Raw genomic sequence first — 102172 nt, 5'->3', positions numbered from 1 at the left:
CAGGGGCGGGGCCGGGCTGTGCCGCCCCGGCCCCGCCCCGGCCCCGCCTCCCTCAGCCCGGCCTTAGCGGCGGCGGCGCGGCCCGGCCGCACAGCGCGGCCCGGCGGGATGGCGGCGGCAGCGGAGCGCGGCCGCGATGGCAGCTGCCACTTCCAGCGCTCCCGGCTCCTCTGGATGGTCGCCATCATCTTCGGCATGGTCGTCCTCGGTGTAAGGCGCGGCGGGGGGAGGGAGGGAGGTCGTTCAGAAGCCGCGGGGTGTGTGGAACAGGCTCCCTGTACCGTCCCGGTGTGCGCAGAAACGCCGCTCCCTAAGATAAACTGCGGGGGAAAGGAAACTAGAGGTGCTGCTTTGGCCAGGCAGGGGGAGGCTGGACAGAGCCGTGCAGGAGGGCCAGAGTGAGTGAGAAACCGCTTGGCCTGCGAAGGGAAGCGAGGCCGTGGCGCTGGAGGCGCGTCCCGGGCGCGGTCAGAGCATCCTGGGCGCGGCACCAAGCGAGGGTTTGCGGGGCAGGTGCCCTGGGAAAGGGGCTGCAGCATTCCCAGAACTGGGAATTGAGGCACCGAGCGTCAGCACAGCTTACTCCGGGACAGCTGTGGGGCATCAATCCATAAGGTGCATTTACAGGTGAGGGCTTTAGGCACAGGTTATACGAACTGGTGTTGGAAAAACACACAAGTTCTGTCACCACGTTGTCTTAATTTCTAAAAACAGACTTCAGCTAAGTTAGGTTGGATTACTGGAGTAGGGATGTTAATGGCAGTTTTGATGTATCTTAAAAAGTTTATGAAAGTCATCCATTGACTTTCACATGTTGCGATTTTCCTTCTGTTTCTGTATGGATTTTCTAAACTTAAGAACTACCACTGTAAAAATGATGGTCAGGGCAGGTCAAGCCACTCACAAAACAGTGTTTGGACTGTTTAAAGAAACAGAATGAGCTTTAAGCAGATTCCCTGTTTAAACCCATCATCTTGCCACATCCTTGGCATAGCTAAATTTGTGTATAGTAAGAAACTGCAGCATTGATACCAGAAGCGAGATAAGGCAGTGTGAACTTTGGCCTGGCCTAGCGCTCACTTTACGTCCCCAATGGACTCTGAAGTGCACAGCTCATCCTCCCCGGCTTGTGGAAGTCAGGGTGCACAGTGGCAAACACTGCGGACAGCTCCGTGACAGGAAAGAAGCCTGGAAAGAAACGCTACATCTCTGGTTTTGGGATTGTGCTTAGTTATCTTCTGTGCCCTGTTAAAAAGAAACAAAAATCTGACATTTTCTTTTTCAAGGGACAAAAGAAGAATGACTAATCTTCTTGTTTTAGATAAATAGTTATTCCTCCTAAACAGTGTATTCATTGTTTGGCTTTTTCAGGTCACTTACCTCAGATTAACTTCTTCAGGACAAAGTCTTTTTTGCAGCTTCCATGTCTAATAGATAATGAGCTTACTTAAATGCCACTTAATGTGCAGATGCACTCTTGGTACCCAGACTGCAACCTTAAACTTATCCCCTCAGCATCCGGTGTGTCAAGGAATAGAAATTTCATAGTTGGAATCTTTCAAAGGCTACTGAAAGAATATGGGTCTTGGAGAAGGTTAATGGAATGAAAGAATTTAAGTACTATGAATAAATGAGCCCTACACCATGGACATGGGGGATGAGGGAGCAAAAATAAAGCTATTTTGAAGGTTAAATTGGTAGTACTTCTACCTTAAAGTAAGCTAACTACATTGTTGGTTTGTTTTGGTTTTTTTTTAGTGGGTAACACTTTGGCCTTCAACTATACCTTATAGCTATTTGGGAATATTTGGTACCTTCCTTAATTATTTAGTGGAACACCACCACAAATGGGTATGCTACGGGTAAGTTCTATTTGACTGTGTAATTATTTTGCCTCTCTCTTGTACTTAGTCTGTGTTAGCAAGCTTTCCTGTAACCCAGTTGTTAATTAGATTTAAAGAGATCTCCTTTCATGCTCATTATAATTAAGGGTGTGGGGTAATAAGTATGTAGGAGACTAGACAGGCTAAGACCAGTTTGGTAGTTTAAAAATTGAACTTGGAATTTGCCAGCAATGCTGTTTTAGCAAGAAAGGGAAAAATGTTAAGATACTACTTTTGATGACAGTTATTAGTCCAAAGTTATCCTTGTACCACCTACTGAAAGTGTTTTTTTCTCAAGCTGTTGCTTGAGCAGTCCAGTTCTTTCTTTAGGAATCTTCTTTTTCCAGTTTCAATTAAAGAACATTTTCTACCCTGATACTCATTTATCCTGATCCACATGAGAAATAACCTGCCGAACAAACTGCATAGTGCTAAGTTTTGCTGAGTTACAAAGCTGAGTTTTTGCTACTTTAATTAACAAAAGGGCTGGAAAATATTTCCTTGAGCTCACTGACTTCCTGTAAAGACACAAATCAGTAGGGCTTTCTTGTTTATTGTGCCATGTAGAACCGTCATCTTTTCTCAGAGCATCTTTGCTTTAGCAAGGTATTGAATTGATCCTAACTGAATATCCTGTGTAACTTTTTTTTCTTCAGAAGCTTCTATATGAAAATTTGTGGGCCAAGTGTGGCTTATCAAGTCACATTATATATTCTGAATCTATACATAGAGTTATTTTCATAGAACCAAATCTGTAAAAACTTAAGGAGCTCCTTAGGACCACTAAAAATACTTGTGTAAGTAAAAGGATAGATTTTGCATGCTTAACTAAGATTAACTTGTACTGCTTTCTCTAAGCATTTGGCTTTTTGGCTTAATCTGTGCTGAACGTTTTGGAAGCATAGTGGGTCAAGGCTTATTGCACAAGTTACAGTTGCTCTGATTTTCTCAGTGGACTTCAGTTTCTTTTAAGTGTACACATATGGAGGTTTTTTAAGATGAAAAACACCCCAACCTTTCTAGGTTAAAATAATTTGTCGCTTCAGTGCTTTCAGTTTTATATTCTCTGCGTAATGCATCTTGGATACAACAGTCTTCTCCCTAATTTTCCACAAAATAAACCATGTTTTCTTTCCACCAGGTTCTGGGTATCCTGGTTGATTCACATAGTGGAAGCCCTCTACGGTATTAAGTTATGCCAGTAAGTTGTTCCCTCCTCTCACTCCAGCATAGGTTCTCTGCAAAGGATTTCTGAATCAAGTGACATAACCTACAGACTGGTTTTGGTGGCTCTCAGCAGCAGTATGAATTCAGAGGATACTGGTAAAATTCTTGTTGCAGTGACAGTTTGCTGTCCTCCACAATTGGTTGCTGCCAATTCTTCCAGTGGTTACTGTCTTGCAGGGCAGCAAAACCAGGGGCTGGCAACTTGCAGAACCGGCAGCAGCAAGGTTTGCCAGAGCTTGTCTGGCAGCCTCTGACCTCCCTGTTCACTGGGTAACACTGCTGCTCAGGAGGCAGGGGGAATAATAGATAGTGTAGAAATAGTGAGATAACTTCAGGTGTTACAATTTTATCAGATCTTACCTCATCAGGATTGCAATACTGCTAATTACACGCTTAAACCATTGTGTCTGTATTGTGAGGATACAATTGGACACTTTCATTTGGGGACTGTTTAAGATCTACTTGTATCTGCAGGTTACTGGGATAAAATGCTCAAACTAATCAGACTATACAAGCAAGGCCAACTAAGTCTTACGTTAGGATAACAATTTACCTGGAAAGGAGTGCTGTCCAAACCCATCGTCCTGCTCATTTGACTTGTGCTTGCAGTAATTCGGAAGAATGTAGATACTGGTTCTCATGCTCTGCAGGGTAGGTGGCCAGTCTGTTTGCCATGATTAAAAATGATGGGATTCCACATCATTTGGGTCATTCACTGCTGTCTGTCCCAGGCTTCTCAGGTGACAGCTCTTGGAAGCAATGGGATTTTATTTCATGGAATGCTGTATAAGGGTTGGGGTTTTTTTTAAGATAGTAGAATATGGATGAATAATTTCTGCCTTCAGAATGAGAGTTAGTAATAATTTGTGTTTATCAGACTCTCATTTTAAGTTATGTAGCTTTGAAGTGAAAACTTTACGTCTGACTGTGCAGATAGATGGGTATTTAGGCTTAAGGTGATTCTTTTAAGTATGAGGAAGCTTGACTACCAATGAACATACCAAATGAGTGTACTGTAATTAGTTTAACCAATGAAGTTTTACAGAGTAGTGTTAAAACCCACAAAAAAATCCACACAGATAGCCTGCCCATCATCTCATCAGGAGTGCTGCTTTAGATTACCTAACAGCTATACTTCTATGAGCACCAAACACCATTTATTTTTACTTATGTAAAAGTGATGTCTACTTGGCAGCATCACAAAGGAGGCACAAAGAAAAACTGTGAGGACTCAGATACAAATTCGCTCATCAGCAGTAGTATTGTCATTGGCTCTTGGCCTGTATTGCTGCCTATGGTCTGTTCATTAAGCTTGCTTTGTAGCAACAGGTAAATTTCTTAAGCCCTTGTTCTCTAGTTTCTGCACTAATTTGAAAATGCTGCAGCTGAGATTATAAACAAAAAAGGTTTTCATATCTGGTAAGACAGTTTAAGAATGAACATTTAGCAATGTTGTGTTAATCAACCCTTGGGGGATGATCATTTTGTATGTGTTAGGCTGTGGAGCAATGAAAGCTGAAGTGTCCTAGCCATGGTCAATAGAGGGGCCTCCTTGTACACTGAGGGGTTTTAACACAGCTATGCCTGATGGAAATGTGAAATCTCTTGGGTTTGCTGTCATGTTTATAGTTGTTCCTTTCAGTAGGAATACTTCTCAAGAACAACGAAGTGGAGGAAAAAATGACAATGTCTGTAACATACAGAAAAAGTCACATATGTTAAGTTAAAACTAACTAATATAGGAAAGTCTCTTCTTCATAAATAAAGTGAAGTGCCTTCAGCCCCATTATGTGTCTTTTGTCTAGCCACAAATTCAGGTACCAGTGCTTCTCCATCCCTCATCACACAGTCATTGCCAGGTCTCTGCCCTGCCAGCCTACAGTCTGCCTTAACTACCACAGTCAACAAGAAATTGTATTCAGACTTGTGTGTTAAGATCGGTATTAACCTGATTAACCAGTTTCTTTGTTCTTTGTACACAAACTTCTGGGATAAGTAATTTCAAATAGCATAAACTGAGATTACAATTTGTATATTGTTGAGGAACTTGTATGCATAGAATTTCTGAAAGAGCTGTTGTTCAGTAGATAGCTTAAAATCCTAAACCCACAAGAACCGGTCTGTTTAGTTAGCACAGGAAATGTCTCAGTAGATGGAAATTAATGTGCTAAGCTGAAATGTTTTAATCCATTCTGAATATCTAACCTTACTTTATAAGTACCAGTATAGCCTGCAGGACTATAAGTTTTGTGACACATTTTATGCTTTTGTTAATGTTACAGATCTAAAGGAATCACTGACCCGGCTGTTCAGTTTCAATGGTTCGTTCAGACCCTTTTATTTGGATACGCTTCCTTTGGTCTCCTGGTGTCTTACAAGCCTTCAGCCAAGAAGCAATACTAGAAGATAATGAAAGAAGTCACTTCTCACGTACTTCATCCTCATTTTTCTTAAAAGACCCCCACATACATGTCTAGGTGCTGTAATTAGCAAAATTACATTCCTGCTGCATGATGCAGTGGCCTTCTACTCAAGCAACTCTCCTCTTACTAAGCAACACAATTATAATTCTCAGGGCCCTGTGGGTAGTTCAGTAGAAAACCAGCCCTTCAGTCTTGGCACTGCCAAATTTTAATCCTGTTTGTTATGCAAGAAGCCAAAAGTTGCTCCTCTGCAGATTTTGGCATGTGTTCGCTGTCACTGACAGCTACTAGTAGTGATTGATAAATTACCTTTTAATGAGGAGAACTGTTCTTCTACAACAGGGAGGTTATTGAGAGCCACAAGGCAGCTTGCACCTGTTTTGCAATAGGATTTAAATTTACCTATATTTTCTCTACAGGACTGTTGTTGGTGTTGTTGTTAAAGCCTGGTCTTCGTACTTTGTTTTGTCTGCTTATTTTGTTCCACAAAGGACAGACCACTGTATTGCTGCAGGCACGTTGAAAAGACCACGTCTCAGCTCACGCTGAGGTGCAGTGAGCTTGGATACGTAAAGCACTTTAACTTGGTTTAATATACGTGCCTTAAAATTCATGCAGCATGACCTCGTCTTCTGAATGAAGATTTAAAGTTATGAGTTATTATAGTATAGAGTAGCTTTGAGGGCAGCTTTTTCGAGAAGTAATTTATTATCTAAAGAAAAAAAAATTATCATTCAAGAATCTAGCTGAAAAGTTGATATTTGGAAATGAAATTAGATGTAGTGAATAAACATATACCACTGTTTCCCAGATGCTGGTCTTCTGAAACCTAAGGTTGAGACACCATCATAAGCACCCCTCGAGAGTATTTCCTGTATGTGTAGTGAGTCTTCCATCAGATTGTCTTTTAGTTTTGAATATCTGAACAAGAATTTAGCGTGTGTAGTTTTAGCACTTTTAAAACGAATAACTATTTAAAATACTAACTCTGGTGTGGGGAGTAGTTTTGCCATGCTACTGTTCTGGAAGAAAGGTAAGAAAAGGTTGTTCTTTCTCTAACCTCTAAGAGCTCCACAAGGCAGTAACAAATAACCTTGTGCAGTACCTACAGACTGTAACACTTCCATGTGAGAAGCCTTATTCGAGCACAGGTACATAAAGTTTTTGCTTTCAGTGGGTACTAAAAGCATGGAGAACTGAAGGGTTTGAAATGGTGGTTTGTTTATTCTGTTGTTGTTGAATGGTAAACTGGTAACTTTAACATTTTATAGAGAAGTAGAAACTCATTTAGTGGCTAGAAATCCAACTAGAATGTCAAGAGCCTGAGCTACATTTTACTGTGTAACCTTTGTCTTAGTCTGTGACCCTGGAATAAAGATTTCTAAAAAGTGAAGAAGTTGTTTGTTTTTTTTTTTAATTTATCATAGAAATAAAATGCCCATGCAAAGTACATAGACACCTTCTTGGTATCAGTATCAGTGTTCCCACTTGGAACATGCAGGATCAGCTTTCCAGAGTAAGTCACATCACTCATACTACTCTGCCTTCCTCTCCCATGGCCAGTCTGCACTCCAAGCACTTGTCAGGCTTACCCTTAGCCCTTCCCCTGGGTTCTGGAGAGGCTACAGGTAATCACAGCTCTCTGAAGTTACCCACATCCTGTTAGACTCCACCTAATTAGGCAGGCTTCCTTTTAGACAGGCAATGGCAAAGCTTCCTCCGTGCAGCCCAAGGAAGCTACAGTAGGAAGCTATAGTAGAAAAAAAATATGTACTGCCTTAGTTAAAAATATGACCAAGCTAGAACAAATTCTAGCCAGGCACTGGTATCAGCAGCATTTTTTGAAGCATTTTTTGTTTAGCGTGACAGATTTCAGCAGCTTTCTGCATAGAGCTTTTGTTGGGCATCACTTACCAAAGATTTTAGAAATGCAACTGCCAGGTATTCATCTACCTTCAGACACTTTCTCTCCCCAGCAGCAGTTCAGTTTTAACACTTGTTAAAAAAAAACTCCAAACAAACCAAAGAGAAAAACCCAAACAAAAACCAGCCAGTGTTTGCTGTCAGCTCTGTCCCAGAGCTGTAACCAGCACAGATGCCTGTTTGCTAAAGTTTCATAATGCCATCCCAACTGCAAACCTGAGCAGCATGGGATAAGCAATGCTGACTGACCTTGAGGAAAAGGAAGAAACCCATAGCATGACAAGACTGAAAATAATATTGAGATACCATTTCTGAATCAGTGTTTATAGCATCCTTAACATCACGTAAGAGAAACATACCCTTAATGTGTTACAAAATTATTTTAGAAAGCCAGCAGAAGCACGAATCCACTCAGCTCACAAAGACACAAGCTACCGGCTACAGGCTCTTTGGAAACGCTTCTGGTTACCCCAGGCATAAGCAATTTCTTCAGGCTATTCCAATAGCAACAATAAAGGATTACTCTTAATCACTTACAGTACCTCCTTCCCATGCAATCAAAATGCCCTTTCCTCAGCAGAAGGGCAGAGCAACAGAAGTGTACCCTGTGTTCCCACAGGCTGGGCCAGGTGTCAAACCATCCCCATCAACACCCAACCCACCCTGCCTGCCAAAGGAAAACACTTGCAAGTTGAAGTAATTCAGTGTAACAAAATATTTCAAAATACTGCTTCCCATTGAAAGGAAACCCCAATGAAACACACAGAAGAGCTTTAACTTTTGAAAAACACCACTAAATAAGAAGGTAAATCACCAAGAAAGCTAAGCTGATACTGATAAAGGTTTTCCAGGATGGATTTTTCTGCCAACTAGGCTGGTGAAAGCACTGAAAAATAAATGTTGTTTAGACATCCATTTCAAAGTGAAAACAAGAAAAAAACCAACCCTTACTATGAAAGCTTATGTGCAAGACTGGGTATGCATTATATTAACAATATAAAGTAGATGCCAAGAAAATTTAAAGCAACCATGCCTGTTTTTTCTAGACATATTAAAAAAAAATCCCCATTCATTATTTAACCTGCACTGGAGATCAAAAAAAATCATTTCATACAAGTCAAAATAACCCCATCACTTAAAACAGTACTTTTATGCTGTGATTGCTTGGTAGCTTTGTTGCAGAAGAAAACAAAGAAACTACCTAAACCTATTTTCACCACTAAATCATGATACATGGAAATGAGTGTAATTTACTCCTTAAAGGTAATTAATCCAGATCAGCGTGTTTGGCAAATCACTGCTCAAATCAAGCTCTGTTAAGGAGATCTGGATATGTAGATCAGGATATACAGCATCAGCTCAGAAACACTGCTGAGCCTGAACAGAGGCAGTGAGAGGTCTCCCACCCATTTTCAAGAACTACTTCTAGAGCCTTCAGAGCTGTAGCCAATTTTTGTGAGGGAGCGATGAAAAACTCCTCCCAGAATCTCAGTATGTTGTCTTGTTTTGCCTCTTTTTCATGCTGACCTAGATTTTTCTAAACACAACAGGAGTCAACTAAGCCAGCCTTTGGAAATAGTGTTGGTTAATTAAGAGCATTTCATTTGCTTTGAGGCTGGGCAGCTGGTCCCCTGAAGAGCAATAGGGCCCCGGTGAAGCTGGGGAAATTTGGTCACTGCCATGGAGTCTGCAGTGACTTTGACCACTATAAGCAAGCTCTTTGAGGTCCCACAGTGTGATGGTTGTGGGCATTCTGGTACAGTCTCTGTATGCAAGAGTCACATGAACAGCTCAAGAAATTACCCCAGCTTGCGGAAAGCAAAAGAAACAAAATCCCTCAGTATTTCCTTCACTCCTGCTCCTCAGAAGAGCAGTAATAATATGGCACAATCCACGTACTGTACTAGACCTTACACAGCCCCTGCAACTCCAAACACACCTACAGCACATGCATGAGGGGAAGAAGGAGGGGAGAGGAGGAAAGAGAGGCATAAGGAACATTATTGTATCACTTATCAGCATTCTTTGAGATCATTTTCACAAAGGAAAACCACACAGGTGCCCCTTGAGGGAATACACAGGGTGACCAATTTACCAAGTTCAGAAATCACACAATTTAAAATGTCCTTCTAAAGACACTCTAGACCTCTTATGAAAAGGAAAACCACATCCTTCTCCAAAATTTCAAAAGTGTGAAGGATAGGGTATTTTCATAGTTGCAATCTGCCCCTGCACCCACCCACACCAGGCAAGTAAATCAGAGTACCTTTAGAGGAGCTTTCAGACATCAACTGCACAGGACAAGCCCCTCATATCCTTTGTGTAGGTGCACTCAGGTGTGACTGATCTGGCTCTGCCCCTTAAGGACTCTTCCTTTCTTCAGACTGACAGGCTGTATGGGCTCAGCTGTATGGGATGTTGATCATTATTGACATACTTCAAAACATTCATATTTTATTAGAATATTTTCCGAATACTGCCACTAGTTTTTGCTGCAGTTTTTAAAAAAATGAATAAATAAATAAATGCTTTTGAACAATGGGAAATTCATCAGCTCAGGAGGGAACAACATACAGAAGGATTCCTCCCCTCCTTTGAGATGTAGCAAAAGGTTGGGAGCATGTGAAAGCAAAGGTTTGTGATAGAAGGAAACTCTACAAAGCCAATACCCTATGCATGGCAGACTGCTTACAGTTAAACAGCAGAGAAAGTGACAGGAGAACCAAGGCCATCAAATAAATGACTGGCAGGAATTACAGCCCAACCCCAGAGTGTTGCAGTTTCCTTTTCCCTTCAATAAACCACATGCCTGTGTTTGGGTCTAGCAAAAGTTTAACAGTAACAGGTCAAATGCACTTACTGCATTGTGGGATGGGGAGTTTGTGGATCTCCCAAGAGCAGTAGGCCAGAAGGCAAGGTGCTGCCTGGGAGGACACACCACCTGCATGGGGAGATGAACTGCTCCTGATGCTGCAAAAACATGTACTGGCAGAGATTTAGATGTTAATCCCCAGCTAACAGGACCTGGCTGAAGAAATGAAGGAATCAGTGTGGGAAGAGATTTTGTTTCAATTAAAGATACACCTTGTTTGCATCAGTCCTGGGAAGAAGTTGTGCTGTGCCCCTGACAAGCAGTGTGTGCCTAGGACAGCTCCCAAGGCTAAGTGGCTTAGCCCCAGTGGAACTGCCTGGGTCAAGGCATCCTCTGCCACTGCAGACAAGACCGTGCACTTTTGCCAGTGCTTTGCTGCACCCTGGAACTGAAGGACCGGTTCCCCAAAGTTCGTGATGATTGTAATGAGAATCTCTGAGAGCTGATCTCGTGGACTTCCCTCACCCACCTGAGCCCAGCCCAGGACACCCTGCACCCTGCCCAGGAACACAGCTAGGCACAGCCAAGACCCAGTGCAAGAAACAGCACCTTGTTCTATGCCAGTAAGGAGAGTCCATGCTGGACTTCCACCCTGCTGGGGAGCAGGCCAGGAGTCTCCCCTGCCACTCCACAGGGCCAGAGCAGCCATCCTGCCCAGCTGGGCTCTCCTCCCTGGCAGCTCAGAGCTCCCCCCTTGCAGGAGTGATGTGGATTTTGAGTCAATATCAATGACAGATAGAAGAAAAATATTAACTCTGATTTTTTAAAGTGAGGCTGCTATCAGTATCACACAAGAGAATGACAAAGCTTTCATTGCTGAGGTGGCATAGCATAATTTTAATTATTTTTTAAGTACATACAATGCTTAGATTTATATTTTGCTGATTTAACCATTAGTGAAATTTTTACATAATCATTAAAGTTATTTTTCAAGGTACATAAGAACACTCTATACAAAAATACTTCTTGAAATAAAACCACATTATTAGATCTTTGAAGTGCCATAGATCTTATTATGTTTCATAATTCAAAAAGGAAAAGGTTAGCAGCACAGGTATTTCATTATTCTTTCCAATTGCATACCTTCATTTAAATGTTTCGTTTTGAGGGGTTTTTTTCCCTTGGAAGATCTTCATTTTATCTTTTAAGCCAATGAGACTTGAATAAAGGCAATAGAGAGTGAAAAAAACCTCTGCTATTATTATATTCACATACAGTGCTTATCACTGAAGAGTGATTTACACTTTAAAGTATGTTTATTCTTAAAACAATAAAAATAAAACCAAACTGCAAATATCATGTTTGACATTTTAAGTACCTTCTGGACATCACATTCCTTCCCCCCACCCCAAACACATTTCCAAAATCATATAGTGATTTCAAGTGCATTGATTTTTGGTTACTCTGTGTGCTACATCTTCTCACCCCAGGTTTGTGAAGACTTGCTAAATGCAGTTCCCATTGATTAGGAAATAAGTTGTTAATGCTCTGATCTTCTAAAACAATAAAGTCCAGGATAATACGAAACTAGAAACCAAGTATCCAGACAGCAGAACCTGTTGGCCACTACTGAGAACTTTGGTTGTAAAGTTCCGTTTTCTTCTCATGTAGGTACCTGAGACACCCTCAAAATTTCCTGAGACTTTTGCCAAAAGACATGAGAGGGTAATTAGACCCTTATCTATAGTGGGTTTACATCCCCAAGTCTGCTCTTTGATGATGTGGTTCATTTCTTGTTCCAATGGAAATAGCAAGTATGTAATATAGAGTCTGTCATCCATTTCTATACAGATTTCTTAAACTCTTCTGACAGTGGAGAAAGGAGTTGTGTCTGACAGGCTGTGATTTACAGGACCAAGGCCTATACCCATCATTCTGGATGGCAAGAAGGGAACAAAACAAACCATTGGGGCATCAATAATTTTTAGTTCCATGTGCAAACCAATATGGTCCTTCCAAAACCAGACTAAATCTGTAAACTTCTATTTTTTTGTCCACCATTTGTGAGACTCTCTACTCCTGCTCCTTTGTGAACCACAACAAGACGGAGCAAACAGAGTATTTCCAGAAAAATAATACTGCAGAGACAGCCATAGTGCTGCCCTCCTCATCCCATCTTGCCTGTGTAAGTTAAGCTACAGAGAGAGATGGATCATAGAATCACAGAATGCTTTGGGTTGGGAGGGACCTCAAAGATCATTTAGTTCCAACCTCCCTGCCATGGAGTTCTGTTCACTAGACCAGGTTGCTCAAAGCCCCAACCAACATGGCCTTGAATCCTTGCAGGGATGGGCCATCCGTAACTTTTCTGGGCAACCTGAGTCAGTGCCTCACCATCCTCACAGTAAAGCATTTCTTCCTAATATCTAATCTAAATCTGCTCTCTTTCACTTTAAAGTCATTGCCCCTTGTCCCATGCCCCATCCAGCTTTCCTGTGGGCCCCCTTTAGGTACTGGAAGGTGCTATAAGGTCTTCCCACAGCTTAAGTTAAATTCTGCCCAAATGCAAAGGCACAGCTGTGTTGTGTGCACATTCAGAAGAGGGCCTGAACTGCTCTTACATTTCTTGCCATCCCACTCTGTTATATCACTTAGTTGGTCTCTGCCTGTAGTGATAAAAATGGTATTTAGGCCAATGTGTTCTTTGTTAATTGCATTAGCCATGTGCCTAAGACTTAGGCTTCCTCTTCTCCCAGCACTGCCTTTGGCTATTAACATGGCTATTAACATTTAAATATATGTCACTATTAACAGTGTACTTAATCTGTCAGGTGAGAGGGATACAGTCTGTTTTAGACAGACTAAGATGATCAGTGGAATGCTAACTACAAAATTCACATGGGTACAGAGACCCTTTTTATATAGAAAACCAAGCCAGTTTATACGTTACTTTTTATACTGAGTCTCCAAAAGCAGAGGGAAGAAATACATTTGTGTTCTGTTCATGAGGTCTAATCATACTCAATACTTTTTTTTTCAATTTCTGCAAAATATTTTAGAATTTTATTTTGCAAATAGGATCATTTTCCCTTGGGAAAAAAGTTAATATTATATTGGCTTTTATCTTCCAAGGGTTTTTCTGTCTGTTTAAATCACCTTCTTTTAGCATAAGTGTTCTTCTCAGAACATAAGTGTGTTCAACCCTACACACATGTATACATATATATTCCTGAAGCAGATTTAGCAAACAGAAAACTGCTTCTGGCTTGGAAACAGAAAATTTCTGTACTTGTAGTGTGGCTAAGTCCAGCAGAAGGAGCTGCATTACTTTAACAAGGGGCATTAAAATCAAAAGACCTTTTGGAGGTCCATATTCAGATGTAAAAAGAAATGCCTTCTCCTTGCTTGTTTATGGAATATCATTGGATTCTACAAACTAGCTAAAATCCAGGCAGCCAGCTGATAATGAATCATGGAATTCCAACACCAGCAGAGACTAAGAGTTTCCCTTAGCTAAACTAAAGTTTTGAGTTTAACTTTACTACATTTTGAGCAGGAAATAAATATCCTGAAACTATTTGCTAACTGTCCAGCTTTGAAAGACAATATTTGTTCTGAAAGCCTCAAGATTGGGGCTCTGTAGAATCCTTGCCAGAGGCCCTCATGCCCCCCCCGCGCTGTGCCCGTCACCGCTCAGTCCAGACAGTTCTGGGGTAGCGTTCCAAGAGCACATTCCTCAGCTGGGCTGTGTGGATCTTGTCTCTGGTCTCCACAGTGCAGATGACCTGGAAAAAGAATTAGGACCATTCCTGATGGCATGGCAGCAATCTCAGGCAAATTTCCAACTTAATGCTAAAACACACTCATAAAAAACAGTTCAGTAAAATCAGTTCAACATAAAAACTCTGGACCTCACTTTCACTGTCTATGCAGGTAAGAAAACCGACACTGGAGATATCTGGGGCTCTTCCAGCCTGTCTGCATGACCATAAAACCTTCCAAAAGCCCTACTTCATTGCCTTCAAAGTTTAAATAAGACAGGCTGATCCTCTGCTGGCTCCTGGGCAAGGTACTTGTCTGCTCTTGGCCTCCCTGAAGACATCTGTTGGTAGCTTCTCTCATCCGTTCCCTGGGGTATGTACGTGGCATTGCTGCCACCTCACCCACCTCTGACTCTTACCTCACCACATTTCTGTATTCCTAGCAAGTGTTTGTTCTAATACCTCCATCCTTCAAGCATTTTATATTCTCCTTCTCTTCTCTCTCATGCAGTTATCCCCCAGTTCTTTACCATCTCTGCAATATTCTGGCTGGTTTCACTTCTCACACACCTTCTTGCTTCATTCTGGTTTTTGTTTGCTTATTGCATCACTCCTAGTTTTCTTTTATGGTTGTTCTGCTGCTAAATAAAACTAAACTCAGGCAAAACTAATCTTGATCATTTTTTTTAATTCTTCACTTTCCTCCACAGGTACTGTTGAAATCCTGTCATGTAGCCACTGAAGATAATAACTTCAGTGGCATTTTTCCAATTTTTCTATAATCTCTCCTTTTTGCATACTCACATCTTTGCCCCATCACTTGAAAGCCTGGGCACTAGCAAAGATGAGGCACCAATGTGAAGGTGCAGAAGGAAAATTATACTTCACAATTTTAGACTCCTAACTTCTATCACTGCTGGCCCTGCTGGAATTATCACGGGTGTCAAAAGTCCCACACGGAAAAAAGACCTCACAGAAACATGGAAATCTAGCAAGGAAAGGAGCCAAGATAAGTCACGGTGCAACTACAGAGAATTCATTGTAACAGACAAATCTCCAGAGAGCAGAGAAAGAACGAGCATGGTAACCTGATGGTGGGCTGCTCCAGACATGCCCTGTTGAAATGTTCCTATCAGAGCTGCATCCTTTTTAGAAAGCAACAAGGCAAAAAATACTCAAATATGTTTACAAGGACAATTCTAAATAAGAACCTCAAATTCACATTTTCTGGAACTTCTTAAAAATAACAACAAACCTTTAGCAAAACTGTTGATGAAAATATAAAACACCCCAAGTTATTCTAAATAGCCATAGCTCACTTAATTAGGAAACTGGCTACACCTTTTCAAATATCCGTCATGAAATAAGCCACATTTCTGATCTGGTCTTGTAATTCTTCACCTCTTGTGCTGAACATAGTTCTATTTGATTGGTTCTTTGGAATGCAAATTAGATGCTAATTTCTTTCTTCTTCAAAAAAGTGGGATTTAGTCTCAAGAGAAGGGCAGTCATAGAGGAAAAGTAATAATGCGGAAAGAGGAGAGAACACAATGATTGGGAAAAGTATCTGAGAACACCAGTGTGCCAAACACCCATTTTCCATTCCCTGGTTCATATTAAATCCCTGAAGCTTTGCAATCATATCTTCAAGAGGACACACTCATCTTTCACAGAGTCTGGAATTTTAAAAAAGCAACATTTTCCCCCTTCCACAGCAATCACACCTGTTTTGTCCTGAGTAGATCAATTACTGCTCTTGGAACCAGTCTGGACTTGACAGATTCAGCCCTGAATGTCTGGCAGCAAGCAGTTGCTGTGCCCTGGGAGCAAGCATGGGGAAGCATTTTGATTTATGGTTAATTATCGTCTCTGCCCTTTCCTTTCTGCTCATGATGGAAACCAGGCAGATCTCACTAGACTGGAGCCAGAGAGCTTGTGAACAGGTTAGATAAACACTGTCTTTTTGTTCCGAGCATGCACCACATCCAGCAGCTGATATGGAAGATACCATGCTGTAGTGTATCATAAGAGTAGTAACAGCAAGAGCAGTGGTAACAACTCCAGAAATTCATCTGACTTCTCACAGTTGTCAAAGAGAGGAATAGAGAACTTTTGCTCCCAGCAGGAGTGAAGAGAGAATCACACAACACCTCAGGGCAGCTACAGATCTCAGCAGCAAGGAAGGCAAGATTTTACTTTCTTGCTTAGACTAAGACAATTTACACTGCAGTTTTACTTTCACAAACTGCACTCTCTTGTTTGCTTCACCTGGGAAGCATCATTTACATGAGCGTCCAACAGGGCACCCCTCACATTCAGGGGGAGGTTAATGAGGTTATATTTATGTGGGATGAAGAAGCACCCCAGTACTACTCACTATAGGAGGCTGCATAGCTATCAATGACCTAAGAGTAAGTGGCCCAAAACGGTCTTTTTTAAGAACAAATGGCAGAACCTATTGCCTGATCTTTCTTGTACACCAGACAAGATAACCTATGACAACTAGAGAAAAATTTACTTTAAATTTATTTCATACTGATGAGCCCTCAGAACTATGCATGGGAATTTTGAACCTGCAGAGCCCTTATTGGCTGCCGGGCCGCCTATGCACAGCACACCTTTCTTTTCTGTGTATCAAGAAACCCCACAAACCCACCAACAACAAGAGTGCATTTTATGAGTTTCTCTCCTACATAGCACGTCTTTGCTGGATTAAATAAATAAATAAATAAATGTCTGGTCCAGCAAGACCATTAAAATAACCAGCCAGATGGATCTTTTACTGCATTTAAAGTTCCATTCCCTGTGGCAGGTAATCTAAAGATACGTTCCAGCCAAAGGGTTTAGTCAGCCTGTAAGTTTTTGTCAGAGAAGGCCTACAAGTAATTAAAGACAGAAGAGATTTCACTGAATATGGATGGCTTGTGGGTTTTATTTAATGACTGGAAGTAATTGAGGCAGCAGGACAAAGGCTAAAAAAAAAAATAAAGGAAAAAATTGATTACAAGTTATTACTGTGCAACACCAAAATCCAGATGCATAAATTCAAATACTCATAGAAATTACACTGATTTCAAAGAGAGGAAATTTCATAACTTCCCAAAAGAAAGAAATTTGCAAAGTTCTATGCTGAATAGGGAGGGCACCTCTACTCCCTCTTAAATGCAAGTTCTCATAATGGAGGCACTTTGCCTTTTAGATCATATTTTCCTAGATTTTAAAAATGAATTTGGCATGCCTCTCAGCTCCCTGATGCCTACTATCTGTAGGTTGTGTGTGCAAATAAAAACAGTGGGTGGACGTGCTGAGCCAATGTCAGAGAGCAGAGGAAATGTGAGTAGTCCTGCTGAATCAAGAGAGTTCAGTCTTTTGTGCTTTTCCAGGCTCAATGTAAAGCTAATACTAAGTAACTAGTGCAGTTCTTTACGTCTGGGAATCGTCCATTGAACATTTGTATCCTCCTTCTTTAATTCTAGAAATCATATTCATTATATTTTCTTAAGCTGCTGTTGTAGGATTTGCATAACTTAGTAATCATGATACACCACATTTAGCAACATTATAGGTTTGTTTGCATGAAAGTCACTGGAGTTAGGAGTGAAAACTTTATTTATATATACACTGGTTTCAGTTCTATATTTAGAAAAAGGGGTTTCTTTTTTAAAAATCAACAACTGGGCAATTTTCTGAATTATTCAGTAAACACCCAGCATAAGTTACTTCACATTACAGATTATTTGGTAACAGCAGCTCGGTTGATGGTTTGGGGATCAGCTGTCAGATCATCCCCAAGGTCAGAGCAATGGAATGCTTGAGAAAGAGTGCAGCAGCTGTCAGCTGCTTGTGCAACCTGAGCCCTTATCTTTTGGCAATTGGTGCATTCAGGTCGGCGAGCAGGAGCACGAGCAAGCCATGTTAGGTAAGGCAGGGAACGATCCACCAGGAACGCTTGGGCCCTCCCCAGAGCCAGGCTCCAATTCCCCAGCTGGGGCAGCCTGCTCTGTACCACAGTCTGCTGTGGAACGCCATTGGAGAACATGACCGAATTCTTCTGGAGGGCCTCAGAAGAAACGGAGTGCTGAACTTCCCCCTCCCAGTGTCTCCATTCTGTAGTTGGGAACAGAGCATGGAAGCAGAGCCTTGCCCAGGGTCATGCAGGAAATGCTTTAGGAATGATAGCATCCTTCTGCACACTGTAGCTGTACAACTGCCTGCTCCTCTGTATTTGCTCCACAGGGCAGTAACAGGGAATATGTTGGCAACTGGGGACTCCAATCCAAAAGATTCCTTTCCAGCCTTTACAAAATGCAAGTTGGCCCAAACAAATTTATTTAAATTGACCAGAGCAGACTAAAATAATTTATTGAGTTCTGGCCTGAGGCGAATGAACTGTATGAGAAAAAAGGTATTACACCACACAAAGCCAGGAATTCCAGCACCACTGGGAGAATGTGTAATGTTACTGAAAGGAAAAGGAAATATTTGATTTATGACTTAGCATTTTCTTGCACAGGCAAGAGGGACAAGTAATGTGGTGGATGTTCTTTTTACAGCTGGTCTCTTCCAAGTTCTTCAAAACCACAGCATAGTGAAGGTCCTGAGAGGTATGAAGTGAACAGACCAGATAACCCATAATGTCAGACAGGAGTGAGGTCAGAGGGAGCACTGCCACCACTGCAGTGCAAAAGCCACCCACTGAAAAGCTGCTGGGGCAATTCAGGACCTTGCAGAATCCTCCTGGACCTGCCAGTTTGATTATGCTGTAATTTCAGTGGTGAGAAGACTTTTCTAGAAAATTCATGAGCTGAAAGATATTTTTTTTCAACTACGTTGCACAAGTCCAAAAATTAGACCTCATTAAGCAGGCAAGCTGCTGATCTACTTCATAGCAAAGAACATCCTTACCTTATTGAGTTGTTGATTTTGCTCATTGACTTTCTGAGTCAATAGTAATATGAAATTAAAGGGACTTAAAAGGTTTTAAAGAGGTTTACAGATGGAAGCAATTTAAGTGATAAACTGTCCCAATTGAATCTCGGAATATTACTGATGGAGAACAGATAAGTTCACAGAAGCAAGTTGTAGCTTCCCCCCATGAACTGGGTTGTCCTTTAGATCTCTGTATCCATTTAATTTGTGATATCAGATGATTTTTTTCATTAGCCTTGATATTTTTTTCTGTCTAGATATTCCCAGCCATCTAACCTCCTTCAACAGCTTTAAAATGTGAAGCCTACCAAACCAGTTATTTGTCTGATTTGCTAAGAGTTATCTATTTCAATATAGGGACTTTGGAAGTAGCTTCCTAACCAGTCAGGTAAGAATGAATTAGGGTGTAGTCCTCTGCGTGAAAGAAATCCAGAATGAGTCACAAGGGAAGAGAATCTAAACTGGAGGGATAAGCAGGCAGAATCCTAAAGAAACTCCCATATTGTTCTCCAAGGAACACAAGCAGCTGATCCCTCTGCACAAGGCACTTCTTCATCTAATATAGACACATTCCTTATTTTTTATTGTAAAAAAAAAATCTCTTATTTTTGTCATTAAAATGTCCCAAAAGTTTTTTTTTCCAGAACCGTAATTTGAACATAAGATTCATTTTAGAAAGTCCTTACTATTTTATAAAATCAGACTATCAGAAAGGATCTTCCCACAGGGCATTCCACATGTGAACTAGAAGAACAAACACTAACCCAGAAAGGTATTTCACTAGAATGAAAAAAAACCCCAACCGAAGCAGCTCTATCATCCTGATAAGTGACTAGAAGCCAAGTTTCTCTTCTTTGGAAATAAAAGACTAAATCTAAAAGGATGATTAAATACTGAGGCAATAATCTTGACAGGACAGATTTAGTGTTTCAAATAAGCCTCTATGCTCGCTGGTCTGTTCTGCCAAACACCCAGTCTATATCCACAGTCAAAAGCACACATTAAAGTCAGAATGAAATGGGTATAGCCGCAACACCTTTCTTGTTATTGCCACCAGTACAACACAAGGTGGTAATTTTGGTTCTTGATCCAGGTTTAAATTCATGCTTAATTTTAAGTGCTGTGATTTACATAGCAAATGCTTAAGGTATTTTGATGACACAGGTCTTTGGCTCTTAGAAACAACAAAAACAAAACATCCCTCACATGTATTAGCTTTACTACGAAAATATGTACTTTTTCCTGTATCTGGATAGAGCAAATTAATTTTGATGCTTACATATAAACTCTATATTTTTCCCTTTTTGATTACATGTGTTTTAATTTTCAAAGAAAGCTTCACAATTCACTAGGTGTCACCAGACAGAGCTGCCTGCAGATGTCTCTACGTCTGGGTCACTACTTTGTACTTCACATCTAATTATCCAATAGCCTCTCCCAGACTGATTAAAAGCCATCATGCAAATCCAATATCCAATTAAATTATTCAGGGATGCAAATTCCTCCCCTCAACCTTTTTGTAGTGCAACACTGTCAGATTCTTCAAGTGGACAGTCAGTGAAAATACATTGTGTTTAAAGTGCAGAGAATAGCACATGGCACTGTTTTCACTCAGGGCCTGTATTTACTAAAAACTAAAAAAAAAAAAAACCCAAAAAAACAACAACAAAAAAAGCCAAAACAAAACAAACAAAAAAACCACCTAAGACTGTAGATTTTGTTTAATTTGCTTAATAGCATTAATAAAAACTACAAGCCTCACTCCATATAAATAGTGTTGAAAACTTTATATGAGTTACAGGGTTTGTTGAATCTAGCCTTCAGTGAAAAGGGTTTCCAGAGCTAAGTTAGTCACTCAGTGGGATTTATCCACCTCGTGCAGCGGGTGTCACGCTATCTCCAAGTCACCCAAAACAGTGAGCTGGCCTATCATTATGGCACACTGCAGAACAATGTGGGGTAAGTCCTTGATGCTTGACAGAACTGATGATATCATGTACTATAGTGATCTTTACCTCTTCTTTATATCTGCAAGTGAAAATATTGAGCGGGCTTTTGCATCCAGGTGGGAAATTAAATGTAAAGGCCAAAACCAAAGAACTTGCTTACCCAGTAACATTTCTGCACCCCAGTTACAAGCCTGTTCAGCAAAGATCTCTAATTTGACTTGCACCTGAGGTTTCACAAACTAAGCCAGGTTGGACCTGGACAGTGATAGCATGAAATCGGTAGGACCACACCTTTGCCAAAGCAGTTGAAATAAGAGATACGCCATGAGACAAATGGTCCTTTTAAGAGACACCAATAGCTGGTAACACCTCTTCACTGTTACAGCATCCAGTACTCAACAAAGGAATAATGATTTGCCTTTGTGCTCTGGTGGATAAGAAAAAAAACTGAGGCCCTAGTTAAAAGCTAGCATTCCTTGAGAGTAAGGGTGTTCTCTACATTACTTTAAGGCAAATGTCAGACAATTACAGCCAGCCTACACAGCTGGCTCTTCAAGTTCTGGACGGATGCTGCAGCTTGCTCACCTCCTCCAGCACCCTGCCACACATATCAGGAGGGTTCAGAACAGCAATAGTGCAATACAACACCTGGAGTATTTCACCAGGATGTTGCAACAGCAGGTAAAACTGGTCCTGTGTTATTTATATGCCTGCTAAGTGCTTGGCAAGAAGCTGTACAACACAGAGGAAACAATCTCTGACACTGCACACTGTTGGACTTCTTCAACAATGGCATAAAGAGACACAGGAAAACAGAATAAACCAGGAGAGGCCAGTACTATTAGAGAAATTGAAATGGCATCTCATCTTACCTCAACAGTGAAGAGCTCAGATGTCACAAATGTGCGTTCTTGTTTGATATCCAAAACTCTAGATCAAATAAGGGACAAATTAGAGATCACAACAATCCCCTGTCACTGCAAAACAGTTTCCACAAGTGTTTGGAGAGTAAATATCTTTCCTTCTTTCTGAATTACACACAATTCTATGCTACAAAAGGTGTTTTCAGATTAGAACAAAAATGAAGGAAATAAAAACTTTTTTCGCTATATAACAAGAAAAAACTTTTGATTAATTAGCTACTCAAAGACTTGGCTTCAGAGACATTCGGAAACATTTGCCAATCTTTAAATAATCTTTCTGCTACTCTGTGATTATATTTTCCAACTATTAATCTGATTTACCTTGCTTCTTCCCGAGCCAAAATTTCCAGTAGCTTTGACATGTCTCCTGGGCAGTCGGAAATCACAAGGGAAAATCTGCACACTCTGTTATCAAGGGTCAGGGCATGAGCTATGCACTGTTGCAGCAAATGTAATTCCAGATTTCCACTGCATATAACAACTGCCACTCTGAAAACAGACAGAAAAATAGCAGTTTTGACTTGCACTTGCCCATGTAAAGGGACCATAAATCATAAACACTGCATCCAAATCAGCCTAAGGTCTGCTAGAACCTCCCCTCACTAAGTATTACATGTCAGAGGGCTCCTGGCTCTCAGTAGCCGTTTTGAGCGGGTAGGCAAGGCCTAGAAGCTGGCTGCATTTGTTGGCCTGAAGTGTTGTTTTCATTTTGAATTTCCTGGACATTTGAGTTTTGTTAGAGATAGTTAGCTGGAGAATTGAAGGTCTAGGTTTCAAGTTTTAAAAATTTGACATAATTCTCCCCTGGAAGTTCTAAGTTTCAGGCTCTTATTGATCAGACATCAATATGTATGTTCAAGGCTTTCTGTAACCATTGATTAAATTCATCACAGCCCTAAAAAATGAGCGCAGAAATTTTTGAAGGGCAAGTGAAGAGCCATATGATTAGTCTATGAAAATCTCTCTCTGCAGAGCCAAATCTAACCTGAGACCAAACCCTTGCATTTTCCCTTTTATTTTATACTGAAAATTGCTGCTGTTCTGTGTGTACTCTGTCAGCCTCTTCTGAAGAATTGCCTCAGCAGTATTTTAGTGTACAATGCTATGCACTGGAAATTTTATTTTGTCTCGAGGGCATGTAAGTTTAAATACATTCTGGACTATGATCTGAGCCAAGGCTCAATCCACTTAAGTGCTGAGTCCTCAAGCTGAGAGGCAAGGCAGCACTTACCCACACGTTCAACACTAAGCACAAGGATAATCCCTCTGACTATGTGGACACTTCTCAGGACCGGGAGGTCCTGTCCCACCACAGACAGGGCTGGATTCCACAAGTGGAATGAGAGGAGACAACAGGATGACAAGAGCAGGATACTGTCTTGGCAGGTGTGACAATGCCTCGTGGAGTTGTAACTGCCTTTCCCCCAAACATCTGAGAATCGAGGAAAGGGACAAAATTTGTCAGGTCTGCAGGCTGGCATTTGTCTGGTTCAACACAATCTTACCACCTGTGACTGGTCTAGTCAGTCCGAAGTTTCTGCCACCAATGAGGCCCTTGCCAGTTCAGGGGCAGGACCTGCTTTGTCACCCATAGAAGAAGTAGCTTTTCACCGTTTACCTGGGACCAAGGTGCTCAATCCCATGCTTTTCCACAGTTCCCTATTTGCAATAGCTGCTGTACCTTTTACCCTTCAACTCAGGCAGCTTCCCTGCCACCAATGCTGCAAGTCCTATGGCCCCTTCAGCATCAACCGTGGCTCGTTCATACTCCAGCAGTCTCAGCATTGAAATGAGGATGTCCTCCTCCCTGAAAGTGAGAGACTTGGGTCAAAACAAATCAAATGGGCTCCCAAAAGCAGAAGATAATACATTTATGTGTAACTGGGTTCTTGCCATCTTCCCAGATACATAAGACCACAGGGTTACAGAACAGTGTGCTACTGGGGGTGAATGTACACCTCAGACTCATTATTAACCCAAAGACAGGATGGCTTTTTTTTTTAGAAATATTACCTAAGTCCTAGTACTAAGTATATTCCACAAATTTGGTCTTTTTATGAAGATTCAGAAGAGGTTTGTCAAGGACAAGTGTTGTAGAACACAAGGACAAGTTTTACACCCAGAGCATGACTGGGTAGTGGTGGCAGGTGAAGTTTTGGCCAAGGGGTCAGTCTGGATGACACTTCTAGTCATATCACTTAGTCTTAGGTAGTCCTGTGAGGAGCAGGGAGTCAGACTTGATGATCCTTCATGGGTCTCTTCCAATTTGAGCTATGCTGCGATTCTATGCTATGGGGGTCTGAGTTCAATGTCTCCAGTGCCCCTCTTGAAAGGAAAGGTACCCCATTGCCATGCATCCAGTCTCTGCATGATGGCAACTCCTGCCAACCTGCTCTCCACTGCACACGCAGAACCACCATACCCTGGTGGTACAGCACATTTTTCATATACAATAATGTTCATCCAGTATTATTGATTTCACTGTTTTTCTTCACCTACCTCACAGCAACAACTTTATCCACAAGCTTCCCAGTCAGCTGCAAAGAATTGCTGCCAAAGCAAACTCCGCTCACATCTGCAGATTTCAAAAGACAAAAATATGAAGTCGGCTGTTTTAGACATATTCAACATTTTTTAGAGTCCTGGCTGGTCTGTACCCTTAATGAGTGCAGCACACTGCTGTTACATGACCTTAAGTTGCTTGATTTTTTTCATATAACAGAAATGTGTTTGGTAATAAAAGAAAAAATCTCACAAGAAGATTTTGCCATTTTGGACACCTTCAAGAAAATTCTGATACTTCACTGGCATTCTTGCAGTGTGAGAATGACCCTGCAGCCCAGTGCTTTTCACTGAGGCTTGAAGGAGAGGAGACCCCAGAATGACACTGGGCTTGTTAGCTCCAGCAGGACAGTTGGCTAAGGGTGCAGACACAGGCAGAGCTTATCAAGAGAAATTAGAAGTTTCTTACAAAACTCCAATTTAATCCAAAACTTCCAGAGATTTGAACATCAGGCAAACAGGATGTTCTTAAATTGCTTAACAGTTGAGGTTTTTTGAGCAAATGATATGGAAACAACCATTTATAAACACTGTTGTTCTGAGAACAGCTTTGTGACTAAATATTCAAGCGCTGCATCATTTTCCTGCCTTTTCACAAATTAGTCTTTTACACAAGAGCTTTCCCATTGACTTCACAGGTTTAGATGCTGCGTGTGAGCACAATGTTCAGATAAATACTCTCATATTTCCATGCACACTGGAAATAGTATTGTACCCCATCAGGGTGGTGGGGGGAAATGTGGCAGAAGTTGCTCTTACAACTTGAACTAAATTCTGAGTCTTCAGAGAATTCCCTTAAAATATCTTTGAACTGAAATAAGAAAGTAATATAGCTGGAGAAATCTGTTACAACCTTTATTTTACCTCCAAAAGAATACTGCATTTTCTCACCTCCATAGAAGTGATGATTGTTGCAGGCCTGATCTTCAGTTGGGTGGCCAGCTTTTAAGGACTGTTGCAATACTGGGAAACTTTCAGATTCAACTCCCTGAGGAAGAGAGATGTTGTCACATTTTACAGAACCAGTTGTAACAGAAGTTACCACCAAATCAGACAGCAAAACCTACAGAAAGTTTCTTCTTCAAATTAACAATTAATTTCAGGTTGCAAAACAATCATGCTATCACTAAACTTATTCTGTGGCTTACTTAGGACCAAATTTTTCCAGTAAGAACTTATTTCTAAACAGAACTGGATTTTATTTGCTTTGGAAAAGTCTTCCCACACTTTTCTCTTAAATCCACCCAAACAGCCAAGGGACAGGAGCTTTCCTGGTTCTTACAGGGTCCTCTCACAGGCAAAAGTCCACAGGATCAGATAGCTCCTGTCCCCAGCATATGCAGTCTCTGGAAGTGTCAGTAGATACCAGTTTCTTTTGTAAACAGCTGTGGTGAAAGCTGCCCAAATGCAACACTTAATAGGTGAAAGGCAACTTACAATTATAGAAATATGTGGGTTGAGGTGTTTGAGTGCAGCAGCTGACCCTGCCAGCAAGCCACAGTGGCCTCCTGCAGGGAAAATCACTGCGTCCAGCTTTGGCACCTGCTCGTACATCTCCAGCCCCACGGTTCCCAGGCCTGACAGGTAGACAGCACTATCCTCCCTGCGGGAAGGAAGGGCACAGTTCAGCAGGGGTCACATATGTCAGTGCAGTAATAATTCAATCTACTACTTTCAAGACATTGTTCAGCAGAAAAAGATAAATATGAGGGTAAATCTGCAGCATATGAGGGGAGGAGGTGATGCAACAGGACAGTGCCATCAGATGGACCATCACATGCTGCTACCTGCTGGGAGAAAACTCACACTGTAGACAAGCCCCTCAAAGAGTCTTCAGACTGAAGAGCACTTAATTCCCATTGTTATCAGGTGTTTACAGAGAGAAGTCATATTTCCATTGCCATTACTTCCTTCAGTTCCCTAAAATTTAAATGTTGCAGTCCAAACTACAAGCAAAGCCTCAAAAAGAAATCTCCTCTTTACTTATCAGTGGATTTAGTGTTTGTGATGAATGGAAATTTTCAGGAGATTTAAGCAGTGTGTTCAACCTCACAAATACCAAAGAGATTGCTAGAGCTGTCTTTCCATAGTCCAGGGCCAATATCTGATACCTTTGCCTTACCCTGGAAGGGTAAGCGAAGCATTTAGTCATGCCAAAATATGCACTGGTAAAATACTTTCAGGCAAATGTAATATAAAGAATAGGGACAAACAGTACCAAAAAAATGGAAGATAACTCTGCTATACAGTCTCATGACTGACTTGTATCTATTTCTAAAAGCTGGTTTGCATTTTATTTACAAGCTAGCAATGACGTAAATGTAGAACTACATATAAGAAAAGAAATATGAGCTCTCTGTACATTCTGCTTTTTCTGGCAAACAGAATTATAGATCCAATGACTTTACTCAATTTACTTGACCCAAGGATGTTTGGGTACTAGGAAACTGTTTTTATTACTGTTAGACATGCACAGAGAGGCTCAGCATAGGAGCACAAAATTCCTGCAAGAAGGAGACCAAGGCCCTTGAGAAGTTACCTCGCATATATATCAAGACACAGAAAATTCCTCAGGGCAAGGAACTACATAACTATATGTATACTACTACTACTATATGTATACTACTATAACTTATGTATAACTACATAAGAAAGGATGGGATTAATGAACGTCAACTCCTGTAGCACATCCAAAGGCAAAAGCAAGAAACCATAGTGGGATGGGTAACTGAATCCTTGTATTTATTGTCTTTATCAAGATACCGAAGGAGCTCTCACATTCCTCTTATATGTGACAAAATATATCACTATCCTCCTGAACAATTCTGGAGCCTTATTTCCAAAGAAGATTCAGATCCAAGTTTGTGGAGCTACCCCTGCCGTGGTTACATGGGCTACACAGGAAGCTGCAAAAATGAATGAAGGCTTGGGATATTCAATGTAGGAATAAAGCTTCTCTAACAACTGAAAACTGTCCCAACGAGACTTCTCTGGGCATGGAGAACTGTTAGCAATTTGAATCAATAATTCAGATCATCACTTTTTCCTTGCTAACATCCAGTTGAAACATCAGTTCACTGAACAGACTTCAGCTTTTATAATAAAATGTGTGATTTTCTTTGCATTGTGACTGATAACTTTTGCTTTATGAAAGCAAACACATCTCTGAATATCATATGCCTTTGAGGTAAAATGAGGGAACAGGGCAGATAAATCTAAAGACTTTAGACTGAAACAAGCATTTCTGAGCCAGACCTAGAAACTTGGATATTCGTCTTCTGAAATGTATGATACATCAGTAATCAAAGATTGGCTGTCAGGCTTCAGTTTTCCAATGAAGTTTTGGTGTAGCAGCTAGAAGGCCCCGTTCCCATCTGTCCCAAGTAAGCAGCTCAGAGTCTTGTGGATAGAGTAACAGACTAACCAGATCACAAACGACCAGGTTTGATCAGCATTTAGATAGGGAGTTATACGAGAAAAATGGGCTCTCAAGGAAGGAAGGTGTGTAATTCAACCTGCAGCACTCTTTCCTCTCTGATTCACAAAGGAATCTTTCTCACATCCTCACGGAAGTACTGAGTTAGTTATTGGCAATAGTCACATCGCATTTATAATGAGGTCCTGAGCCCCTATAGTTAGTAAAATTTTCATGGCACCTAGGCAGCAATTAGGCAGACTAAATGATTGACTTCCAATTTGAAAAATCACATTTCCTTCCTGGGATTTCCCAGGAAGTTGCAGCTGGGTAAAAAGTGTCCTTCACCTACTTGAATTCTTGTACGGTCATTTTCATGACACAGTATTTTAATTGTAGTGAGGAAATGGGAAGAGCTGACAATGACACACCCAGCTGCAGGGCATCGCCCATGCAGGGACAGCCAAAGACAGTCACATAACATCTGCTTCAGGAAGGGCAGAATGAATGACTGGGTGAGGAGACCCAGAGACCAAATTGCTGGGGATTTTATAGAAGCTAGAATCAAACTGAAATAAAACGACATTTCGGAAGTTCCAGTCTAACGCTTGAGAGATCAGCTGGTATTTTACCAGCAGCTTTGGCATGTGACAAAGAATGTGTGTCAGACCCACACTGGAGAAGACTGGCTATCCATAAAGGCCCATATTACACTGGGAAATACCAGTCTACACCTAACAAAATATTTTTCAGATATCCTACTATGAAAAGGCTCACAATTGCAGTGGGGGTTTATTCCTTTTTTTTTTTCAGTGAAAAATTGCATCTGTGAGGTTTTAATTAAACATAGTCACAGATTGAATAACTCTGCTTCTTGTAACCTGAAACAAATCAGAGTGCTTTAATATTATTAATGGTAGTGTGTACATTTAGAGTTCCTCAGTGTTGGATGCTGAAGTCCTACACATGCATTGTCCCTGGAGCTTCAAGACATGAGAATATCTACCTTAGGTATCTTAAATCATTATCTGGGGAGGAGGGAAGATTAAACATCAAATTACAATAAAATAATTTCGTTCTTGTGTGTGAATGTGATAGCTGATGCAAGCTAGCTGGAAATTAACACATCAATAGAAAAATGGCTGACAGAAACTTGGAAATCACAAAATTATGGAAAACTGTGGTTTTCAAAGGAGCCTAAAAGTATATAAAATTCTTTGGGATTTAGGGCACCTCATTCCCCACCAGAAATCCCAGTCTGGGACAAGACTGTGCCCATGGTGACAGACCAGGCACACGAACCAGCCCTGTGTGTCACTGGCTGCTGGCAGAGCTGGCAGAGGAGTTCAACAGTACAGTTTGCAGTATTGCCTTCCCAATACACCAGCTGGAAAAGAAGTGAGGACTCCTCTGTTCTGCTCATTCTGGGATCTTCTTCCCAAGCAACACCACTCGTTATTACTGTATTTAAGGCAGCAGTGCCTGGGAGCTGGAGGGGAATGGGCACTCACTGCAGGAGATGCCATACAAACACCAAGAGCGGGATGAAGCCCACACAGAAGCAGCAATGGTAGGGTGAAAATAACATTCCACCTCAGTGCATCAGAGGGATGGACCACTGTTAATGATTCACCCCTCTGTGCTTTTGGAAATCCTTCTTGAAGAGAGGTGGGGAAAAAAAAAAGGGGGGCGGGGGAGGGCAGAAATGCATGAGAGTCTACAGAGATTAAAGAGAAAAGGGAAAATGTATCTGTTCTAAGTATTTTTGCCTGTCTTATCTCATTCATGTTTTTGTTACATCTGCCTTGTCCAGTGACCTCAAATAGTTCAAATTTAGATTTATGCCCATCCTTAGCTACTTTAAATATATGTGTGAAGTAGCCTCTTAATAATCTTTTTTTAAAGGCAGTATCAGTTTTGTTCCTCACACCAGATATGTGCAAACCTTAGAGCATTAACCTTTTCTTGCTCCACATTTTCTCACTGAATTCTTTGCATTAAAGATTAATTTCTACGCACCTAACTTCAAAGAGAGAGACCAGAAATGAACACTAGCCTTAATGCTTTCTGACAGAGTTCTGAAGAATTAACCTACAGCCACTATCATATTAGCCCATAGAGATCGCTAATCACAAAGTTTGCCTAATTTAGGGGAAGAGAAGACTGTTTAATTTTGGTCTCCATGCCCAGCTGTTACAAAGAGACATGATTTGTGCCTGGGAGCATGTAAGTGTCCATATTCCAGGTTAAGAGGAGCATTTTGATGAGCTGTGATAACATTTTAATGAAACTAATTGTTTTTGCAGAGCTGTGCAAGCATCTAATCAGATCTTTCCACTGAGCCTGGCTTTCACTTACTCTTCAAGGTAGAGGTAACCATTCTCCTGCGCCAGCCTCCTTGCGTGCACCTGGGAATCCTTAGCTGTAGTGCCGTAGGATATAACCATGGCACCGTAGTCGCGGCACGTTTTCACCCTGGCCGGAGCTGTGCTGGTTGACACGATGACAAACACGGGAATACGGAGCTCTGAGGCATGGTAAGCGACAGCCATGGAAAAGTTACTGTCCGAAGCCACGATCACCCCTTTTCTTTGCTGATCCTAAAAAACAGGGTTGCTTATTGCACATGATATAGTGTCACATAGTTGTCCCATATGATTCTGGATCATTCTGATGATCTGCTTTCCTTTTTGCCCTTTACTAGCTGATTGAATCAGGATATTAGGGTACAGTGTATGCACGTCTGGTATGATCTCAGGATTTATACACAAAGCTAAAACAGCACAAGATCAACCCCTGTGCCTGCACTCCTCTGGGTTCAATTCTTGTTCCATTGGAAAGAGCTGAAAAACTCTGACTGATCACAGAAGAGCTGATATCTGGTCCCTCAGAGCCAATATCTCTGCTCTGCCTGTATGAAATTATTTCATTTCAAGCTTCCTTTTAATAGAAGATTTAATTTATATTGTTACGAAAGGCAGGAATAACCACTGCTCTGGGCTGTTGTCTCATGCCTATTACAACAATTATTGCTGCAGAGACTCAATAACCTCCTATGACAAATGATAAACAAGCTATTCATGTAAGAATACTGAAATTCATTACAAAATCAATTGGTGATCTAGATCCTTGTCATCACTCATTGTAATTCAATTTCATCATCACCCATTAGTTTGGTGGTTTCAACATATCAGAACCACAGTACACATGAAAACACTTGCACCTAAATGGCACAGGAAAATGCTCGTGTTTCCATTCTGCAAGCTTTTGTTTCAAACATTAAGAATTTCACCAGCAGATCAGCCAATTGTAAATGAAGTAGTATTTTACATTCAGACCTGTGTTCACATGCTGTGTTCAGTAGAATGATTCTAAAGACAAGAAGCACTGTGATTCCATGGAGATTAGAGGTAAGTTTATCTCCAACTCTGCTCCATTTTTGTGAAGCAGAACTAATCTAGTTTTTTTTGAATGCTGACATTTTGCTATACCTGAGGCAATGACATCAGAAGGTAAAGTACACCCCGTTCCTTCACAGATCCCGTGTACTGGAGGAACTCCTTCTTCAGGTAGATGTCCATCCCATACTGCTTGGATAGCCTAGAATACTGGAGTAGATAAATAATATTATGGCAATGTATCTACTATTAAGAAAAATCTCCCACACTCCATCAGCTGCCTGTTGAGGTGTGAATTCTACTGTGTATGAGCTCTAAGAAGTAAAACCTGTCATCTGTTTCTTTAGAAATACATGACAGTGTGTTGTTACCTACCAGGTCCTTCTGGTCTATAGAAGTGATTTTCAAACTCACAGCACCACATGCCATTAAGAGCTCTGAAAATAGCACTTGTTTGGGCCTTACTGTTCAAATACAGGCATTAAAAGAAATATTTTCAATTATTTCAAAACCCATGTTTCCAGCACTAGCCAGAACTGGATATTGAATATCCAAAAAATAAGGTCATCATCTAATAGATACAAAAGCCATCAGAAAATTCCTCCTTGAGCCCCATTATGGCTCTGCTGTGGTTTCTGCCACAGATTCACTACTGAATGTCATCTATTTTGCATCCTAAGGCCAGTAGACTATGAGTGAAGACATCACTTACTCAAAGAAAGATGGAAATAATAAAAAAACTATTTCCCAGGACTGCAAGTGTAAGCAGCAGCTGTTTGGAAAAGCTTAGTGTTTGGAACAGAAAGGATGCCTGAGCTGAGGGGAATTAGCAAGCACATTACATGTGATGCAGTGCCCAAGTGCATGATTTTTAAAAATTTTTAATGGAAAATATTTGTTAAGTTTTACAATAAGACACTCCCAGCATGTATCAACATATTAATTTCCTATTATCATATTCATTAAGCCAAGAGTTTTACACTAGACAACTCATGAAATAGAACTGCAGAAAGCCTGTGGGTGCCAGCTCCCCAGGCTTACTGCAGCTCTATTTCAGAATTGGCTCCATCTCCTCTATTGGCTGCCAAAGCAAATGAGGCCCTGGTGATTTAGGGGATCAAGTCCTCATTTAAGATAAGTCACAAAGTGAGACAGATTCAAAAACAGCATGACAAAATATTTATCTCAAGCAATATCTGGCGGTGTCATACATAAAATGTATAGTGTATACACTAATATGTACTGACATGTTTTTCAGACTGTGGGATTTCCAAGTGAATTTATGTAAACTAAATAGATCTGAAACAGATACTTGCTTTGAAGTATTCAGTTAAACTGCATGTTTCAGGTGAATGTTTCAAGGCTTTTTAGTGGATTTACAAGCATATGTTAAGTTTCTCACCCATAGGTGGGGCCAGATTCTCTATTTTGCTTCTGAAAATCATGACATAAGATCTACCACTTGCTGCTCCTTTGCAAATCTGGCTGCAGAATTGAAACAATGGAAAGTGCTTAGTACACTAATAGGATAATAGTTTATATCCTGAACACCCTAATCTATGGAGAATGTCTATGCAAAACAGAATAAGAACACTATAAAAGAAACACTACTAGTTCTTCACATACCATACTTGTTTTTGTAGAGAATCTTGGATTCTGGAGTGAACAATCAGAAAAAGGATTTAAGGAGATGAATGCTGTGAATAATAAAGTTGCTAAGTCTACTACATTTAAAACTATGTCATTAAGTCACTCTTTACCCCCCAAGGTGGTGTACTTTAGATTGATATTTTTCTTTAATTTTGATATTCAGTATTTTAAGTTATCCTTTTCATCTCCCTTTAACTGAGGCTTTTTTCATATAGCCTAAATATAGCAATTACTTCTAACAAAGCAGACATCAGTGCTATTTTCAGCTGAACTGACCTGATGTGTGACCTCATAAGACCCATTGAACCTGTAAGATTTCCCTTTAGTCACCGTGATCTTATCTAAGGACTACAGATACCACGTCTAACATACAACAAACAGCCCAGCCTCCCTCTGGCCTCCACAAAGCTAGCACAACAGCCCTTACATCTCCTCCATCAGTAGCCCAACCGGGTGTGCAATTTAATGTCAGCTCCTTGTTCTCTTATGCTCACTACCTCTTTGACATGTTACAATTCACTCATGATGCCATATCTCAGCTCCAAGGCAAACTCCTGTCTAAGGAAACAGGATACTCCATCCATGGTCTTACTTGCAGATTAGGAATCACCCTGCAAAGTGTTTCTCCCTTCAATTAACTGACTGGAGCATAGTCACATTCTCCTTTTAATCTAAATAAATGTCCTTGAAACGGGCTCTCAATGACAAGTTAAAGGTTTTCTGTGTTTTTCTTGACACCACTCTGTTTTGAGTCAATGCATGAAATGCACTAATGACTTCTGCAGGAACATTGCTTTGAACAACAGCAGTCATAAGCTATTTTCACATTAAAATATACAGGTTTTTATATGGACATAGGTTTTCCACTATTCTGATAATTTTAAAAGCATAGTTCATTAAAAAAGACTAAAGAAAGTGAGACTGTTTAGCTTGACACACCAAAAGGAAAAGAGATTAGCCACAGAGTGCCCAGAGAAGCCTTCTTGAAGAGCTCCCAGCAGTAGAAATACACTATGAAAAAGTGTAGAAATACCGTACAGCTTGCCACTGTACTTCTCTTATGCTTTAGCAGATCTTGTACATTGATGGGAGTATCTCAGTCATTTCTATACTTAGGCTGATCGACAGGTGCACATGTTTGTGTGTGTCTGTCTTACCATCCTTATTTTGCTGAAGACACCTGTGGCAGAAACACCTGGTTACAGAACATATCCAGCCCTTCCTGGTTGGCCTGACTGAAAAGGGAAATCTGTACCTTCAAACTCTCCAAACAGAAGGGCTGGTTCCAAACCAGACCCTCCCACAGAGAGTGCTTACCCAAATGCTGGTAGTCTGCCACCTCCAACTCAGGTTCCTTGTGGCAGGAGTTTTTCACTGGGAGCATGATACCACAGTGCATTAAGTCTATGCCTAATGTGTTTTAGCCTTTGTTTACAGGTCACTGAAATCTTTGAGGATTTAAGTTAGTGTAAACAGGTAAGAAGAAAATTATTATTGACAGTTAAATACAACTAATATGAACATGAGTCTTCTTACACAGATCTGTCTGCTGCAATTCATAGTCTTCCTTCATTTCTGATCAGCTTTCATAAGGAAAAAGAAAAACATTGAGAGAATGCAAAACCATAAAGATTCCCTACCATGCAGGGGGTTTTCTGAACACCACACTGGATTTTGAAGGCTGCTGCACTAATGTCTTCAAATCGAATCAGCTTGTTACAGCTTGCCAGGCTGGTCCTACTGCTCGCCTGAGGGATGGAGGAAAGGGCATCCCTAAGTAACTCCTCATTTCGGCTCACTATCTTCATTTCCCAGGTCTTCACATCCCCGTTCAGGTAATCCTCCTCACCAAAATCCTTCAGTCTCTCGGGGTTGATAGAGGGTGGCTTTTGCCCAATAAGGCCATTTCTTACGGGCACATTCTTACAGCAGCGAAGATCACAAAGTGCTGGGATATGTTGTTTCTTTATTTTATTGTCATCCCTGAAAACAAACAAAAGAAACTTGTTGGAAAAGCTTAGATCATCAAAGGATTTAAGCATTTAAGAAGGATGCACGTCTCAGTTACTCCTTGCAAGCATCAAGCAGGCAGACTGAGTTACTACTGTCATATTACCTAGACATAGCTGCACTGACAGATACTCTAACCTTCCAGCTGTTAGAAAAGCCACAAATAACCCAGCCTGTGGGCAAACTGTGAAACTGTCCTACCCAAGAAAATAAGAAATATATCATCTGTGTTGTCTGGACAGCCAGACCTTCCTTAGTACTCAGTACACAAGGGGCAATGATCCTGGTTCAGTGCTTCCAAAAATTTTAGAATAACTGGAATTCTATTTTCTATATGCAATTCTATCTTTCTCAAAAAAGGCAAGTAGCTGCTGCAGACCATTCCCATAAACTATTAATAGCAGTAACAAATGCCACTACATTGTACACGAGAGGTCTGCTCTCTGCCCTTGCATACTTGCAGAGAGTACTCTTGACAGCCATCAGCTGCCTCGTGACAGGAAGGAAATTACTTTGATAAGGGATAACAATTATATCCTCCTACAGAGCTAAAGAATTAGGTCTCCTGATCTGTGGGTTAACATTTCATAGGTAAATACACATGTAGATATGGCAGAAATGTGGTGGCACAAAAATCTCCTTCCCCAAGAAACTTAGGAGAGACAACATTGCTACAAAAATTTGCCAGTTTTGCTACCTTCAGCTGCCTGACTCTCTGGTCCATAGCATTCAGTTCACAAGGAACAATGTATGGTAGTGCAGGATTTTGCAGTCCTGTTAACAGATAAATGCAAAACTTCTAGGAATTCTTGGAATTTGGAGATTATTATGGGAGAAAGGAGCATTAAGCAGAAGACCAGTGATTTGGAAAGGAGCTGATACCACCCCTGGTCTGTGGCTATGATTACACATATGGTATAAGCTCCTCTACGTGACTTACTATTAATCTATTTGGTAGAAATGGTTTTCTAAAACAAACATGTTAAATTATGTCAGAGAATCCAGTATTATCTCCAACAAAAATTATTTACCTTTTTCCTAAAATAATTTGGGTCTAAGTTTTGCAGTTATCCATCAGCAGGGCTGGCTAAAGCACATGTTATACAGCAGTGATCAGCACTGTAATACGCTTTGCAACAACTTCCAAAAAGAATTTTTAAATATTTAGAAATATCTGTTTTTTGAGCAACTGCCCCACTTTGGGCAGTATCATCCATTTCCTTAATGGTATTAATAAACTGTGCCTGTACCTCTGCTTCCTATTACACTTCCAATTTTTCCACTGAGGAATTCACATAACAATAGGGGCAATACAAAATGTTTTATTATTCGAATCAAGTATTATACCAATAGCATCAATCATTCTGTATATCTTCACAGAAGACAATTTTTGTAGCAAGATCTTCTCTCTCCAAAATTAATGAGAATGCTAATTTTCTAAGATAAATAAATAAAGTATATACATATTTGTAACCTGTTTATGTTGAAACTTGTTGATTTAAAGTATTCTCCCAATACTGTATCTTAAAGCTGATACAGCCTAACAGCAGGCATTCTGCTTTCAAATCAAATAACTTATCAAGTAGCTCTATTCTATACTTTTCTGCACTTCTGCTCCATTTGGGTTAGATAGCTGGAACACTTATAAAGATATTAAGCTTCCAGTGTTAATTTGGGTGCACATTAGTCTGCTTAATGCAAAGCTGAGACCCAGATCAGACTGCCTCCCCAGGAACTTGTTACAGCACAGCCCCCAGCAGAAACAACAGCAGCAGCATCCAAGAGGCCACAGTGCTGTTAGAATTCATTCCATACCTCCCTCCTTCTGAAAAAATATTTTCCATATCACAGACTCCCATAACAACTCCAAAAGGAAAAACAGATATGTCTTATTTCTGAACACACTATCTAAAACATTTAGCAAGCATTAGCAATGAATTATGTTTCTTACACTGGAAATGGGTTAAAGGGGCATATGCAGTGAAAAGAGGCAGATCAAAAGTTTGTGATTTTATGGGTCAAATTTTTTATCCAAGTGGCATTTGAGATGGAAGAACAATTGTCATTTTTCATTGCATCTGTTGCAATCAAAAAGTCCATTAAAAAACCCAGCCAAAGATGACCACAAGAAGTTTATTGATGAAGCAGGATTCTGTGAGAAAGTAGAAGTGCATGGTAATGCCTCACCACACTAGTGTCATCAAATATTTGCATCTGCAAATAGAGAGACCAAAATGGTATATTGATTTTTTGCCCTAGTCTTAGGTTTCCCTTTCTTGGCAGGAAAAAAAAGGAGGGAAGTAAATCAGATTCTCAGTCCTTGATGTGCAGCACCACTCCCATGAACAGTGAGTATCTGATCAAGACTCCAATGGAGACAACACCTTGTGACCATTGGAAGAGAAGAACAAAACCTGTAAAATATGTATAGGCTTCTCAGGTTTGAGCTAGGTTTAGAGTACATCTGAAATATTACTGTCTCAATATTTAATATGAACACTATCATACATTTGCATCTGAAAGGTCATCAGCCTCTTTAACAAGGGGGTATCATCATTCAACTGTATACATGTATTTCATGTATTTATTTCAGAATAACTTTGATTCTCCTTCTACACCCACGTGTTTCATTTACATGAGAGAAAATGACATTTTCCCATATTGAGCCTATCTGGGTGTGCCACAGACCCTCCCAGACCTCTCAAACTCCCAAGGTAAACAGTGGGCTGAGGTTTGATCACATTATCACAAATGGGCAACTAATGACCCTGTTGGGTCAAAAGTACTCCTTGCCTCAGAAACATTTCACATGCCTGGCAGAGATCTGTATGGATTTCTTTTACAGGAACAGCCAAAACAGGCAGCAAAGCATGCAAGTACTCACAAAAACACAGCATGTGACTTCTCAAGCACAGTAACAAAATATAGCCCCTACTCCAGCAATCATGTCCACCAGATGAAGATCTGAGCCAATATAAATACAAACCCCAGCATTATAAAACACTGTTCCTTTCTAATGGAGCTTTTCCTTTTTTGGAGTTTGTCAAAAGTTTTCATTGAAAGGTCTGTTTATTTCCAGACATAAAACAAATACCCAGCTGGCAAGCTTTGTTACATGGTTATAAATTACAACATTTTACCTTTAAAGTGATTAGTAAAAGCAAACATGAAAATACAGTTTATAAACCTACTTTTTCAAGAACAGCTGCTCAGCATAACTGGAAAAAAAGAGAGAAGATCCATATGCAGGCATTCCATAAATAATTAAGGAAAAATATAATTTGTTTAAGTAGATAGCTTTACATACTTTAAAATCTCAAAGTCAATGCAAAGACAGTGTGTACCAAAATGTACTCCTAAAATAATAAAAAGCACCAGCTTGGAATTAATAATTTTTTTTATTTCCAGTTTGGTTTTTTGAACATACTGATAATATTCATCAAGTTAAACAGCACTAGGTAAAACAAATTTTCAAAAATAGTAATAGTAACGAACTAAGAAAATAATAAAACCAGCAAAAATAATTTTGGGAAGATAAAAAGCAGTAATGCAACTATACCTAAAGACCACAATTGCTGCCTTCGTTAGACAGAGAAAGGAGTGTCCAAGCAGTTATCCTGCAAGGATGGACAGTTACACGTCCCCATCAGGTGAAGCACGTGCAGACTGCCTCCCTCAGGACCCATGAAACAGACTAAACAGATTAAACTGAAGCACTGGATCGCCTCAGCTTCTAAAACTGAAGGAGCAAAATCTGCAAAATCACGGATGTCCAGGGAATAGCAAATTGTGAAAGACTAGTCACCACTCTGCCCAGTATAAATGTTAGGGGGAGATCACATGAAAGTATCAGGTAGAAAATTTTAAATTTCCCTTCTTAGAGAAAATAATTATCTTGCAGAACTCATTGCCAGAGGACTCTATGAAGAACAACTATGTAAATGGGCTCCTAAAAAAATTGTGCAACTAAATGTGTGTTGATCACTACTTCCATATCATTCAAGAATTAATCTGTGGTTCAGGAAGCCCCTGAGCACTTGGCAAACTCCATGAATGCATATGAGAGAAAGCATCTTAGGTGGCTTTTATTTTTCTCTCAGCTCTGTTACTGGCCACCACTAGAGAGAGGACAACAGTGGAGGATTGCTCTTTGGCCTGAGCCAGTGTTGTCATTTTGATTTCAGATGTACCCAATGTCAGCAGTTGGCCCATTTGGCAGCTTTTACGCTTTCAAAATGGGTCACAACAACATGTTTTGAGGCAGACATGAAGTTGGAATTATGGACATGCATTCCTCTGTACTGCTTCACAGATGGAAATTCAATTATCACAAAAGGAAACTAATCTTAATATAAGACTGAAAACTCAGCCTTTCTTTGTCATTTCTACAGCAGCTTTTATTATCTGCATTCACAGTGATACACATTCACTATTAAGAGGGACTGACAGTGTTGCAAAATGCGGAAATGTAAAAATTTTCTTAAGAAAGGATGCTCTTTGATGCTTGATCTTTGTATATTTCAAGACCAATCAACAAGAACAGAGATTTAATCCATGGAACAGATAGCAGCTAACAAGTTCTAAGTGATGTCCATGTGCTAGAAAAGCAAATTACTCGTTAGTAGAATTACCTTGGTAATGTTTAGGGCTTGACATGCTTCAGTGAACTCAGACCTCAGAGGAGGTGGTTAACAAAGCCTGGGGAGAAGGATGTTCCACTGATAGTGGACACAAAAAATGCAGAATTTATGGGCCCCAAGGATATTTTGCAGAATTCCCAAGATAAAGAAGAAACTAACAAAGCCAACTCAGCAGCTGTGCTGAAATCAGCTCCAACTGGGCAAAAGGTGATTCTGGCAGGGGCAGATCCTGACCACCAACACAAGAAACCACTGACCCAAAAGAAGAGAAAGACTGAGCATTGAGGACTAATTAGCATGAGAAACAAGAGAATCATTAACCAATAGAAGGTAGAATACTAATTAATAAGAGAACTTACAGCAAATGAAAGCTGATTCCTTTGTTAAAACATATAGATAGTAAAAAGCATTGATAGTTGGTGTGCTCGATTTGTGGAATCCACAGAACACTTGTGCATGTCTCAAGTATAATGAATGGCTCTCACTGTGTAATTATTGGTTTGTTGCACACCAGGTAAGGAATCTGATTTTTGTGGACAACAGTAGCATGGTACAAGTTCTGTAGAATACTTTAGCATCTTTATAGACTGTGCCATGACAAGAAGTTCCAACTCCAATGCCCAGCTTGGGCTAAGCAGTCTCAAAATGTTAAACTTGAATTTCACTTCAAACTCATATGCACATGTTCTCTACATGTGGATTTTTAATTTTGTCATTTTTTCATGTTTCTTAAGCTTATACCCTGCCTTATATGTTGCCATGATCTTCAGGCTCCCTGAAGACCTTCCTGGAATACACTGACCAAGAGACATTGTTAAGACACAGTTTTAGACACATTTGTCATCTGCTTTCAGGTAACTGGGTTCAGATCTGATGCCTGCAAGTTCAGAATATTTATTAAAGCAAAAGGTGACCCCTTTAAAGTCACTTCTGCCTCTTTCCTCAAAGTGTTGAGCAGAGATGGATCATGCACAGGGGGCAAAGCAGCGGGAGCAGCCTGCTGCAGGTAGCAGTGTGTTCAGCTTATGACTGCAATGTGACTGAGGCTGGGATTTCCTCTTACAGGAGTGAGAAAGAGGCAGTCTCAGGATATGACAGAGAGGGCCCTTTCCCTCATCCAAATCCCTTTTACCCAGAACCTCTCCAGCTCCATTAATCCTTCTAATTCCATGTCCCAGCGCTGTCTCCTCTGACCCTTCTCGATGCCTGAGCCTCCCAGACCCCTCTGATACTTTCCTCGTTTGTTGCAATCCCCTTTCCCAATAGCTCCTAAACATTCCTGTTCCATCTCAGCTCCTCTTCTACCTTTTTACCCATCCCCAAATACTGCAATAGTAGCAATTTTTTAAAGCATCTAAGCAACTTGTGCAAGTGGGACTTTATGAAAGACAAATGGTAGAAAAATAGAGGCTTGCTGAGATAAAAGTGTCAAGAAGCATTATAACAGATGTCATCTTCACTGCCAGGAATTCCCCTGTATAGTGTCTGAGTGCCCTGCACACCACTACAGGGTGACAAGTAAACCCCTGCAGGCACGGGGAAGGAACACATTAGATCTCTTCGACAATACATTTAAAACACATCAAAGACAACACTGCATTCAAATATGACTGTCTTGAATTATGAGTATTTTGTGTAATACTAGTACTTAGAAACACCCATTCGAGACTGTATCACTCCAGCTAGTGGCACACACAGGATGGAAATATAAAATGCGTGTCTGGCATTTATATGCCTAAACCCTATGCAAAGTGATTGTTCCTAAATCACATAGGAATCACCAACATCTTCCCCTAAACAGAAAGACATGTTCAGCAAATATTAGCTCAACTTTACTGATAGAAACTGGGATGCAGACAGATCCAGTGACTTGCCTAAGACTTCCGCAGGAAGTGTGTCTTAAGGACAAACAGATTAGGGCTTAGTAACCAGCCTGCATGACAAAAGTGTAAGCACTGTGACCACCCAGCACAGATAGGTACGTAATAACCAAGCCTTGAGACTGAGCAGGCTTTTATAACTCTGCTCACCATATACAGGTCTGACAAACCTGTGTGATGCTGCACCAGCAACACACACAAAGAAAGCTCAAGCTCATGTAGGAAACAACCAAGCTGTTTTATCACCTCTGATAAAATCTCTCCTTACTTTTAGTAAGTCAGATTTATCAGTGCCTGAGCCTAGCACTGTATCTGCCTTCATCTGTGGTCATAATTTATTGCCATTCTTCTCTACACACTATGCACATGTCATTGCTTACTGCTGGCAGTGGCAGCTGCGTGGCAACTGCTAAATAGATAACACTGGAAAAAGCAATCTGAAAGCAAGAAGAATTCACAAGGCCACCCATCATGGAACTGTTGAAGAAGAGGTAACCAACTGTCCCTCAAACAAACACATCCCTCTCAAAAGTTCTTACAAGACATTCACAGCTGTGAATGTCAAATGATCACTATCCAACACTGCACACAGTTTGGCAGCTAAAACTCTTCAAGCAATTAAACTTTTTCCTAAGTTGAATGTATTCTGAGTCTAAAGGTTTTCTGCTGACTAACACATCTCCATGATTAACTCGTAATTAGGAACAAATAGCACAATTCAAACTAGAGGAAAGAGTGGTCCTGTGCTGAAAGGAGATTCACAGTGCACTGCATAACAGGTCACATCACGGGTGACTTTGGGCAAGCCTTTTTTTGCAGTGCAGAGCTGAGACCTTGTCTTCCCCTTTATTAACAGCATCAGGCCTAATGAAAAAATTTATGTTTTAAATGTTAGCAACATATGCAACAAGAAGAAGCAGAAAATGAGAATTGGCCCTTGTTTGTACCACATCTGGCAAAACCAGAGCATGATCTTGTTAGTGGTGTCCAGATAATAAAACTGAGGGAGAAACAAACTATGGAAAAGGTTAAGAATGGGGTTGCACAACACCACCATTCCATGTGTGTGCACAGCCTCAGCTCATGCTACACAAGGGCACTAGATGACTCTTAAATTCCATCTGCACCATCCAAGCCTGAAAACAGGAATTTAAGATCACCATAAGCACCATAACAAAGACAACCACAGAACTGTAATAACAGGATCTGACACGGACTATACCAAGATAAATTTTCAGCAGTCCATTGGCCTGTCTAGGGCTATTTCTGATACTGTATTCATGAAGAAATAAAAAAAGCTGAACTCCACAGGCTAAAAATATTCAAATCTCTACTTCTTCTAGTGGATAACTCCAAGAGCAACTCATATCCACAGAACCCCGTGAGATTACGGAAAATTACAAACAATTTCCTGGGGTTTCTTAGTTTGGTTTGATTTTTTTAAGAAAATAAGGAAAGGAAAAAGAAAGCATTACCTATACAGCACAGCGACTAAATAAACAACGAGGCGAAGCAAAACTCCAACTACAACACCATAAGGAGGCAGAAGGGGTCCAGGGATTGTCATGTCCGTGGGCCTGGCCCTGGGTGAAGCCCGAGGGCTGACCATGACCCCTGAGGGGGACAAAGGAGCACTCTAGCTCTAAGTCAGACAGCAATGTTCTCCAACCTTTGCCAGAAAGGGTCGTAGTCTTCATCTTCCCTGTAGCAGTCCTGGGGACTTCTGTTTTTTAGCACCTTGAAGTAGATAAACTGTGCTGCAAAATTCATTGTAATTCCTTGTGCAAAGCAAAGCTGGGAGACAGCTGGCAGGGGACACACTTGCCTGTGAGAAGTGTCAGCCCTGCACTGCCTGGGTGGGAAATAGCAGGCAGTGTGCTGTAAGCAGCTCTCAGCACTGGCTGGGGGGGAAGTGCCTTTGAAAGAGATGGCTGCTGCTATTTAAAGAGATTATTTCAGAGCCCAACCTGTCCCTGTCAATTTGAGTCAGGGCCTGGATTATGCTTGGGTGACGCCTGTTAGCAGGACACTGAAAGCTTTAGTTACTTACTGCTTAGCTGTGGACCATGATCCCGACCTGTTGCAGGGCCCATGACTGAGCAGCAGGACTCTCTGGTAGGAAGAGCAGCAGGAAAGGGATGCCAGGTTTGGGGTGGCTGAGTCTCTGCAGGGGTCCTTTAAGGCAGCACCAAGAGACATGGGTCCTCATTACTGAGGCACAGAGGAGATAGCTCAATTCGTTCAGATCTTCTCTTGGCACAAGTCCCTGTAGCAGAAGAATACAGGTATCTAGATCACAAAGAAAAAGAAAGACCATCTAGAGGAAAGACAGTAACAACAGAGAGCTATATCTTTATAGATAGATATCTGTTTTATCTTTCTATATATAAGGGTTTATATATTTATATATAAATATATAAGTGTGTAGGTATATATATATATAAATAATATATTCTTGATGGAGTGCAGTCTCCAGGCTGCTTTGAGATGGACCAGGTGTCCATTTCCACATATGAGTGGTCCCTCAGTACCCTCTGCTTTCTGCTGAAAGCATACAAAATCCTAATCTCCAAGATAGAGAACAGACACATCATAAAATCTAACCCAAGCTGTGACCTAACTCTCCCCAAAGGATATAATGAGAAATACTATATTCTGATTTATATGGGAGAGTCAGAATAAATGATCAAATAGTCTTCTGGGACCTCTGGGAAAGTCTGAGCTGTGCTGGTGGAGCCTTCCCTACACAGGTGTGGCAGGCAGGCCCATGTTCTCTTGACTTCATCAGTACTGATGAAGCTCCAGATTTGCCATTTTTTCAGTTTCTCATGCACAAACCCCTTTTATTCTTCCCTTTCCAGGTGGTGGATGTGCAGGCTGTGGTGGTGCCATGTGCTACAAGTGGCCACAGCCCAGCAGCACACTGCTGCCAGGAGCGATGAGACAAAATGCACTTGGCTGCTGCCAGCACCGGCTGCCAAGTTACGCTCAGGCCAACTTCACTGGTGGCTTGAAGCGCAGAGAGAAGGCAAGTGGAGTTACTGCTTTGGTCACAACACATCTGAACTGCAAGGGTGGGCAGGAAATGGAACTTTGAAGCAATGAAAACAGCAGTTTATCAATCTTTCAGGTGTCTGAGAGTCCACACCAATGTGCTCAAGTCTTGACATGAATTTGGTTCCTCACAAACAAGGCTCTGACCTGTGATTGACACTTGCAGACCATGCTGAATGAATAAAAGGACTTCTGGGACCATTTGGTCAAGAAGCTGGAAAAAAATTTGCTGAGCTGTTGCAGGACAAAAGTACATGAAGCACTGAATTGCTATCCCTGTAAAGCACTCCCAAGCAAGCAGCCCACAATAGAAGAAGGATCTTTGGAAATTTCTGCTGCAGATTTTGGCTCCTGTAAAACATTCTTTCAAAGCCCTTGCCACTTCCAAACCTGTTCACAGTGCTTTAAGAAACACCACAATTACCACAGGAAGGAAAAACTACCTTTCAGCTTTGATTTTTTTCTTTTACATGGGTGGAAGGAAGGGATAAGTAAGATAAAATTGCATTGCTGGTAGTGTCAAGTAGTATCTAACACAATTGCCATGAAACTGTCAAGGATGACAGTAAGTTACAGATCACCCTAGATGACATTTCTTTTCAAATCTAGAGTTTCTGACTTCCTTCCTGCTCTTTGGTGGGTCCTAAGGGAAGGAAGCCAATGCCTCAGTGCTGCATAGCTTTCCAAAGGTTTCATTTACAACTTCCATACTGCCACCACTCACTCTTTGTGTGTTTCTGCAAGGAAACCATCGTTCATATCTGCACAGCTTTAGGCTAACTGAGACCTCAGTAAAACCAGCCTTGGTCAGAGGCACTATATACATCTGAAATGGCAGTTTTTGGGAAGTGGTTTTATCGACACCATAATAAAATATTATCTTGTACTTAGATAATTTTGAGTCCAAAGAAAGAAATATACCACACACTTTAATCAACAGGCAGAACTGAAATTAAATACTCACTTGTGTAAAAAAAAAAAAAGCAGTGATTAGGACTGGAAAGAATTGGAAAATCCAAGTCTCCGAAAAACAGTTTTATACTCATCAGGTCATATACAACTGCCAGCCTTCCTCTCTCAGTCCCTGGTGCAAAACCCATTAAAAATAGCATAATGTGGAGAGGACCAACTGCTCCTTTTTCTAGAAAACCTTTTAAACAAGGTTAAGCTGCACTTTTCCTGAACTGAAAAATAAAATAGAACCATTTTGCTGTCAGAATGGAAAACAATGCTTCATTCTCTTGTAACCAGAGAGAACTCAGTTTGGACAGCACTGAGAAAAATAGCTATGGCCATTGTAAATAAGGACTTTATTGAATTACAGGACTTGAAAGATTGTTTTGAAGGGTTAGCCAAGCTTTTCCCTACACTAAATAAAATGAATAACATTTCCAACCCCAGTGAGAACAGCATGGGTGGGAAGTGATAGTCTGTCCAAAGCAGAGAATTTTTTACAGAATTTGATCACTTGCAGAAGAGGGAGGAGACAGTCTGCAGTTAAGCCAAGAAAAACAATAAGTTTCTCAGAGAATAGGAACTCCGAAAACCAAAATAATAATTGAGGATTATGCAACATGTTGATGCAAATATGGTGGTAAACCACTGTGATAATCAGTATGGATAAAGAAATACAGACAACTCATAAGGAATTGGCAACTAAAAAAAAAAAAAAAAGAAAGAAAGAAAGAAAAAAGAATAGGCACCAAAAAGCTTCCCGTTTCCTTCTTATTAAAGATACTAATTTAACTCCCATCTCAGATTCTTCATAAATCAATATTCATAGAGCAGATCAGAGTTCCAGCTCACATGTGTTTATATTTTGTTTCTATTTGTCAGAGAGCAGCTGACCCATGGCAGTAAAATGCTACATTCCCACTTGTTATCTTTAGGGAGCTCAGAAAAGGCTGAGAAGGTAGATTGAAATCAGTGGAAACAGATTTAGCTTCCTCAAGCTGTACTTCAGAGACTGAAAGAAAGGGCAGGCATAAATTCAAAGAACATGTTTGCTGGAGCAAGAGGCAACAGGGAAGCCTGGATGTGCTTTGTCTAAAGTTATGGGACAGACTATATCTGTTTACGTGGGACAGACTGTATGTTTAATGTAAACATTTTGCAGAAAGGATGTGATATTTCTCAAGACAAAGAGCAAAAGTTTACATTAGAGCCCAAAAATCATCTCCTCAAAATAGTATCTATAAGAGGTCTAATACTAAGATGCTGAACCAACAGCATCAGATGAGGAAAAACTGGGAACTCCAGCACAAAGCTTGTACATTGCTGTTACAAAAAAAAAAAAAAAGTACATTCTCTTCTGCTGACACTAAATAACTGATAAGAACCAGCAAAATATTTTGTGCTGCTATTTGGGATATTAGCTGTAACATCCTGCTTGTCTCAGTTGCAAGTGGTAGGATAATATTTCTAATACATGCAGAGGCAGCGGATTAGCATTGCAGATGCATGAAAGTACCCAGTGCTTTCCCAACAGTCTATTCTAAGCCACCTCACAAAATTATATTAATGAACAAAAACTGTATCCAGTTATCTCTGAATAACATGAGATGCCTTATGTCACCCCTGACTCCAGGGTTTTTGTCCATCTGGGTCTAAAGCACTGGTCACGCGGGTGTGTTCACACAGAGTGGAAGAGCACCGGCTGAAGCCCGTGCAGGGAATCACTGAAAAGCCACATTTGACTGTCTATGCAGAGAACAGCAACTGTGATCAGCAGCTTCACTTCTGTTCTTCCAGACACATTAGAATATCACAGTGTCACCATATAATTTCAAAGTGCTACTGCAATAATTTTTTCTCACTAACAGAGAACACCAGGCATTCAAACTGCACGTGAACGTGAGCTGAAACACAATTAGTTTTGGGGTTTTTTAACAGACTTAACTCTCAAAGGGATTCTGATTTGCCGCAGCCTATAGGTAACTACTCACGATGCCTTCAGAGACTTTAATAGCCTTCGAAGATGTTTGACATGGCCCTGCTTAGACACCCAGCAGCAGTGAAGAACAGATGGTGGTGTCTGCTGAACGCAGACCAACGCTTTGCCGGGGTGCCAGCCCCCTCAGCATCGGCACGGACTGAACTCTGCTTCCCCACCAGCCCAAGCACGCTCAAGGTCAAGTACGTAAGAGTCGGGGGCTGTTACTGCGTTGGAGACACTCACTGATCCAAATCCTCTTCCCTCCCCTCCCGCTGTGTCTAATTAAAACACTGAACTCTCAGTTGCAGTTCACGCTGTGCTGGAGATCAGCTCACCTGGGCTGTGCCCAGCGCTATCGCAGGAGAAGGAAAACGAAGAAGCCGCCTGAGCCAAAGATGGGGCAGGAGACAAAGCGGCCCCTGGGGTAAGCTGGTGGCCAGAAACAGGTCACCTCAGTGACACCCGTGAGGCAGCTCCCCAGCTGCCAGGGCCATTCACACGTATTTGCTGCCCGCTCCCCACAGCTCTTCCCCTGACCTTCTGCTGGGCTGCTCCCCGCATCTCACCTCGTCTCCGCCTGCTCCCACGCTCTTCTTCCAAAAATTCCATCAAAGCTGCGCAATTAAGTCCCTCCCAGTGATCCCAGCAGAATACTGTGCACCCTGGACTGCTATAATTTCTTCTAAATTCAAACCATAGGCTTTTGCTCCATCAGCTTCTCCTAATTCACTTTCTTAATGACGAAGAGATTACTTCAGAAATATTTGTGGCATCCTGATGATTCAATTGACTCCTGTCCTCACCTCTGCTGCTTCTTATTCCTCGAACACATGCAATGAGCTCTCCATTTCCCTTTGACTTTTTTATCGTCTAATATTCTATTTCCTCTTTTCTCAGTCTTAAAGAGATGTTAGATAGTCATCAATGTGAAAGTCATCCCTTCATTATTGTGTAGGTGGCAAAAAGTAGTATTCAAGAGGATAAAAACAGATAGCACTTACAGAAGTAAAAATACAGAATGACATAGATTAATATCTGCATTAAGACATAATATTTCTGTTATTCTTACAAAGACTTCCAGGGGTGGGTCTGAATTAAAGAACAGTTGGGACAGATAATCTAAAGCATTTTACTGCATCTGGACAAACTCTTATAACAGATTTTTTAACTTACTCTGAGCCAATTGGTCTCTTAAGGCAAGGAAGGATATCCTAAAATCTGACATTGGAAACAGCATCCATACTATCGTGATTTCCTACATGATTGCTGCCTCAGGTGATAATTCTCACTCCTACTTCTTTCCTCCTTACCACCAACTAAACTATGCATGCAGATACAGCAAACTAATAGCAAGTGTAGCCACCATCAGCCTCCCTCCTAAACACATATGGAACCGATTGCACTTTAATGAACTCATTAAAAAAAAAAAAATTTAAAAGGGGTGGAGGACAATAGTTGAGTTCACATCTGTTTTCTAACAATTGGAGTTAATGTCCTGCCTCCAGAGTCTGTAGAGTGTGCTAATCTGTTCATTTGTGCATATGCTCACAAGGTTTTCATGCCTTGGATCAACTTTTAATAGAAATTTTTTCTTAGGCACTTCTCTTCCTTCTTATGGTTACACTATTTCCCTATGGCAACTACCACAAATTCTCCTATTAAGTAGTGGCATTATGAAAGTATTTAAGTTGTCTTTTAATGCAGTTTTGCAGATGGAATTAAAGATGTGAGAAGCCAGTACTATACAGTAATAACTAGCTGTACTGTTGGGGAATCTTGTTGGACAGGATCCATCATGTGATTAACTACAAAGGCAGCAGGATGAAAAAAATTCATACACATTCTTGTTCACTCTCTGCCTGGAAACATGTATTGGAAGCATGTTTGAAGAAAAATTGCAGCTAAAGATGTAAGGGATCTGTAATAACAAAGGAACTACTATCATCCTGCTACAGTATTGTATATTCACTCACATACGTATTTTAAAAGGAATTTTACCAGGGATTTTTACTGCATTGGCTTTAAAATTATACACATACTATAAATTTTCAGAGAAATGGCAGTGGAGTGATTAGCTTGGCTTCTCTCTCTTCTTGGCAAGTCATTCTTCCCCTTGCAAGTCTCCATGACCTTGTGGTAATTAAGAGAAAAGGAGACTAGGCTGACTAGCAAACAAAAAAGGGATTTAATTCCAGCTGTTTCTCTGTTTTGTTAGGTATCTCCACGCACATGGCAAATATTACCTATATTCACAGGCTTCACATACATGGCTGATGCATTCCCTAATGGAGAAAGGTACACAGCTGTGTGTTAAGTAACAGACCTCTGCTGTACTGCTGTTTGTCATGACTCGTGTTCAGCAAGGTGCTGCTCAACACATTAATAGCTTCTCAGATATTAGCAGCTCCTTCATGGAATTAAATTGTGGCTTCAGTTTCAAGTAATTATCTCATTTAATTGGTGTGGTTTGCAATACCAATCTGCTAAAGACACTAGCTGAGTAATTCTAATTTGGGAATAATCAAGTGCTTCCCCCATGAGTATTATTTTCCCTGAATATTATCCACCACAGACTCACAGATCTATTTCACATTTTTATGTGACGCAAATGGGTGGACGTAAAGTTACAACAGCAAAGGGCCACAACCTTCTGCAATAGAAAACATAGCAAATATCAGATCACCCTTTGTGCAACACAAGACTGGGAGTCAAGAGTCTATTCCTGAATTACTAATTTAGCTGGGAATATAGTTAATCCTTCTTTCTAAGGACAAAGATTTCTTTTCACTAAAATGGGTGGGCACACTGCATATCATATTTCATAGGGTTCCTGAGGCAAGGCCAGGCTTCATAGAACGCCTGAAATCTGTCAAATGAAAGGATGTAACAACTAGTTAAAAATACAAAACAAACAACATAATTCACTAATATTCCACATGACCCACCTTTTCCTTCAGCTTTCTGATTCAGTTTCCTTGCAGATCATTGCTCAGGAAGCTGAAGCCACAGACTGAAAACAGCCTGAAGCCATCAGATGCTTACCTAATGCTGGCAAACAGAATCCAGCCTAGTGTGCTGGCACCAAGATGACACCAGAGAGTCGATTCCTGTAGCTGACTCACTGCTGGCTTTAGGCGTAGCACAAAATGTATTGTTTTGAAGAAGGCTGGATCAGAGCTGTCTGCTCCATGACACATACACTTGTTAACTTCTCCAGGGAGGGCAGAGACAGAGCCGATCCTCACAGTGCTTCACACTATGAACCATGCGACGTGGGTTCTTAACTGCATCAAAGACTATGCTTTTATGACAATAGCAGGAGAACTTGATGCTTTTTGATGTCCCCTGCAAATCGAGATAATAAACACGACTACAAGTTGATATACAACAGACCAGAGAGGGGCCTGCACTGGCACAGACCATGAAGGTATTCACTCATGGAAGGCTGCAGCCATACGACCTGTAACTCCGACAGAAGCTGCCCCATGACCAACAGAGGCATGGAGGCTCCATGGAGACTCCCAGGGACGTGGTGCTAAAAATCACTACTATCAGAAGCTTTAAGTGGCAATGTCTACTTCATTCTAATGAAATCATCACTGCAAGAGGCCCTTCATCTGTTCACCAAACAGAAGTACTGTTGCAGAGCAAAATTCTCCTTCCCTGAGAAGCAGCCCAAAAGCTGCATACTTGCTCTGCTCAAATCAGCCTCTCCAGGTAATAAAATTCTGCTTCTGTATCTGTTCAACAACTGTTCCAAGCCAGCAGTCAGAAACTGAATGAATTCCGAGAGTGAAAATAATTGACCTCTTCCAAATGGATCACGAAACAAGTCTCAATTTACATTAAGTATTCAATAACCTCCAAGTAGCAAGAACTTCTGGTCATGAGCAGCTGACAGAAGTTAGGCCTGTGATGAGAGCCTAAGGTACCTCCACAATCTCTAATGGACACCAATCTTCTCCCAGGGGCAGGTAGGCAGACCACACAAACCTTGCACAGATTTCGTCATCCACCAGTGTTAAAGCCAGGGTGGATATTATACTCTTTCATTTCCTTCTCTTCAGGGTAATCCTCTCCCTACAAGGATTGGTTTTCTACCATATTTTTGTCTCCTGAAGTAATCTCCACTTAATTTTCTGTGTGTCTCACATAAAGTCCTATTTTCTCCAAGTGTCTGCTCAGCTATATCCTTTGTCAGCCCATGCTGCAGGATGTCATGCCCAATAACAATGTGATTTTTTTTCACATGGCACATATGTCCTCTGCTGACACATACCCTTTATTTAGTCTGCTCCTTCTCCCTATGCACTCTGCAGTTATTTATTGCTTTTGCCAAGCATTTAGCTAGTCCAAGAAAGAGATACAGAAAGACCATATCAAAAACAAACAAAAAAAAAGCACCTCCCAAAATAGACTTAATCCTTATGTTTGCTCTCCCTTCCACCAAACTGCCTGCTGGCATAAATTCACATCCCTGTTCACTGGTATGCTTTTTTTGGCCACCGGTATCTTGGGAACATCTCAACAGCTGGATTTTGTGCAAACCTATATTCATATGATCTCATTGTGTTCTCATATATGGCCATTTCCAAGATGAATGTGCGAAAGAATGCTTTCTCTGACGGTAATCAGATACTGACTAACTTTTCAGAACACAAATATGTTTGCATCATATTCTTTCTTCTGCTCTCAAATCATCCATCTTCAGAAAAATCTACTTTACAATTTAATGGGTATTGTCACACCCCCAGATTTTTTGTACTTTTGTTGCGAGTTAAGTTGTCTTCTCTTGCAACTTCCCTCTGAGTATTTATAAATAACAAATGTAATCTGAGGTAATTAACCAGGATGACCAAAAATCTCAGGACAGGTAGTCCTACTGAAAAGCAGAATCCCACTGGACAGAAATATTCCTTCTGGCTGCATTTCCCTGCAGTGGAAAAAACTTCTCTCTGATTACAGAAACAACCCCTGGAGGATAATAGTAGAGAAAACCCACACTATTTTGTTTAGTTCTCCATGGCTATCAGACCAGCACCTCACTATAGTCAAACATAACACAGTATGCAAAAATATGCAGGAAGTGCCTTAGAGGGACAGAATTGTTCCAGGAGCCTGAGAGCAATTCAGAAGGAAGCCCAAGGAAATGTGCTGTAAAGGGGGTGAATGGCCTCAGCAAAGGTGGTCTGGAATGGAAATTGCCATCTTTTTTCCAGTGTGTTGAAGGGAAAACTGTTTCAATGGATGGTCATTGCTTTTTAGTGTGTGACATAGAGGATGGAAGAGAGAGCTTGCAGAAGGCATCCATGCAGGCTCCCTTTGCAATACAGAGAATGCATTGGGTGATTCTGCTTAAAAAAGGACAGAGGCAAAGGATAAACACTTTCAGAAAGCAGCAGCCAACTATTCATAAATATTCTTCTTCTGGTCCCCAGTTCCCTCTCTTCAAAGCACAGACAGCACATAGATAATGTCTCACTTCAAAAAACACAGCCTACCACATCAGCATCTCATATTGAAACACAGGATAAAACTGAAGGTAAACTCACTGTTACCTTTTGCAGTTCCTCTCTCAAGACCCATTTATAAAAAAATTAAGATTCATGTACATTTTCAGCAGGCATAATCAAATTTATTGTCAAAACAAGAATTTGTAAGAATTATAGTATGCTACATAGTGATTCAAGCCAAAACACCCAGAAAAACACTGCCACTCCAATTTTCGTAGTTCATTTAATTTTTATTTCATAAAAATGTTAACTTATTCAAACCAGCCCTGAGGACTTAATAAACACTGAGGTTGTTCTATGCCTCATCAAAACTACCAGCTAAATTCCAGTCTCAGAATCTCTGTTACTGAGGCTATTTTGCCTTTCAACTGAGCTTACAACCTAACCTGCTATGGAAGTCACTGAGGATGATTCTACTTTGAACTCTGAGATAGCATCCCTACAGGATCATTTTCAGATATTCAAATAACTTGATTTTTTGACTGCTAGGGAGGTGGTAAAGACCAAGGAAATCTGTTCTAGTTTACAGGGGTTTATTTTCAGTGGTTAAAACACTGTCTATCCTTGACAACAGCCTTTAGGATTAAGCAGGATGCCTTCGTGGCCTCTCACACATACAGAGCAAGTATGCACATTCTTGCAGTAGTTTGAAAAAAGATAACTCAAACGAACGTGAGGAACAATACCAGGAAGGAGATACCTGAAGTCTTTGAACACCAGCCTAGAGAGGTCAAAGACTGATGCTTATCCAGTCAGCACCCAGAAACCTGTTAGACAAACAATGTTCAACCAAGATCCTGCTAAAAATCCCACACGTTGCCAGGCTACCATGAGTAGCACTATTTTTGCATGTGATGTTACCAAGCCCAACCAATTTTAAAAGCCTGCCAAACTGAGAAGAGCTCAGATGGCTCCTCAGGTGATCCTATTATACTGTCCAAACATAAAGCACCACAGACAGTTGTCACCTCCCACAACACTGCCACACATTGAACTGCCCAAGAAAGATGTTTCTGCGCTCTTCAAAAAGAGCATATAATAGTAAAAGCCCTATAAGCTCACAAGAAGTAAAGATACCATGTTTTCCAACACTCCTGCCTTGCCTGCACCAGATGAAATTCCACAGGGAAAGAAACATCCAGCACCCCTTCCTCCTTTCTCCCTTCCTTTCCTTGCCTACTTGCTGTATTTACAGGACCCAAAGCTTTTCATCACATTCCATTGTAGTCTGTGTAAATAAATACAAGCGTAAAAAAAATAACTTTGGGGAGCCTGGGCCACTTCCAGCTTGCCCAGATAGCTGGGCTGTGCGTGGAGCTGGAAGGGTGTTTTTTAAAAGGAGGGAAGCAGAAGAGAACAGCTTAAGAATCTTGGCTCAGCCTGGGCATATTTCCGCCTAACTCTGGCTAAACCTCAGCACGAAGGGCTGGACGAGGAGTCGATAGGAAGCCGGGGAGGGAGGGAGGCTCTGGGGCTCTCCAGCACAACTGCGGCAGAGTCCGGGCAGGCTGAAACCATGCTTCTCCTTTGGGCACTGGCATTTATTCTAGTCCTGCAGGAGCAAGACATTTTAGGTAAGTGATTCTGATCTTGCAAAGCAGAAACTATAGCTTAATCTTAGTAAGGTCAAAGCCTTTGCATGGGGTGGGAGGGGGAGGTAAATAATTGCATACTCTATGGATTTTATGTGAAGGTGACACAGGTACATGTCAAAATTCTGTGGGCATATTGTTTTTAAGAGGAAAAACTCCATTTTTGTGACATTAAAGTCTGTCCTGTAAGCATATTGTTTTAGTAGAGATTTTTTACTTCTTACAGGAGATACTATCACTCTACCTTCAGAAATTCAGAACCACATTGAGGTGCTGCAGACAGTGCCCTGAATTTCCATAACTACTGTACTGGCAGCTGTATTAACATCACACTAATCCATTCAGAAATGAGATTGAAGTTCAAGGTGATTAGAGAAAGATTCTCCTTTATTCAAAGGCTTCTTTTTAAATTTCTTGGTAACAGCATCACATTTTTATTTCTTCTGCCTTGGAAGTACAAACAGAGAACATCTGATAAGCCTGCATCTGAATTCTACTTTCGTTAACAAGAGATTAGTGCTGAATAACCTGTAATCACATTGTAGTGTGACTGAAAGCTATTCAGTTTGGCTAGTTCAAGGCCTTACAGTCCCTGTGTAACCACAAACCTGGCTTCCCAGCCTGTTTGTACTACATCTTTTCTGCTAGCTGAGGCTCAGCTTTATTTTCTCTCTGGTCCTACTTTCTTGACAACACAATGGTTGTATTTCATGGCAGGGTACTAAGATCCTATTACATTCAAAACATTTCCTGAAAAACTGTTAGTCCCTTCTGCCCCCAAGTCCTAGTCACTCTTCTTTGCCCTGACATCCTCTTACTTAACTGGCTTTCTGATGTTTATCTCAGTGATGAACTGAAATATCAATGCAAAAGCAAGAGCACTCTAATTTGTTTCCACTCCACAAGAATTCACTATCCTCTTGTGAGTTTTGTGAGCTTCACCAAAATAAACGTGAAATTAAAGGAAAATTAAAAAAGGCTTTGTCTATTCCCCAAAAAATGTGGTTTTAACCTCAAGTCATTCACAAACTCAGATAAAATCCAGTTAATTAGAATAGCATTTGAATAATAACTGCAGTGGAGACTAGCACCCAGTATCATGCCAGGTGGCAGCTACTCTGTCAGCAAATCATGTTTACTGTCTTCATGGTGTACATCATGCAAGATGAGCAATTTTTGTGTCTGTCGTGACCCGGGGAGCACCCTGACTGACTGAAAGCTTAAGAAAACCATCCCCACTTGCCCTTTGCTATCTTTGACCTGGGGAATCTAACTTTTGATTCACTTGCAGATCCCTCCATCCTAACTCCTGTGGGTTCCTCTCAAAAATTATTCAGCCAAACTAGAATTTATGTTTTAATTCAGCTATTAATATTCAATAGCCAATCTCATATTCGAAGAGCTCAGCCTCCAAATCATTCAGGAGGAGAGGATGGCACAGGGGCCCTTCTGGATGCAACCATATGCTCCTGCCACAGTTCACAGTGCTTTCCTGCTGGTGCTGGGTTAATTTGTGGGATGCTGCTCAAATGCACCACACAATGTAGTCTGGAGCACATTACCTGCCCCATCTAAACATGTTTCCATTCTTACAAAAACATCCAGGCAAATCGTTCTGAGGGGTGTGGCAGCCCAAGAGCAAAGAGTTTGCTCCATGTTTATGCGTGGCAGAGAGGTGACCTGGAGTTCTCAGGTAAACAAGGACTGGGCAAGCAGGCTGGCCCCCTGGCATGGGCCATTAGGGGAGCGCACCAAACGCTGAGCATTCTGCCAGGGAGAACTTCCAGTGCAGGCACTGCTGCTCCACACTGTGGTGTGACTTGCTTTTAAACAGCAGAAGGTTCAGTCGGTTTTATCTACAAGTTAAAGTAAACCAAGTGTATGAATGTTTTTCTTCATTCACCTAACATTTTTTGAATTCTCGAAATCTCTTGAATCCTCTGATATTCACATGCAATATCGAAGCTGGGAAGATCTATAAGCTAGACCATTATCTAGAAACTGGAAAAAAAGAATCCTTTCAGAACAGCTAGATTCTGCCCCAAACTGACCATTTGCATTCTCACAGAGGAGCAGTTTTTCTCTAGGAAATTAAACCACTCCATTGTAGAATTAAAGCCACAGTAAAATTTTATGATAGGTATCCTATCTTAGACCAGACTTGGACTCATATTTCTCTACTAACAAATTAGTAATGGTTTAATCTATACTCCATGTTATAGGTATTTTCTGTCCTTATGGAAATCTATCAGCATTATTGTCTCCAGCACAAGGTTTACAGTCTTTGCAGAACACACCTCTGAGCTCCAACAAGGAAGGAGAAATAAAGTTTGTGACAACAAAGTGTACCCAAAAATAACTGCATTTGTTAAGATTGGGAGGCATCTGGAGATAGGGTTCAGTACACAAGTGAGCCTTTTATAAAGGGATTTTACACATCCATAAAGCCCTATGTTTTCTTATGTTTAGTTAAAAGGAATTTAAGTTCTGTGGACTTTCTAACCCCCAAGTGCAAAGCAAAAGTTAATATCAAACTCCTCCAAAAAATCAGAAGTTTAGAAATACAGGACTCCTGTTGTTTATCTGCAGGGTGTGGCTCTATTTATAAACACAGCTGATCTGCTCTGCTTGAAGCAGTTGTGATTCCTGGGCCTGAATGTCAGGATCTAGTGTGTATGTGTGTATGTATCTCGCCTTCTCTCACTGTTCTACTTCCTGAGTTGTTTCAGAACAAAAGAACTGTCTGCCAAGAGAAAATACACCTTCAAACAAGTTCTTAGATTTGTTTAGGTATTAGAAAAAAAACTAAAATTATGTTATTTCATTGTACTTATTTCTTTCTACTACCATGACTTAGACATACGAAAACTACACAATCACAGAGCTAACGAGTAAGTCACAGACTCACCTCACCCACTACCCATGACCATAGCTTCTATTAATAAACACAGACTAAAAGCCATGTCCTCAGAAAATTGAAAAAGTCTTTATCCTGCACAAGCTGGATTCTTTATGTATACTAAAACTCAGCTCCTTCCTAAACAGCTTCCCCTTCTCTATGCACAAGTATTTCCTATTTCTAGCTATAATCCTCCTAACACTTAGGCTCAGTTCCCATAACAAATATATATTCACACAAAAATAAACACATAATAAAGGCAAACTTTTCTGCAGCCCAAAGCATCACTGTAAGATACAGCATGAATTAGAGTAACGTACCTGCAAATTATGCAGCTCGTGTCTCTTATCAGTCTCAGTGAGAGAAGGGGAGATACAGTCCCTGTAGCCATTTTCCATCGCAGCAGCAAGTGCAAGAGGATGGTCTCTGGCTGCTTGTTCAGTAGACCAGCATGCTGAAAACACGGTCCAAGCCAACAGTTCCCTCACAGGAACAATTAATTGCTATCCTTCTTCCTTTGAATGAAAACACATAAAACTTAAGTGCTTTTTACAATCATAGATATGGTCAAATAGCAGAAAAAGGAAAGTAGTTTTCCAAGCAGCGATTTTGCTTCTGGCACACAGCCAGGGCAAGGGCTCAGAATTTTCTGTGCCTTAAAAAAAAAACCCACCCACTGGAAGCACAAACTATCCCTGGCCTTGTGCACTCTCTGTCCACTGCTGGGTAAGTGAGAGATGGATCCCCTTATGAAATGAGGATTACATGGATCACAATAGCAAAAGCTCCCTGTAAATGAAGTGGTTCTACACAGTAATATATGCTAACTATCTACTGAGGAACAATTTCTATGAGGTCCCATTTCTGGTTTTGCACATCTCACAAGCACGAGTGATGCACGGTCGGACCAGAACACACCGTGACATCTCACACAGAGGTGCATGGGACAGACTAGGCAGAGATGTGAAAACTCATAGGCTGATACCTGACCCACCTTCATTAATACATTCCATAACCTATGAGATTACCCCTTTGCTCCTTGTCTTTCAGGTAAAAAAGAATATAAGTATAATCTTAACTGATGTAGGATCTGAAATAATATTCATAGTAGCATATTGTACATCTTGATAAAGAAAGCATGAACCAGGTCTGCAATTTTGGAACTTGACTTTCTGATATGGTTATTTAGCTTCTAAAATTAATATTAAAACTAATTTCATGGAAGAAGCTTACTTCAGGATGTTTCCCTTATCAGAGGCTCATAAATCTTGGATACCGGAGAAATCCCTTGGATTTTTTCCCATATTTGAAATCTTCCAAGACATGGCATTTAGGCAGCACTTGAAGTATTCAGTGAATGTATAAATTACAGATTAATCCCTAATCAGGCATTAAAAACTTCCTATGTATCTTCTTGAAATAAAAACAAAACAAAACAAACCCTGATACAAACCAATCTTCCCACAACCCCTAAATTTCAGATCTTCCTATACTATCAGTTTACTGTCTAATATACAATGCCTACTTTCCATCTCCCACTTTGGATAGATCATATTTACCCTGAATTAAATTTGCCTTGTCGTTCTGCCATAAAAGCTAGAGCCTAGTAAAGGTGTGTGTACATTTAAATATTTACATGTATATGTATATATTTGCATGTAAATATAAGCAAACCCATGCAGTTGCCTCCAGTGTGAAGCACAGTAACCTATAGCAATGTGTAAGTTGCTAAGAAGTTTTATACATTCCTTACAATTCCTGCAGTCTTTATTGCAATCACTAAAGGTAAGAATTCCCTTATCTTTAAGGAAATGGAGACTAAACCCTAGAAAGAGGCTCAGAGGTGTCTAAATCACATATAAGCATTAGTGTTTTATGGATTACAGCCAGAAAGATGCTCTATGTCCAGTTAAAGATATGCTTCTGAGTGGCTAAGAACTTGAAGGGAATCAGTGCATTAAAAAGCATTTTCAATACAACACTTGCTATCCAAATCATTTAGTTTTGATGTCCTAACATTAAAATTGAATATGTCTTGAGTTATATATCACAGCTGAAAATGAATTTGGGCACACTGGTGATAATGAAACCAGTAGTACTTCCATATACCAGGATGCCAACGTAGTTAATTAAGGGCTGACATAACTGGAAACTAACTTTGATGCTTTGAAGAACAGCCTCCAAAATTAAATATGACTAACAGTCTTAGCTTAACATAGTCTTTGGTCTGAAAGCACTAGCACCGACAGTTATTAGTATCAGTTCAGGTTCAAAGCAATTGAATCATTCCTGAATTCAGCTGCAGGTTATCTTCACCAACCACTTTTGAAAACTGTGCGATTTCTTGAGCTAGCATTTCAAAGTTGCATGCAAATTTTAAAGTGGAATCCAGCACTTGTATTTAGAGAAAAAAATAATTTAAGCAAAGATCAGCAAATCCATTCAGAGGTCTGTTGCATTCCTCCCAAACTGGTTAGTGGATTCACCATTTGAACTTGAACCTCCAGTTCATGACCTTTTTCCTGTTGGAACATAAATCTTTACTATCCCTATTCCTTTTCTCATCAAAAGCTATCCAGCCACCTTATGCTATATGCTCTTGAAATAAAATTGTATTGCTAAACCTAAGGCAGTGCAAACAAAAACACACAGTGCGTTTTCTTGAAGAGTTAGACATGTTCACCTTTATGCCCCTTGCTCTATCGCATGTTTTTAGGCTTCCTTTTTTGCTATCTGGTTCCTGTTTCAACCTCACATCTTTCACTTGGCCTGTGGCTTGCTTTGTTTTTCCCCTCCCGCCCTACTGAGCACAAACAAGAACCTGCAGTCAACTTTCAAAACCACACTGATCACAGAATGAGGCAAAAGGAATTTTACAGGTTTTAAGATCAGTGGGGAACATTGCGGTCACTCACCTTGACCTTCTCTGTAATGCAGACCAAAGAACCCAACCCAGGAATTTCTAGATCAAGCCTGTAACTTCATTTGGACCAGCAACGTGTCATTAGGAAGGATACTTAAAAAGACCTACCAGATCTGTGTCATCACGTACTTTAGTTCTGTCAGTCCTAGTAACAGCAGGAGATGACAGCAAAGAGGCAGTTGCTCAGGTTTATTCTGATGCTTACCATTAGCAACTACTTGGATGATCAAAATGAACCATTTAACAGCCATCTGGCTAGAAAGAACCCTGATAGTCCTAGAAGGGAACTTCTTCAGGGAGCACAGAGAAGCAACACCTTGCAGGGCTGGGGGAATATATCAAATGTACAGGAGGCAGAAGATCTTAACTGAGAGATATTCTCAATCTAAGGCCCCTGCTCTTAACCTGTTTAGCAAGGCTGTTTTGATTCTTACTTCATTGCTCTTTCTCTCCCTTGTTTTAAGATCAAGTTTTGTACGGTCAGGCTGACCATGACACATAGATCTTGCTCTTCATCATGCTACTTCTTTCAAACTTTAAGCATGTTCTTCTATTAAACAGATCCTTATTAGCGAACAGTTCAGAGATGCTCCATTTTCCTGCTAGTGTCTGACTGCATGACAGCATAGGGTGGTTGGAACTACCCAGATTTATGGGCACCATCAATGTAGCACAGAGGACTTAATCAGAGGGAAAAAAGCATGAGTCATTTTCTGATCTTGAACACGAGAGTTCTGGTTCTTGATGGGAAATAATCACCCTATATATCAAATAGAAGGGATTTCAAGAATTTAACTAAGCATCTCACTTGCAAGAAACATCAGGTAGAAATTTGCAGATGGGACATTAACTGAAAGGTAATGTTCTCTCTGTCATACTGAAATGTTACAAGTGTCTGGGTGAAATAATCTATTAAGTTTCAAATGAGAGATTTAAGACATTCAAATATGCCTCCTACACACTTGACTAAGCTGTCACAAGTTGCAAACACCCACACATTTTAAATATGTAATTTATACGGCATACAAAGAACACTTCCCTTTTGAAAGTGTTTAGCTTCAAAACTTACTACCAAAGTTTTCTGTACTTGCGCATGTTCTTTGAAACATAGATAAGTAAAAATTCCAATTTACATTTAGAAAATACTTCTTCAGTAACTTCACAAAGAAAGTACCTGGAAGTATCCTAAAAGGCCATTAGTCTTCTGCTTACATGGTTTGCAGCCTTCCATTCTTCACTTCCTTTACAAGCTGACTGTTACTATTACATGAAGTAGAGATGCTGCTGGAGTACGGTCAGTGCCAAAGGCAGATTGTGACCCTTTCTTTCACTGGTTGCAATACAGAGAAGGGCAGTGCTCATAAGCAACATTCCATGTGCTCTCTTTGAGCACATGGAAATTACTGCTTTGGCTGAATTGCCTGACCATAGTGACCCAGACATGTGCCATATTTACAAGGGACCGGATGTGTCCTGCGAACAGCCCGTCCCAGAGATAAAGCTGTGGGTTAAGAGCTAAAGCCAGACAACAAAATAACCATAAGTGTTTTGGGCAGCAAAAGCCTCAAGCCAGGACTCAGAAAAAAGAAGAATCTGCACTGACAAAGCACTGGTTTCCCTGCCAGCAGCAGCAGCCACCCACCTGAAAGACCCTGTTCTGGCATGGTGGAGAAGGGGCAATTGCAAGAGCCTGAGCAGCTCTGTTCTGGTGTGAAAGTCACTAATAGAGACATGGACACACAGGTCCTGAGAGGGTTTCTGCTAGCTCAGCCCTCAGCCACTCCATACTGTGAGGTCTACAACTAGACATGCTTTGGCTTATACTAACCCTTAGCCTTGCTAACATCAGCTATCAGGTGCTTCCTGAGACACTTAGGCTTGGCCTGTTTGTCAAATTTTTTAGGCACTGCACTAATTCTGTTGTTCTGAGTGACATCTTACAGCTCTGTCAAACTAGGACAAGACACTTTGTCCTCCTCAGTATGCCCATTACAGCTAATAATGCAGCAACGTGCTTTGAGTGGTGGAAAGCTGTCTTCCTCCGCGTCAGGAGAGGAACCCACCACCCCAAGGAACCAAGAGCTACTGAGTCCTGTGTCTCATAGCAACCCCTTTACCTCATTCTCTAGATGTACACAAAGCTGTGCAGTGCTTGGCTAAGCTCACAGTAAGATGTGACAACCTTACATTGGCTATACATACCTCTCATGGCACACCTGCTTTGAACAAATGCCATTCATCCATCATATCTAACCTCCCCACCTACAAACACCTGCCTAGAAAATCAGCCAGCACAATTTCAGTATCTCCACACTGTTCCAGTCATGATGGAAAAACCATGTAAAGCAACAAAAATTTTGAGAGGTAGCATGGTTCACTTGACCACTAAGACGGTAACAACACTCATAAACCACTACCACAAGCAGCAAAGAGGAAAAAAAAGGCAACTGCAAAGCAGCTGGTGTTGGAGCACCTGCTGTATTTCAGCACTCTAGTAAACAGGCAGGTGAAGTCTTTGGGTTTCTGTCCTAGCAGCACCACCTTCTGGTGAATGCACTAAAGAAAACCCCAACCAAATCTTTGCCAAACCAATTTCCAAATAATGCCCAGTAAGTCAGGTTACATTGTAATCCCTCCTCTCCATCCTCCACCCTCCAATTCCAAGAATGCCATTCCAACTCAGAGTACATCTCTCATCCCCGTCAAACTGCAATGACCCTTACTGATACGTTTGCCATCACCTGACACCTCTGTTTCAGAAATCTTGACACAGGCTTTAGATGAAGCACTGCAGCAGTTCCAAATCAGTGCTCTGGCACAGCAGTACTGAAGACAGAACTACTTACTGCTCTCATGTGTCTTACTGTTCATTACAACACAAGCTCAGTTTTGTCTTTGTTACAATCAATGACAGAATGAGTTGCTGCTGCTTCCTCATTATCATAGCTGCTTCAAGCATCAAACAAGAGCAAAACCTAACTTTACATGCAGCAAGATACACTTATCACTTTAGCACAGTTTAAAATATTCCGCTACAGTTCTCTGCACACATGTTAAAATTAAATGTCCCTGAATGCTGCACAGAAATTATGAAAAGGAAATTGGCTCCACTAAAGCATGGATGTCAGCAGCTACTGACCTTTCATGGAGCACAGCCAGCAGACTGAAAAGTTCAAAGAGCAAGAGCTCATGAGCACTGAGAGATAAACACAGATAACCAACAGAGATATGTGACTTTGTACATAGCACCATATACGAGTCAGCAAATGATACCAGCTGTACACATTTTTATTGTTTCCCTTCCCATTGCAAAGTCAGACTGTAAGGAACAACTTTCTGGCACAAAGGAATCATCAGCCATCATTCCGCATCCATTTGGACAAGCTAGCTGCTCTTCAAAGCTTTACCGCACCAGCTGCTTCTGAAAGAAGTCTTAGAGGAATGATTGTGTAAAGCAGATCTTCCCAACAGTCAGGTTTTACACTTAAGAGAGACAGAGTTACAGCCTATAAACTTACCTTACACAGGTAGGAAAAAAATAGATTGTGTAAAACAAACACACACATAAACAAAACAAAACCACCCCTGGCAAGAGAAAAACACCTTGTTCCAACCAACACAACGTGTGCAGGCAAGGAGACATTCACAGCACTGGGGCATAGCTGTAGTTATTGGAAAAGAGGTTCACTTCCTACATTTGGTTCATAAACAGTGCTGTGTAGCATGCAAAATACCACTTCAGAAATCAGAAAGGCAAGGCCTGCTATTAAAAACCTCCTGCTAATTACCTGTGTCTGTTTTTGCAGCTGCTGCAGATCCTGTCAGTATGGTACCTGGAAGTTTGGAAAGAGGAAGCTGGTGTAATGAACATACGATCCACGAACGCTTAGATATTATTGAAGAGGTAAGAGGGATTGTGCTGGCTCCTCACCAGACCTCTGCCCTATCCTGTTGACCAAAGGAAAAATGTCCCTTCTTGACTTTATCTAGTCAACGTTGGACTTTTTTCAGATGTCATAGTTTCTAACTGTCCATAAAGCCATTATCACCAGAAATACGTAATCTTGATGAATTCAAAAAAAAACTGATTAATAACTTATTATATATCAGCCTTTTCTAAAATGTTTATAACTGTGCCTTTAATCTAAAAATCTCAGAATCAGTATTTTTAAAGTTTCACATTGGCTTTTGGGTAGATGTGAGTTCTGCAGGACTCCGACTGAGGAGTTTCTGCTTACCCCTGTTGACACTTAAGAGCTACATGGGCTCTATGACTGGGGTTCTAGGAAAGGTGCAGTGTTTGAATTTTTTTCTCTGGTGTCTTAAGCACCCAAAAGTACCTGCTAACTATTCTCAGCTGGATAGTTCCCAAACTCCATGCTGTGGTTCTCAAATGGCAACATTACCTCTCTTCTGCTCTCCTCCCAGCCCTCTTCTTTCCACCCCATCAACTCCTCTCATTGTCCATGCACATTCTTTTATTGCATATAATGGTGTCTCAGAAACGAGAAAGAATTACAAACAAATTAATGCAAAGCTCCCTCCAAGAAGTCAAATTATTCTTTAAATAGGGGTGCTGTAATTAACTCTTGCAAAACAAAGTGCTAATACTTGGTGCCACTAGAGGCCAGCAGAACACCAGAAATGTTTAAACCTGCAATGCGCAATACAGACTAAATTAGCTGTTAGCATTACAGGATATTAGGTTTGCATTTCTGCAAACACGACTGCTGCAATTCCTTCCACTTGACTCTTTGACTGCTTCCTTTCTCCATTTTTCTCCCTTGTTTCCATTAGAAGGTAATAAAAACAGTGGAGCACCTAGAATCAGAAGTCAAATCACTGCTCAACATCATCAGTGAGACAACATCGAATATCCCCACCGCTCCAGGAACTCCACTTATAGACATTTTTGATGGTCAGTATCTGGTCAGGTATAACCTAAGCTGAAAAAAGCATTACATATATTACCACCAAATATGCCTTCTTTTCTCCTCCAAGATGTGAACTAATTCCTTCATTCAGCTCAGGGTAGCTAAGGCCTCATAACTGAGGGCCTCAGGACCCCAGCTCTGGGTCCAGTTTGGAAAATCAGGTTTCAACAACCACTAAAGAGAGGGATGGGAGAATAGGAAGCAACCCACCTTAGAACGGCAGGACAGACGAAGTTATCTCAAGGTCCCTTTCAGTTTTAAGATTCTGTGATTCTTTAGCTTCACATATGACTAAGTAAGGGAGGGCAACAACAACCACAAAAAAAATTGGAGGTATTACCATTTTGGTATCTTAAATCCAACTTTGACATTTGTAAGCCCCTTACACAAAATGTGCTCCTGGATAAACGTTTTTGGAATAAATTAAACCATAAGAGAAATTATTTGGATGAGACCACCTATTCTACTCACTTTCTTATAATGCTCTATGCTCTTCATTCTCTGCCCAAGTACCAGTCGTGCATTTAACAAGGTGAGACACTCCCGGTGGAAAACAAACCACTTGTGGACAGATACAAGCATCCACAGACATGTTTATGAAATCAGCTTTGTCAGTGCTGGGCTGTTTGTTCATTTAAGGTAGCTGTACCTGGGCACACTACAGTGCATTTACTTACAGTGATGGAAGCGGGCTCGAAGTAGACAGCAGTAGAGTTTATGCTGGTTTTTGGTTCTTGCAGTAGGCTGTATGGATCTGGTCACCATGATTGATGATTTCCTCACCAACTTTGTTATCCATTGAAGTTTCCAGTTTTCTGTGAGGAGCAGTTAACAGGTTAACAATTAAGTTACTCCCCTGCAATGGAAGGGGGTATTCCAGTAGAAGTGAAAAGTATTCCAGTGAAGTGTTGCAGTGCATTTAAAATAGAAATCAGCACACAGCACATCTACAGCCAAGTACTACTCAGATGGATCTTGTAACAACTGCCAAAGTGCTCAAGAATTACACATTAGACCTTCGATGATTTCATGAACCAAAGTGACAATTCCCCACTTTAGAGTAGCAAGATTAATGTTTTAAATGAGATTTATCCACAAAGACTGATCCTGATCTCATAACCAAAAATAATTACATCAGCTCTTCTCTATACAGATGCCAGCTGAGCACTGTGAAGACAGAAGACAGCTGAATGTAACAGTGTGGTTGTCATAAACAGTTGCACTTCTGATCATTTAATAAGCTTGTGTTTCCAGAATTTGTGCAGGGTGAACAATCCTCAGCTGTAGTTTGTCTTCTGTGTTGCTGTGCTTTATAATAAAAAGGTATTTGCTTTTAGACACTGTGTCAAACTTTGTATTCTAAATCTTTCAGCAGCCCTACTGTATCAAAACTGCCTTTCAAATAAAGTATTGTAAGAAAAAAAGATCAGGTGGTCTGCAGGATTAAAGCACAGTAACAAACTTCCCTTAACTTAGAACCTTCCTCCTTCCCTTGCAAAGAAGTGAACTCTTGCTGCTATTGGTTTCAGCCAATGAAGATACACTTCCAGCTGCAAATTCCTCTCATGCTCAGATTGTCCGACAGAAGTGAGTGTATGGTCTATCTTTGGACACAGGACACGCTGCTGCCAGTGACCAAAATGGGAGTCCTGTCTCAAGTGCCAGTCAGAATCCATCATTTGGACACACGGCTACCATATTCTATGATCTTTATATTCCTCTCCCTTGCCATGCTGACAACGCAATTCAGAATTAAATCCAGGACACTGCCTTTTTCTTTCAAGACAAACAGCAATACAACTTCTAGGAAAAAGGACTGCCTGACCCTTACACAACAGAGGGAGCACGCTTACATGTGTGTCAAGTTACGGGAGTTTGCACGTACTTGATTAACAAGCAGCCTATTTTCACTGACATAGTTAGAAAACCTTTCCCCTGCTTTGTAGTTTTTACCTTTACGTGTTTTTATTTTGAGAACAACAAGCTGAAGAGATGTCATCCATGCCAGACAATTGCTCATTGTCAGCACAATTGCTGACAATGTACAGACAATTGCTCATCAACAGCACATGACTCCCCAACTCTTAACAATAGAACAATTTCTGAATAATCCTGTGGAAGAAAACTTCTGTGGAAAAACTGAGTTACAGAAACTGAGTCACCACTCACATACATCAAAATGAACACCAAAAAGCAGTCTGCAAAGACTTAGCTTTAATTTCATAATCTCTTCTTACATACATACATTTAAGGCACAATCCAAAACCTTTAAACATTAATGACAGACTCTTTACTACTGTCAACATCACTACTGCCTTGTGACAGTTTGCCTTAGCAAGAATGAAATGTGGAACACATCTTCCTTGAAAAGAATCAAGGAAAGAAAACAGAACTTGACAAAACTTCTTTAAAACAGTCTTAACTAGACACAAAACCTCGAAGCTGCTATCTCCACATATCATGAAGTGGGCTAGCCTGAAACCAACTCTGTATACAATATATATATAAAACTTGCATTAAAATGGCACTCAGTGTTTATACAAAATAACACCTTAAATCATACAACTGTGATTTCTGTTTCATAAAACAAACATTATTTCAGCATGATAGAAGCAGAAAAGAAATAATGACCTGTCATTCATGGATTGCTGAGGGTGCTATACAGAATCCTGAGCAGATGGCACATAAGCTTGGTATTTTGGGGGGAGAGGGTTGGCATTTATTACGTACTACTTTTGAACTGAAGATATATGCAATATTATCTTTTTAAATGCAATTGCTTTAGAAGAAACAGGTCATTACATATTTACTTATGGAGAAAAAAAGGTACTTTGCAGCAAGTACATGAAAATAGCAGCTTTTTTAAGAAAAGCTCAGTGCTCCATTTAGTCATTTCCACCACACAACTTGAGCAGGATTTTCCGGTAGTCTCCTGAAGTATCACCCTGAAAAGCAACCCAGAAAAAGAAAAGTTGAAGAACAACCACAAGAGATGAAGCCACAGCTGAAGAACTAAGAACTTTCTTTCCAGAGACATTTTTGCCTCTACTTTTACAGAAATAAGCAGCAGAGTTTATATACGCCTAACTGTGCACATGCACACCCCATATTTACTGAAGTCAAGTTTTGACCAGGTTTAGTCCATTGAATAGGTAGGCCTGTTCTGCTTCTGAATGGTAAATGTGAATGCCAGATCAAAAGAGGAACGTGGGGGAGGAAGCGATACAGAGCTTTTCCACCAACATCTCACTGCCTTCTACTCATACACTGATGGTTACAGGGCATGCAACTACTGTAGAAGAAACATTTGCCACATGCAATCCTTCAGAACCTCTACAGGATTCTTTCCAAACACCACCAAGTTACAGCCCCTCAGCATCAGCAGAAGGAATAAACAGGGGCTTAACAGGTTTGACACCCTCATTATAAGGTAAATAAAAGTGGCACCACTCACTCTCCTCCTCCTCCTCGGATTACCCTACCATCAGCCAGGCATCCTCTTGACTGTTGCTACAGCTCTATTAGCAGTAGGAGGGTGGATCAACTGCTAAAGAATCTGAAGTTTAGTGTATTTACAAAATCTTGTACTTTCAAGAGGAAGAGGAGGCAATCCTTCAGAAGATTTTTAGAAGCTTTGTATTTTTCCAATACAGAGATGAAGTAGAGCACCACTGTTACTCAACTGGAGGACTGAGTGGTTCCCACAAGATCACATAAGGAGTTTGCAATAGAGGGGTCTCTGAAACTCCTCTAGACCAATTTCCCTTTCCTTCCTTGCCTGTTAGCTTCCTCCCCATCTCTAGCTCATCTAGCCCCCACACACACCCAAGTGCTGTCAATCCTCTGGCCCTCCACGCTCCTGGCAAATGCAGCAACCCAACACAGCCAGCCACACTCAGTGCAGGTAACAGCTGTTCAGCACAAGGATCAGTGTTCTGCCAGCATAAAGGGTGTCATGGCAGGGAAGGTAAGGTCTCCAAGGCTTACAGTGATATCCTGGTAGAGAGATCTGCCATACATCCGCTTGTACTCTGCACGTACGTCCAGCAGGTCAACCTCGCTGCGCGATACCATGATCCGGATCAGAGTCCTGTCCTTTGTTCCTGCTCCCTGGAACAAACAAAACAGTAGTATAATGTATTGAAAAGTGTATGATACAGCACTAGTAAAAAAATAAAATGCCTGTTTACTAGCATAACCCCCCCTGACTTCAATAAGCTTGAACAGAATTTGGCCTATCATGCTTTAATAAATTAAATTTAGTGGTAGGACACTAATCTCTGCACAAGAACAGCTCAAAAAAAAAAAAAAAGAGGGGGATTGACAGAGGTACGGGGGGTCAGGACAGTCTGGTGAATTTAATGGCCTACTTACTCATTTCTGCCAGAATTGCCTACTTTAAAAGTATCAATTTCAGTGAGTTTTAAGTGTATTCGTGTTTCACCAAGTGAAGCTGTTTGGTTTATGTACGGTTGTACTCATTCTCCTGTTAAGTTGGATCAAATTAGCTGGATTTTTCCAGCCTTTCATAATAATAACTGCATCCTGTTAGTCATCTGACCACTGAAAAATGTAATCCCTTCAGCTGAACAGTTCCTTCCCAAGAGCTGTACAGGCATTTTAAAAAACCCCACACTCTAAGTTTATGTAACTTGTCACAGACACCTACCTTCATTGCTTTCTGTAATCTCTCTGCAAAAAAAGCTGGTGTGTTCTTGAGACACTTAACTGCAAAAAGAAACAGTATTACAGAAATCAGGCATTCCTCCTCAGCCAGAACTCAGCAATTTTTTGAGTTTATCCTACATAGTCACATGCTTTAATTTTACATAAACATACACTTGATACAATGCAGCTTCCACTCCTTCCATTAGCCACTGAAATTATTTTTAATCCAAACAGTAGCTGCAATACAGTTAAAGAACCTACACTGCATGGCTCACAGCAAACATTTCTGTCACTAGAAACCATCTAGTGTGAAGCAGCCATAATGAACCTTTGAATTCTAATGACCACACTCTTGTTTATGAAGGGAAAAGAGGGGATGGGGAGGGGGCAGAAGACTTGAAGGAACACACAGGTAGTGGTGCTCCTAGCTTCTTAATTCTAAAGTTTTAGGCCATGCATCTACAAGGTGTGACAAATTCAAATCCTGAGCTAGTACAAATTGAGAAACCACCTATGATAGCAGAGAATCTTAGGTGTTTCTTCTTAAGGCCGAGTCATCACAACCCTTACTTTAAAGTCTTATTTTAGCCACAGAATTCATCAGGACTCCTGAAAAATTTTTAACATGCTCATTTAGTAATGACTGGATGTAATATTTAATTAGCACAGTTCATCAGAAATCTGAAAGAGCAAACTCTAAATCAAATTACTGTCATGTTAATCAGGATAATGAGAGAATCCTCCATCACTGATAAGAATTAAAATCTATATATTGATGCAATGTTGTTTACAAGTAAACAATCATGCAAACTGTGGCAAACTACAGAGAAAACAGACCACACTTGACATTTAATAGCACAGTAGGGTATCAAAATCAATCACACAGAACCAAAGGTGTAAACCTAGATACATTTTTCATAGCAACACACATTCTGTATAGGAAGAAGTACTTTTCTGAGTAGGAAAATGTAGATGAGAGAGAGCAGTTCACCACACAACTGTCAATGGTATGTACAGTACTATTCAAAAACAAATGACAAAATGAAATGCATGTTTCTGTATCACTGTATTTAGCTAACACAACACACTAGCATTGTACGATGTTTAAAGATGTTGTAAGTTACCAGTTGTACAATCCAGAAAGCTTTAAAGAAAGCAAAATTAAATATTTTCAATTAGAAAACCCTTTTTCCCGCAAATAAGGTTCACAGAACAAATGATGTTAACATCACTGACTGATACAGATATGTGTATATACATATAAATAAAAAACCCCACAGAATCCATTTAATAAAGGGAGTTATTCAGTGAATATTAATGACAAGCCCTGCTCAAAAGGCTACTGACTTGTTTGCAAGCTATAGTCTCAGTTGTGAATCTGGATCTACATGGAGACCTGTCTAGTCACCACAAAGCTCCATGAAGTCAAGAGGGTTCTAAACTCTGAGCATTTTCTTTACCAAGGCAATCTTTTTCTACAAACACTGGGAAATATATCTTTTCCCTAAGCTTGGTTTTCTAACAATACTTTCTGAGGGGACAAAGTTTGAATCCTGGAAAAGGTCTGCAAATGAATCACACAAAACGAGCTAGGTCCAGTTTTGGTCATTAAAAGATCAGTATAGTGACAATGTGGCAAAGTAGAAAAAGAACAGTAGTTACGTAGCTCCCATATGCACAAGACAGGCATGAAAAAATGAAGCTTTTAAAATTGATTTTCATTTAGCAAGATTTTGTTACAAACTTCAATGAAAAAAATCTGTTGAACCAAATACCCTCTCCTATCTCATTTCCAAGTGATGCAAAGTTCATTTTTCCTATTTTGGTAGGAGTTTTTTGGGTTTTGTGTATGTGGGTGGTTGAAGGGTTTTTTGGTTACATCACTACCATATTCAAAACCAAACAACATCACTTTTAAAGCAGGAGCTCTAGATACTGCAGTATATTTACAGTAATAAACAGAAAAAGAAATGAAGATGTAAAGACAAAAGACAGGAAAGTGGTTCACAATTACATGTATAATAAAGCACTTTAAATAGAACTACTGCACAGCAACTTGAGGCCTCGACCCAACATCATGGAAACGAATGACTTCGTTTCCACAAACACACAAACGAATGGCTTCTGAAGTGACTGGAGGTAAGAGTTTTCACTGCTCAGAAGTACTGGGGGCAATTAGAAACAAAGATTTAACAAAATTGTACCCACAGGAAATGTGGAAAAAATAACCCCTTTGCAGTCAAATTTAAGTTGTCTTTTTAGTAAATAAAGTTAGAGGTAACTAATTAGAGGGTTAATGCCTGTATTTTGCTGGATTTCCAAAATTGTCCCAAACATTCCATTCTCACTGACTCAGCGCAGTTGGTACAAGTTCTCTTCACTTCTTAAAACAGTGCCAATTATAGTCAATAATTCTCCCCTCATTTTAACATGTGAAATTTAAATTCTGCAGAAGCCTGAAATAAAAAAACTTTATCTGTCATTTTGAGATTAATTAAGTGCCCCACTTTACTATTCACAAATGACTTCACAGAAAGCGTCAACATAAAAAGCAGAAAACTGGAATTATTACTAATAAGAACATCCTTAGCTGAAGTCACAGATGCCATCTGAGGCAGCTGTAGCAGAATAGCAGGAATGAACTTGCTAAGGTGGCACATACCTACTGCCAGCATGCCCCTTTCCAGGTCTCCAGACATTTCACGACATATGCTTTTCTCAATGTCCCGGTTACACATCCTCTGGTACTCACTGAAGACTGTTAATGGAAAAGAAACATTTCAGGAGTCAGCTCAGTAAAAAGAGGTGGCACTAGAACATGCTGGATGGCTTCATTTCAATGGCACTTCTCAGCTGGATACTACAGTGTACTCACACAAGTTTTAACACCTCAAGTACTAATACTGTGTTATCAACCATTTGCATGTTATCATGCTCCTTCTAGCTAGATCTGCCCTTTTCGTTAAAGGGCTAGACCAAGAAAGCACTGTAAGAGAAAGAGTGGCAACTTTTTTAGGAAAGCTTTGGGTCTCTAAAAAATTAGGAAGAAAATATTCAGGTTCTCATACACACCCCTTTCCTCCACATAAGTACTTCACATCCCAATAGCACATTGTAAAAGTTCTATGTATTTACTGAAACATTTCCACCATGACAGACTGATGTAGCCTTACACTAGCAAGTAAAAGGCGAAGGACTGCAAGTGTCTTACACACACAAGTATGCAAGACTGAAACAATTCTAGTTTTTCAATTCTTTAATGAGAGGATCATTTGAACAAGTATGACCTCCACCTGCTCTGATATTTAAGAAAGGTGACTTTTCCTCAGTAGAATTCATCCTGCTTTTCATATCTCATTGGGTTCATTTTACAGATGGAGGAAATTCAGGCACTGAGCAGTGCTGTGTATTTCATACACAGAATCAAGTCACTGTTTATGTAGAACACCTTACCTGCTCTAAGGTGGGCCCTGCTTCTTGCACACAGAATGGCATTGAATTTGGATTCATCAGTTCCTAGACGGTTCTCTCCAGCTGCATACAACTCCTGAACACAGAAGGGAATTCACACTTCATTACTCAGAAAACTAGTCAGGCTGAACAACTGCTACAGATTTCCATCCTTACAGCCTCTCCTCCTTCTATACTTATTTCTTAGCCTATGTACTACTGCAAAACAGGAACAAGCAATAAATAGCAACGAGTTCTAACCTTCCTATAGCATGGATTGCTTGCATATGCTTAAGTGCTCAAACACAAGAGCTCCAGATTACTAAAGGAAGGGATATTGTTCAAAAAGTACCTGAAAATTGTTCTTCCTAACAGTCCTTGCACTTAGCTTTTTTCCTACACTTTTAAGTGTTTTCTGGGATGTTCTTGTGTTTTGGCTAAGGCACACTATGTAGAAAGTAAATTACATTACTATTTAAATGACACTAGTATGCTAAAACAATGCAGGGTTTTTTTCCCTTTGCTATGTGGTGAAATGGAACATATAGAAAAAGAAATGGGGCAAGCATTACAAAGTCCAAGTGCATTATTTGCTGCAAAAATCCAGACTTCCTTAAACAACACGCAAAGGCTAATGCAGGTGTTGAATAGATTAAAATTTAATCCACACACGTATCACCTCATATCTCTTTGGACAATTTCCTTAGTAAGCAGCACAATCCAACACTTGCAAAAGCCAAAGACCTGACAGAATGAGAGGTAAAATATCCTGCGGACTGTACTCCCAAGAGCTTCATCTCTGTATTGCACCTACATGGCTCTAATGCTGCCACAGCTTTTCACATCACTTCCATCCACTGAAACATAAGCACTGCATCAGAAGTCACAAGGTGTCCAAAACTAACAGTAAGAAGAATCCACACAGTCAAATTTCAGTGTATTAAGTTGACTATACTCAGAAATTATGAAGCATTTCTACTGACCTGCACATCTCTTTGGACAACGGACATGTCAACATTTGTACTTTCATCTCTGTTTCCCTGAAAGAATTAGAAGATCCAGAAGTGTTACTGATGAGCTTTGATGGGCTGCTTTTTCTAAAAGTAAAAAAAAACAAACCAACAACCAAAACAAACAACAGCAACAGAAAATCCACACCACCCACAAACACACAACAAACAAATTCTAAAATCCCAGCAGGCAAGTACCTGAGCAAGTGAAATTAAAAGCCTCTGAAAGTGTCCAGACGTGTCACTTTTTATTGCTTCCTCCAGAGTTTTCTTAAATTCTGGAAAAGAAACACAGTCATGAATCATCATACAACCCCGCTCATTTCCTAAATTCATACTATCAGTCAGTGATTAAGTAAGAAAAGAAAGAAAATTTTGATGGAACAAATCAAACCTGCTTTATAGACCCTGTTGAGTTCTTGAATATGCTCATTACTGCGGGAAGCTAAGATTTCAATGAGACAATTTTCATCTGTGCCAACACCCTAAAACACACACAGGAAAAACAGATTTCAGATTATTATTTCTACAACCTAGTATAAAAGAAATATAATCAAATTATATAGGAAAAAATTCAGAATATAACCTTGTATATGAAGTCAAGGCAAGTAATCCCAAACTTTTAAATGGCAACCAAATGTTTTATCAGCTCAACCATTTCCTCTATCTTATAAATTTCTATCTTCTACACAAACCTTTATAGCTTCCTTGATTTCGTAAGCATCAAACATGACAGGTGTCTTCATCATTGCCAAGATTGTCCTCTCAAAGTTACCTGACAGCTCAGACTTGAGATCCTTGATCAAATCCTAATGAGAAGCAAAAACAAGGAAAAAATGCATAAAGACCAAACCTGACAAAAGCAAGCACCAAAAACATGCATTTTACTTAGAATTCTTTATGCATAAACACCAGTAATGTATGTTCAAAGTAAAGCTATTCCACTTAACACTAAAACCAGTATAATGGGATGTGTACATTGAGGTCATTAAGGTCCAATTAAATAGACTGCACAGATCAAAGAGTCAAAGTAACCATTTAGCAGAGAAACTGCTTACATGCTTCATCTGCAACACTGCATGAAGAAGACAAGTGTAGGTAAAAAGTAGAACAACTCTCAACTGCCTGTAACTTAACAACCATCTTCCCCCTAAAGCACCTTGCAATCTTTTCTTCCCACCACTAAGTCTTCTGACTTCCACTGAAGGGATGTAGGCTCTTATTTCTTCTTCCTTCTGTTCTCACAAGGTATTTACCTTTCCATAAGCTGTTTTGAAGGACAGGATTATCTGCTGCCGCTGCTTGTTTGAACGACTTCCAAGACAATCGATAATCGCCTGCTCATCAGTTCCTGTACACGCACACAGACACCACAGAATGAGCATCACCTCATGTGAGGATTCAGTTTTGTCTCTATTTCATCCTGTTTTAACCCCAGCAGAAGGACATGTGTGCCTTGAATTCATCTACAGTATCTATTCTTGCATACAACCACAGAACTTTGAGCTCTACTCCCAAGCACAAACACAGTAAGAACACAAAGAAAACCTAAACCAAACTCATGATGTTGTTTATGCCTACATGAACTCCCAGTAATACTTCTGATAACCAAGGACAATCCCATGTGAATTATCCCACTCAGTACACGCATAGCAATAGGAAAAGATCCACGCTGAATTGAGACGCAATTCTACTTTTAACTGAAATGTAAATCCTCAGACTGCTCACCTAATCCCTTCATGGCCTTCCTTAAGACTTCGGCATCCTTCAGAGGGTCAAAACCTGGTGCATCAGTGATTGTACCTCGGTTTCCATGCTAAAATGAGATCAGTAGTGTTAAATAGCATTAGTGTTAACAGCACATTAGTGTTAAACAGTAAAATACTGTGGTTTACTCTTAGGAAAGATGATCACTGTTGCCAGTTTTCTTTTTGTTAGAAAAATAAGAGAGAAAACTCAAACCAACCCTGCCTTAAGCAATTTGTTAACTTCTAGACACAAATTACAAGAAAATGCAAGATCAAGAAGGTTTGCTGACATTAAATCTGCTTTCCAATTAATTAAGGTTCGATGATACTGTATATACAACTGGCAATACTTGATAAAGTTAGGAAAGGCAAGATTCATCAATCTGAATTCATGTCGAATCTTTTTTCTTGGATACCATGATAAAACGTAAATTGTTTCAAGACATATGAGCCTATACTGGTTGCATTTGAAAACGTTCCATCTCTCTCCTTCACTCAAACTTCTTTTTATAACTTTCTTTTCAATTTTATGATTGGTTTACAGTTATACACACAAAGAAAACGTAGAGGAACGTATATACAGTCACATCTCAAAAGAAAAGCAGTGAATGCTCTTACTCTTACAGGAGTGACTGCAGGCCCTGTAGTTCCTGAGTAAGAGGGCATAGATGGGTTCACAGCTGGACCTGGTGGAAAATTTGGCATGGGCTGCTGCCCTGGGTGAGTTGCTGGAGGTCCTGGATGGTTCACAGGCTGCTGGCCTGGCACAGGGCCACCCATGTATGCTGGGTAAGGCGACATTCCGGATAGTGGATTTCCTCCAGGTGGAGCATACCCTCCGTACGAGGGCTGTTGTCCTGGCGGAGGCTGCCCAAAGCCACCTGGAGGAACTGGTGGAAAACCCCCAGGTGTGGAAGGATACATGCCTTGTGGTATATTTGTTCCTCCAAAGGTCCCTGCCAGGTTGGACGCCTGCAATGACAACAATAAAGCAAGAGACAGGAAGGGGTACGAACAGCTGAGTTTCAGTAACATGTTTAATACAATACAACCTCCCTCCCCACCAACACAGATAGATAGCACTTTATCTGCAAAAGATAGCAAGCAGGATGGAAGAATATGCCTAAAACTTTACACCAAATAACCCCTTCTTTGTCCATGGCTGCCTTGTGTGAACACAAGGGTGCACCTGGGTGCAAAGACTTTACTCTAAGCAACCTTTGGCTTTTATGATGTGTTAGGAGTTTACAACTACATTTGGAAAGACCTCTGCAGAAACTGCAGTGAAGATACTTCACATCAAAATCTTACCACTGAAACGCTCTTCTAGAGAGAAACCAGAAGTGACATTTGATGATTGCAGCATTATCAAAAACTAGTTGCTGTGGATATTGCTATGTGCACCCTAGATAGTTTGTTGCTCAATTTGCCTGCTGGCTGCCAAATCACTTCATTTAATCACTGCCTCAGAAAGACATCTAAAATGCAAATATCTTCCTACAAACTGTATTCGTTATGCAGCATAACAGATTTCTGAAGACTAAAGTTGTCAGAAGTGTCACTTGCTTCTGCTCTACGAAAAAAAATCACATTGGAAATGTCTACATTTTCTTCAGTCAATGTAAAAGGTTTTTACCTCCATCTGTTAAACATCAGTGTTTGTAAGAGACTGTTGATCCCATATTCTTTTCAAGGACGAATCACTGATACCTCTAATTACACAGTGGTTTTCCTTACTCTGATTGGTCAAAATCCAGGTAATAGGCAAAATCCAGACTGTGTTTGCCCATGTGAATATATTAAGAGTGGATACGGTGTGTTAGTAGTTCCCTATTCCTCTACACAGCAAATGCCAAGTTCTATTAGTTTTATGTCCACGACTTTTGAAGTTAGACTGTTAACAACATTTAACTAGTGCTCTGTTTTCCTAAAATAAGAAATATCTTGCAGCAACCATTTTCTTCAATAGGCAATATTGAATGCTCAACACCTAAACAGATTAGACATAAAGGCACAGAATTCAAGTGATGAACCTCTTGGTGACAATGCCAGAAACACAATTTTGTACTTGAGGACACCAAAGTGAAACACATTAAATGAAAGCAAACTCACCATTCCAGCCATGTGGTTGGGATTGAACTGGTTGGCATAGCCAGCCACATTTTCCAGACCAATTGGAGGTGGATTTGAAGGTGGATAGGCAGCTCCACCCCAAGGATTGCTACCTGAAATCAAACACAGATGCACTGAAATGAGAAACTATGCTTTTTTAGTTCTTACTGCTTAAATTTCTAATGTAATTTTCAACACTACCAGGAAAATCAACTGAAGAGGTGCAGGGTAGCAGTGCAACTATTGAGAAATCTCACGGGATATTTCTAATCATGTTAGTTACCACTGAATCTGTAAGTTCTCACTTAAAACAATTCTAAACCTGTTTGAAGGTTAGCACTCAAGACTGTTAACACCATACCTTGACTTGAGAGCACGTAAAGTACAAAGTTGTCTGGGTATTCCAGTAGGAAGATATTATTAATTCCACTTACTCTGCCAATCTGAGAGATGTCCACAGAGCACAACAGTACATTCACAGACACCCAAGTCATAAAACTTGTCTGCACACAGCAGTATGGTCTAACTTAACCCAGAATACTTTGCTGAGAAACAGGCTTTATCCTCCTAGCTAGCTGGGCTTCTTACTGTACACCTTCCTGAGTTAGCTTGCCCAATTCCACAGTTCACCATACCCACATGACTCCAGTCCTTTCTTTCCACCTTTCAACAGTACTAACAACTGTGAAATTCTGCCTGATAACCAAGCAGTGGTTGAGGATGCCATCAGCTTTGTATTATTGTAATTGCTACCTTTTTTAACAGCTCTCTCCCTTCTGTATGCAAGCACCTGCCTAAGAATAGTGAATTAAGGATAATTTCCTATTTCTTTAGGGAATACAGTTTTAAGCTGTATGAATGATTTTTTTCCCATGCTCATTTGTCTCACCACTCACCTTGAAGACTCAGTGTCGACCAGACACTGATCCTTGTCATTTATTGGATTTTGTCAATATTAAGACCATCTTAATTTGGTCAAATTAAGACCATCTCCTAATGCTCTGTGCTTTGAGATGAATGAAACTGGATCTTACCATATGAGCACATGGCAGAGCACACATATTAGACAAATGAGAATGCCCAGCCCAGATAAAACAGGACTTAACAAGAGAGTACAGAAAGCTTTGGTGGGTCAAGGAAACACCCTGCAGTCTTGTTCTTCATCCATGCCACCTCCCCACTCCAGATAAATACACCACTGTATTTAATGTTTACTTCATCTGAACAACTTACCTGGGGCTGGTGGATATCCACCCGCTGGGGGATAGCCCGGGTAACTCATTGCAAAGATCTGAAAAGTGTGTGTGATACAGTTATTTTCTGTAATACTTCACTCATTACACCACATAACACTAAGAGGCAACATGTATGCAGTAGTCAGTTACCAAAATTTAGACATAACCTGCACACTTTGTCCCAGCTCTTCCCTTAGAAACCTCTTCCCATTTCCTTTTGCTGGACTAATAAATATGTTCAGATGACTGACTCTGCTACTGCTTAGCTCTCACACTATTTTTCTTATTTGTTCCAGTTGCCACTTACTGCTTACTTTGTCTATTATGTTGTTAGGGATGTATGACTTGAACATGCTTCCTTTATTGCACTATTAAAATCTCCAGAAGTTTCCAGCCTATACAGAACTGCCTTATCAATCAAGAGTAGAAAATCATCTGACAAAGAAGCTATGTCTTCAAGCGAGTAACCACAAGAAGTTGTTAGAAGGCACCGAAATGCAAACATCTGCAGAAGTGCAAGGTCAGAGTAAGAAGCAGAAGGGATATGTGCTTACGGCATTGCCATAAAATATGAAGGGGTTTACTGGTAGGATAAGATCACTAGAACAAATTGGATCTCTCAAAATGGATAGTGCCTCTGTCAGCACAGAAGTGCACAAAGTCATTAGCTGTCCAAAGCAAAAGCAGAGGTCAAAACAGAAGAACAGCTAAATGAAGGACAAAATGAAAACAAGCTTACAGAATATAAAGGCCTTATTTTAAACAGAACAACTACCAGGAAGAATGGTAAAAGTAACTATGAAGAAAATATCCATAATGAGTGTTCACTTTTTGAAGGTTATTTTTAATGACAAGTCCCAGTCTATTTTTAGAACTGCTGTGTAAATTATCCCTTTTTTTTCCCCCCCTCCTTCCCCTACAGCACCACCTTTTGCATCTGGCATGTATTGCTGTGTTTTGGGTTTCAGCTGTGGAATTTTGTTTTGGATTTGGTTTGAGTTGGCAGGGGTGCTGTTCTTGTGATATTGTTTTCATTTTGCATGATCACATTAACTTCCCTTTCTGGTTTGCATGGCTCTATTGAACAGCAACAGTGAAATGGAGAAACACCTTTTTTGTGGTTTTGGATCTTTTTTTAGAAGGAAATACAATTAGGAAATCTTCAATTTACTTAAAAACTGTTTGGACTTCATGTTGCACATACTCATTTAAATTTAAAGAGAGAGAAATGAACTAACACAAACTGCAATGAACAGAGCACACCAAAAGTTATAACCCTACCTTACTTCTGCTCCAGTATGCAGTGTCTAACAGAATCAATAAAAAAGTGAATGCAGCTTCTCAGCACCAGAAAAGCAATCACTGCTGTTACCCATGCAAAGACTGACCCCAAATCTACGAGGCAAACACAAAAAGCGAAACACTTATCCCCTCTCTGCTGCTGGAAAAACGAGCAGGCAGCTTCCTCCCTGCTGGCGCTTGGCCACACAATTGCCAGAGGGAGGCGCCGGGCTCCAGGCCGGGACGCACAGCCCCTGCCCACGCTGCCAGCTCCGGGCAGGTACGAGAGCATGGAAGTGCAGAGAGGCCAGCAAACAAAAAAAGAACATTAAAAAAACTCAACAGAAGGCAGCCTGGCACACTTCAGAGCCTCTCTAATTTAGAAACGGGCTTTACATAATAAAGAATGGAAAAATAAAAAAGAACAATTGTTACCATGTCACTCAAAAACCAAGCAAAGAACCCCCACAATCTAGAGTCTCAGCATGCATAATGTCAATGTGTACATTTTTATATACAAATTATTACAACACCGAAATTAGTATTATTTCTTCAGGTACAACTATAATTATATTTTTATTTATTTTTTAGCTTCACATGTAAATACAATAAAGACAGGGTACTCAAAAAAATTATAAGATGCCTTTTCAATAAAACTTTAGGCTTTTTGCCTTATACTTGTACTTTTTTTTTTGTCATAGAAGGTGAGAAACAATGGGGTATGTCTTGTTTTTCTTAGCAAGGTTGTTTTCTTGCTTTTAATCCCATATAGAACATTCATTTCAAATTAGAAAAAACCCCAAGATTAGAAGAGCGTTTTGGCAATGAAAGCTGAGGTTGAGAAAAAACAGCTAACTTCAGCAATCTTAAAAAAATGTTACTTTCTTTATAAAAATGTTCCACTTGCTTCTTTTGAACACTGTATTTATCCAGGGCTTTTCCAAGGGGAAATTTTCCCAGACTGGTTTGATTCCAGGCAAACTAGATCTGCAAACACACCAACTTCTCCAGTTCAGAAACCTCCCTGATCACTATCTTTTCTGTAGCTCGTTTGAGCCTCTGTTGGCAAGTTCTCTAACTTCAAAAATATTAACAGAAAAAGTTAACTTTCCCAACTATTCCCTCAGCCCTGCCTGCATTTCATCTTCTAATCTTATCTTCCACACTTTCTCCTGCTACATCCACAATATTTTACTAAAATTGTTCCTGATGAGCAGCACTTGCCTGCTGACAACAAACAGGTGACACAGGCGAGGGAACAGAAGATATGGAAACCCACCCTGCTATTCAAATATTGCATGGGAGCACACAGGAACAGCGAAGTCTCTGTTTGCTCAGTCATAAAAAATGTAGAACATAAGATGAGGGAAAAATCCAAACAACCAAACCACACACGGAAAGAGGGAGTGCCTTGAATAAAATACAGACCAAATACTGTCAAGGTCCTCTCCCCATTCCCAGTGTTCAGTCCTAGAGGTCCACCTCAGAACTCTAAATAAAGACCTTAGGTTTTACTCCCACGGTGAACATCACTATCGTGCTTCACACTGCACACTATGAACCATTCAGGCTCTTGAGCATTTTCCTGCTGCTTGGCAAAGCTAAGAGGGAACAGACCTGCTCATAAAAGATTGAATCGGTGATAGACTTTCAACAGGAATATTGAAAATATGCTTCTGGAAGATACAGCACGAAAGAACAGGACTACAACTCGAGAATTTTATAACAAAAATTCAAATTACATAATGATAGCAGAAATAAACAAGAAAACTCCAAGGCTGCCAGAAAACTTCTGTTTTAAGGTGCAGTAGCAATTAAGCTCAGTCACTGCATTCACACCCATTTCTGGAATTTATTTAGTGGCTGCTCTTCAGGCTCCAGCTATGCCATGGTATAATAATTTGAGGACAAAAAAGGATGAAACACTATACCCTTTATTTGTTCAAAATAATTTGTTTAACTATGCCCATTTCACAGGGAACACCGAGTAAAGTTAAACCCTTGACTTGACTCCTCGACAAGGTTAATTACCAGGATATAGTAGACAAAGCAGCCTGAAGCTATAAATTACAGTACCTGCTCTGAGACTGATCCCTGATTGTGAAACCAGCAGAACAGAATTTATCACCTTACAATATGCTGTCGTTTTTCATCAGATATGAGCTGAGGCATCCACCACTGTGTTTTTCCAAGACAAGGACAAACCACAGTCAACATTGAGCTAGCTAACTGCTATTTTACCAGCCTGAGCAAGATTTGACTCACGCACTGCAGCATACAGGTTGTTCTCTCCTGTACCAGTTGTAATATTTTTCATCCTGACAGATTAAAAGTCCTGCAATTTTGGTTTTTCATTAAGTCTTCTGTGTATGTGACTCCTGTCTAGCCTGCCTTTCACTATGAATAAAACTAATTTAGTAGAATGGGTTCCTCTTCCAACAGGGCTGAGTTCACGCTACCCACAACTCAGGAAACCTCTTTTACACAGATCTTATCGCTCATTGTTCACCCTTACAAACCTTTACTGGACTTCATCCAACAATGTGTATTTAAAGACTAACACGTCATCCATTTCCTACAAAAAAAAGTTTCCTTAACAAAAAACCCAAACCAACTCCCAGCTGTCAATAGATGGTGGAACAGAAACAAACTCAAATAGGAGTTTTTTTAAAAACTATCCATTTGAATGCTTGCTAGTATTACAACTCAGGAGCTCTGTCAGTTTTGATGATCCTTCTAATTCAATATCATAATCTTTTTTATTACAGAAAATAATCTAGCACTTTTTGACCTGCTGGGGCAAGGGGCAGGGGGGGGTTGAGAGGGGGAAGAGCAAGAAAGGTAGCACTTGCAAGCTTTAATCAAAATAAAATAGAACTAAAGAGAGATACTATGTCCAACAAAGAAAACCTGAATTGGAGGACACACCCAAATAAGCCACAACCAAGCTGTAAAAATATTACTAAGAACATTCATGGAACTTTTCCAGTGACAGAAGCCCTACATATATACTCAGGGCAACAAGATCCAAAGAATTTAGTTGAGCTGAACAGGCTTTCAAGATCTATGTGCAGCAAAAAAGCCTGAGTTAATTCCAAGAGGTCAGTTTCAGTTTGGATCCCCACTCTGCCCTGATCCAAGTGCTTCCTTTTGTAGCACACTCCTTCAATATCCTCTTTCAAATATATAAAATACATAGTCAAAACATTTATGACAATACAGATGGACACCTTCCAAACAACAAAACAAGCAAGAAAAAAACCAAATCAAGTTTATGAGATGTTTGAAGAAGTAATGGAATGAGGTTGTTCTATTTCAAACTCGTAACTTGTTATAGAAAATCATTTGTTGCAAAACAAATAATACTATAAATAGTCTGAACTATGTTCTTAACTGACTAATGCCCCAGGGATTTATACTCCTCTATTTTAAATTCCGCCATGAAAGAATAAATTTTTACATCATTAGTGCAAGTCAGACTAGGAAAATACCAATTACTCCATGAACTAAAGCAATAGTGTAATAATAATATTCAGTACACTAAGATAGTTACTAAAAAAAAAAATCTGAGTGTTCATTTCACACCAGCAGTTTTTAATTGGTTGCTGTGCCCGAGCCTGAAGCGCAGAGCCAGGGAGTGGCCCCACTGCAAAGGCAGAAGCAGCAGGAACAAAAGCACAACAAAAAGTTTCCATCAGGTCTGCAGCTGTTTGGGCTGCAGAGGAAGCCAAATGACACCAAGCTGTTCAAGTGACAGCTCCCAAAGTCAAGCACACTGGCAGGAGCTACACGGGACCTTAGCTAAACTCCTTTGGGACATACCCTACACTGCAACAAAACAGCCTTGGGACTCCCCAGATGAACAAGAGGTGCAAATACATCAACTTTTTCTTAAAGGTGATGGCTTTCATATTTTCTGGACAGGGAAGGCTTACACATTCAGCTGTCCAGCAACACTGGGATGATTACTACCCCTCAGTGAGCAAATGGACACACCTTCAATTCATTCAGTCCGGGCTATAAAGAGTAAGTGACTTTCAGCTGATTAACTCTTTCCAGGAACAGAATTATTAAAGGACCAATTTAGAGTAGTCTAGTAGAAAAACAGGTATTTCAAAACAACCATAAACAAGGAATGGGAAAAGAAAGCAAGACTAGAGCCTTCAAATCTAGTCTGCACTTGAGATCAGCAAGCTTTAGTCCTTAAAGCTCACTACTGAAAAGTAAGTATTTTTCCCCCTAAATCCTAACATTTGTAAAATACATTTATTCTCCTATGAATAATAGAAAACCAAGTATTTTTAAAACACTGCCAAGCATAGCCAATAACCAGTTATTTGGACTATAGATAAGTACGCTGTTTACAGAAGGAGTACGAATTCCCAAGCTTAAAGTTATCTCTAGCAATAATAAAAGGGATATTCACCCTGTCTACTTCAGGCAACTTAAGCACCTAATTTAGAGCAACTCGCTAGGCCAAAGTTCAAAATCAGACATGCTTTTATACCCAAACCAGAGGTCTTTGGGATGCAGGAATTAATTATAGTGAGTATCACTTCACATACATGTTGACTATACGGCTATAGTAAAGTTTAGCACAAGCAAGAGACCTCAGAAGCATTAGAACTCATCTGAATCTTTAATATAGGACTGTTGTATTTGACAGTTTTTAAGCCTGCCAGAAGTTCAGATCTAAAAGCCCAAACTGAAAGCCCACTTCTCCTTCTGGTGAACACTTTCTCAGTTCCCTCAAAAAAACCCTCACCACCCACACTTTGCAGTAAAAGAAAAAAAAAACCAAAACAAACCTACCAAAACAAAAATTCCAAAAAACTTTTAACCCTCCCTTACCGAGTAAGACAGTATATTCTCTCTCAGACAACACATAAGGAAAAAAAAGAGACAACATCTGGGAAGAACTCATTTCCCTTTCTTTGGAGATCTTAGACAAGAACATTGCTATCGATCAGACAGCACAGTGACATTCTGCACCGTACAGGGAACAGCCAGGTACTGGGCCTGTGCAGGGTTGTGTTTGTTTTATTCAGTTGCCAGAATCTAACAACTGGCACTGGTCCACACTCAGCATCTGTGACAGCTAAATAGTATGGATATAATTTCACACACACAAACAAAAAACTAGACGCCAAGCACAGGCAGGATTGGCTGCCTGGTCATCACAAGCACATGATAGAATTGTCTCTTAGAAGGACACCACTGAGTCCCAACTCTGACCATAACTGATTCCAGTTTTACCCCATCCAGGATCTAACCTCTTACCAAGATTTTCTAGTGAGCACTGACAAAACCTGGAACAAACACAGAGCAACAATAGAAGCAATACACAGTAAATACTAATTGTTGTCCTTTGGTTTGCTTATCTGCTTTTTACATTCTTCCTAGCTTGGGGAACGGCCTGAAGGAAATTCAGCATTTGCATCTAACACACCTGCTTTCAAATAAACTGGCAAAAGCAAAGGGACAACCTTAACATCAGTGCGTGACAACTCAAGTTTCAAATAGATCTAAGTGCTCTCACTGAGGGGTAAAACATGCAGCCTTTACCTTTCCTTTTTTTAAAAAAGTCTTTTGCTACCTTCAAGATAAACTCAAAATGAAATGCACTACCTAAAGCTGACAAGTCTCTGTCCTTATTTCCAATAGTTTACATAATACTTTTAAAATATATGCAATAAGAAACATGGTTCAAGGGAGTAAACATAAATGTATGAAATAAACAAAAGAAATGCCATTACTGCCATTACTCAGTTGTATATTTAATGTAACGGAAGCCTCCAACCACAATTTGAAGCCAATAGAGAAGTTTATATGAATTATTACATGAAGCCTTGGCTAAAAATAAGTGAAAATTTCAATTTGTTCAAAAGCCCTGCTAATTCTGTAGTCACAATTAAACCATCTGGTGTTTTCAATTATATCTCTGCTTTAACTACAGCATCTTTTCTTTTTCTCCCTACATCGCTATCACAGAACTAGAATTAGGTCGGCTCTATCATGGCTCTGATTAATGCAGTGTTATTGAAGAGACCCTCTGGAAGCTCCATTTTCCAAAACTTGCTAGAGATCTAGGAAACAGCATCTCCTATAACCTCCAAATCAGACAGACTACTTAGCTGAGCTTTTTATAGCAGATCAGGTTATGTATTTTAAGTTGTTATCTAACATTATGCCTTTACAATTTTCACTATATAAATACCCCCATGAAATATCTCCATCCCACTGCTGGTTTTGTTATATCTGTTGTGACATCTTTTGTGACTTTTGACATTTCACGGAGTTTTCAGTCTAGCAACTCAAAACTTCTGGGAACTACAAATAATAAGCTAAAGAAGTGACAAAGTATGTGAATGAATGTGATGGCTACTCCAGAAATTTTAAGTACAGACAGACATTTTGGCCTCTGACCTTATACTAAGGTCAGGCAACACAAAGGAACATAATATCGTAAATATTGTTGACATAAAATCATTAGGCACTCAGTAGAAATGCAGCGGGTACAGGGCCACAGGCAAACATGTAAGCAATGCTTAGTGCAAGTTATCTGCTGCATCAGTGGGAGGAGAGTGATCCACATGACTCTTAGAGCAACTCAAAAACCAGGAAATTACAGAAATAGCCAAGTTGTTGGGAAAGCATTTATACACTCAAGCTTTACAGCAGCCATACACTCCACACTGGTTTTGTATTGTTTCTGACGTTACCATGGACGTTCCAGTAAAGCACTGACTCACTCCACAGAAAATAACTGCGTGCTGGGGGAGGTTTCAGGGAAGGAACCTCCCAGCTCCTACAGCAGCTGGGCTTTCAGGTGCATAACTCTCATAATCAGCTCCTTCATCAAAACACACTGCACCAGCACTTTTCTTCTCTCTCGGCAGTCTGTTCTCTCCACACCTTCACCTCCACACTTTCTGCCCCAGTGCATCTGTCTCCGTTCTAGGCTGAGCTGCCTTCCTTTGTTTCTGCCACTCCCTTCAGAATGTTATCTCTGGACTATTCCTCCTTAACAGGAAGAAGCTTCCAGGAACTAATATAAATATATTAAAAAGAAAAATATATTCCAAAAAAGTACTCCTTTACTGCCCAGAAACAAGATGGGGGCAGGAAGGAACTGCTTTTCTGAATAGGGAAATGTTTGTGCTGTTTTCTGTCACACATATAGCTACACCACAGCAAGAGTTTCATGAGTTCTGGTTTTAAGACAACTAAAGTGACTTGAAGACACTTAAAGACACTTAGGTGTCTTAAAGTCTAAAGACATTTGAAGTAGATATGGTATAAGAAAAAGTAAAGTATACTACCAGCAGTTTAGAGAAAGGAGCCTTCGGGCGGGGAAAAAAAAAAAAGCACTGCGTAATGGCCAGCCTACCATTTTAGGCTGCTTTCTCCTGATAACTGTACACATCAAAATTATAAACTCAATATAAACTACGGGCACAGGCAAAGGACCGAATTGCAACTACAACAGCAAAACATGCCCTCTCCCCTAAAACCACATTTCCCCAGGAAACAGGCGTTTCTTCCTCCCAAGCGCGGAGCTGCCGCAGGCCCCGACCTCCCCTCCGCCAGCCCTTGAGCCGCTGCCTGTCACCCCGCAGGCGCCCCGGCTCCTGCCGCCCCAGGGTCCCCGTCCCCGCGGGGCCACGGGCCCGGCACCCAGCCCCGCGGGACCGCCCGGCCCGGCCCCTCCGCAGCGGGTGGCCCTGACCTCTCGTCCCCGACCCGTCCCGCCGCTGGGGTTGCGCCTACCACGGGTCCTGTGGAGCCGCTGCGGCTGCCGCCTGTCCCAGGTGCTCGCCGGCGCTGCGGGGCGGTGCCGGGGAGCGGCAGGAGGAGGAGCCGCTGCTGTCCCGGCTCACTCCGCCCGCCCTGCCGCGGCCTCAGTGCGAGGGAGGGCCGGGGCCAAGCGGTGCAAAACCCGCCGGGGGCGGCGGGCCCGGGGCGGGGCCGGCCGGCGGAGCGCGGCGAGCGCCGGGCACGGCCGGCAGCGGATGGAAACCGCACAACAGGCTTGGCCAAGAGGCGGCTTCAGCGAGAGGCCCATTTTATAAAAAACAATACACACGGGGAAAAAGGTAACTCCATCCGTCACGGGGGCAGCCTGGGCATCCCCCAAGGGCACGGCGTCGCCTGAGGGACCGGGTGACGTGAGCACGGCAAAACCAAATACGGGAAGCTACAGTTCAAGTCAAGGTTGTAAGCATTCAGCACAACATTGGATTTAAATCTGAAACCCCTGACTGTTCTCACCAGGTGAGTTAGGTCTCACCACGAAATTTTAGAAAACATGTTTTCCAGACAAGGTGGTACAGAAACCCGCATTCGGTATCTAACATACTTCTCCTCAAGTAAAAATCCACAAAAAATCGAGAGGAAGGAGATTGTTCATGTTGACCTTTTCTAGTAACAAGCAGTAATAGCTAAAGTCTTCAGTAAACATCTTTTTTTCCCTACACACATTCTTTAAAGATGAGTGAAGTTGCTCACATGGAAGCATTTAGAGAGACAAACCAAGACAATAAAAATAGAAGAAAAATAAAAAGGGCTAGCATTTTCCAATTAAATTTCATTTGCCAAGACACTAATCAAAATAGCAAACACAGCATTATCTAACTGGATCACAGCATTATACAACTTGGATGGGGAATGAGCTTGACTTTGCAGCTGGGAAGTTTGTGAACAGAGTCCAGAACCTCCTTTCCAACACTTGCTTCCCTAATATGTATGCTTTGTAACAGGCAATTTCATTTAGAATGAAACTGATTTGGATAGATGTGTACACGCTTCTTAAAGCATCCTGTTCAACCAGCAACAGCTTTCAGTGGAGGAGCTGGGTTTTTCTCCTCCATACAACTTTCACATACCACAATGGCCAATCATTGAGATACAACAGCTGTGATTGAACTAAAGAAAAGAAATTACCAATTTTTTCCCTTCCATCATCAAAATTTTAATTGGCACTGCAGAGGCCAAGGCTGCACTCATGGGTAAAGCTACATTTAAAGTAGTCCAAAGCAGTGAATAGGTATATTTGAATATAAGAATGGCTGTGGTGGTTTAACCCCAGCCAGCAGCCAAGCCCCACACAGCCTCTCTTACTCCCTGGCCAGCAAGATCAAGGAGACAATGAGGAGGATAAAAGCCAAAAAACTCAGGGGCTGAGATACAGACAGTCTAATGGAAAAAGCAAAAGCCATGCACACACACAAAGAAATACAAGGAATTAATTCTCCACTTCCCATGGGTAGGCAGGTGTTCAGCTGTCTCCAGGAGGACAAGACTCCATCACACATAACAGTTACTTGGAAAGTTAAATGCCTTCACTCCAAATATCCCCCCTGCTTTCATATACTGAGGACAATGTCATATGGTCTGGAATATCCCTTGGGGTCTGCTGTCCTGGCTGTGTCCCTGCCCAACTTTTTGTGCACCGCCAGTCTCCTCTCTGGTTGGGTGAGAAGCAGAAGGGCGTCGGCTCTGTGCAAGCCCTGCTCAGCAATAACAAAAACATCTCTGTATTATCACTGCTGTGTTCAGCACAAATCCAAAACATAGCCCCCCATTAGCCACTGTGAAGAAGATAAACTCATCTCGGTCAAAACCACCACATTAGCTTATTGTGGTTTAGCACACATTATAAATTTATACCCAGATTATCTTAAACTTCACTGATAAAGATGTTTCTGACTAATAGGCAAAGCTAAACATCAACACAGGTTCTGATGCAGAGTGTAGCCTGACGTTCACTACACAGGCAGATGGAGAAATGAAGATGTGCCCAGAGTAGCTCATGAGGAAAGAAGGCCAGGGATCTTTCTCCTCTCAGTCTGCTGGTATTGCTTCTCTTGGGAGCTAAACCCCTCTCAACTGTGTCGGCCCAAAGGGGCCACATTAGCTCTAACACAAGAGCTCTGTTGACCAGAGTAACTTTGACTGAAAAAGGTAGGAGCCATTCAGAGGAACTGCTACTCCCATCAGATGGGGACACAGGGACTTCTACAAAGCATTATTTCTTCTTCCAGCAGGATTTGAAAAATAACGAACTCATGTTTCTACAGATTCAGTACTGATATTTTTTTCATATAGAAAAGTCCTTTGAGTATCAATGCCTAGACTGGAAGGGGTGTATGAGGAAGCTTATACTGCTGCAACCAGCCTGGTATTCATTCCAGACCAGGTTGTGCTCACTTTGAAGTCAATTGAAATCTTCCATGGGTTTAACCAAGGTCTAGATTTGGCTCACTTGTATGAATCCCTCTATTTATCCAGGCTCAGTGACTGGAAGTCTCACACCTTTGATACTGCATTCATAAACAGAAAACTGGACTAGCTATGGCAGTATATGGAATATTCTTCTGACAAAGAAATCATTGTATGGAAACCTCACTGCCTGCCATTTTCAGACAGTCAGAGACTGAGACATTTGCTTAACATATTTTGTTTCTGGAAATTTTTCCACAGGAATGATAACCTCTGAGCCCATGCTTTTTGGGACCTCTGGCTAGAGCAAAACCGTTTTCCTGCAAAACCTGCTACGGGCAGCACATGTACTTGTCAGCATCCACTTAAAGTTCCAGGAAGCCTACCATCATGTTTTAATGTCTTTTTATTTCTCAGACTCTTGGGTTTTAATATTTAATTCTAAGGATAGAATGCCCAAGCAGCATGTACTATGCAACTGAACAGAGGTTTACTTTTACTCATATAAAAAACTGTCACTGTACTGGCATTTCAAACCAAATGCATACAGACAGTACAGTCAGAAATGAAGTAGAAATGAGGCCTAGAATCCTTGGTGTTGGCATAGGTGAGAGTTTGCCTGTCATCTCAAGCACAGTCATACTGCTTTCTGACACTGTCCCAATACTGATCCAATTGAAACAGAGAAGCCTTTGTGGGACAACCCACAAAAATCGCAGCAGCATTTCCTGCAAGCACTGCATTTTCCTAGTGACCCTTCCAAGGTTACAAGCTCCAGCCTTGTAGTTTTCCAAGTAGATTTGTGCCATTATAACACACCAACCAGTACTGTGTGGGGAAAACTAGTACAACAAAACATCCACACTCCTGATTTCACAGGTATTGTCTTCTTCATTTTTCCATATTCATTTTACAGCATTTCATTTCTAGCACTAAAATATTCCATTGTTGAAAACTCAAAAAGAAAAAACCTGAGTATTAACACAGTAAAAGTAAGCAGAAAGTACTAAAGAAAACATAAAATAAAATCTGCAAGTATTGTCACGCAGTCTTTCAGATAGTCTAGGAACCTCGAGTACCAGTCAGTGTGTGGTACATTTTTGGGAGTTCTAGCCTGGAACCCAAATGGTCCAGGTTACCCCAGAGGTTTCCTGCATGAACTTGATCAGGTTCAGATCTCTGAAGATACATATACATACAGATTACATTCATTTTGAGCCCTAAGGAACTGATATAGATAATTTGTTAAACTCTCTTGTGAGAAAGGGAGTTCTCTCACAGTCATGCTGGGTTGTAGTTCACTTTTTTACCATTCTTTTGGTTGATAGAGATTTTAGAAAGACGTTTGCCTGAATGCTTTCACTCTGCTTTAGCCACAAGAGACATTTATCTTCCCTCCTTGGTGTTTTACTGCTCCTGAGCATTCTGTAGGTTTTATACTTACTTTTTTTTGCATGTGGTTTCTAACTCCATCAGCTTACAACTCTTCTATGCACCTGTTTCCCTTCTTCATAACTGGGCCTGCAGTTAAACCAGAAAACAACAAGTTAAACCAGTTAAAACAGATCCCTGCAAGACAATATCATGTATTTGGATTTCCCCAACTTGTTCCTCCACAGGTTCTTTTTACCCACCAGCATATTAGACTTGAAGATAACAAGCATTTGATAGTAACAGCATTATCCTCAGTCTGTGTTACACTCCTGAGAAAATTTTACTGCTTAAAATCCATTGCTCAGAGGCAGGCTTAGCTAAACTGACTTCTGCAGTCCAGCTCCATTTCCCCTGTGCATTTGTGTTGCAATAGGAGACTGCAGTGTTTAATGTCTGCACTACCACCAGTCTGGAATAAAGGTAATACAGCCTATGGCTTGACTTGCTGTATGCTGAGGAAGGCGACACTACAGCCATTTCATAACTGGGTCAGAACTTGTGATGGACTGTAAAAACTATGTTATCAAAGGCTATCTGCCTTAGACCTGGGTAGGTCTTTAGCATTAAGAGATTTTTGTAAATAATTTTCTTGTATCTTGCATTTTCCCCCCAAACCACCATGCTGTGAGCTTTAATCTGTGAGGCTGTCAATCTGAGCATCTTCCATTGTTACTAAAGGCATTCAAATTAAATGAATTGGTGTGTTGAGCATGCATTTGTATGTAAACCATTACCCTTCACTTGCAGCAGAATATAGCCTTGAAATAAACATCTTCATCAAGGAGTAACAGATGGAAGTGCTTTAGTTGCCATTTTGTATTAACAGAAACTTCTCATTAAACTCTTGAAGTGTTACAATTGGACAGATCTGTGTCAGGCCAGCTGACTTTGGTGGGCTGACACTTTGCCACACACACTCACAGAAGTCACTAGTTCACCCCTTTACAGATCAGATCTTCTACCATTTGTCTAGATTTTCTGCTTTGGGTTGTATCTTGTGTAAAATTGAATTCTGAACCCCAATCAACATTTAATTCTAAGTAACAGAGTTAGCCAACAGGAAAAGGAACTCACAGATACAGACTGAGCTGGCCCTGGCACGCACACACTTCACCTACACCTGCGGAGTTTAAGCTCCCAGTATGGAGAAATAGATAAATATCTGCTAGTATTTTTAAGTACTGCTGAATGCAATTCAGTTGGTTGACTGGGAACTCCATCTGAATGGATTCTGGGTGAGTCATTTATCCCTATGTGTCAGCTGTGGCAATTTGTAATACCATTCTGAACTGTTTGCTTCATTATTGTAAATGACGTTCCAGTCCCACAAAGTTTCCGGGTGGAACTTAATATGATGTAAACACAAGTAACTACCTACCTACTTTTTTTTTTTTTTTTTTTCTTCTTCTCCAGGAAGTAGAGAGCAAAGCAACTCGGGTATTCAGCAGTATCAAAAATTTTTCAAGCTATTAAGAGAAGCCATTATTGTAGGGTTAACCAAAAGGTTTTATTAAACAGTGATTTAATGATGATGATTAAACAGTTACTAAACAATGACAACAAGGGGGTCAAACACTCTACACTACTTATCACACTTCTAATAATTAAGCTAGCTTGTGTACAGTATACTTTAGATTTAACATAAAATGTCATTTACCTTGCTGTAGATACCAGATGCCCAGATGGTAAGGGATCTCTTGACCGTGAGGAGTGGCCTCAGGAGGCACTCCTGCTCCAGGGGAGATCACCACCATGCAGCCACTGCAAGGCTGGAGTGCTCAACAGGCTCTGGGTCTGCAGATATTTGTAGTGTAAAGTGGTTGGCTTGTAGTAAAACTCCTCTCTAGTGGCAGCCATAGAAGTTTTAGATTTGTCTGGTCTCAGTTCAGGCTGGTCCTGTTAACTCCCAGTAAGACCCAAATTGTTTGGGTCCCTGAGAAGACATAGCTTAGCATAATTTCTCAAGGTTTGCAAAGCAGGGCTGGTTTCAGCCAAGCCTATTTGTTGGTGGTGCTGATTCTGGCTTTGACACCTTTTAGCTCCTCCCATCAGGTCATGCATCCACAGCTTTTCACATTTACTCTCCTATTTACTAGAACTGAACCCTCTCCTGTATCTTCTGTTCTGCTCTCCTCACCTTTAAATCTTATGTCAGAATACACCATATTGAACTATTCTTCTTTTCCATCACCTGCTATATGCCCGTGTTTCATATTTGTGTGGTAATTCTGTGGAGAAAGGAGTGCCTATAGCTTATACATATATTAAGTATGTCAAAAAGAACGTGGAGCTGAAAATATGACTACTCAGTAAACATCAAGATCTGGGTAATTTTAGCTCACTATAGGCCTAGTATGTGACTTTAGTATGTCCATTCTTCAAATTTGCTTCCCTAACACTGGAAATAAATACCATTAATCTAGCCTCAGTGTGATGATAAAAATCAAGAGAACTACAGAAAGATAAATTTCCTACATGTACAACACTTCTTTGTAATTATTAGTCAAAATTGAAAGGCTGAATAAAAAATTCTCAAGACTACAAAAATCACAGTTCAAACTGTATTTAAAAGTGTTAACTTTTCAGAGGTTCTGATCATTAACGCCTGTGGGGGTCATCTGTGCACAGCAAACTCTGAGGGGCTTTTTCACCTCACTAATGATGCATATCATTAGCTCCTCAAATCATGCCTCCAGCTGCGTCCTGCTGTGGCAAAACAGTTCTTTGAGACGTAACTCTTGGAAAGTAATAAACTAAGTCTCATATAGAGAAGTAGCATAATCTTCCCATGACTCAGCCCTGATTCACCAGGAGCCTTTCCCACATTCAGGGAAAACCATGTCATTCAAGCCATCTTTAGCACAGATGACCTTTTAAGCAAGATTGCTCAAAATATTTCGCAACTATTAAGAAAAGCAAGCACTGAAAGATTGCCTTTCATAGGTGTCCCAGCCCAGCCTTGCAGGTAAGCACCCTAACCACAGGCTAGGGTTCAGATCCTGAGCTGGACAACACAGTATTTAACTGAAACTGAATAAAGTCAGGTTTGTGTTCTTGGTATTGACAGCAATGGGGCAGCATTTGTGTAAAAGGAAGAAGGCAAATTCGGATCAGTAAGCATATTTCCAAGAAGCATTGCCTACTTAGCTGAGACTTTGAATCAGCACATACTTCTTTGCTTGCCTTCCAATTGCAGGGAGCGAGAGTCTCCTGGTGGTATGGGAGTGCACAGCGGTGCAGCCTTGGGTGGCCTCGTGGTACAGGTCTCCCCAGCACCCAGCAGCCTCCATTCCCTGCAGCTCTGCAAAACACGGGCTCAGCTGCGATGGTCATCCACCCTTGCCAAGGAATCCTCTCTCCTTTTCTTGCCAGCTCAGTCAGTCCTAGGTGATTACAGCTGCCCTCAAATGGTTTTTGGTTTGCTTTTGGTTTTTTTGCTTTGTATGCCTTATCCTTATTTTGAACCCTGCAAACCTCCTTTGATTGAAGTTTTAAGGGAGGAAGCCTCATTGCATCCTGAACTAGACTTTCATTTTCATATTTAGAAGCAATAAAAAAAAAAGAAATTTTTGTTTTCTACAAAGCAGCTGCCATCAGCAAAGCCTATTATCTGAGGAGGCTTGAAGCACAAAGGAATGACAGCTCAGTGCTAACATTTAAGATTCAGAACTTCAGACTATTTTAATACATTCCATGATGAGTCAGACCCCTCTCCTAGAAATATGGAAAGGCATTTTTTCTTTTTTTAAATAGCTGTGCTACTTCACCTCAGAAATATTTAACATCCATAAAGATGAGCCACTGACATTCCTGCTTCCTTCAATTTTCATTTGCTTATACAGCAAGGAACACAAAAATGTGTTAAAAGAAAAGATTTAACAATGATGCTCAGATGTAAATAGACCAGAATTATGCAAGTGTCTGAGTTTACAGTTCAGCTGCAGATTGTAACTAGTTAGTTTTGTTTGTTTGTTTAATCACAACATCATTAACAAATTGCTGAGATTTCACAAAATTCAACTATAGCAGGAAGATACATGCACACAGTAATTCTCATTTATCTCACAGTTACCCACAGATTTGCCAACAGAGGGAGTCCTCTTCCTGTCTACCAAAGCTTTATCGAAGTGACGGTGTCCCTGCTGTGCAGCTGTCATCACACTAACAGCAAGGATGAAAAAGGTTTGCAAAATAGAGTCACCTCAGGGTATTTAGCAAATCAAAACAAGGGGTAATATCAGACATCCAATCACTAGAAGTGCACTGGAGGATTCAAGTGGCCATTTGTGTTATTACAGCAATTATATCTATGGGCAGAGCTATGAAATATCTATGAGAGTAATTACTCTTAAATGCATTGAGAAGAATTATGCCAGATAAACATATAGTTCCCCTATGTCTGCAAATCAGTGTTTAACCGTAAAACTCCTTTGAGTTCTTTCCTGTTGGTGTACTCATAGCTTGTCAAACAGCAACTATTTAGGCTGTGGTTTGGACAAAACAAAATAATGTTTAAAAAAAGAAAAAAAACCCAACTTTCTTCTACAAGAAGTGATTTCCTTAAAGTATCATGTAATTTTAATCCCAACCTCTGGGTTTTTTCAGTTTGATATATCCCAGTGAGTCTTTTAGAAAAATAAAAATACAAAACCAGTATTACCTGCGTCTGTTCCATCCCCTCTCCTCCTTTTACTGGGACCCGTATTTACACTGAGATTCCAGCAGCAGTCCTAAGCTCAACCAATTATCTTCTGAAATGAGTTCAGGGTAGGTAGACCAGTACCAAGAAAACTCAGAACTGCAACAAAATTGAGCCTAATTATTGATGGCAGTAAGAGTGAGATTTTTTTCCTCTTCATTTTCAAATGAGCAAAGTTCTTTCTTTTCTACTTCTTGTTAACACTGCAAACAGATCAGCTTTGCAAGTTTTGGACGTCTGGCCATTTTAGATAAACATTCCAACCTTTTAAGTGTTTACAGACTAAACTGTAGAGCTAAATGTTTATGTTGCACTGAATAACTTCAGCTTTGTATTTAACAGAAAGACTGCTAAAGTAATATTGTTTCAATCAGTAGGTGAAGACACATGCTACTGAAATAACCAAAATTTTAAAGGAAAGTATTAATACTAGTCTGTCCATAAATGTTTAATACATCTCTATGTATTAGGCTTTATAGATGGCATATATAAAACTGCCACAATTTTTACAGGGTTTCTAATTTTAAACGTATTCCCAGACACTTTGAAAAGAATTATTATAGCTTTTAGCTTCTATGAAAACTAGAATATAGCTTTTTGGGTTTCAAATAGTATGTTCCTCCCCTAATTCTAGTTTAATATGAAATAAATCCTTGGCTATGTATTTCAAGGAACATGGCCTCCGATATTGCTAGGAACTGGGCTTGGATCCTATTATTGTACTTGTGCAGGGCAAGAGTTTACCATAACAGATGCAAAACTACATAGAGCAGAGAACTGGTCTGGTCCAGAAATTCTCTTTTCTGGACCAAAATACCTGTTCTCAATCAAACGTCTTCTCAGTTTTAAATAACAATGTAGCTTTCACCTGCTAAGATTACTTTGAATCATGTCTCTCTCTCCTTTGTATTTACATTTTTCTTACTCTTTAGGGACAGCAACAATATCTAATAGCATGTAAATCTGAAAGTATGTCATTCACTCCAAAATACCACTTTGCTTGCAAAATGAAAACAAGCTGGGGTCCAATATTGCTTCTAAGAAGGAGAAAAACAGCATGAAGAGAGTTGCACAGTGGCATCAGCTTGCAGGCTGTGTTATTCATTGCTCAGCTTCTCATGTAGAAACTTTCCACGTTAAAGAAATACAATGCAGATGAGGATATTTCTTAACTTCTGTGGTTAACTTGTATGTTTCCATTTCACTGTGAGTTTCAGCTGGATGTGTTTTCCGCAAGGTCAGAAGAGTTTGCTCAGAGATCAGCTCCTCTGGGGATCGTACTGATGCCCTTTCCTGGTGTTAAAATCAAGAGTCAAACACGGTTAGAAGGGGAAAAGGGATTTTACCTTGGTATTTATTTTAAGGATCCTTAGGTGCACACATCCAGGTTGAATGCACCGAAATGCACCCTGCCAAAATGCCCCCCCCGAAAGATCTGGTATAAAATTATTGGTCTTACTAATTAGCATATCTATCAAAGATTCCCCAATGAGAGGCTTGAATGAGCCCCCCTCCCCAGGGAACCGTCCCCTGGATGGTTCTATCTTAGTTTGCAAAATGTATTCTGGAGAGAACCTTGGGGTCTGGGGCACACTAACTCTTACCTACGAAGCTTCTAAAATGTTTAGTCTCCTAGCTGAACAAACATGTCTAAGAATGTAGGCAAAAAGCACTAAGAATACAGAAGTTGTAAAAAGGTATAACAGGGGTATAAAAGAAAAGGCAAAAAATCATCATGTCATCAATACCATTACACATTTCCTGTTTTGCACATGACAACACAGTAAGCTTTTTCAAAGACACAGGCTGTATGTATAAGGCTTCTGGGCAGAGTTACTACTGTACTACTACAAGAGCCAGTACAAAGGAAAGAACTCTTGACTCAAACCTTTCCCATCTTTCTACCGAGTCCTTCAGAACCTGAATTCAAGCCCACTGCTCAAACAAGTTGAATTTAAAGAGTGACCACCTCAGGATTTAAACTGAGTTTTCAAATCCCTAAGTGTAAAGTAATCCAATATAGCATTTAAATTTTGTCTTCTGCCCATTACTTAGGCAAGTCAATTTTCACTGTGTCAGAGTAGTTGCATTAGCACTTGTCAAGTTTGGTAACATGAAGTTACCTGAGACTCAGAACAGATGCACCCTTTCTAATAAACCCAGAGGTAATCAGGCAGCAGTTCCTGAACCAGCTGATAAAAACTGGCATCACTATTCCTTTTTCACAAACTGCTTCACCTATGCTTAAAACAGCTCCTTACCCCAAACAATTTTCTGAAAGTTCCAAGTTATTTAGAGGTTGAACCATGTCAAGTGACTTACAGTAACTATGCTGTATTGAAGATACATTTAGTGTTCTCAAAGGAACTAACATCTGCAAGAGTTTTCTGATAATATATAGTATTGTAAAAGGATCTTTTAAAAGAGATTGCAACAGTAAAAGCATAGAAATTACATAGGGAGGTGTAAAGGAAATGACTACCAAGAAACATAGTTTTGGGGTTTTCTTATCAGTTCAAGTGGAGATGCAATATTGATATCTCAAAGTCCTGGTGATGATCTATGAAACTGAGGAGAGTGCTATAATTTTAAGATGGTTTATATTAGCCAAATATCACTGAAATTATACCTGAAGACTTGACACAGATCTCACTTTTTCCAAGACTGCTGGAATCACAGTTCAAACCAGAACACTGCATCCCTCATGCACGTTTCTATTGCTGTCTGGCCACAGAGCATCTTTGGAGCATCTCAAAGATAAGAAAAAAATTGTCTGAAATGGTCAGGTTTGTCCTGACATGATCTTGAAATAATGCCATTCTCCATAGAGGAAACAAGCATAAAGGAAGACTTTTGACTAATCAATAGAACCTGATAGTCCTCAAAATTGGGACTGTTATTCATAATTCACAAAACTTGCCTGTGAGAAAACGCTTGCAGTATGTGGGACAGAACAGCAGGAGGGGATCAAGGCAGCCTTCGTTTTTGGGAGCTTCAGCCAGCAGGGAATCCCAGGCATACCAGGACTGGGATAGAGGCTGCTGTGCCCTCCCCTCCCTTTGTCCCTCCCTCCCATGGTGATTTCTGCATTATCACCCCAAAGGAAGCTCTGCCCAGGAGGAGCCTAGCTTGCCTGCTCCTGCAGTCGAGAAAGAAAAGCATTGACAAAGATGAGCCCGACACAGTGCATTGTACTGCAAGATATTGGTATCTAAACTTAACATTTGGGAAAACAATTCAAAGGAAGAATTTAAAAAAATACATAGAAACATCATCATTCCTTTCTGGTGTTTCCAAGGATCCTGGCAACATAGTATTTCATCAGTAAGCCAGTAGCCTGTTCCAGCTTCAGAGATGCGCCATCTCACTTCTCACACAATGAAAAAAGGTATAGAGAACAATCCGATGCTTGCTTGGACCCCTCAGTGAGCTCTGTGCAGGCAGATCCATAAACAGTGTGCAGGGGCTGCTTGTAAGAAATTTGGTACAGGACTGGAGCTGAATTCTGTGTTCTGTCAGCTGTTGGTAGCGTGCAAGACCCCAGCTAGTGAGCTCAGATCAAGCCTCAACAGGCACATGCTCACCTCTTAAAATAGTACAGTCTGGCAATAGATTGTAAAAAGGCAAAGATACACATGCTATTAAACCTAATTACCATTGCAGCCCATGTCATGGCCTGCCATTGCACACAGTGCATAGCAAAGGAAGGGCTTGATCCAGGACTCCAACACCTCAGCATGGTGACTTTCCACCCCTGGAGTACCCTGAAAAAGTATATCAAAGGAGAGATTTCTATCTATTTTCCTATAATGAAATATTTTTGAAGGAGTGAGATTATAGATGATAGAAATGGGGAAGACATACCATTGATTCACCTAGCTGTATTCCATGCCTAAACAAATCTGATCTCAACTCTGCATTTATGCATGCCCCAGCCAAACTACTCTGTATGTGAAAAAATATTCCACTGCCTTCATCTTTGCAGTCCCATAGTGTTCACCATCAACAGAGTAGAGGAGTTTCCCTTTCCTGACTACAACCTGATAGTCTCTATTATGCCACTTTTTAATTACTCACTTCACTCACCAATGTTTGAGTTCACCAAGTATTTGCTGGCATTTACCTTGAATTCTCTGCAGGGGGACTTTGGTTCTTTGAGGGTTTGAAAAAAACTACAGTCCCTATTCATGTCTCTGCTAATGTACTATATGATGTGCTAGCTCTGCATATATTTTCTAGTCTGTCCGTATTTTCCAAATATAGTAACTGGGTACTGAATATCAGTTCAATGGCCAGTTTTGATCACTACCTTCTGCACCTACAACCCCAGCCTTGCATCATATGTATTTCCTTGCCAGAACATTGAATAAACTTGTGTATGTTATGACATTATTGCCACCCTCCTGTATTTTTTAGTTTCTAGCTATTCTTCCATAAAATAATGACAGCATTTAAGCTGCATGATCTATGGCAAAGCAATTTTGTTTATTTCTTATTCAAGGATCCTATTTTGACTGTTATGTCTCAGCCCATTCTAAGATTTACAGTTCCTCTATATCTGGTATTATCTGAATATTTTACTAATATGCTGCTCTTATTTTCTTTTACAATAGGCTCATGATGTACTTTCAATTAATGTATTTAAATCAGTAGTTCATCCATGTACATGAGAGTAAAAAAAAAAATAAGCATTTGTTCCGTGTTATCTCCCACTATACCTTGCATTTGCAATCTATTGCTTCTAACCCTGAGTTTAACTCCAATTTTATTATACTCTAGGCTTCTAAAATTTGTTTGAAGCTTATCAGTTGAAACTCTACAGTCCTAGTAGTGGAAGTTTAAGAAACAGTTTACTTACCAGCTGTGTCAAATTAGATTCTCACATCTATGATCAGAAAAAAAAAAAGAAATAAGCAACTTAATTTTTAAAATCCTTTTTCTAGGATTTGGGGAAAGGTGTGGGGAAAACTTTAGTAGTGCAACCACTTTACTAGATACAAGTTATTAACAGGAATGAATTACCATCTTATAGATATATTAGGAGTGTTGGGGTTTTAGTTTAGTCTGTTTTTTTTTTTT

General features: G+C 40.5%; 4 protein-coding genes across 9 annotated transcripts; 2 read left to right on the top strand and 2 right to left on the bottom strand.

Moving 5' to 3' along the window:
• Positions 1–72: 72 nt before the first annotated feature.
• Positions 73–6926, top strand: TMEM254 (transmembrane protein 254). Its single transcript, XM_042033617.1, has 4 exons — positions 73–210; positions 1759–1862; positions 3025–3084; positions 5393–6926. Exons 1-4 carry the CDS (start codon positions 109–111, stop codon positions 5511–5513), a joined length of 387 nt encoding a protein of 128 aa, XP_041889551.1. The 5' UTR covers positions 73–108; the 3' UTR covers positions 5514–6926.
• A 4219-nt stretch (positions 6927–11145) lies between these two features.
• On the bottom strand, positions 11146–43635 carry LOC121667054 (putative threonine dehydratase). Of its 3 annotated transcripts, XM_042033174.1 has the most exons (12): positions 42861–43048; positions 38057–38083; positions 34496–34838; positions 31299–31415; positions 30166–30407; positions 25830–25995; positions 25284–25380; positions 24330–24405; positions 23512–23637; positions 22152–22319; positions 21780–21837; positions 11146–14053 (listed from the first exon to the last, which is right to left on the bottom strand). In XM_042033174.1, the coding sequence occupies exons 1-12, from the start codon at positions 42992–42994 to the stop codon at positions 13955–13957; spliced, it is 1653 nt and encodes a 550-aa protein (XP_041889108.1). In that variant the 5' UTR covers positions 42995–43048; the 3' UTR covers positions 11146–13954. The 3 variants fall into 3 exon arrangements, with proteins under 3 accessions (XP_041889108.1, XP_041889109.1, XP_041889111.1); XM_042033175.1 differs by lacking the exons at positions 38057–38083; positions 42861–43048 and adding an exon at positions 43436–43635; XM_042033177.1 differs by lacking the exon at positions 38057–38083.
• Positions 43636–54273: 10638 nt separating this feature from the next.
• Positions 54274–66571, top strand: PLAC9 (placenta associated 9). The gene is made up of 4 exons (XM_042033181.1): positions 54274–54461; positions 64108–64205; positions 65099–65219; positions 66389–66571. The coding sequence occupies exons 1-4, from the start codon at positions 54404–54406 to the stop codon at positions 66397–66399; spliced, it is 288 nt and encodes a 95-aa protein (XP_041889115.1). The 5' UTR covers positions 54274–54403; the 3' UTR covers positions 66400–66571.
• Positions 66572–67432: 861 nt separating this feature from the next.
• Positions 67433–88646, bottom strand: ANXA11 (annexin A11). 4 transcript variants are annotated; one of them, XR_006016898.1, is made up of 15 exons: positions 79457–79514; positions 78224–78336; positions 76730–77083; positions 76092–76179; positions 75620–75714; positions 75059–75172; positions 74758–74848; positions 74562–74641; positions 74337–74393; positions 73357–73450; positions 72566–72661; positions 71028–71047; positions 69905–69963; positions 69223–69345; positions 67433–68180 (listed from the first exon to the last, which is right to left on the bottom strand). XR_006016898.1 is itself a non-coding variant. In XM_042033179.1 (15 exons), the coding sequence occupies exons 2-15, from the start codon at positions 79503–79505 to the stop codon at positions 68121–68123; spliced, it is 1473 nt and encodes a 490-aa protein (XP_041889113.1). In that variant the 5' UTR covers positions 79506–79514; positions 88510–88646; the 3' UTR covers positions 67433–68120. The 4 variants fall into 4 exon arrangements, 3 of the variants coding, with proteins under 3 accessions (XP_041889113.1, XP_041889114.1, XP_041889112.1); XM_042033179.1 differs by lacking the exon at positions 71028–71047 and adding an exon at positions 88510–88646; XM_042033180.1 differs by lacking the exon at positions 71028–71047 and adding an exon at positions 88469–88493.
• Positions 88647–102172: the final 13526 nt, after the last annotated feature.

This window comes from Corvus kubaryi, unplaced genomic scaffold (genome assembly GCF_017639235.1).
Source record: "Corvus kubaryi isolate FWS band 111438036 unplaced genomic scaffold, C.kubaryi_AGA036_p1.0 37357, whole genome shotgun sequence".
Lineage (NCBI taxonomy): Eukaryota > Metazoa > Chordata > Aves > Passeriformes > Corvidae > Corvus > Corvus kubaryi.
The sequence above is the reverse complement of the archived record's forward strand: the minus strand, read 5'-3'. Positions and strand labels throughout refer to the sequence as shown.

Coding starts and splice junctions, on each gene's coding strand:
- ANXA11 (XM_042033179.1), bottom strand. CDS start 79,505: ATGAGTTACCCGGGCTATCCCCCAGCGGGTGGATATCCACCAGCCCCA. Junction 74,642..74,757: donor CAACAGGGTCTATAAAGCAG/GTTTGATTTGTT, acceptor TTTCTTTTCCAG/AATTTAAGAAAACTCTGGAG. Junction 69,964..72,565: donor AAGGGGCATGCTGGCAGTAG/GTATGTGCCACC, acceptor TTCTTTTTGCAG/TTAAGTGTCTCAAGAACACA.
- LOC121667054 (XM_042033174.1), bottom strand. CDS start 42,994: ATGGTCAGCCCTCGGGCTTCACCCAGGGCCAGGCCCACGGACATGACA. Junction 31,416..34,495: donor TTCAGAAAACCCCCTGCATG/GTAGGGAATCTT, acceptor TATCTACTCCAG/TATTCTAGGCTATCCAAGCA. Junction 30,408..31,298: donor TTCTGATGTCATTGCCTCAG/GTATAGCAAAAT, acceptor CCTGTTTTTTAG/GATCAGCAAAGAAAAGGGGT.
- TMEM254 (XM_042033617.1), top strand. CDS start 109: ATGGCGGCGGCAGCGGAGCGCGGCCGCGATGGCAGCTGCCACTTCCAG. Junction 211..1,758: donor TCGGCATGGTCGTCCTCGGT/GTAAGGCGCGGC, acceptor GTTTTTTTTTAG/TGGGTAACACTTTGGCCTTC. Junction 1,863..3,024: donor CACAAATGGGTATGCTACGG/GTAAGTTCTATT, acceptor TCTTTCCACCAG/GTTCTGGGTATCCTGGTTGA.
- PLAC9 (XM_042033181.1), top strand. CDS start 54,404: ATGCTTCTCCTTTGGGCACTGGCATTTATTCTAGTCCTGCAGGAGCAA. Junction 54,462..64,107: donor GCAGGAGCAAGACATTTTAG/GTAAGTGATTCT, acceptor CTGTTTTTGCAG/CTGCTGCAGATCCTGTCAGT. Junction 64,206..65,098: donor GCTTAGATATTATTGAAGAG/GTAAGAGGGATT, acceptor TGTTTCCATTAG/AAGGTAATAAAAACAGTGGA.